Source organism: Tachypleus tridentatus, chromosome 5, assembly GCF_004210375.1.
Source record: "Tachypleus tridentatus isolate NWPU-2018 chromosome 5, ASM421037v1, whole genome shotgun sequence".
NCBI lineage: Eukaryota > Metazoa > Arthropoda > Merostomata > Xiphosura > Limulidae > Tachypleus > Tachypleus tridentatus.
This window is the reverse complement of record NC_134829.1, coordinates 11715577-11859755: the sequence shown is the minus strand read 5'-3', so window position 1 is coordinate 11859755 and position 144179 is coordinate 11715577. Positions and strand designations below refer to the sequence as shown.

The 144179-nt window shown below is 33.4% G+C and overlaps 3 protein-coding genes across 8 annotated transcripts in view; 2 read left to right on the top strand and 1 right to left on the bottom strand.

Moving 5' to 3' along the window:
• The first annotated feature begins 40788 nt into the window (after positions 1-40788).
• thoc7 (THO complex subunit 7) lies at positions 40789-61177 on the top strand. 3 transcript variants are annotated; one of them, XM_076501190.1, is made up of 6 exons: positions 40789-40871; positions 44393-44516; positions 57928-58055; positions 58523-58609; positions 59144-59344; positions 60961-61177. In XM_076501190.1, the coding sequence occupies exons 2-6, from the start codon at positions 44434-44436 to the stop codon at positions 61020-61022; spliced, it is 561 nt and encodes a 186-aa protein (XP_076357305.1). In that variant the 5' UTR covers positions 40789-40871; positions 44393-44433; the 3' UTR covers positions 61023-61177. The 3 variants fall into 3 exon arrangements, with proteins under 3 accessions (XP_076357305.1, XP_076357304.1, XP_076357303.1); XM_076501189.1 differs by having other exon boundaries at positions 40804-40994; positions 59144-59338; XM_076501188.1 differs by having other exon boundaries at positions 40804-40994.
• Positions 61178-68521: 7344 nt separating this feature from the next.
• On the top strand, positions 68522-105948 carry shop (sulfite oxidase). 4 transcript variants are annotated; one of them, XM_076501187.1, is made up of 11 exons: positions 68522-68674; positions 70438-70579; positions 72227-72330; positions 87450-87664; positions 88663-88967; positions 89308-89498; positions 98243-98435; positions 99214-99408; positions 99898-100087; positions 102385-102662; positions 103385-105948. In XM_076501187.1, the coding sequence occupies exons 3-11, from the start codon at positions 72227-72229 to the stop codon at positions 103550-103552; spliced, it is 1839 nt and encodes a 612-aa protein (XP_076357302.1). In that variant the 5' UTR covers positions 68522-68674; positions 70438-70579; the 3' UTR covers positions 103553-105948. The 4 variants fall into 4 exon arrangements, with proteins under 4 accessions (XP_076357302.1, XP_076357300.1, XP_076357301.1 ...); XM_076501185.1 differs by having other exon boundaries at positions 88660-88967; XM_076501186.1 differs by lacking the exon at positions 70438-70579 and having other exon boundaries at positions 68529-68674.
• Positions 105949-124425: 18477 nt separating this feature from the next.
• The window catches only part of LOC143251244 (synaptophysin-like), a 69349-nt gene continuing 49595 nt past the window's right edge, over positions 124426-144179 (bottom strand). Inside the window, exon 5 of the mRNA XM_076502691.1 lies at positions 124426-127013. Coding sequence (XP_076358806.1) covers positions 126846-127013 — 168 coding nt within the window. The 3' untranslated portion in view covers positions 124426-126845. The remainder of the gene's footprint in view (positions 127014-144179) is intronic.

Genomic DNA, 144179 nt, shown 5'->3' with positions numbered 1-144179 from the left:
AGTAGAAGCTTTATATTTCTTGGAAATCATAATTACTATATTGAAACAACGAGTAACACTTGAACTAATAGTATTGTAATGAAACTAATTTGAATGGACGACAACTGTCTATTGTAGAAACATAATTGTAGAGAATCACGTTTTGAAACTCTTCTGCTTTTCGTCTTCAAGTAGAAGACTGTCGAAATATCGTTCTCTAGATTTGTGTTTCTACAGCAGACAGTTGTCGTTAATTCAAATTACTTTCATCATGAATATTCTCCTTATCCAATTTACCAAATAGCATTGTGGTGGAGCATTTTAGGTCTGTCAAGATATTATCATTTCTGAGACATATCTTAAAGTAGTTTTAGTCTCTTCCGGAGCTTCATTTCACTTGGATGGGGTGACTACTTTAAAGAATTTTGAGATTATCCTGATACTTACATGTTGCATTATGAACTAATGATCCCTCAGTGAAGGAGTCTACAGAAAATAAGTGCATTATGTCAAAATTAATTTGGAGTATAACTCTCATTATCATACTCCATGTTACCACATCTGTTCATACTCTGTATGATGACTGTGCAACTTTACGATAGACCTGCAGCATTATTTCCATTCCAAAAGTTTTCTTCGTAAGAGTGTCGCGTTCAAAGCAAACCCTGCTTCTGACTCTACGTTTTGCTTACCAGAGCTGAGGAACGACTTATTGCTAGATTTCTTCTGGACGGTTTGGTTTGTTTTGAATTCCGCACAAAACTACACGAGGGTTATCTGCGCTAGCCGTCCTTAACTTAGCAGTGTAAGACTAGAGGGAAGGCAGCTAGTCATCATCACCCACCACCAACTCTTGCGCTACTCTTTTACCAATGAATAATGGGATTGACAGTCATATTATAACGCCCCCACGTCTGAAAGGGTGAGCATATTTGGTGTGGCAGGGATTCGAACCCGCGACCCTTGGATTATGAGTCGAGTGCCTTAACCACATGGCCATGCTAGGCCAGTATTCTGAACAGTACAAGTCTCCAAGCTAGCTCATATTCCTTTAATTTTCAATGATTTTAAGTGCAATGGAAATATCAATCCTGTAAAAAAATTTAACTATTCAATCTGAGCATATCTTTATAATCTGAGTGTATTACCATTATGGGTCAGAAAGGGCTCTCACATACTCTTTCCAAAAGCATTCATTTTTTGTTGATATCACGCCACTCACGTAATTTTAAACAATTTAATTCTAATACCTGTTATTAGAATCATAAGGTTATTATAAGGATGTTACGTGACTTGCTGACTTGCCAATTCAACGTTGTTCTAACACTGTAACACCCGTATGAGTGAATACCACTTTTACAAAAAATTGCATCATTGAATTAAAATTTTATAGGAAATATAGAGGTAGACGTTCTTGCATATACTAAAAAAAAAAAAACTCTCTGAAGAGTTCCAATTTATCTATGAAAATTATTCATTTAATTTTATAGATAGAAATAAAAACAAACTCGAAAATTTTTGTTTGATTTCAGCATGTTCCAAATGAAATCGTTACTGAGTGTGAATTTTTTTATTTTTTCTTAAATATGGGTGTAATACGATACTTGTAACCCATAGTCAGCAGATAGCCCAATGTGGATTTGCTATAAGAAAAATACAAAAAAATGTAACCCATATGAAGATATTCATAATAGTTTTGGACAACACAAAGCTTATTTGACCTTTTAACTTAAATGTAATGGTGTTTGACTTCTCATACTTGATTGCCACGGCATTATGTATTTTCATACATATCAGTTTTGGGAAATCATAATAAAGTTTTATCTTCTATATTTCATTTCAGTTATGATGTTGAAATATGATAAGCAAATATCTGCTCTGGTTACAGCAGGTGATCGAGCCTCAAAAAGCTCCACAGATATCCATATAGACAGGCGACAAACAGCGATACAGATATCCATATAAACAGGCGACAAACAGCCCCACACATATCCATATAAATAGGCGACAAACAGTGCTATATATATCTATATAAACAGGCGACAAACAGCGCCACAGATATCCATATAAACAAACGACAAACAGCGCCCCAGATATCCATTTTTGCTTTGTAAGTCCATAAATTTATCACTGTTCCACCGTGAATACGTAATAAAAAAGGATTTTTCTGGAAGAAATTTAATGTTGACTTAATTAACTTTACCACATAAAATTTCGTTTAGCAGACAAGGCTACTGTGTTACGCCTTAGGTCAAAATAATTGTTTGAAAGGGCAAAAAACTTACCGAAAAGAAATGTAAACAAATATATATAACCTGAATTTAAGACTTATTGCATATATCAAATGAAAGCTTCTGATAATAAACTTTTAAAAACATTAACTTACTTATGATTTTGGTATGGTAGAAAGTTATTTTTTTCGTAGATAAATAATTCTAAACATAGTACGAGGTCTGTTCAAAAAATACGCGGACTGTTTGAATTGCGCGGCTCAAGTTGGTTCCAGGGGAATCTGCTTGGTGTCGCTAGGTTTGCACAGATCAGCTGATTACGACGCCATTTCCCGATTGCAGATATCTTCATTTGTGTATTAGCTACGCGGTTTTAAGTGAAGTGCAATTTTTTCGTTTGGCGGATTTCAGAATGAATGACCTGAAGGAGCAACGACTTGCTGTGAAATTTTGTGTTAAACTTGGAAAATCTGCGACTGAAACTTTTGCTATGCTTAACACGGCTTACGGTGATGTTGCTATGAAACGTACGGCATGTTTCAAGTGGCATGAACATTTTAAGGATGGTCGACAGTCCATTGAAGATGATGAGCGTCCTGGACGTCCTTCCACGTCAACTGACGACCCACACGTCGACAAAATCAACAGCCTGGTGCGGGCAAATCGACGTCTGACTGTCAGGGAGCTTGCTGAAGAGTGTGGGATATCAGTTGGATCTTATTACGAGATTTTGACCGAAAAATTGAAGATGCACCGCGTTGCTGCGAAATTTGTGCCACGCCTGATGACGGACGAACAAAAAGCCCATCGCGTCCAGGTTTGTCAGGAACTGCTTGATCGTTCAGAAGAAGACGAAAACTTCTTGTCAAGGATCATAACAGGTGATGAATCATGGGTTTATGGTTATGACATTGAAACGAAGGTCCAATCGTCCCAGTGGATGGGTGAAACATCCCCCAGACCCAAAAAAGCTCGCCAAGTTCGATCCAAGGTCAAGGTGATGCTGACAGTTTTCTTCGATGCTAAAGGTGTTGTTCACCACGAGTACCTCCCCGAAGGCTCCACAGTGAACCAGACTTACTACATTGAAGTTCTGAAACGTCTGAGGGACGCCATCCGTCGCAAAAGTCCAGAAATGTGGAGGAGTGGCGAATTGTTTTTCCATCACGACAACGCTCCAGCCCATTCATCCCTCAGAACTCGTGAGTTTTTGGCCAAACAATCGATCACTGTTCTTCCCCACCCCCCTACTCACCTGACCTTGCTCCTTGCGATTTTTTCTTGTTCCCCAAACTCAAAAGACCCTTGAAAGGAAGAAGATTTGAGACGATTCCCGAGATTAAGACAAATGCGACGAAGGAGCTGGAGGACATTACAAAAGAAGTGTACCAGGACTGTTTCAACAAGTGGAAACACCGTTGGGATAAGTGTGTGCGTTGGGGAGGAGATTACTTTGAAGGGGTCCCAGACCTGTAACTTCTAAATAAAGTACATTTTGTTTTATGACGTCAGTCCGCGTATTTTTTGAACAGCCCTCGTATAATCATTTGTATTCTCATCCTAACTTACTTCAATGTGAATTAATGACCTTTGGCTTGAATTACCTGTCCTTCTGAATTTTATGAACCACATCATCGATTCTTTTTATTACAGTGTAAAGTCCTTTCTAATATATATATATATAATTCAGAATTCATCCTTTCTTATCACAGATATTATTAAGCCATATTTTGTTATTACGATGACCTCTAGTCTTATAAGCATTAACGGTATTTTTTGAACAGACCTCGTAGAACTGCGTGTAGTAATTTCGAATCAAAACAATAAAAAAATTACAGCTTTGTAAAATACAACTTTGTAAGGAAGACTTTTAAAAGAACCTTAAAAGGTATAAAATCAGTAATTAAAATCAACAATAGGTACGTGTTACAGTTTTCTAAATTTAAAACTTGGAAATTCATACAAATATCCATATAAAAATATTAATTATTTGCAGAAACTACGCGACTGTAGTTTGTAGATAGTGATGGAGTTTCAAACTATTTCATTTGGCACTTTGCTTTGGATTCGTAATTCGTTATTATTTTTATTCTACTACGTTTTAACAATATGAAATGCACATAAGTTAGCAAGCAAGTAATTTGATCACGTTGGTATTTTTTTTTAATATGTCAACGCTGGAAAAATTTTTAGTGAGGTCACGATGGTAGCATTAATCCATGAAGCTACCCTCCGGATGGGCGTATGTCGGTAAAACAAGTTAAGTTATGCGAGTGATGCATCTGGAGAATTGAACCATATATGATGGAATATTTGTAATTAGTTAAAGGCAGCTCGTCAGTTTGTACATTATTGGTTACCACTGATCTATACGCAGATCAGCGTTGGCTACGCAGTGCATATCACGCCATCATGCTAGCTTTATTACATTAGTTACAGAACTGCCCAAACAAAAATATTTATTTCACAACAAGTATTACAATAAAAATTTGGAACTCTGAGGAACTATATACGTATAGATAAATGTGTTCTTTTCTCGTACACTATGAAACCTACAAACCGTCATAGAATATATAGATATATATTAATTGCTAAGTATTATAATTTATATCGGATGAGCCCCAATTTCTTATGTTACGCATTATGATTTCAAGTGGTTAAATTTGAATTTAAAAGTTAATCAAATGTAGAGAAGGTGTCAAATATAAGATGTTTGCCAACAAGATTGATATACACAATTTTCTTTCATAATAGAAATATATTTTAATATAAAAGCAACAGTACAATTTATAATAACGGTTATTACAAATAATTATTTATATGCAAAAGTTTTACAAACTTAGAAACAATACTAAGTCTTTTATCTGGGCTGGAACTGAATATTTTATCGGTGATCCACGATGAGCAAATTAATTGCGAATTGACATCGGTACAATTCACTTAACGAGTGGCTAGCTAGCTTTTCACTAATCGCACGTGAGTTTTTCATCGCTAAAGTTGTATAATATCTTCCTAAAATTACTAACGTCCGATGGTAATCCGTTGAAATTAAATAGTTTGTAATATTTGAAATCATAAATGTTCTTGGTTAAATATTTGTAGTTTCTAGATTAATAAGTGTTAATCACAGTTATAGGTAGTGAAGTTTATTGTATACCATATTTAGCAAACCAACAAAACATACTGTCTCTTCACGTTGCTTTGGGTAAGTTTTCTAAGCTTGAGAGAAGAGTTTCTACAAATTTCAGCTGAGGCAACAATACTGATGATACGCTAGTTCTTTCGTAAAACATATATTGTTGATCTTTATACTCGTGAATCTTCTACAAATTTAGTGAATAGGTGAGAATTTTGCAATACACATTTAACAGTATAAGTTACACACATTTCTGAATATGTACTTAATTGAAAAAACATCAATATTTAAAAAAAATATATAATAGGAAATCCATTACAGAAATTAAAGATGATACATTTTTGTCAGTATCTACGTTTTAGTATCCGTCACCCAGAGCTGACTCGCTGTTTTAGTATTAGCATAATATTTTAGAATAGCAATTGGAAACTGTCCAACGATGTAAATGGACTATACTGTTTTAGGACTTTCTTTCAGAAGATAAGAATAAAAGAGATCTTAAAATAAGGTAAATCCTTACGTGCTTTTTGTTTGTTTCTTTGTTGTGTTTTTTGTAGAGTTATGGCTTTAATTTTCTATAGTTAGCTGACTCGATTACCGTTATTTTTTTGTGCCAACTGTATACTGTCTGTCGAAGCACACAAGTAACTTTGTTTAGGATTTCTGACCTAGAATGGTGACGAAAAAAGACAACCACACAAAAATACATCTTTCAGATAAGGTACAGTTTCTTGTTTGATAATTTTTGTGTTTCAATTTAAGGATACAAGCACTTAATCAGTTCAATGAGTCAATTATTACCTTCCACAAAGCAGGTAAGTAATTAACGTTAAATAAAGGATTAGCGATTTACTAAAGAAAAAAGAAAGATGGAAAAAAAATATTGTCGAACATTATCTTTTATTTAGCTTTTGCTTCCTTATTAATGGCTACCCTCAACTAGCACATACATAAGTGCGCGTTAGAAGAAAGAGTTATATCAGTCATCTAAAAACGTATTCTAAAGACGGCTGGTATAGGTATTAAAACTTTTATTAAAATAAAGTAGAGAGTGCATCGTAATGAGAGTTTGTAATTAACTGTTGCCAGACGCATGTCTTAGGGACAATAGTGTGAACGGGTACGGGATTGTAGGGGGCGTTGCTGTATATGTTACGTTATTAATTAGTACAGGTAGTTTGTTGTTTCTTGGGATTTATTGGTTGGTTTTTGACATGTTGTTGATCTAGATGTGTGCGTATAATTTTTTCAACGGTTTTTTGAGGAAATTTGTTGATGTTGACGAAGTGTTGTTTTATTTTGTTGATTTCATCGTTAATTTTATCGAGTGAGAAAATACCAAGAACAAACTGCGAAACCTTATACTTCTCCATACCATATATTCCCGATATCAGCGAAAAACTAACCAATATTTGGAAAGAAAACTTATAACAAAACACAACATTACAGTAAACATCAAATTTATTCGAAAACCAGATACAAAACTAAGGGCCCGACATGGCCAGGTGGGTTAAGGCGTTGGACTCGTAATCTGAGGGTCGCAGGTTTGAATCCCCGTCGCACCAAACATGCTCGCCCTTTCAGCCGTAAAGGCGTTACAGTGTGACGGTCACTCCCACTATTCGTTGGTAAAAGAGTATCCCGAGAGCTGGCAGTGGGTGGTAATGACTAGCTGCCTTCCCTCTTGTCTTGCACTGCTAAATTAGGGGACGGCAAACGCAGAGAGCCCTCGTGTAGGTTTGCCCGAAAATTAAAAAAAATACAAAACTAAAGTTCATACTATGTAAAAACTACACTGACAAACACAATACCAACATTATTTTTAATATACAATGTAACAACTACCACGACTTCTGTATTGGAGAAATATGCACACAAATGGAAACCAGATTCAAAGAGCGCAAACAAACACCTTCACACGTTTTTGAACACTGCAAATTAAATAGACACAACATAACCATAGAAAACATCCACATACTAAGTAAGGAAATAAATGTAAACAAAAGCAAAATCAAAGAAGTTCTACTCATGCAACGACTCAAACCAAAATTAAACCAATATAAAGAACACCTCTATACCTATACTAATTAATAACCTAACATATACTGCAACGCCTCCTACAATCCCGTACCCGTTCACCCTCTCATCTCTAAGACATGTGCCCGGCAACGGTCAGTTGCAAACTCTCTGTTTGTTAACCTGAAGCTGACCTAAGAAGGTCGAAACTTTGTTCTATACTTTATTTTAATAAAAGCTTTAATGCCTGTACCCGCCGTCTTTAGAATACATTTTTACTTCGAGTGAATTTCTTGTCATCACGAGTCATCTCAAAGTATGTTACATACTTAATGAAAAAAAGCATGGCAAGTTGCTGACTCAAACAAATGACGATCTCAGGCAATAAATACTGCACGAACACTAAACCATACACAAATGAACTGTTATTTAAATAAAGTTACAAAGAAATAGGTTTTTAAATCGTCATACAAGAATTATTTTCCAAAGAAGACTATTCAAGAAAGATGACTGTTAAAAGTGTTTTAGCCCTGTTTCTAGGAAAGGGCGATTTGGTTTAAGTGCCATTTTAAAAATATAAACCCAGTTTGGAGATGTTCAAGTTTCTATTTAGTTCTGTGCTAATATCTCGAGTAGTTTAATCCAGATAGCAAAATCACATATTTCCACTTCAATCTTGTGTGATTAGCTCAAGAAAGGTGGAAGTCAGAAACACTAAGTTTTACGTGGTATCACACGTGTATGTTGTGCCACCCACAAAATATACACATTCCCATACTTCCCAGATAGGTGTTATGGATTACTTAACAACTGTTTGATACAGGATCAGTTGTGTCTTGTAATTCCACTTCAGTCCGATCGTTCTGGTAACCTTTTTCACACACTTACTTCGTTTTCCAACATCCTAGGGTTGTTCAAAATTGACCTAGTCAAAGTAAAAGAAGCAAGAAAGAATCATTCTGTTGATAGTAGCAAAGTTACACAACGAGCTATTTCTGCTCTGCCCACTACAGCTATCGAAACCTGATTTTTAGAGTTGTAAGCCTTCAAGCTTACTGTTGAGCTCCCGGAGGACGTGGGAAAAGAAGACAATAATGAATTGTCAGCTAATCCGATTCAATCACTGGTGATCACATCTTTGAAAAACTCTACTACATGCTACCTCAGCTGTTCTGAAGTACTTATGTAAGAATAGTTGAAGAGATTCAGAAGAAAAATAAAATCAACATTGTACACGTGTTTATATATTAACCTGACACATTGACATTTCTCCACCTTGTGAGGCAAATTAGTCAACTAAAAATCACATTAGAAACCAATGTTCAGATGGTTTCAGAGCTGCTTCTAACATAATAATAATGCTACTTAACTCTTCAAACGATTTATTCAAATATTTCCTTTCACTTACGGAATAGCTATACCCAGGCTAGGTCAATAGGCTTAAGTTCAAACTATGCCTGTTAGGATTATCTTTTGTAAAACAATACTGTTGTTTTTATTTCGTTATTCCATTTTTTAATACTTATTTTATTGCATAGCATTATCTTAGTAAGTGCAATTACGTAGAAACTTTCAACATTTTAAATTAAAAATCGAAAGTATAACTTACTGTTTACTGGGTAAGCCGCAGTAATTGTTTAAAACTGTGCTTCTTTTCTGTGTAATCTGAGAGTCGCGGGTCCGCATCCCTGTCACGCCAAACATGCCCGCCCTTTCAGCAGTGGGAGCGTTATAATGTTACGGTCAATCCCACTATTCGTTGGTAAAAGAGTAGCTCAAGAGTTGGCGATGGGTGGTGATGACTAGCTGCCTTCCCTCTAGTCTTACACTGCTAAATTAGGGACAGCTAGCACAGATAGCCTTCGAGTAGCTTTGCGCGAAATTAAAAAACAAACAAACAAACAAACAATTTCTTCTTTTTTGCATTTTATTGAACATAACTTGAAATGCGATAGAGCTAATTTTCCAATCAAACAAGGCCCGGCATGACCAAGCGTGTTAAGGCGTGCGACTTTTACTCTGATGGTCGCGGGTTCGCATCCCCGTCGCGCTAAACATGCTCGCCCTTTCAGCCGTGGGGGCGTTATAATGTGACGATCAATCCCACTATTCGTTGGTAAAAGAGTAGCCCAAGTGTTGGCGGTGGGTGGTGATGACTAGCTGCTTTTCCTCTAGTCTTACACTGCTAAATTAGGGACGGCTAGCTCAGATAGCCCTCGTGTAGCTTTGCGCAAAATTCAAAACAAACAAACCAAAGTATTTGATGTTTTCTTAGAGTTAATATTGCCCTGGAGAAAGAATTGCCCGAGGGATCGAATGCTCGAAACAAATAAATTATAAGTTTTCTAATATCAGAAATATCCACATACATTTTACCTGTAAGCACATTATGCTCAACACTGTAGATTATCAAACATCAAAACCTACACTATTTTTTTTCTGGTTCAAAATAATTAGCAATAACTTGGCTTCAGTCTTTAAGCCCAGTCAGGATGTAAACAGTTGTACTTTGAGGTGTTCTGTGAAACACGTATCATAAATATGCAGCTGCCTGTAATAAATGTGATTAATAAAAAGTATTCTCTTTAGTCACAAATTAAATGTGTCACATCATGAGTTAAGTTATTTCACAAAAATAACAAGGAAGAGGAACATGTTTAAGTTAAATCAAATGTTTAAAACCCACAGTATCTTTTTTTTTGTTTTATTTAAAATTATTATTTATCACAAATTTGAAAACACCTTTCCTTTCACTTTGAAACCTTATTACACACCTTTTTATCTAATGTTGCCATTGAATGTTTCGATTAAGCTACTTTATTTAAATACATGTGTTAATAAGATAGGTGCGTGTGTATCACGCCTTCTGGCAACTATTACCTCGAAATACCTTAGGCTATTTGACGCGTGTCATGGCGCGGAAAGCACCCATACATTGATTTCATGTTCTATTAATCTTCCTGAAAAGGTCCTTCTAACTTTTATCGTAGTCACGCTGAGCAGTCAAGGTTTTTAAAAAAGAATGAAACCATATAATACAAACTCAACGCTGTTTTTCAATCGATTGGGATACAACATTTTCGTGTTTTTCAAATTTCAAACATTTGTGTGTGGAATACATTGTCAATTTATCAACATAGTAATTATTAATCGTGTATTTTGTTGTTGGATGAGTTCTTTATTATGTGATAAAAATAGTGCAAATTATACTCCACTTAATGAAAAAAAGAGTTTTATCCTTAATTAAAATGTTATAATCTAAACAGCTTCAACAACTAACAATAATCAAGCGTGCAAACCTAACGTGCAAACAACGTTAAACATTGACTTGTTACATTTCTCCTCACTTATGAAGCACCAAGTGAAAAATGTACAGCGCTGAATTCATTGACTAACTAACTCATTAACCAACTAATTAAGTGACTAGATGGCTAACTAACTCATTAACCAACTAATTAAGTGACTAGATGGCTAACTAACTCATTAACCAACTACTTAAGGGACTAGATGGCTAACTAACTCATTAACCAACTAATTAAGTGACTAGACGGCTAACTAACTCATTAACCAACTAATTAAGTGACTAGACGGCTAACTAACTCATTAACCAACAAATTAAGTGACTAGACGGCTAACTAACTCATTAACCAACTAATTAAGTGACTAGACGGCTAACTAACTCATTAACCAACTAATTAAGTGACTATACGGCTAACTAACTCATTAATCAACTAATTAAGCGACTAGACGGCTAACTAGCTCATTAACCAACTAATTAAGAGACTAGACGGCTAACTAACTCATTAACCAACTAATTAAGTGACTAGACGGCTAACTAACTCATTAACCAACTAATTAAGTGACTAGATGGCTAACTAACTCATTAACCAATTAATTAAGTGGCTAGATGGCTAACTAACTCATTAACCAACTAATTAAGTGACTAGATGGCTAACTAACTCATTAACCAATTAATTAAGTGGCTAGATGGCTAACTAACTCATTAACCAACTAATTAAGTGACTAGATGGCTAACTAACTCATTAACCAACTAATTAAGTGACTAGACAGCTAACTAATTTATCACAGTTTTTATTACAGTATTTTTCATATCTTTAGAAAGCTCAAACATCTCATTAAGCTCAAACACTCAGAAAATATCGTCATTCAATATCCTATCCCCCCTCCATAGCAAGAAAAATTGTCTCAAACAAACTATTAAAAATATAGTTTAAGTATAGTTTTCGAACTATCTCAGTAATTATTGATGATACGAGTTTAACTTTTGCATAGTCTTTAGACTTTCAGAAAAATAAAAGAACAACTGTTTCGAAAATATCGTAGAGAGGAGGCAAAAAATTTGAATAAAATATTTCTGAAAGGTTTCTAGGTTTGGCTGAACTGGCTTACCTTAAATTGTGTGTCAAGGTGTAGGATTGCATTCAAAATAAAACATTAATTAGTAAAAAAGTGTGTTTTTTCTGTTGTTTCTTCGTTTTTACTTATGTTTTCTGCATCTAATTTGAATCTTTTAATTCACTGGTAATTTTTAGGCTACAAAAACGTTGTGGCAGGCAGAAGGAAACAAAAATTAAAGTGAAACTGAAATCAGCGAATGAGGTTTAACTAGGAATGCTCCAACACAGAGCGAAAACCTTTCAACATAAACTCAAAGGACGATTATTGTTCTCAATCTGACCTCTACTTAAGAAGTTGAGTCATGCCTAGAGACTTCTAAGACAGTCATCAATGTTCCTCCTCTGATGTTACCTACAGCTTATGAAAGCAATTGGTCAATATACCTTTTGGGCATTCTGAGACCGACTAGATAAGTCTCTATAGGACTTCAAAAGTCAATAACCAATACTGTCGAACCACATTATCGTCTATAATCATCTGCTGGCAGAAGGTTTCCTTGCCATCAGATGAACTTGCAAATGTCTTACAGCTCAGAACATTCTAGATTGAGAAAGTAGGTTGCTGAAGCCACTGTAGGTCACCTGAAGTGATGTAGTTGAGCATACAGTTAATATGAATTAACTTCATTCTGCTGACATATCACTAACTATATCTTTTCTCTAGAGATGGGGCATCCAGGTATACCAAAAAATTATGGTGAGCTTATTCAACATCATTGTTGCCTGATATGCTGAACGTGAATGTTTATTTGCTATCACATCCCACAGGCAATGATGCAAGAAAAATTAATAAATTAGCTCACTAAGATTCAGAGGTACTACTAGAAGAGACATGGACTGTTAGGTGAAGCATTTTAAAACATTTCCTGTGTTGATTAGATTTAAGGATAACAATGAGTAATCCACAGAGCTAAGTTTAACGCCTCAAAGTGTGATATGTATGGCAAGTGTCTGCTCATGCAGATGATCGTTATATAGAAAGACATATCCTAATATAATGTTACTAAATTATAAAGGCATTCATATAAACAGATTCATCGAAGGACTCCTGATAAAATCCAGCAAAAAAATGTGAATTTAAAGAGCATCTTGTCCCTAGCAAATCTTTTCATAATTCATGATTAAAAGCTGCCAAAAAATAGGAAGTAAAACTCATACATGTAGAAGCTGAAACAATATTCTATACGTGTTTCAGAAACAACAACGTTTCATAAAAAACAAATACTCAACCTGGAATTCTACTGGTGAAAGTTCGTCTTAGTGTTGTATTACATCTACATCGGTTTCCACTGGAAGTTAAAAATACTTACGTCTTGTTATCATGAAAACCATGCAGAAGGCAGTCCTCACCAGACAGGACTTTGTACAGAAGAAACAACTTATGCTTTAATTGTGTGCTGTTAAGGTATTGCAAATATTGTATATATAAGTAATTTTGTTATGAAATAGATAAGACAACAAGTATTTTTCTCATTAAATGCGAGGTAACAGCAGGATTGTTAATATTAAACTAATTTAATCTTCTGATTAGATTTACAATTTCCAAAATCCATTAGTTATATTTTCATCAACTTGCAGGAGCAATTCGTAAGCTGTCCAGACTTTACTTGCATTAAGCGTTTGATTTGTAAACGCAAAATAAAAGCAGTAATTCAGAGAATCAACGGTAAATTTACGGACTTACTACGCTAAAATCCGTGGTTAAATTCCTTGGGATGCACAGAACGCAGAAATCTTATTGTTTAGTTATTTCGTAAAACGAACAAATAAAAGCGAAAATGTGTGCAATTATTTTTGATTCATCGAAAGGTGTTTGGAGATGACTGATGGACATATAGATTCTAGTTAAATTGTATGAAGTGAAAGTTTTTTGTCGTTGTTAAACACAGATATACGTAATGGGGTTTCTGTTATCTGTTCACTATGGGTATTGAAACCCGGTTTCCAGCGTTTTAAGTTTACAGACGTATAGAAACTCCATTTGTAGAGTCAGAAACCTTCAAGCGTACCGCTGAGTCTCTGCATGAAGTGAAGGCGAATGACGTCTGATAGCATGATAGAGTATTTAAGCAATCCATTATTTAACAAAATGTGTCTGTGGTAAACGGCAAACTGCTGGACTGACTGTCCCAAACCTGTCATGTGCCTTATGGTTTCTGAACAGTGACTCGTAACATCAGAATTCCCCTTTGTTTCTTCTTCCGATGTCACCCGTGAGAGCTCTTCATGTCTTTCTAGGTTTGTCAGCTACTTATTTTGTAAAAAAAAAACACACAAAAAACATTATAAATACACAATTTAACAAATAAAACAAGTGGATCTATCTCACAGAGGCACAGTGGAATATAACTCACATATATTTATACCTGAACTGAAACATATGACAAAAGATGAGAATTATTTGAATTGAACCCTCAAACTGTAATTTCCGTTTTTATAGTCATCGTCTCCTTCCGCTACTTCTTCAAAGGGATATTATTCAGTGGTTACAGTTAAGTTTTAAACGTTTTCATGTATTTCTTCTAATACAGATATACATGTTCATGGGTGTTCCGTGTAAGAGAAAAGGCGTTTGTTCTCGTTAGGACTAAAAGTTTCTAGAAGAGTGAGTCAACTGCGTCGTGATGTGATTATGATCCTAGTACTTAATTTCCTGGGCCTGTTCTTCATAAGGAATTGAAGCGTTGCATGTTTAGAATTAGATACATTTATCATATTATTCAAATTACGTTAATAAATAATATCAGTATGAATATGTTAAAGTGGTGCAATAATATAATTTATGTATTCAGATACTGAAGACAATTAAATGGTAAGTGTGTTCGCAGTTATACCAATTACTGAGGAATAAGTACGTTATATTGAAATTTTGTTGTTGTTTATTTGTTTGTAATTAGGCCCAAAGCCACACAATGAGCTATCTCTGATCTGGCTATCATGTATATCGAAACTGGGATTTTACTGTTGTAAGTCCGCAGACATAATTCTGTGCCACTGCGAGTAATATTCAAATGACTTTGCACATACCAACGAGTAGGTCACGCGACAAATAATAATAATTAAACAGTGTATTTGTCTGTCTGTGTATGAGAGCCATTACTCCAAGAGGAAAGAAGTACATACTAAATGTACCTGGTTATTATTACTTATCAACGTGCGTGCGCGAGCACATATTTTTTGTGAGGTGAACTAAGAATAAAACACATTGGAAAGAATATGCAACCACAATAGCACTAAAAGCAAAAATTCTAGAAATCTCGAATTTTGCAACCATACTAAGTGAACTCTAAGGATGATCACCTTGGTATTATTATTTATCTTATCTATATATGTGCGTGCATGTACGTGAGTACCTGCTTAATGAGAAATTCTAAAAAAATGATTCCTCATATTACAAATTATAATGTATAGAATAACCAGACTTTTGGGTAACAATGCATTCCAGCAACAGCTTTGATATCATGTTGCTTAGCGACAGGAGTATAACTGAGCCAGGCATGGCCAGGTGGCTAGAGCACTCGACTGGTACTCCAAGGGTTGCGAGTTCGACACCAAACATGCTCGCCCTTTCAGCCGTGGGGACGTTACAATGTTACGGTCAATCCCACTATTCGTTGGTAAAAGAGAAGCCCAAGAGTTGGCGGTGGGTGGTGATGAGTAGCTGACTTCCCTCTAGTTTTATACTGCTAAATTAGGGACGGCTAGCACAGATAGCTCTGGTGTAGCTTTGCGCGAAATTCAAAAAGTAAACAAACAAAAGTATAAAATAATATTGTTGTTAAGAGTTTATGTGCTGAAAGTATAACTTGAAATATACAGGGTGTTCGGAAAGTCACTGTGCAGTTTTGTAATCATATTTTATTCAGTCTATTTCAAGCCAGCAACTGAAAGCGGTTTTTAGAAACAAAATAAGAAGGATCCAGGCCTGTACTGATGCCAACGGGGATCACTTTCAACATTGTTTATAATTGTCATTTATATTTACCTCCTGTATTCTATATTGAAACATGTCTGTTAATAAATATATAAGTGCACAGTGACTTTCCGAACACCCTGTATAAGCTACAAAATTGGTAAGATATATTTAGAAACTCCTTTAATTAATGAGGTTTATTATTTGTTTATAATCCTTAAGTTTAAAATTGGATCGATATTCATACTTTCATGTTAAATTTTATACACCTGGTTTTAGGTTAGGTTATCTCACACTATGTCAAAAGGAAAATCAAGCTTTATGTTGTGTGCTCCAGAGTTGTTGACTATAAAAACCTTTTAATGTTGACAGCAGGTGGGGAAACAGCTGGTATTGTCTATCCTGAAGCACTGCAAGAGTAAAATATATATATATATAAACATATTGATACATTCTTATAAAATGGAAAAGAAATTTGTGATATCAAACATAAATGTGAAATATTTAACACAATGATAAAATATTTGATGATAAACAATTTTTAATTTATTGTACTTTCTTTACAGTGTTTTTATATTTCTGGAAATTTCGGAAATAAGGAATATTTATGTTCTGTCTGCCACTTATATTGAAACCGCTTGCTAGAGTTGTAAGTCCGCAGACATGTCGCTGTGTCACTGAAGGTATTTTCGGAAAATTAAAATGTTTAAAATATTTTTAATTGTTCTTAAATGGAACAACAGGTTCGGAATACACTCACTGACATAGTCATCCAGAATATTTTGTGACAATTCGCCACACCCTGTTCGTCGCATCCGTGTACGTCACACCCAATTCGTCTCACTCCATATTCGTCACATTTTACTGGAATCGAATTGTCACGTGTGTATTATTTAAGTAGCACAAAATAATTAATATTTGAAGAGATCTTCTGTGTTATTTAGATAACACAAAATACATAGTATTTGAAGAGGGCTTGTATTATTTAGCTAGCAAATACATAATGTTTACAGAGAACTTGTGCTATTTAGATAACACTAAATACATAATATTTCCAGATATATTGCGTTTTATTTAGTTAGTATCAAATACACGTTATTTGCACAGAATTTGTGTGTTAAGTATCACCCAAAAGATAATATTTGCAGAGAACTTACGTGTGATTTAGATAGTATCAAATGTATAGAATTTGTAGGGAACATGTGTGTAATTTAAGTAACACCAATACAAAACATTTACAGACAACTTGTTTTTTATTTAATAGCACCAATTACAGAGTATTTGCAGAAGACTTGTTGTTTTATTTAGGTAGCGTCCACTAAACGGTTCCTTTGTAACAGATGTAGGTTATTTATATAGTACCACTTAATCAAAGCTTGTACAAGATATGCGCTATTTGGCAGCATGAAATAATTTTTAATTCCACAGGAATTTTGTGATACTTCGATAATACCAATTAGTCAACTCTATCACGCGTGGTGTGTTACACTGGTAGCACATAAGTTGTGTGATACTAAGGTATAACAGTTTCTGGCTTAGTTCTAGGACAGAAACTTTAAGCAACTGTTTAATTTTATTTTTGTAATCTATAAGTTTAATTAAAATAAAGTTGTAAATTTGAATTTAAATTATGCCATTAAATTTTATGATGCAGAAAGCCAAAACTGTAAACCGCTATTTTTTTTAATAAAATTATATTTTTAAACACGTCATTTCATTGGTCAATATGGTTTTCTCAGCAAGAACACTATACAACAGCATTTCAACCACAAACATGCACATCATACATAAATATAAATATATAATGAAATTAATAGATTAAATACTATTAATTACATTAAATATTAGTAAGGAAATAAACGAAGTAATATAAAACAATAGTGAACTTAATATAAAATAATCATTAAAAACATTTTAGTAAAGATACCATTGTCAGTATTAGTTGTTACCTGAGAGTCATGGCAAATAACGTCTGTGGTAATAGCTCCCAGATGTGTTGGGAATATCCGATCTATTAGACAAGTCTAAGCACTGATGTTCAACAAGCCAGCGAGTATGGAAAAGTAATTAAGAGTATGTACACAGTTGAGTTCTTATACTCACAACATCAGAACTCCTACTGTCTTCCACTGTCTGCAACCTGTTGTGAGCAGGCAATTACCGTTAAGTGTTCTTATAGTTCATAAAGTAGAAATGAAACCACCCTCAAGTTTTTACTATATGAAACTCAGCTTCCCACTAGTACAGCGGTAAGTCTTCGGATTTACAACGCTAAAATGAGGGGTTTGATTCCCCTCGGTGAGCTCAGCAGATAGCCCGATGTGGCTTTGCTATAAAAAAACATACACACACACACACATATATGAAACTCACAACCTACTCCCTTATTATATTAAGTGTATTATAACGTGGGTGACAACCTCTCGTTGTATTATAACGTGGGTGACAACCTCTCGTGGATATCAAGTACATCAAGACACAAGTATATGTGTCTTGACACATATTTTGTTTTTCTCGTTTAGTGTTGGCAATTAAACTCGCACCAGTGAATGTTGAACCCGAATTTTAGAACTATGTAAGGATTGACATACTTTGAATTAATGTTTTACAAATATTTGAAATGTTTTGTTTGTTTGTTGTTAAGCGTAAAGCTACTGCATAATTGGCTATTTGTGCTGTACCTACCCCAATTATCAAAGCCCAGCTTTTAGCGTTATAAGCCCTCAAACTTTCCATTTAGCCACTGGCAGGCAATAGAAGCATAGTTTTTTATTTTGTTTTTCAATATCATAGTAGTTTTCAGTTTGTCAATAATTTTAAACGTCGTTAGTACTAAACAAACTCGATAATATCTACATACAAAAATATAAAAATCTGTGTGTCTGTCTGTTTGTTCGTTCTCTAGCTACTCTACGTAGTGACATCTATGAATATAGTTAGCGTTAACTTACGTCAAAGATAATCATAGCTCAGTAACAACAAAAGTGGGTCGCTGAGCCAATCTAACCAAATTTTCTGGGATGACAGTTTGCAATAAACACCACATTACTGAGGGTTCACAATACACTCCATCTCCCACTTTTGTTGTTACTGAGCTATGATTATCTTTGACGTAAGTTAACGCTAACTATATTCATAGATGTCACTACGTCCTTACATAAAAGACAAACACATTTTCTGGAACACATCATACACAGAGTATTGGGGAGAGCAGAAATATGTATTAGATATTTCAGAAATTGTACCAACACTCTCAACGGAAAAAATGCAATGAAGAAAATGGTCGCATTATTTCAATAATACATAAACTTTGATGAAATTTCTACTCCAACAGCCGCAATAAGGCTGATATGAAGAGTCATTTCTTGAGTTTTCTCTACTTCCTTCATTGACCTGTAAGACACCCCTGCGGCCAATGACCGCTAATGATTGTAATTCCGTATTTTGGTGTTATTTACCAAACGTTCCACCTTCACATTTCAAAGTTCATAATTCGGACAAAGTACGAGTATCTCAGTTGCCAATTGACAAATCTCCCACTTGCATGTGGACGAAAATCTGCCGTATCTTGTATTGAAGAAAGGTGTGCTTTGAATTAATAATCTGAACCTACTAACTTTGTCTCTTGGGGTGGGGTACTGATGTGCTATGCAACTAAGATAGTCGACCCGGGCAAACACTGGCTGGGGTTTTAGCTAGCATGTCTGTAATTTTTATCATGGAAGGAATAAGTGCAACATTACCTAAGAAATGAAACCTAACATCACGTGCACTTTTGTGTATGAATCAAACAACTAAGTCGCATTAAAGCTAGCGGGAGGCTATATAAAAGCTGTTACTCGTTAAAAGGCTGAGAACTTAGTCCTACCTACTACAATTATATTACGTTATCTGGTATCTTCCTTATCCAAATCGGTTGCATAATCCCCCAACTGGAAGACTATTGGATCAGATATGTTACCAGAAATACTGAGCATTTGAACTTAGGGTTGAACTAACATAAAGAACTTAAATTAAGAAAAAGTTTTAAAATAAAGCTACACAAACAGATACAGTTACGACAGAAAGTGTTCGTACTCTTGCGTCGTGAGTAGTTTTTCCTTATAACTTAAAAAGTATCGCGATTAGGATAATAAAAGTATGTTATATTATAGAAATTATACTAACACATATCTACATAAATTTTTATATAAATTAAACGACAAATAAACTGTTTATAAACAAATAACCAAACATAGGAGGGGCAGAAAGTGTTCGTGCGTCTACTTTAATGGTCAGTTATATGGCCTTTCAGGTGAATTACTTGGCGCAATCTCTCCTCATAGCCCTCCATGATCGTTTGACAGTACTTGACTGGTATTTTCTTCCATTTTTATTTACAAAAGGCCTTCAACTCTTGCAAGTTTTTCGGATGACGCTGATGAACCCTGGTCTTCAACTCATGCCAAACGATTTCAATTGGGTTGAGATCGGGTGACTGCGATGGCCACTCCAGAACACTTATATGGTTCCCCTGCAACCAGGATTGCACATATTTCGATGTGTGCTTAGGGGTCATTGTCGTGCTGGAAGATCCAACGACGCCCAAGAAGAGCTGAAGAAACCCCATAGAATGATCGATCCACCTCCATGTTTACTGTAGGGACAGTGTTCTTTGGAAGATTTCGTTCCCCCTTCTTAAAAGCTCGATTTTAGTCTTGTCTGACCAAAGAATACTCTTCCAATAGGTAAAGGGTTTATCTACATGCTTTCTTGCATACCTCAATCGTGCTTCTAAATGATCAGGCTTTAAATACGGAGCTCTAAGAGAACGGTATGCTTTGAACCCAGAAGAGCGTAACATGTTCGTAACTGTAGAGGTGCTTACTTCAACCCCAGTTTCCCTTACTACAGTGTAGTTTCTGTATATCATTACGTGTTAAACGAGGGTTCCTACTAACTTCCCTGAGAACCTTCCTCTTGGTTCTCTCTGGAATTTTGGTGGGGCGTCCGGAACAAAGGAGGTTAGCAGTTGATCCTGTAAGCTTAAACTTGGCAATTATGCTTTGAACATTAGATTTCGGCACATTAAGTTGTGTAGCAATACCGGAAAGAGACACACGAGACTTGTATTTTATAGTAATTCGGTTTTTTAAATCACTGAACAGTTGTTTCCTGTTCGCCATGATGACCAAGCAGATAATGACGGAGACGGCGCTAAATTGCCGAAAGTAAATTTTTTTGCTGGCTACATTCCAATAATTATGAACCCAGTGTCTATTTCTGGAATGGTATAATGTAGTTTATTCGCCAAACTAAACAAAATTTTTACGGGAATATCACACAATTATTTCACACGTTTTGAAATGTACGAACACTTTCTGCTCCTCCTATTTTTTGTTATTTGTTTATAACCATTTTATTTGTCGTTTAATTTACATAAAAATTTATGTAAATATGTGTTAGTATAATATTTATAATAAACCATACGTCTATTAGTCTAATCGTGATACTTTTTAAGTTACGAGCAAAAAACTACTCGGGACGCAGGGGTACGAACACTTTCTGTCGTAATTATGCAACTGTGAACTTTGTATTTCTTCAAGTTACGCAATTGCTTCAGACGCAATATATAAAGTCTCTTGATTATTTTGAAATCACAGAATATAATGTTTCAGGTTCTGATATAAAAAAAATCACTAAAAACATAAACTGTATTTAGGGACCAGAGTCCATGATCACGACATTGAAACTGTATTAAAAACAAACAAAACACGTAGACCAAACTTATTTTGGCTTGAGGAATGAGCGCTGTATTTTATATAGTGGTTTAGCCTGGCATGAAGCATCCAGTAAGCTTCTTTTAGAGACGTAATGTCAAAGTTACAATATGATAATTAAGCTTCTTTTAAATAGTTAGAGTTTCATTTACAAAATAGTAACTAAACTTGTTTTAGACAGTTAAAGTTGCACTTACAATATGATAATCATGTAAAAGAAAAGACGAATAATCATGAAATTGCAAAGTTTCTTCATATAAGAAACTGATAATTAGTTTCAAGTTGATTAAAGTTCATTATACCAAATGCTGGAAGTATTTAAATGTTACCAAAAACTTTCAATTGGAAAATTCTTTTAGTCACCTACTTAAGTATTTTTTTTTACTTTACTATTTCAGTTTTTCAGGTAGCATACTAACAAAATTTGTTTGTTTGTTTGTTTGTTATTAATCGCAAAGCTGCACAATGGACTATCTGTCTCTGTCTGCCGCGGGTATCGAAACATACGTTTTTGCTTTATAAGTCTTCATACTTGCTGTTCAAAGTGCCCTGCTGGTACAGCAGTAATTCTATGGATGTACAACGATAAAATCAGGAGTTCGATTACCTTCGGTGGACTCAGTAGATAGCTCGATGTAGCTTTTCTATAAAAAAAAAACACCTCCACCTTTCTGGGGGAGTGGGGACTTAAATAAGATATTTAAATTTTTGTGCAGTCATTTAATTTATTATTGCCCTTCAGTACAATTTAAATTAACTGAAATTTACTGATGTTGTTTTTCATACAGCTGTTCTGTTTATTAACAGTTAAGCACAAAGGGCTATCTATATTCTTCTCACCACGGTATAAAAACCCAGATTTTAGTGTTGTAAGTCCGTAGATATACCACTATTCCACTAAAGAGCCAGCTATTGTGTTACAAAAAAATAATATAAATATGAACTAAAAACTGCATGGCTTTATATGTATATATATAGCTTTTCTGTAATGTTGCATAATCAACATTATATAAATCTCAAAACCTATTAACGTTTTCTTTTAGACAGTGAAGTTATATGTATATATATTTACATATACGCATGTATATATAAATATATAGTTAGTTAATTATCTCTAACTTCATTAGTAGAGGAACATATTTTAATCATGAGAGGCGCCTTATTTGCGTCGTTAAATGTAACTATTGAATTCAAAACACAAACAGTTACTTTCAATGACAGTTATAAACAAATTTCCATTCCCTATTCAATAGAGCACTTCGCTACCTGGTTAAGCTGTTCTACTCTATTTTCCTCTGAGTTCCATTATTTTACTAGTGTAAGTTAAATAATATAATTGTGTTGTTTCCGGAAGACTTGAACTGAAAAGTTTCCACAAATTCAACAAAATGTGTTGCTTTAACATAAATCTTTGTTTTTGGACTAGGAGAAAATGATACACATTTTGGCATGGTAGAAGTCATTTTCAGCTAAGTCACTTTCATTTTTTTTAACAGGTGGTTGGCCTATGGAATAAGTTGCCTTCGGATGTTATAGAGCCAGTAAATTTAGGTGGGAAAGGAAAAAGTTTGATAAATATATGAATGATAAGGGCTTGCTTTCAGATTTTTATATGCTTATTTTTAATTATTTTAATTTAGTTTGGAGGATGGAACAAGCGAGATTGGTCAATAGATCCCATGTTGTTCCAAAGCATTATGTTATATCGCTCGTTATATAATCGTTATATAAACAAAGCGATTGAAAATAATTATTATAGCGTCATCTAGTAAGCCTGCAAAAATGTTCTAGAGATAATTATATCATGATATATAAAGAATTAAAGGACACTTTAATATTCGTAACTTAGTCCTGTTTCGGGTCAACAGAATAAATATTTGCCTTGCAATTTAAATATTCGAAATAAACAGTTTTAAATTGTTATAAAAATATAAAATGCGTTACTTTTTATACCTATAATTAAAAATGTGGGTTTGGCTAAAGTTTAATTAAATTCCACTCACGTGATCTAATGACATCAAAATTATCTAACATTACACACGGTATTATACAATAACAAAGGACAAAGTACATGTACTTTGAACTCTCTAGAAAACATTTAATTTTTTATTATTTTTGCGGCATCTTTGATATAAAATGATTATGAAATCCGGTCAAGATAACATCAAACCATATCAATTTCAATTAAAGGATCTACAGAAAACATTAACAGATGTTAATGCACTCACTTTGGTGTAGATAACAAATTAAAAGTATAAGGCCCAAGGTTTGTTTGACCGAAAGAAGTGGAAGAAATGTGCACTTGGTTCCAGGACTCGCCATAGAGGCCTGGAAGTCTTGAGTTGATGTATAAATTTTGTTTTCTTGAGTTTTGTGATAGTTTTTTCTCTAATTTCGAGAATCTTTGTGCTACAGATGGCAAAATGGGGAGGGAAGTCTGCTTCATACGCCATTGTAGCTCGAAATCAAAATAATTTGGTAGTACATTCTAAGAGATAACATGTTCTGTACATACGAATTCTGTAAATCTGTTGAACTCTTATACAAATAGTTGATAAATATTTCTAAATTTTCCACAAATAAACGAGTTAAAATTATTTTTCATCATTTATCATAAATCATAGATACGTGAAACGTCAAATGTGAGAAGTGATATGCTTGTTTGTTTGTTTTTGAATTTCGCACATAGCTACTCGAGGGCTATCTGTGCTAGCCGTCCTTAATTTAGCAGTGTAAGACTAGAGGGAAGGCAGCTAGTCATCACCACCCACCGCCAACTCTTGGGCTACTCTTTTACCAACGAATAGTGGGATTGACCGTAACATTATAACGTCCCCACGGCTGAAAGGGCGAGCATGTTTGGCGCGACGGGGATGCGAACCCGCGACCCTCAGATTACGAGTCGCACGCCTTAATACGCTTGACCATACCGGGCCAAGTGATATGCATAAAGAAACGCTTGGATGGATTCATCCCCTGGATTCCTATTCTTGTGTCCCAAAAGTGCCCTTTTTCTGTCATAAAAAATCAACAAATCCTAAAATCCTAAAACAAGACAAAATTTAATGGTCATGTTAGGTTTTTTCTTCAACCCCAAAAATGAAATTTCTAAATTCAGCAAACTTCACCAGTTAACAGACTTCCCCAGGAAGAGAGAAGAGACGTGTTGCACCAACTATGATAGATAATACATCACGTCATAAAGAAAATGCTCCAAAGTTATACAAGTAATTACCCTCAAGAGGAATAAGATTATTCCCTTCAGAATAGAAACAGAAACACAATCCGACAGGATCTACAAGACCCAGAGGTACCTGAGCAGCAACAATCAGACACGCCAACCAAATCACCTACAACACCAGCAGAGACAGCAGCATCTCATACAGCTGCAACCAACAAGATTCCACGCAGATTCTACGCCGATGTAGCCAGTATTCACCGACCTTCAACTCAGTTAACGACAATAGCCGTATACTAATCCAGAAGATCTTAGCCTGAAAACAATGTATGGAGAAATCAGCAGCAGCGAGTTCAAGACATCGTCCAGCCAGCACCGTATTACTATGGATTCCACAACACTGACTCATTCAGGGACTACGTCTTCGCAAGGATCAACAAAGAGAAAGATTACGTATGCTGTTAAACCTTTTATTAGTTAATATTCAGGATTACTTACAACATAAGAAATATGAATTGTATGATTTATGTAAAAAGGAAAATATTAATATACTGGCAATAAGTGGATGGTTTGGTGTGTTTTGAATTTTGCACAAAGCTACACGAGGACTAACTGCGCTAGCCGTCCCTCATTTAGCAGACTAGAGGAAAGATAGCTAGTCATCACCACTTACCGCCAACTCTTGGGCTACTCTTTTGCTAAGAAATAGCGGAATTGACCGTCACATTATAACGCCGACACGGCTGAAAGAAAAAGGGTGATCATGTTTGGTGTGATGGAAATTCGAACCCGTAACCCTCAGATACGAGTCGAATGCCTTAATCACCTGACCACGTCAGGCCAACAAGAAGTGAAACTATGCTTAATGATAATAGCACTTTTTTATATGCCTGGATAACATATAATATCTCAGAGTAAAGGACCTAGTAGTAGATATATTGTTATGCTACATATACGTAATGTAAATGTAATCTTTCCATTTGTAAATAAACTTTAACAATCAATATACATTATGTGAACTAAATGCTCCTAATAGTCAAAGATAACTATCTAAATGATAAATATATATATATAAATATACCTCCACCGATGACTTCTAACATTAATATATTACAAGCAGTTATCAGTCAAAACCCACGAACCATTGTGGTGAGGTATACTCGAAATATAAAAACTTTAACTGCAGAATAACCAACCGTAATGTTAATAAACGGATTTATAATTCAACACAACATGTAATGACAACACATCAATGCACACTCACCACAGTGGAAGCCAGGACATATTAGACTTAATAATAGTAACGACAGCTTTAACCCCATCTTTAACTTCTAAGTACACGAACACAAAAGCAAACAACACAGCCCAATAGCAATAGCTCTATAGAACAGCCACATGCCAAATAATTCTTCAGGACCAAATGCATTTAATTTCATCGCAACGAACTGAGAACCTTCAGAAACATTGTAGATTCTCAACTAGCACCAGAACTTATAACAATTAATAACAACAGTAAAAATCTTATTAATGGAAGTCGCAGACTAAGAGGAATGTTCACAAACATCAACCAAATCCCAAACTTAATGAAATAGCAAGGAAAATGTAACTGGACAAATTACTGTTCATCAATGGATAATTCTGAGCAAGACCCAGCCCTCGTCTGGAAAACATTTAAAGCAATATGCAATGTTTGTTTGTTTTTGAATTTCACGCAAAGCTACACGAGGGCTATCTATGCTAGCCGTCCCTAATTTAGCAGTGTAAAACTAGAGGGAAGGCAGCTAGTCATCACCACCCACCGCCAACTCTTGGGCTACTCTTTTACCAACGAATAGTGGGATTGACCGTCACATTATAACGCCCTCACGGCTGAAAGGGCGACCATGTTTGGTGCAACGGGAATTCGAACCTGCGACCCTCAAATTACGATTCGAACGCCTTAACCCACCTGGCTACTATATGCAATGAGAAATCCAATGCGAGCTTTCCTAACCCATAATATAACAAAAGTAAGTAATGTCCAACCAGGATAAGCCAAATTTCTTATCAGTGACTGTTACCAACAAGTATTTCAAACGCCAGGTTCCTCGCATTTTGACAATCAACGCTTTTACAAAGTCGAGAAATCCATTAATAATAATCCAGAACTATTTAATCCATATTTCCCTTGTACCACGGAAAATAACACCTCCAAATATTCATCCAACCTATAAAAAAAACAAAAAATAATGAAAAAAACTATAGCACGAACTGAAGTTAAAAGACTAATTAATATTTTAAAAAAATACCGAGCCCAGGAAGACGGAATCAGGAAAGTTATAGTGAAAAATACATCAGAAATATTAATTCTACACCTAAAAGCTATGTTCGATTTTCCATTAATTCTGGATAATATCATCATCCCTCTCAGTAGAAATCAGCCATTCTAAAAATTTTGCCGAAAATCAACCCAGTCACTAGAGATCCTATAAGTTATAAACCAATAAACTTACTCAGTAGTATTGGCAAACTTTTAGAGAAAATAATAACATCTCATCTATTACAGTATTTAGAGAAAAATAATCTTTTGCCAGAAATAGAGAATGCTTCACACAAACGGTAGACCATTTAGTTAGGTTAACAGAGACAATGATTCATGGAATCAGCATAAACCACCCAATTGTAGGATTATTTATAGATGTTAAACAGGCATTAGACTTAGTATGACACCAATTTCCCACATGACTGATGGCATTAAGAAATTAGGCCTTTCTCAATAATATAGCAAATTGATGTTACAGATGGCGAACTATGCATGCTTAATGTAACCAAATCTCAAGAAATACTATTCTACAAAAACAAATCTCTCGAGAAACAGTCAATCCCCAAACTGAAAATAAAAATGTGCAACACGTTAACAAAATTCTCCAGAACAGCTAAGTTTCTGACCATTATATATAATAGTAAACTAACATGGTCAAATTAGTTTAAAATTATATTAACTATAGTTCACAGAAAAATCCTTTACTTAAGGAAAATAGGTAGAATAATAAAAAAATGCCGAGCGAAAACAATAATAGTCATAAATGAAGCATTCGTATGTCCTATAATAGAATACTGTAACATGATTAAGATCAACATGTCACACATCCATTACAATCTTCCTCAAAGTGCACAAAACCAAGCATTTATACTAGGTTTCTGGTTCCTGCATTACACCTTACCGGAATATATTAATAAAATAAACAAAACAACGAATACTAGAGAACGCGAATAAATACCTCTAAACATCAATAAATTACACTAAATTAACAAAGAAATTTCCGTCATTAACATAGCAACGATAAGTCTGATCTTTATACACCATCCACACTCGGTATGATAATATTTAACCATATATGTCTTAATCTTTCTCACATCTTCGAACACTGGCAGAGTATAATATTTGGCACCCTGCCGTTGAAAGTGGGTTTTCCTTGGAGTACTCCCATATCTCCCTCACCCACATAAAAGTTCGTACAGGGCATCGGATCTAAAGAGCCCCACTGCACTGAAAGTAGCTGTTTACTTATTAAAGAATAGCTGTTTACTTTTTGAAGAATAGTTGTTTACTTATTGAAGAATAGTTGTTTACTTATTGAAGAATAGCTGTTTACTTATTGAAGAGTAGTTGTTTCCTTATTGAAGAACAGCTATTTACTTATTGATAAATAGCTGTTTACTTATTGAAGAATAGCTGTTTACTTATTGAAGAATAGCTGTTTACTTATTGAAATCCATCAGGTAATTTGTTTAAAGAATATGCATAAAATGAACTCGAGAAACATAAACTTTATATTTTATAAACATTACCTAAAGTGAGAAACAAGTGTGATTATGCTTAATCGGAATTTATGTGTTTGGTCTACATTCTCAATTGCAGAGCTACATCATTTCCACAGTCATCATATTATGCTACTTTCTCACATTTTCTTTTCTAGCGATGAAGATTGTTTGCAGCTTGTGACTAAAACATAATTACCTGCTCATTCTGACGTCTGGAGACAACAAGTCGCGTGAAAATTATTTAATATTCATCGAATTACCAATTTTAAGAACATCAGTACATTTCCTGTTAAAGTTCCTACTACTTGGTGGCAAAGTGGTGTGAATAGAAGCATGAGTTACTGACCGTCCCTGGTTATCTCTCACACTCATTCAGAGTCTAAGAGATACTTAACTGAAATATCCACCAGAGACGGCTTTACTTGTCCCTGCTACCAGTAGGGCTATACGGGTTCAATCAAAAGAAAATGACTAACAAGTGTGAAAGAACACGCTAACCTAAAGTTCCTAGTCAAATCTAATATACATGTGCTTGTACCTGTAGGTGAGTATTATGTTCCGGTTCTTTCTAATTTGTTTGAGATGATGGTCATGGCCAGTGATGAACAATGTCTCGGAATAAAAGAGTTTTCTTAAGCTGTACTTAGTTCTACAAGTACATTACATTTGAGAGAATTTTTGCTCATGTACTTGGTCTTCTACTGCGGAGTAATAGTAGAAATAAATATATTGTAATGGACTATTTCACCAAACTGGCAGAAGTGTAAGTTGTTTGTAACCAGTGAGCAGGAATTCTAACAAGGAAAGTTGACAATGAATTAATTTTAATGTTTGAAATGCCTATTAAGTTTCACTCAGGTGTGTATGAAACTTTGAAGTAGCCTGTGTCAAATACTTGGAATTAAACAAACCACAGTTCTTCATTCGTCCCTTGATGGAATGGAAAGATCAAAATCGCATTATTTAAGAAAGAAAAACGAGTCATTTATGTTGAAGAACATCAGACACCATATAACAAGATCTTTAACTCTTGATATTGAGCTACAGAACAGCGATACATGAAGCTTCAAGCAGTACATAAGCAATACTGATGTTTGGGAAAGAATAAATATCCCATTGGATCTTTTATACTCATATTCTGAGGATAATTATTGGGAAGAGTCTTGCAGAGAGTGTGAAAAGAGACCAAATAACATCACTAGTGCCAGATATAACCTTACATGAAGAATACGTCAATCGAATAGCAATAAAATGAAAAGTCGATATGCCGTTAATGCTTATAAGACTAGAGGTCATCGTAATAACAAAATATGGCTTAATAATATCTGTGATAAGAAAGGATGAATTCTGAATTATATATATATATATTAGAAAGGACTTTACACTGTAATAAAAAGAATCGATGATGTGGTTCATAAAATTCAGAAGGACAGGTAATTCAAGCCAAAGGTCATTAATTCACATTGAAGTAAGTTAGGATGAGAATACAAATGATTATACGAGGGCTGTTCAAAAAATACGCGGACTGACGTCATAAAACAAAATGTACTTTATTTAGAAGTTACAGGTCTGGGACCCCTTCAAAGTAATCTCCTCCCCAACGCACACACTTATCCCAACGGTGTTTCCACTTGTTGAAACAGTCCTGGTACACTTCTTTTGTAATGTCCTCCAGCTCCTTCGTCGCATTTGTCTTAATCTCGGGAATCGTCTCAAATCTTCTTCCTTTCAAGGGTCTTTTGAGTTTGGGGAACAAGAAAAAATCGCAAGGAGCAAGGTCAGGTGAGTAGAGGGGTGGGGAAGAACAGTGATCGAGTGTTTGGCCAAAAACGCACGAGTTCTGAGGCACAAATTTCGCAGCAACGCGGTGCATCTTCAATTTTTCGGTCAAAATCTCGTAACAAGATCCAACTGATATCCCAAACTCTTCAGCAAGCTCCCTAACAGTCAGACGTCGATTTGCCCGCACCAGGCTGTTGATTTTGTCGACGTGTGGGTCGTCAGTTGACGTGGAAGGACGTCCAGGACGCTCATCATCTTCAATGGACTGTCGACCATCCTTAAAACGTTCATGCCACTTGAAACATGCCGTACGATTCATAGCAACATCACCGTAAGCCGTGTTAAGCATAGCAAAAGTTTCAGTCGCAGATTTTCCAAGTTTAACACAAGATTTCACAGCAAGTCGTTGCTCCTTCAGGTCATTCATTCTGAAATCCGTCAAACGAAAAAAACGCACTTCACTTAAAACCGCGTAGCTAATACACAATTGAAGATATCTGCAATCGGGAAATGGCGTCGTAATCATCTGATCTGTGCAAACCTAGCGACACCAAGCGGATTCCCCTGGAACCAACTTGAGCCGCGCAATTCAAACAGTCCGCGTATTTTTTGAACAGACCTCGTATGGCCAAAGAAAACGTTTATAGTGGTACGTCAACCAACTGAAGAGTTCTGGGTTCCTATTGAAACTACTTCTAAAGTGTCACCAAGAATACAAATATCAGTGGATTCCTTCGACCGTTTAGTTGCTGGCAAAACAGCAAGTGATAGTAAAAGATAAGAGATCATGCCTTAAACTATAGAAAAGAATACCGAACAAAAAGACTGGGTGAATAAATAGTACGGTGGTACTAAATATGATAATGAATGAAGTTTTGAATCGTTAATCATAATTTTGTTTCTAATTTGTACAACAAATGTTACTACAGTGCTTTGCAAAAGTATTCACTTCCTTTGCAAAGTTTGAGGATTTTTTTGCATTCTGAGATTGCTATCATGAAACTTTAAAATGAGATGTTATATTTGTGACTTACTTATTTAACAGCAAACTTATAAAGTTGGAAGACGCTAATATAATGTACGCAAGTTAGATTTTCAATGAAAATTAGAATATTCTCAATTGCATACATATTCAACCCCTTTGTTATTGCAATCCTAAATCAGCTCAGGTGCAAAATATTAGTTTAAAAGCATACAAAATAAGTCTTGTGGTCGCTATCTGTGTGCCACCAAAGATATTTAACTTGGCGTCCTAAGTAAATGCATTTTTTCAAGCCACAACTCACAGAATGATGCGATAAACCAACCATAAAGACCGATGAGCTTTCATCACAAAATGATGCGATAAACCGACCATAAAGACCGATGAGCTTTCAAAACAAAATGGTGCGATAAACCAACCATAAAGACCGATGAGCTTTCATCACAAAATGATGCGATAAACCAACCATAAAGACCGATGAGCTTTCATCCCAAAATGATGCGATTAACCAACCATAAAGACCGATGAGCTTTCAAAACAAGTTAAGAATAAAGTAGTAGATAAGTAAAGATCTGAAGAAATCTACAAGTAAATTTCAAAATTGCTGATTATTAATTTCAGTACCGTAAAGTCAATCATTAAAAAGTGGAATGTGCCGAATTCGTACCATCTAGTCATTACTCATATCAAGCCATTATTCCAAACTAAGCAGGAAACTGATCAAGGATGTTACTGTGTAGCCAGGATTGACATATCTCCCATATCTGTGATGGGAGTCATTGTTCATGAATCGACAATATCGCCTATATGGGTTAGTGGCAAGAAAGAAGTCATTATTGAAAAATAATTATCTCAAATATTGTATGCAGTTTGCGACAAAACGTGTAAATGATACTGTACACAAACGATAGAAGGTTTTGTGGTGAGGCGAGACACAAATTGAGCTTTTTGATCTAAATTCTAAGTGTCATGTCTGAAGTAAGCCCGACACAGCATATCACTCACTTAACATCAATCCAACTATCAAGCATGGTGGTGACAGCATTATATTATGGGATGCTCCTCATCAACGGGAACCGAGAAACTTGTCAGGGTTGAGGGAAAGATGGGTGGTGCAAAGAACAGGCGAATCCTAGAGGAAAACCTGCTTGAGTTAACAAAGAATTTAAAACAGGGTCGAATATTTACATTTCAGCAGGACTTGAGGCTAGTGACCTTCAAGGTACTATTTACTTGACGTTTTGGTTAACGACTTTCAACTTTCTTTGAAGTTAGCTTTTGTGAACTTTAATATCTACCATGCTTCACCTTAGAGTTATTGACTCATATGGTCATCTTAACTTTGTCGCAGGTGACCCCTTAGTCTTATCATGTTCGAGCATTTATCATTAAAAGAGTATATTGAATATTTAAATCCTTTAAAGCGAATAAAATACAAATTTCTTCCTCAACACTATGTGTTGATTAATCGTAAACTCAGTAACTTGTGAAAACATTATGAGACTAATAGTTCATTAACAAAGAAGGGCACTTTTTGAGCATTATAACACAAGTTTTTATTTTTTATTTTTCTGTTAGAAGAAGATACATGGACTATGGGGTATTTCTTGCAGTTCTCCTTTGGTACAGTGGTAAGTCTACGGATTTCCAACGCTATAATCATAGGTTCGATTCCCCTCGGTGAACTCAGCAGATAGCCCAATGTGGCTGTTCTATAAGGAAAAAAAACACACATACGATTCTTGTAAAAATCTATAATAAGCAAACAAATAATCTTTCATTCCCATTCAACTTCTCTTATCAAATTAAACATTCATTTTTAAAACTGTTTTTTGCATATTAACACTTAATGGCTTATTACATATTTTTTTTTTCATCCCCCGCTAGTACAGCACTAAATATACGGATTTACAACGCCAAAATCAGGCGTCTGATTCCCCTCGGTGAGCTCAGCAGATAGCCTGATGTGGCTTGGCTGTCAGAAGAACACACACATAGAATTGTTTTCACTATAAGGTCCTAAAAGTCCCTGTGTTCCATCCATTTTAAAGATGATCTTTTTCGTTTAAACACTTTGCAGAAAACAAGGTGTGAAATTAGGCGAGCCCCCATTAAATTTTAAAACACACTTCATTTGTATCTAAGGATATACCGAATGAATGACATTTTTCAGCTGATTCTTAAAAATCGGAGGGCCCGGCATGGCCAAGCGTGTTAAGGCGATCGACTCGTAATCCGAAGGTTGCGAGTTCGAATTCCGTTCGCACCAAACATGCTCGTCCTCCCAGCCGTGGGGGCGTTATAATGTGACGGTCAATCCCACTATTCGTTGGTAAAAAGAGTAGTCCAAGAGTTGGCGGTGGGTGGTGATGACTAACTGCCTTCCCTCTAGGCTTACACTACTAAATTAGGGACGGCTAGCGCAGATAGCCCTTGAGTAACTTTGCGCGAAATTCAAAAACAAAACATCTTAATAATCGGAGAAAATTACTCATATCAGGTGAATTAATAACCAATTGACATTTAGGCATACCTATAATATAAGATAGATCAACACTTCGTTTATTTAAATAGCAAAGAAGTATTTAATCAATGAAATAATCTGGAAAATCATTTTTATACAATAACTTTTTGATATCATAAATTCTTTATAAAAACCCTAAGATATCTCGTAAGCACGATGAAAAAGTATTTCAACTATGTTTTCTGTCAAAACACACAGAACAAAGCTTCTATACTTAGAATATAAGTCTATGAAGTTTATGTTTTTTTTTACTTACACACTGTTATTATTTATTAAGAAATATCAACAAATGGAAGTTTGTATAATTCTCTTGATTTTCCATAATAAACAGCACCGCATAGCCAGATGGTTAGGGCGCTCGACTCGCAATCTGAGGGCCCTGGGTTCAAATTTCCATCACACGAAACATACCCGCCCTTTCAGCTGTAGAGATGTTATACCAAATTGTGATAATTATTAAATACTGTTTTTGTGTGGTCTGGTCTCTTTCCTTAATATCTGTTAGCTACCAAACAAAGATACGTGTAACCCAAAGCCAGAAATCCAAAAATCTTTAATTGCTAATCATCCTAATTTTCTACACTGTAATTAATCCATGATACATCACAATTTAAACAGTCTTGGAAGTACTTAATACTTTTCTAAAAGAGTTGATGGGTGACTCAGAAAATTCAGGGCTTCCAAGGGTATTTGAGTCTCATCAATATTTTTTATGTGTCATTGTTTTACCAGTTACATATATTTCATCGTTTCTAAATTGCAAAGTTTGCATTTTACTTTTAATCCTTGTTAACATATTAGCACAGTTGATAATTAGGTTGTAAGCTAACAATTTATATCATTTTTTTAAATTATGGTTTTGATTATTGTTTGTTTAATTGTCCTTCTATTATTTAGTCTAGCTGTTTTTAGTTGCTTTAAAAAACCAAAATAATGTAAATCCTAATGTAAATAAAATATTAAGTGAGTAATTTTCATATTTAGGAGTCTCTTGGGGTTTCCCTAGTAATAAGGCGTAAATACTAAATTCATGTACGACAGCGTAAAACAAATGGTAATTTGTTAGTCATTTTATGACAAGGATACAAAAGCAACTTCTCTTAAACCAAGCCGCCCTCCGCTAGTACAGCGGCAAGTCTATGGATTTACAACCATCAAATCAAGGGTTCGAGTCCCTTCGGTAAGCTCAGCAGGTAGTTTGATGTGGCTTTGCTATAAGAAAAAAACACTCTCTTCAAGCAAGATAAGTTTGTGAAAATACTAGACTGAGTAATAGGTAAAATATATTTGTTGATTGCTTAAAGAGAGAGGGTATTTGCATATACGTGCTTACTTATTATTACTTGTAATTTCACATTATTCTTGCAAACTGTTAATTATTGTTTCATGCAATTTGTAAATTATGTGTTTTTTTTCTGGATCTTTTTTTTTAATAATTTTTAAATTCACAACAGGGCTTGACATTGACAATTTTTCAGGTTTTTTCTTTGAGTATTTGTAGTGTTTAGATATTTAGTTACAAAAACTCACAACCAGGTACTAGTTTACCAATTTTCGAAATTTATATAAGGTTTGCTATGATTAACACTTTTGAGTTTTTATTTTATCCCTGGAAGTAGCATAATATTTTATAGTATTCAAGATTTCACATACTGTGGTATATTCAGATCAAAATAGACAAACATTCATAAGAATTACGACAAAGATTTTGCATATATTATAAAGAATCACCAGGGCAAAGGTTGTAAAGTTGAAGATAACTGTAGAAACAGGACACACATAGTAGTGGGAAGGCACTAGCTGCGAGTCGAAAGTTCTGTTCGCTGGTCTCACATGTTTAAGAAAGAGAAGTAAACATAAAGTAAGTAAGAAAAATATAACAAAGCTAGACGTGGGTATTGAACTCTAGTAAGAAAAAATATAACAAAGCTAGACGTGGGTGTTGAACTCTAGTAAAAAAAATATAACAAAGCTAGACATGGGTGTTGAACTCTAGTAAAAAAAATATAACAAACCTAGACGTGAGTGTTGAACTCTAGTAAGAAAAAATATAACAAAGCTAGACATGGGTGTTGAACTCTAGTAAGAAAAAATATAGACGTGGGTGTTGAACAGTAAGCTAGACGTGGGTGTTGAACTCTAGTAAGAAAAAAATATAACCAAGCTAGACGTGGGTGTTGAACTCTAGTAAGAAAAATATAACAAAGCTAGACGTGGGTGTTGAACTCTAGTAAGAAAAATATAACAAAGCTAGACGTGGGTGTTGAACTCTAGTAAGAAAAAATATAACAAAGCTAGACGTGGGTGTTGAACTCTAGTAAGAAAAAATATAACAAAGCTACACGTGGGTGTTGAACTCTAGTAAGAAAAAAATATAACAAAGCTAGACGTGGGTGTTGAACTCTAGTAAGAAAAAAATATAACAAAGCTAGACGTGGGTGTTGAACTCTAGTAAGAAAAAATATAACAAAGCTAGACGTGGTGTTGAACTCTAGTAAGAAAAACGTGGGTGTTGAACTCTAGTAAGAAAAAAAAATATAACAAAGCTAGACGTGGGTGTTGAACTCTAGTAAGAAAAAATATAACAAAGCTAGACGTGGGTGTTGAACTCTAGTAAGAAAAAATATAACAAAGCTAGACGTGGGTGTTGAACTCTAGTAAGAAAAATATAACAAAGCTAGACGTGGGTGTTGAACTCTAGTAAGAAAAAATATAACAAAGCTAGACGTGGGTGTTGAACTCTAGTAAGAAAAATATAACAAAGCTAGACGTGGGTGTTGAACTCTAGTAAGAAAAAATATAACAAAGCTAGACGTGGGTGTTGAACTCTAGTAAGAAAAATATAACAAAGCTAGACGTAATTCTAGTAAGAAAAATATAACAAAGCTAGACGTGGGTGTTTAACTCTAGTAAGAAAAATATAACAAAGCTACACGTGGGTGTTGAACTCTAGTAAGAAAAAATATAACAAAGCTAGACGTGGGTGTTGAACTCTAGTAAGAAAAAATATAACAAAGCTAGACGTGGGTGTTGAACTCTAGTAAGAAAAAATATAACAAAGCTAGACGTGGGTGTTGAACTCAAAAATGCCTCATATCTGTATCATATTTCACTGCCCAGCTTATTCTTATTTTGTTGCTTATTTTATATTCATGTTCAACATTTGTATTGTACTTGCCAAAGCTTGTTTAAATAAATAAACATTTTTATCACAAGTTGGTGTTGCTGTTTTTAATATAGTTCTTCGCTTTAATATTTATATTTATTTAACCATTGAAATACTGTTTCTACACGCACACATACATATGTATACATATAATATTATGAATTCATAATATGTATTATACTAGTTAATATTAAATTTAAATCCTGGCAACATATATTTTAAAGTAGCGGTTGGCTAGTCAATTGGTGTTGTATTGATAAAGATTAAATGTTTTATTAAGGTTTTCTAGTCTATGGTATTCTGTTCATAATTAGTAAACGTATTCTTCTAGTCAGTGTGTAAAATGTTCTTCCAAATCAGCTGGTCGTTCTCACAAAGGTATAGGGATCAGTGTTGTTGCATCATCAAGATCTGTTGTAAAGTAAGCTGTATAATGATGGTGGTATATAGTGGTGTTTGATAACTTGTTCCTTGGCTGTTGTAGGCTTATCTGTTCAAAACTTCTTGGTGGCAATGGTAATATTAGTCCCTATGCGGTAGTCATATCTAGCTTTTTGTAGCACTAACGATAGCTTCTGTCACAGGAGTTGGCGATCAAAATGAGCAAAATCTCAGTCAATGAAGCCTGGCTCTTGTCCAGTGACTCTAAAAGTCTTCCCTGAAGTACATCTGATGACAGTCGACTCTAGCTGCAGAAACATCTTTTTCAGCTTTAATACGTAATAGTCCTGCTTGAGGTGAGTGCTCATCTGGTAGCCCCTCCTTGAAGTAGTTTTTTACCTGCTAACTGAACTTTTGATAAATTGGTTCTGGTACTTCGATAACTACTAGGTCTCCTTCTTTACTAACACAGAAAAAGGTGTTAGGAACAGCCTTGGCTTATGAGCTGCCTCCAAGCAGTGTTGGAATCACAGGCTTTTCTGCTTCCGACATTAAAACATCCAACATGTCTTCATCTTACTTGACTGGTATTGTATCAACAAAGGCTACCCAGCCTTTTAGTTCTTGAATATAACTCAATAATCGATGCAACAAAGCATTGCATCTTTACATTAAATAGAAAGTCCGAGGCATATTGACGGATATCTTTATAGCTTCTTTCCATTGGAACTTCAGAAGTATTTAAGACTTCAATGCACACAAAAATCATCACTGGCTAATGAAAGAACAAGATAGTCAAAATGATCAAAACGCTGATCTTAAGCAGTAAAATTCTGAGTTGGAAATGCAATGTGTAATTAATTCCAATCGATCAGGAGATCAGCCAAATACGTAAGCGAGAAGAAAACGATAAATAACTGGTTACAACCATTACTCTCTTTTTAAAAACTACTTTTAGAGATGCAGTAATCAACAAATGGCACGTTGCGTCATAATGTCTCTATTGAATAGACAAGTCTATTTAGTGTAAGTCTTATTATTTAATTTATTTTTGTGATGTAATATTTAACTGTTCTTTAGTTTTCATGACATAATTGTTGAAAACTGGTTTATTTAAAAGTATCAATTGTGACAAACTTCATTATGTCATTCTGTATGATTTGTACGCTGTGTTTGCTATTACATTATGGTCCAGGCTTTACTGATATTGTTGACTTCACGTTACTCAATTCTTTTGTAATTTCCTCATTACCTTAAGTGAGTATTGATACCTTATAGCACTGTTCGCGAAGTATAGAAAAATATTGAGGCTTCAGTTGGACAACGTATAAATATAGCCGACCAAATGAGTACAAGTCAAATAAAGATAAAGTGAATGGAACGAAAAATTTATTCAGAAAAAAAAAAAGTGAAGTCAGCCAGTGAGTGAGTAATTGGCAGCAATGGCGGTATTTTAAAGTGTGTGTGTTTTCTTATAGCAAAGCCATGTGAGGCTATCTGCTGTGTCCACCGAGAGGAAAGCCCCTGAGTTTAGTGTTGTAAATCCGAAGACTTGCTACTGTTCCAGGGAGGGACGTTCAAAGTGAGTTCCACAGTTTAATAGAGATAACGAGAATAATTTGTCTTGTCAAAGCGTGTTCTAAAGTAACTGAACTATATGGACTTTGGTGTAAAAGAGACAATTATTTGAAGTTCAGGATATAACTGTGGTAATCAAATGGGTAACATAAATAAATTATTCACTGATATTATTGTGGTAAAAGCAAGGCCGAATTAAGGGTTTTATTGGCTCCAGGATTTTCAACACATAGAGGCCTCCTCGAGACAGAATTTCTACCTACAAGACATTTATTTATAGTCATAGCTTAAGGTACCCTAATTAGTGTGAGGCCCTGAGCTTCAGCCCGATTAGCCTACGTCTTAATCATAGTTTGGGTAAAAGAAGTTAAAAATAGTTCATCTTGCCAGTTAGATTCTAAAAAAAATTGAATGAGCCTAAGTGGACTTTTGACAAGAAATGGAAATTACTGTAATTTTCTGGGGTAAAAAGAATTTTTTTTAGATACATTTCACTTGTTTTGAATATATTATTTTAAAACAAGTGGATTATGTGCTGTCAGTTTATTGTTCGAATTTATCACCAACATGTGACAGACTTTTATTGTAAAGACTCCAAGCCAATATACAGAAAATCCTGACATTTGGCGAGTCAGCTAGAATTACACAATGGTAAACGGCAGAGAAAGAGGACGTGAACGACAAAGAGAATAAATAGGTGTATATACGCAAAACTGTAGTGATGGCAAAAATAGTGTAGATATTACAGTCATACCATATAACCATGTCATAAAATGTTGATAAATGAATAGAAAGAGGTGAGTTAGCAAACAACAAAAACTAAAGAGAGAGAAGAGCAACAAAATAGGAGAGAGAGGAGAAGAGACAGAGAAAAGGGAAAGAAAAAACCAAGAGAAGAACAGGAGAGAGCGGCAATAAGAGCCCATACTGAGAAAGAAGAAAAGAAGAGAGAAAAAAATTGAAAGTAGAGAGAATAAGAGAACAAACTGAGATTACCAAGCTCACCCAACAGAAAGAAGAAACCAAGAATAATAATTGGGTTAGGGCCAGCTAACCAAATCTGCCCAAATTTTATAAAATAAAAGTGATATAAATACTTTCCTGGAGAGAAACGAAAGACCCATCCAAAGTCAGAACTGGAACAAAGGCATCTAGCAATCTGTCTCAGCTCACTTCTTACAGAAAAAGGCCTACAGGTAAATGCAGGCATGACATCAGAAGATGCCATGGACTTAGACAAATTAAAAGTGGGATTACTGAAACACTATAATATTTTTGTCAGAAACTCATAGAAGTCAAACCTCACACTGGAGAAACTTTTTTCCGTTTGTGACACATCTACAGCGATACTTTACAAGATGGACTGGCATGGCCAAGTGTGATAAATAGTTTTGAGAAGCTGGGAGACCTAGTGATATACAAACAGTTCATTATCATGTGCTCAACTGACATATCACTGTTCTTATGTAAAACGCACTAAAAGACATGAACGAGATGATCAAGCTGAAAGAACAATAATGAAAGTCCATGAAGATACTATAACTGGCATGTTCAGAAATAACAAGTCAAATCTAATCTATGGGTGGATAACTTGAATCAGAATGCCACCAAAGGTTACAAGAAGTCAACAAATAAAAGAAAGAAGTGATGCTATGGTTGTTATAAAATTGCAGGGCTAGAATACACAAATATAAATTTTGCAGAGTGGGAGTCACCTTTAGCTAAGACAGTTTTATATTTTTCACGGGGTGGTTAGCCTTTGGAATATGATGAATGCAGTGCATTTAAGTTTAAAAGAAGCTTGATAAATATATGAATAAGAGCTTAGATGGTCCATATGGATCGGTTGGTTACTATAAGACAAAAACGCAACATATATTTATATAACACAATATATCTTTTCAAACACACAAGAAATAAGCAAATTATCCTAAAAATACAGTAAATTCAATTTAGAGAGGTCGCTTAGTTTCAGCGTATAGCTAGGATGTGGCAACGTTTTCTTCTATGCTATTACTTATGTTGTGGGTGATATCACTTTTATTAATTGTTTTTTAATATTATATTATTTTCTTTATTGGTCAAGGTATAACATAATTTTAAAATGAGTTTACAAGCTCAAAACAATCAACTACAAATCACAGATGGTGAGTTTTACCGAAGGTTTTTAATTATACTATTTTAGTACGCTACTACTGGATACTTTGCAAATACTATTGGAACTTAGAATACAACTATTAGAAATATTGATTAATTCAAACATTTGACATTAATAATAATTACACAATAAAGATAATTGCATGCGTTCCACTTTAAAATTGAGTTATGTATTTATTACAAGGTAGGAGCATTTTGTCCTTTTAGCTGTAAAAGTGTAATTTGTAAAGTGTAAGTTAAAACTTAACTGGCTACTGTATAAAACGTAACATTTTAATTTAATGAAGAGAATTAATTCATTGGTTTTCTAGGATGCCCCATTCACAAAAATTAAAAAACAAAAAACTCGAAGCCAGCATGTAGCATTCAAATATTTATCAAGCCCTCCTGAACTTAATTTACTATTTGCAGTTTCACCACAACCCATTTCAAAGACCACCTATCCAGTGTTAGAAAACTGAAAGTCATTTTACCTCAGGAACACTCCTGCTATGCCAAAATGTATATTTCTATTACTTGTGCCTTGTAGTTCTACCCTTTACACCATTAAGCAAGAAAAGAAAGGCAAAGCATTGAAATTACTACTATCAGTTCCCTTCATAACTTCAGATCACCCTAACTCTTCTTTTTAAAAGTATATATACAAGTACTGAAATATCAATTAAATAATTTCTTGTGTTAAAATCCTTGTTTCCAAAGGATATGAAGTGTATTGTTAAATAAAAGCATTGCAAGTTAAGAATCTTATAATGACTGCTTTAACATTAACAGAAGACGTGGAGGATTATAGAAGGTAAACAGAGTTAATCAAAAAAATACTAGACAATCAAAAAGATTTCATTATGTACATTAAGGGTAAGAAAATAATGCTAGAAGAAACATCAGCAAAAATAAATAATATCAATAAAAAATTAAGTAGGATCAACAATGACGAAATTAGTTTACTTTTATAACAACAGTAGAGTTAATTCTTGGTTTGATTTCATTAAAGAAAGGTAGCCAACAGATATGAAAGGGGAATCCACAATTTTGGTTTATGCCTGTAGGAGAACCACAGTCATGGACTGCTTTTTTTAATTTTTCTCTTTTTGGTATTGCAGTTTATGATAATTATTTTTATATTGTTGAGGTCAGTGTTGTTTTTTTTTCTTCTCTAATATCTAATTCAATAGCTGAAGTTTCTACAGAAGCACGTGTGTTGTCTCTTTGATGTTTTTACATCCTAAAGTTAACAGGGTGTTTAGTATCTCCTATGTATTCTTTTTTCTTTTTTTTTTTTATATTAACATGAATCTTTATAGAAAACTTTTTTGTTTGTTTTTGGGTGGAAATCAGGTGCTGCAACTTATCGTTAGTTAAGATATTCAATAAGCTAGTCAGGCTATGTTTGAATGTTAAAAGTATTCATTGTTCTGTTTTATGCCAACTCCTGGAAAATAGAGTATTACCATCCTATGTTTATTTTCCTGATTGAGTTTTCTTCATTAAAAGTTTTTTGATCTGTTTTTACCAATTGTATTAGGTAGTTATAAGTTATAGCAGCCTGTTGAAGTTGTAGATGCTCACTTTCCACGCATTTGTAGCTGCATCTCAATCAGAAAAATAAACATATAATGGTTGCCCTAGAAAGTATAGATTAGTTAGCCTTACATTTGTAATGATAAAAGTTCCAAAGAGTCTGATTAAAAAAGCATCACAGAATTTAGTGAAACTATCACAAAAGAAAGCCAACAGGGACTCGTATGTTTTTTGTTGGTTTTTTGGTATGTTGGTTTGTTATCTAGATGGTGGAAAGGGTGTGGATTTGGTATGCTAAGATCTTCAAAAAACTTTTTGATCAGTTGTTACATAAAAATATGAAAATGTTGACAAGAGACAAATTGGATTGCTATTAGAATATTAAACATTTCTTTAAATTCTAAAGATGACAATCATTTGCTGTTTAACATATATGTTGGGGAGTTACCACATGCTATTAAATAAGCATATTATATAAGAATTTGACCTCGATACTGAAGTTAAATTCGTTTCAAGACTTGGACAACTTGCCTTCTTTTATTTCTAAACAACACCCTAAGTCTGAAAATTGTCTACATATATATTTCAACTGCATGTAAAGATTGTGATGAATTTTACGCAGTAGAAATGAGAAAACAATTAATAATGAAAGGATACACATAAATCCTCCCTCTTGAATTTTAACATATCAAAAAAATTTCTGCTTCACGAGTAGAGACATAATTATTCTTCATAGAAAATTAGCTATAAATGAAAGGAAAATGAATCAATAGTTATTCAGAATTATATGTTGAATGAATATCCACGAATGCCTTCATATTCATTTGAAAATGTTGTGTATATTTAATAGTATCATTTAATTTTCTTTTGCTTAAGAAATATCTGTGTTAATGTAACTCTACCAAAATTTCATTTTCAAAATAATTTTTCTGTAATTTCAGTTTTTAGTGGAATAATTTTTTTTAATTGAAAGTCAGAAATCCTTCATTTGTATATTTTGTTATATACTTTGTTTTACTATAAAAAATAACACTATGTAACAAAATTTTGACTTTTTCTTGTTCCTGGGTAGAAAGTGTTATTTCCCAATTTCTTATGCCTAAAGTAAATGAAAAAGACCTATTTTTCTCTTCAAACTTTGCTTTTGTGATCTGGGAGGCTAATATGTGAAAGTGATTTACATTACAGTTGCCAATCTCAAAACTAATCACTTCTAAATATTTTGTTCATTTCTGTATAACTTTAGCATAAATACATGTAAATCTTGATTCATATGTTGTTTTATTCAGACCTTATGTAAATAAAAATGTACAAATTTGCCTGTTTTTACATAGAAAATAGGTTAATTTCTAAATTTTATTATCCAGGTCAGAAAAGCAAAGTTTGAAGGGAATAATGGCCATTTTCTGTACTTTTACAACATAAGCAATTGAGAAATAACACATACTATCCAGGAACAAAATTTATGTTACATAGTGTAATAATTGGTGGTTAGTTTTTTAAAAGGGCTGTACAAGCTGTGAATGTACATATGACTGAATTCTTGGATATCATCTAATTGGTATTTTCTGGAATTGACACAGCCTTACAGTTAATAATTGAATAAAAATATTTAAAAGGACTATACTGTCTTAAAGAAATTATTTTGTGTTTGTACTTTCAACTTTTCATTGTTAGGAATTTCTAAAGTTATGAATACTAAGACAAATTTTTAGTGTGTTTAAGTTTTACAGCTATTTTAGAAAGCATAAACCAAATTTGTAATTAGCAAAGGAAAATTGTTTTAAATTACTATTTTTTTTCAACATGTATATTTTTAAACTCACTTTATCTTATACTTTATATGAATTAACCTGATGCTACGTTGTAGAGGAGATTATTCGTCGAAAGCTCCTGGTTGATGGTGATGGGATGGGAGATGATTTGCGTATCAATCGAGCTTTGAAAACATTCCTGAAATGGTGCTTTTCCAAGGATGAATCTGAAGATCAGAGGTAATGCCCTTCTTATACAATTAATGCATGAACATGAAAAATTTGCACTACTTTCTCAATTTATTCTCCAGGAAGATGTCATGGTGGGTTGGCTTCTTAAGGTAAAGAAGTCTTTTACACCCATGAATCAGTTTGAGTTCACTTCAGGGTGTTTTTAAACTCCATGATCACTTGAATCTAACCTACTCTTATTTAGTTGTGTGTTATAGAACACCTTTTATGTAGCATATCCCTCCTTCTCTAACTGTTCAATATGTTCTTTCTCTTTTGGAGGTATTGATTTCTGTGGAAGCCCTCATTTCTCTTGGTTGTGCCCACACTCATCATTTTCAATAGGTTTTGTTATATTAATGGAGCTTTGTTGAGGATTTCTTAAATGCCCCTTTCATCTTTTCCCTTTCTTTCCAGACTAAATTTGCCTGTGGTTGAATAGGGAAAACACTGCTGTGGGTGTTCCTGTTATCCAAGAAGTTATATTTTTATGGATACTTCTTTTTCTGGTTGGAACTATATCTTGACATTTGGGAGATTTCAGGGAGATGGACTCTGAGTCCATAACGATGTTGGGTCTCCTTATGGTTCATCGTGATTTAATTTACTATAAACTTTTAAGGGTTGTTTACTCAGTGAGGTGTCATAGATTTGGATGTTTCTGCCACTCATTTAAATACATAGACTCCCCAGTATTGGTCTCTGGTTCTTCATTCATTGCATTGGGCAATAGGTGCCCTAAGTCTGAATTAGATGGGCCTGTATCTATATACATATCCCCCTATTTGTCTTCTCCTATGTGTCCTTGCCATAATTCAGACCACTGTTAAGAGGATAATTCTGCATTCATATCCTTACCATGTCCTTGGCTGTGCATTTCCATCTTTCCTTGTGAGACATTATCAGTCCTAGCATGTGAACCACTCCACATACTTTTACGCATTTGTTTCTTAGTGAGTGATAAGTACTTCATCTCATTTCTTTGCAGAGACATTACTCTCATATTTGAATCCCACTGTGTCAAGTGTTGCCTTACCAGATATATTTAGTGTTATATCCACATTGTGTGACATGTGCTGTTGTCATCTCTCAGGTGATCTATTGCATTGAGGTATTTTGTACCTCAGACTTCATGTACAATTGCAGGTACCATGAGGTGTTGGTTGATGAACTCCATCAGTGTGATGTCTCTGCTTTTCAAACACAACCAGGTCATATAACACCTGTCATTGAGTCCTGTAATTTATTAAGGATTGTGTACTCAGTGAGGTATCATAAATTTGGATGTCTTTACCACTCATTTCAATTAACTGCTTCCCCAATATTGGTCTCTGTTTTTTCTTCAGGTGCTTCCTAAAGGAAGATCATTTTTCACTGGTTCAGTGTGGGATTTTAGCATTTTATGAGAAGAGATAAAATATTGTATCAAAAGTTAACCTTTTCCTAAGCTTAAAATGTATTTCTGAAGGATACCTCTGCTTCCATTTCCTACATCTCCTTCCTACTTCTGGTGTAATTTGGTTTGATCTGACAAATTTCCAAGTAGTTAATGACCTCAATATTAGAGTGGGCACTCCTTATGATAGGGGTGGTGTTACACTCCTATTTTTGGAGAGAAACTAGATAATTATTTGTTAGTGTTAAGTTATCTGGTGTTACCATACATGAGGGTAAATTGGAGGTCAAGGCTAGTGGCAAGCAAAAATTTGTGCCAATAGACAACAGTGCAAGTCAAAAGTTTTGTAAGAAGGGGGGGGGGGCTAAGTATCTATTAGAAATACATTTTAAGTTGAGGAAAATGTTAACTTTTGTTATCTGATAAAAAAAAACAAGCTAGTATTTAAATAACTCAGAGAGAACTAGGGTAGAAACTTCAATAAAAGTTAATAATAAGTCATGCTTAATTAATGATTCTTGCCTCTTATATTAACATTGCAATATACTTGTTAAATGAACAGTTATTACCAGAGTCAAATCTAAAGCTATATATGAAATTTTCATGTACCTGAGTATGTTCTCTTGTAATGGAAACATAAATATAAATGAAGTTGCAGAGGGAATCTTTATTTCAGTTTACATTTTAGTTTGAAATAGTTCTATATTATAAGTTTATTTTTAAGTTACCAAAGTGTGAAACATTAAGAATTTTAACATTTCATTATTTTTTGCCTATATGAAATGATTCTGACCTTCATAGATATAAGCTTGGACTTTGAAGAGGTGTAAGACCTGGAAGTTAGATTTTTTTTTACACAGTTTATTTTGTATAGTACAAAATTTCATAACTATTTGTTTTTCGTCTGTACTGTATAGGCCTGTTATTATCACCACCAAGACATCAGGTTCCACTTCATGTGGCCAGGTGGTTAAAGCACTCAACTCATAACCCAAGAGTTGCGGGTTTGAATACCCATCACATCAAACGTACTTGTCCTTTTACCCACGGGGGCATTATAATGTGATGGATAATCCAACTATTTGTTGGTAAGATGGGTGGGGGTGACTAGCTACCTTTCTTATAGTCTTATGGTGCTAAATTAGGAATGGCTAGTGCAGTTAGCCCTTGTGTAGCTTTATACAAAATTCGAAACAAACCAAACAATCCATTTCATGCATATAGAACTGACCTTTACATGCTAAATTTAGGAGTGATTACTGCTTGTGAAAGCAAAATATTTGGTGCTAAAATTTTAAATATTCATGCCATGTAAAGGTTAGGCCAGAGACTTAAAAACAAAAGTAAAATAAAGCAATGATAATAAGAATAAGCTAAAACAAATTAATATTTTGCTTAGAATTTTTCTCTGTACCAAGTCTTTTCATATTTTGTCTTGCCCTCTGATCCATCTATGTTGGGGCCCATAAACATAACATGATACATAAAAGTATATGTTAGTTTGTTTTTTTCACTTTGAGTATTCCCTATAACCTCCAGCACACCTTCTTAACAAGTTTCCACCATATGGAAGCTTGCATTGTTTGAGCTTCATTCAGGGACTGGCCGTGGTCGATGCCACCCTACCTGCATGCCCCTGTGGAAGCTTGATCAGGCAGACTGGTCCACTTTCACTGCTCTCACAGAACTTGATCCTTCCATCATGTCAGCCATCAATAGACGAATGTGTGGCAGCAGTAACTGACGGTATTATACAAGCAGCTGCTCAAAGTATTCCTAAAACCTTGACACGTTTTCCACTATATCCTCATCCGTGGTGGAATCCTGCCTGCCACATGGCACGGAAGGCTCAAAAACAGGCCTGAGATACTTTCTGAAGATTTCCCACTGTCTCAAACTGCATTGCTCTCCAGCAGACCTGGGCACATGCTTGGTGGGTAAGACATCAAAGCCAGGAGGAATCTTGGATGAAGTTCACAACTGGCATATCTTCTACCACCATAGTCATATGGGACAAGATTCAAAAGGTCAGGTCAGTTGGCAATAAAATTCTGTCCCCCTCTCGAAATTACTCTCTGATGGCCAGGAAGTAGCTGTATCCAGAGCATTGCTGATACTCTAGGTGAAAGCTTTTTCTGGGTATCTAGCACTTCTGCTTCTTCCTCCAACTTCTTGGTCATCAAGACTTGGGCAGAGCGATCACTTTTATCCTTTTGAGCTGATTGTCTCTATGACTGTAATCGTCCCTTTACACTGGTGTAATTGAAACTGGGTCTTCATTAGTCTGGCAGTACATCGATTGGACCAGATGATGTACACTACAACATGATGCACCATCTATCTCTTGCTTCTCTTGATATTCTTCTAATTGTTTTTAACCGGATCTGGCTGGAGAATGTTTTACCTGATGCCTGGTGCCAGGTTATTGTCCTTCCTTCTCTAAGCCTGGGAAAGATCCCAAGATTCCTTCAAATTACCGTGCAATTGTTTTGACGAGCTATCTCTATAAGACCTTAGAAAGGATGGTTAATGCTCGTCTTGTTTGATTCCTCAAATCAATCAACCTCCTCTTGACCATTCAGTGTGGGTTCCGACGAGAGCACCTCACCTTGGACTACCTGATTTGACTTGAAACATCAATCAGAGAAGCCTTTCTCAAATGACAACATCTTGTATCAATATTCTTTGACATTGAGAAAGCTTATGATACAACAAGGAGGTATGGCATTTTGCAAGACCATATATGTGGTTACATGGCCATTTGCCCATTTTTATTAAAATTTTTTTAATAGACAGGAGATTCAGAGTTCACGTGGGTTCGACATTTTCCCATTCTTTTCTACAGGAACTTGTAGTCCCTCAGGGCTATGTTTTGAGTGTCACACTTTTCAGCATAAAGATTAATGCAATCACTGAAGAACTCCCTCTCACTGTTGCAAAAGGGCTTTATGTTGATGACTCTCACATTTCATGTCAGTTGTCAAACATGAGATATATTGAGTGGCAGCTACAAACTACCCTCAATCGTGTACTGAAGTGAACCACGACAAATAGCTTTAATTTTCTCTCTCTAAAACCATTTGTCTGCACTTTTGCCGCCAACGGGGTATTCACCCTGATCCTGAAGTTGTGCTGCCTGTGGTCCCTGAGACCAAGTTCTTGGGGTTTATCTTTGACCATAAACTGACCTTTAAACTACACATTAAGCAGCTACAAGTCAAATGTACAAGAGCACTGAACATCCTCCATTTCCTCTCTACCACCACTTAGGGAACTGATTGATGTTTTATGCTAAAGATATATCGTGCTCATATTTGATTGAAACTTGACTATGGATCACTTGTCTATGGCTTTGCCAGACCCTCAGCATTAAAGATGCTGGACCCCATTCATCATCAAGGACTTTGTCTCTGCACTGGGGCTTTCCACACCTCCCAGTTCAGAGCTTATACATAGAGTCTTGTGAACCTTCTTTGCACCTTCGCCATTTGCAACTGTCTTTACTATATGCTTCGAAACTTTGTTCCTTATTAAAGCATCTCACCTGGGGTTGTGTTTTCCTTCCTTAGTGGAAAGTCCTTTTTCAGAACAGACGATCTACCATTGCTCGTTTTGGCCTTCGCATCCAGGCACAATTGGATGGATTGGGTCTGTCCTTGGATAACATTGCAGAGAATCCACTGGTCAGCCAATTCCACCATGGCTTATTGCAGTTGCCAAATGTGACCTTTCTTTAAGTCGTCTGAGAAAAGTAGATACTGCCGATTAGAAGTACCGTCTTTTATTTACTGAATATCTTTTGAACAATCAGTCCATTCCTCTTTATACGGATGGTTCAAAATCAGGTGACTCTGTGGGCTCTGCTATGGTTTGTTGTGGTTTGGTGGTTGCATGCAGAATTTCCCCTACAGCTTCTGTGTTCACTGCTGAACTGTATGCCATTTTTCTTGCCCTGGATCACATAGAAGCTAAACAGTACTCAAATTGCACTATTTTTACTGACTCGCTTAGTTCTCTACTAGCCCTGGAATCACTTCATGTTGGTTCACACCCAGTTCTCATCGATATTCAAAACGGACTGGTCCATTTCTCTTTAACATCTACTTCTATCCACTTTTTCTGGATACTGGGCCACGTTGGTATTTGCAGGAACAAGCTTGCAGACACGGCAGCTAAATCTATCTGCTCTGGCACTATCAGTGCTTTGCCTATTCCATACATGGACTATGGTCCTGTATTGAAGGCGTGGTTCATGCCAGTTGGCAGTTGACTTGGAATGAGCAGTGTGAAAATAGGCTTTTCTAAATAAAACCTTTTGTGGACTTTGGCCGTCTTACTTCTGTAAGGATCGGAATGAGGAAGTTGTTCTAACTAGACTATGCATTGGTCACAGGTTTTTAACTTGTTTTATTTTATCTGGAACTGATGCACCAGTAACACTCAGATCACAATAAGCCACATTTTACTTTCTAGCTGTTATTATGACTCTCAACAACGGCACCTTTTTAAAAGTGTTCTGTCCCAAGGTTCGTCCATAACATTAGGCAGTGTTATTGGTGATGGTGACACTGTACACCTTGGTAAAGTTTTTAGTTTTTTAAAGGTAATTAATGTCTTTAATGTCATTTAAGTTTTTTAATTTATACATCACACCTTTTTTAATGTGGTTACCTTTTAAGAATCACAGTCTCTCTAGTTCAATTTGAAATTAGAAAATGGCCATAAGATTAAATAACTCGACACCAGGACTGGAAAGGCCAACTTCAGGTGACTAACGCTGCTCTTTCAACTACCCATTAGTCATTCTGGAGAGTTATTATTAAAATTTTGCTGCACGTCTTTTAAAACTTTAATTACTTTAGTTTTTGAAAATGGCCATAATGGCACATAACTCAAAACCAGGATTGGAAAGGCCAACTTCAGGTGACTGACAGTGGTTCTTGTACTTACCTGTTAGTCTTCCTGGTGGGTTATGATAATTACCATTATGCTACAGAAAGTCCTTTACGACTTATCTTATTGTAGTTTCTCTCTACACATTGTGGACTAGATGTCAACATTGGTTTTATGCTATTTATGTTTTTAAACTGATTTGTTTTACCTTCATTTCCTTTTATGAATTTTACTACATTTACTTTACTTTTACCTTTAAACCGGATGTTTGGCACAGATAGCCTAGCTGCTTTGTGTCATAAAACACTAAATCAACCAACCAAGGGTTGGGATAAAAAATTTTACCTTTGTGTAAGCGTTTCAGACCAAGATGAAACATTTGTTACTACTTCGAAATTGGTGCAACCAGCAGCTTAGAAGGAGTTACATAACAAACACACCTACAGACATTGATTCTTATTTAAATAAATACTTGTGTAGATCATGACTTTTAATCAACAAAAAGTCAAAGTTTGATAGTTTTTAGCAGTTTAAGGCTTATATAATATCAATTTTTTTTCTTTTGCAGATAGCACTTGTGTAGCTTTGCACAAAATTAAAATAAAACAAACTTTCTTTACATTTCTTTTGCTACAGGTAAACTACTATATTATAGTTTCTTCAGAATTTAACTGAACTAGGACAGTTTAGCATAAATGATTTAAGCTTTAAAATTTTTTGAGATAATAATTCCAATCACATATACTAAATGATAAACATGTTACTCTACTATCACACTCAGCATATTGATTTATTTGTGACTCCATGCAGTTAAAACCTTTCTCAAGTAAAGTATCACATGACTAATTCAAAAGTATGGTAACATTGGGTAAGTTCTGATTTTAATAATTACAATGTTTTAGCTCACATTGCTGACTCAACATCAGGTAAGAGTTACATTTAAAAGATTGCTGTAATTATAAGTATTCAGTTCAGTTGTTTTCTCACTAAACATTAATGTCTAACTCAACAGAATGGGCTTTTCTTTGTGAATGACAGTTATGACCTGTCTTGAACATGAGGGTACTTCTCCTGACTTTGTCATGCTCAAATACTTCTGGCATTCCAAGCATTCTGCTGTTGGATTATGTCACATTCGTAATACATTTTCTCATTCTACCTATTAATGTCTATGTTCTCAATATGCATTTTCTATTCCACTCCCAGTGAGGCAGAACTTTTGCATGTACTTTAGTATGGGTACTTAACTATCTTAATAAATTTAATTGGTATGTATCTGAAGCTGAACAAAGTGCTCACTGTAAACATTTAGGCATTAAAATTTGATGGTCATTCCATTTGTTGGCAAAAAATTCATTGAATATTCTTCTGGCAGGTTGCCTTCTGTTGGGTTGGCAGTTCAAAATTAGGAGTACTAGCAAATAGCTGTTGTAACTTTGCATTAGCCAATAGGAGATGGGATGGTATCCAGTGAGCACAGCTCATATGGAGAATGATACACAGTACAACAATAGTCATGATAACTCTGAAATTTCATATTGTATCTCCATAACAATTGGTAAGACCTTACTAAAGATTACAAGTATTTTCTACACAGCTTATTTTAATTACATATTTTAACTAAAGATTTGTTGGTTAGTTTTTTGTTTTGTTTTTCTATTGTAGTTATTTGCACTTTAAATATTTCAAGTATTATCATCAATGTATTGTGAAGTAAAATTTTGAAGTTAGATTTTAATTTTTCTTTGAATAATCTTCTTTTGGTTCTATTCTTAATTGTAAGTTTATACTTTTTCACATATAGTTTATTTTTAAAATTTAATTTAATTTTCCTATCCTTAAGCATTATTACTTATCATGACACAGGCTTTCTGTGGGTGTCCTCAAATGTGATGCTAAGCTTGATAACCCAGGGCAGTTTCGCTTATATTTGTTAAAAAATTATTAAACTATTCTAATATGCAATTTAAAGTATAATTAACGTAATTAACTAAAATATAAAACTAAATCCTGAAAGTAATTTAATTGTCTAATATTATTTATAGATGAGAAACAATGCTAAAGTGCGAGCAAGGATCAAAGCAAAAACAATGTTAAGAGTGTTTGACAAGTTCTGTATGGAATTCTTCAAGCAAATTTTAAATTAACTGTTGGGATATAGCATTTCAAAATTGGTCTCTCTATTGGTTGCAAATATTTAGCTGAACTAAGTATAATAAACTGAGAAATCACAATTATTTGTGTAGAAGTGGGTATAGCATCTGTCAAGAGTCCCAAGAAATTTCTCTTTCTTATTCCAGTGTGTCCAAAAGAGCTTGAAAGAAAAATGTAAACAGAGCAATTAACCTAGATTCTTATACCTGGAAGATTTAGTACAGTCAAGTTACAAAATCTTAAGAATTAGAAATTTGTGGAATTATGTATCAAACTAGAGCTTAAGATTTTTTCTTTAAGGTCTCTTTTGGAATAAAAGAAGTGAAACAGATAATTTAAAAGTGTAAACAGTAATTTAGATTTTAATATGAATTTCATTAATATATGTCGATAGACTGCTTAATTAAATTTTGAACATTCGATTTGGAATAATCATTTTTTGTTGAAGATGAATATACAAGCAAAATTTTTAATTTCTTGCTGGCTTTTGACTGCATAATGAAAGTATAAAGTAAGTTATAAAGCTCAACCACATAAGGTACAGCCAAACTTAGAGTGTCTGTATGTAAAACATTTAAATGATTATTTTCATCTCTTCATTATAAATATTTGGGAGTCATTAGAAATGGAATTAAAAATAAATGTAAGAAAATAGAAATTTGAAGATCATTCCTGTCATTTCTTGTGCTATCTGTGTTGTTTTTTTCAAGTAATGATACCATTCTTTATAACTGGTAGAGGATACAGACCAATAGCATTTTTCTGTGGTTTTGTATACACTGTAGAATAAGCATGTTGTTTTGAATTGTTATTGAAGTACTTGGAAAAAAGGTATTTTGTGAATATTGTCTGTGTGGGTGAATGTGAATTTAATATGATGATTTCTGTTAACTCATAATTGAAGTTCATGATTGCATACACCTAAAGCAGTGGTTCTTAACTTTTTTCAGTGTTTGCACCCCTTTCAAATCAGTAATCATTTCTCGCACCCCCTGGAAACTTAAATATAAAAAAAGCTAAAAATACAAAGTTGATGTAATCAAAAATTTTTTCTTAATCTTCATACATACAGCATACCTTTTTTCAAGACAAAAATTCAGGGTACATAATGAAAAATTAATTTCAATTTTGTTAATGATGTTTTTATTTAGCCTGTAATGCACAGTAAACTTAGTGACTTCGTTGCTGCTGTTTTTTCTCTATGATGGCATCAAATCTTGGTGTCTTTGTACTGAGTGCCACTCTCATGTCATGTTCAGAATTCAGCCGATTTCTGCATTTTGTTTGGATGTGAAATAGACAAGAAAATCCTTGTTCACACAAGTAAGTAGTTGCAAATGGTACCAGCACTTCAAGAGCTTTCTTAGCTAATGCAGGGTATGCTTCCAGCTGAGAAGCCCAGAAGTGTTCCAGTTGACTATTGGTGAACTCCATTTGGATTTCACGATTGTGTCTAAGGTCGATGAGATCTTCCTTGATGCCGCTGACATCTTCCAAATTCTGCATGAAAGGATTCAGGATCCAGTTGTCATAGGTTTGCAGCTCTCCACACCAGAAGTAACCCTCAAATGAAGTACGCAGCATCTGCATATGTTCAACAACTTTTGCAACAAAGTCTGGATGCAGGGTAGAATTTTCTGTGACTGTCTCTTCCAGGCAGGGGAAATTTGCCAAATTCCCCATCTTCACACGCTTTATCTACAAGACAAGTTTTTCTTTGAATGCAGCCAATTTGGCTTGCAGTCACAATGTTGAGTCCCCTTCCTTGCAGAGAGAGATTGAGTTCATTGAGAGCTAAAACACATCAGCCAAATAGGCAAGCATCTGAACAAAACTAGGTTCTTTGAAATATATAGCCAGTTCTTGTACCCTTTCACGGAGAAACTGATGAATTTCTCCTCTCAGTTCAAACACACAAACAGCACACAACCACGCGACAACCACCTCACTTCAGTGTGGTACAAAAGAACAGTGTGTTCCTGACCCATTTCCTCACAAAGTGACTGAAACAATCGATGATTCAAAGCTCGGCTGCAAATAAAGTTTACAACCTTGACACAAATATCTAGAGTTTTCTTGAGATCTGGGGCAATGTCTTTGCTGCAAGAGAGTGACGATGAAGAAAGCAGTGAGTGATTTTCAGATTAGGAACTTCTTTCCTCATTAATGCAGCAAACCCAGAATGATTGCCCAGCATTGCTGGTGCACCATCTGTACATATTGAACCAATTTTGTCAAGGTGAAGTTCGTTTCTTGATAAAATTCTTGTATTTTGTTAAGCACATCTATAGCTTGTGCAGTTGTCTTTAAGGACTGACAGAAAAGGAAACTTTCTTCCACTTTTTCTCCTTCACGTAACGAACTACTGCCAATAGCTGACAACAGTTGGATACATCTGTTGATTCATCCACTTGTAGGCTAATCTTAACTGGACTGGCCTTGATGTCAGCTACAACTTGTTCCAGGATGTCAACACTCATGTCGATGATTCGGTTATGGATTACATCATTTGACAAAGACACTTGTTGGAGTTTCTTCTCAGCTTCCTTGCCGAGAACAATCTTTGCCATTTCAAGGGCACATGGCTTGATCAGTTCCTCACCAATTGTATGGGGTTTCTTTGATTTAGCAATCTGGTATGCAACTTCATAAGAAGCACGCAGTAAAGGTTTCTCTGTTGGCGAAAATCCATAAGTCGGCAATGTGCCAACCTGATCAAACCTAGCTCTTTTGACCCTTAATGTCACAATGTCATTTCCTGCATCCCTGCCACCATGTTTGTTCTTGAAATGTTCATCAAGCTTTGATGGCTTCAAGTTCGATTGAGTTCGCATTCGTCATTCCACTTTCGCTTTCTTCACATACTGCAGACAAATCTGGAAAAGAAACACATTCATGTGTAGGTGTTTTGTTTTTTTATGAATTATCTCTAAAATATGTGATGGAGAGACTGAAATACCTGGTTTAATCAGTAGATTTGTAGGCATGACAATACATTCTATGAAAATATTGTAACGGCTACACTGCTACAGTGATGATGTATGTTATGTAAACAACCCATCGCTCATTTAAATAAATGTGTAGAAAGCAAAATCTGAAATAATACATAACCAATCTTCCACCCTACTGTTATGCATCAGAAAAAAAATAACATTGAAACAGGGAGACCATAACTCACGTGTTGATGGCACGGATGGGTGGTGTGGACTGAGACGTGATGATAACCTCCCTCTCTCTCCGTGTTATGACGCGTGTCCTGTAATGCGTGTCCCTTCCTCGTCTATCCAAATGACATACCCGTTTGTTTACCCTGTATTGGAATCTGATGCAACTTTACCACTTCATTAGGAAATCAGGTTTAGGTTTAACTTTATCTCGAACACTGCTGAAGCAAAATGTTTTTCTTAGGAGAAATATAAAGCATACCCTTATGTAAAAATATAGATTTGCTTTAATTATTCATGGGCATCCTCGCACCTTGGGAATCATCTTCAGACCCCTAGGGGTGCGGGCACCCCTGGTTAAGAACCCCTGACCTAAAGTGTCATCAGTAAAGCTGAACTAATTTGAAATAACTGCACAACAGAGTGTATTAAGGAGCATTCTTGTTCAGTTCTATAGGGATTTAGTTTATGTCAAAAAAACAAAAGTTGCATCTTAGAAGATTCATAACAGCATTTATGTCTTCTTGCACAGTAGTGACATTAAAGGTAAAGAAATTTGTAGTAACACTATCATGAGACTTATCTCCATTTAAATTAAGACTTAAGTGACTTACCACTCTTTAGTAATAAGGCTATAGTGTAACTTGCCATTCAATATCATGACTGTTAAGTGACTTATTACTCAGTATTAATACTGTTGAGTTACTTGTCATTCATTTGAGTGACTTATCATTATTTAATATTAAGATCACCAAGGGACTTACCATCTGTCATATTGTCATTTAGTATTAAGACTATTGAGTGACTTATCATTATTTAATATTAAGATCACCAAGGGACTTACCATCTGTCATATTGTCATTTAGTATTAAGACTATTGAGTGAGTTATTATTTAATATTAAGATCACCAAGGGACTTACCATCTGTCATATTGTCATTTAGTATTAAGACTATTGAGTGACTTATTATTTAATATTAAGATCACCAAGGGACTTACCATCTGTCATATTGTCATTTAGTATTAAGACTATTGAGTGACTTATTATTATTTAATATTAAGATCACCAAGGGACTTACCATCTGTCATATTGTCATTTAGTATTAAGACTATTGAGTGACTTATTATTATTTAATATTAAGATCACCAAGGGACTTACCATCTGTCATATTGTCATTTAGTATTAAGACTATTGAGTGACTTATTATTATTTAATATTAAGATCACCAAGGGACTTACCATCTGTCATATTGTCATTTAGTATTAAGACTGTTGAGTGACTTATCATTATTTAATATTAAGATCACCAAGGGACTTGTTACAATCTAATATTAAGATTATTGAGTAATGTGTAACCTTTGAATGAAGTCATCAGTTCCTCTCCAGTGTACAGTAAAAGGATGTGAAGTAATCAGATTTGTGTTATTTTGGTAGTCCTCATATTTCAGAGTCTTTATGATGAAAAAGCTAAATTTATATAACAAGTGAAGAGTGGTATCAGTTTTTCCTTCTATATTTCAAAGTAAATAATTAATATTAAGTAATAAGTAATACTGGTTTCATTAGGGCAGAAACTACTGTAAACATTCTAGTGATTAAGTTGTATTTTTTCATGGGAGATCTGTAAAATCATCTCAACTGTTCAGAAGGTTTGGTAACATTACACACACGTTTCTTTTTTTTATTCATTAAATTATATTTAAAAGTGTTCAGTACCTGTACTTGTTGAACTGTTAGATTTGTTGGTTGGATTAATTTATCCATTAACTGTAAAGAAAGATTATAATCTCATTATGTTTTTTATATTTCTCTAGCACTTTGACATATGAAAGAATTTTGATGTTATTAATACAGTGTGAATTTGCCATGGTGAAATCACATCAAGTTTTGGCAATGAATCAGTCTGAGATGGAAAACTATGAACATTTATACCAGCAAATAGGTGAGGATTTTTGTGACAGGATTGATCTGGCTCAACTGCTATTTGTTTCATGTATGATAGTTACTGTTGTAAATTTTTTATCAAACAATATTAGAGTAATTATTTTTGAAGAAGTACAGGCTCTGTGAATGGTATATTGCCAGAACTAATTCCAAACCAATAATAAAGGAATTGTGTACATATTTGTCACAGATTTGTAATATGTGATGAGTGTTTTAATGCAGAGCTTCCATCTATTAATAGTTATAATATTTTTTTTAATATAATTGTCCTAAATGAAGATTTGTATTTAAACTGAGTTTGACATAATTGTTGTATCACAAAAAACTTTTTTTTATATCATGGATAGTTTTAAAATATTTTAATGTTTCAAAAGTACTAACTTGTATAATTTTGATTACTAGAAAAATTAGAACAGGAATCATTCTAACCTCAGTTAGTCATTACTGATCTAAATTTCTTTACAGAGAATCGAATTACAGAAGCTCAAAAGAAAATACAAGATTGTAAAGCAGAATTGATGGAAGCTAAACAACTCAGAAAAAACAAGCAAGGTTAGCTGTTTTTGAATATGAAAGTAATTAATATAATTTATAGTTGTTTTTAAATATTCTTTTTATTATATTATTAAAAACAGTTTGGGATATCTTGAAGTTTAAAGAAAAAACAGAAGACAGTGAAATTATTTCGTTATATTTTATCCTGTTAACAAGACATTATTAAACATATATATCTATTGTAGCTCAGAAAGTAAAAAGTTGTAAAGATAGCTTCATTCAAATACAGCCAAAACAATGAACTATTGAAAAATATGTTTTTGAAAGAATGTTTGTGATTCTATAAAAAATATAAGCATTATGAGCATAGAAATTAATTATACAGGAATTTAATTCACTGCATCTCAAAAGTAAAAATATCGATGTTCAACTGCTGTGCAAAATTTGTAAGTTACGTAACTCTGTTGAACTTAGTTGAACTTGCAAATTAATAAATATTATTTGAAAACAAATTTGAGAATTAGAAAGTTTTAAAAATGAAATACAATACAGCATTAGTTATTTTATATACATTTCTTTGTATTTTTTTAGAGTATGATTCTTTAGCAAAAGTTATAGAGAAACAGCCTGACAGAAAAGAGACTCTTGCTAAGTTACAACAAGTTCAGACTGAAATTGAAAAACTTATAAAAGCACGAGAAGATCTTGACCGAAAATTAGAGAAGAGAAGAAAACAGTTCCAAGTTTTACTAAGTGCAGTTTTTGAGTTGGAGCATTTTGCATTAGGTAGAGGTATAAGCCTAGTAGTTTCAGATTTCTCAAAATTAAAAGTAATGACCTTCATTTGTAATGGTAGAAGGTAGTAAAGGAATTTATTCTGTCATCTCACTTCAAGAGTTTTAAAAATGAACTGATAATTTGTGGTTTCTGTTCAAATGTAAACATGTAACTATTCAAGTGTTAAAATTATACTCAGAGTTTAATGGAATGTAAATGGTTCATTTATCATGTATAGGCAAGTTCTTACTGATGTAGTCATCATAATTAAGTTAAAATGTAGACTTGGCTTAATGTTTGTGATTAACCAGCAAATTAGTTTCGATGCTATGGCATTATATCACTGTTACAATTACCAGTATACAGAGTGGCAACACAACACTTAACTGTATTTATGGCAATACTGTATTTAAAAGTTAGTTGATAAAATCTAATTATTGTTGAATCTTTTCTTAAAAGAAATGTACACCATTCAAACATGCACAGTTAATCTTATTATGTTTGATCTTGGTATACAGTACATGTATTTAAGTCAGACTTAGCTGGAATAGAATTTCTGAGCAATTTTCCACTAAATACAAAAGCAAGGTATTCTGTGATATCAGGTGTATGTTAACACCCAGTGTCATAGTCCTAAAATGTGTAACAAGTTTCTGGAACTCATCCAAGCAGAGGAATGTATTGCTTTTTGACCACAATATGTGTTATCTAATGAAAACTTTCCAATATAACACTTAACCTTCATACAGTGAGAAAACACTGAATGTACAAACTAAAATAACATTTCACCTATAAAGCATAGCACTCAATTTACGCACTAAAGAAACTTACATACAGGTCTGTAGACTGCAAGGTAATACTGTATCTATGGTCTCCAAGATAGCACTTAATTTATACACTAAAGAAACTTTCATACAAATCTATAGACTGCGAGGTAATGTTACATCTATGGTCTTCAAGAGAGTGCTAATTTTACAGTCTTCAAAATAATGAGTAATCTGCAAACTGGAAAACAATGCAACATCCACAATCTGTGACATACAGATTTAATGCACTGAATCTAACTCCAACGCAGAATCAAATCTATAGGCTCTAAAATAGTATTAAACTTAGACTTTGGGGTAATTCTAAATCCATGGACTACAAGATAACTTACAGTATACAAACTAAAACAATGCATTTTAATAATATTTCAAGATAACTCTACATCTAGAAACTAAGATAGTTCCAAATCTGGAAACCAAAACTAAAGATACACAATTTATAAAACTTTCTTAATAGAATCCACAGCCTCATTTTATTTACCAGTTTCAAAATCCCTATAAATTTATAACTGTATCATTCATTACAGACATGCAGTTTTGCCCTTATTTTCTTTGTTTCATAGATGCATTTGTTTTATACTATCATTGTGGAATACAGTGTCCTTTCCCCACGACTAATACATTTCAAATGAAATAATAATAAAATACTGATCTTGGGTAATCTTCAGGATATAGCCTAAACCTTGTTATTGTTCCTTTCATTAATATGGGTTTTACCTTACTTTGGTACCTGATTTTGTTGTTATCAGATTTTTTTATACATTTAAACTAGATTTTGTATATGGTAAAATATTTTAATACTTAAAGGTGGAGAGGATAAAGAAGAGGAAGAATGGGAAATGACCAAGGAAGACATGGAAACTTCTTAGTGAATGTTGTTTCATTTGCAACTGGTGTATATAGCAGAGTATTAAAAACATGGTGGATGGCTCACCTCAAAACATGTTTTATTTCATACAGCATTTCTTTCCAGATTGTTATAGCCATAATAGAAAATAAAATTTGTCATTTTAGAAACTTCAAACTTTGTACTGATGTGTTGAGTTTTAGTATATGACTAATTAACTTTTTTATTTGTTAATTATTTAAAGTGTTTATAGATTAATGGTTACCTTAAAAATCAGACAGTCACAGTGCTGGTAAGCACATTTTACAACAGTTAGACACTTTTTGTCAGATAAAAGGGCACTAAAATTGAATGTCAGAATTGTTTGCCATAACATTTACAATAGTTTTAAGTTCAAGAACAGTACAAAACGTTAGCATTAATATAGATAATTCATTCTTTTGCCTCTACATATTGCTAATGTTTTGTCAAAAAATATTTACTGTAAACCTATAATATAATCTTAAAAAGTCAACTAAATACTAGTGATAAATTATAAGGCTCCTTCTTGGAAAATAAGTAAACTTGGAATTAGAATTGACAAAATTGCAAAACTCCTGTATGACATAATTGAAATTCTTAAAAATGTGTGAGAAATGGTGTTGAAAAATGCAAGACATAAAGTAGTTTTTACATAGCATAAAATATTAACAATAAGGTACTGTTTGGTTTTTCAAGGTTCTCTTTGTGTATACACAGAATTTTTCAGGAAATCCTTGATTCCATTTTAAATTCCTGTAGAGTCAATCCCCTTGTTCTTAAAATAAAACACTTAACACCTCTCTTTGTTAGATTTTGAATTTTATCCTTTTGTCTTATTATGTTTAGAATATATCACAGAAATCAAAGGTCTTTATTATATTGATTGATCCCTTGGATATTCTTGTGAACTTTAGTATCACCTCTTACCTTTCCTTCTTCCAAATGAATAACATATTTTAAGCTGTCTCTGTAAGATAACATAGAATCATTCTGTTAACTTTTGTCTGAATCCTTTATAATAAATATTTTTTCTTAGATAAGATCACAAGTGTACATATTTTTTTTCAAATTGTCATGAACATCTATAAACACAGTATAGAAGTTTCACTGCTAAGAACTGCCTGTGACTTATCTTCCATTCATCAAGATATGTTTTTCTTCACTCTCATTGATAAGTGGAGTCTTGTCTATATCAAACATGTACTCAAAATCCGTGATGACGAGAAAAACCACTTGTAGAGAAAATTATATATTTAAAAATGGCTGGTATGGGTAGAGAAAGCACTAGTAGAGGAGCAAACAATGTTTCGACCTTCTTTGGTCATCGTCAGGTTCACAAACAAAGAAAGAGTTACTAACCGGTAGCTGACCATATGTTTGAAGGCAGTTGTGTAATTGAGTGTAGGAATGTAAAGGGCGTACTTAGATGTTGGATATATTTATTAATATAGGTATAAAGGTGTTCCTTTGTGTTGCTTTTTTTTGGGCTTGAACTGTTGTATAAGTAAGGCTTCTTTAATTTTGCGTTTGTGTATTTAGTATTTGGGTGTTTTCTATGGTTATGTTGTGTTTATTTGATTTGCAATGTTCGAAAACGTATAAAGGTGACTTCGTGTTTGAATCTGGTTTCCATTTTTCTACTTGTTTCTTCAATATAGAAGTCGTGGCAGTTATCACATTGTATTCTATAAATAATGTTGGTGTTGTGTTTGATTTCAGACTTCCAATGCTAAAATTCATTGTTTAATTCCCCATGGTGGATGCACTTGATAGCTCAATATTATTTAGATCTTAAACGAACTAATTTTTGTCTAATTAAACAATTCATCCCAGTAATTCTGTAATGCTCAATAGAGCTAAAACAACCAGTAATGAAGTTTATTTACACAGTTGAATCTAGGTTAACACGTAAGTTGGATACATTATGCTAAAATGATTGTAGATCCTCGTCACATCATTAGAGTATGTGTCACTAAGTCTGGTCATAATCCTTCTGGCAACTGTGCAGTTTCCATCAAAAAAGTCCTGTGTTGTAAAGTTTTAATGTCGAAAACACATTTCTCCTCCTGGAATGCTTTCCACAATCTGTCTAATATATGATGACAATGGTTTTTCAGTACCATTTTCAGAGGTGATGTGTCTGGCAACTTGACTAGTATGTCTTGTGGAATAACATGAAGAACCATTTATATCTTCAGCTACTTTAGACACTTGTTGATAGTTAAAAGGGAAGGTATTATTGGAAGCCTTATCTTGTTGAACCCATAAACTACTGATCTCATTTCCAGACGAAGATCCTACTCGATCATGTTGCATATTCTTTTACCTGAAAGTGAACAACTTTAACCTGAGTTTGGGTATTCTCACCTGTTACAAAAGCTGCACTTTTCTTACACAACTGGAATAGGATGTGACAGGTTTCTTTCAGGATGGCCCTCGTGTTGCAAATGTATCCACATTCTTTTGTTTGCCAATGCTATTTAAATACAAATGAAATTCCCACCATAGAAACTTCAAATGGTCAATCAAAACATATGTTTATGATCTGAGTTTTTGAATATATTGTGTTGAAAAGGGTTGTTACATACCCTTTCCAATAGTGATCAGTTGTTAGTATCATACAAAACACCAAAGTCAAAATGCAATTCGAGATGCATCCATTTTCATTGTGACTTTATATCATTTGTCGTTGAGATATGACTGGCTTATTTGCTTACTCAAAGTTATGTTAATGCAACATTCTCAACTCTATTTTTAAGGTTTCGCATATAAAGTTCCTTTATTAACATAACGATTTGGAACAGTATGAAACTTATTGGTCTATCTCTACACTAAATTAAAATAATTTAAAAACTCTTAAAGTCAGCTTTTATCATTCACATACTTATCTTTCTCGGTGTTTGGGTATATATATTTTGTATACCCAGGAGGGTCAGGTTCACTAGACCTCTTTCTCCTTCCATTACTTTGTTTGAATGGCCTCATTAATACATTTTGAGTAAATACAAAGGGCTGGAGCAATAGCTAACTTTAAATCTGGTCCTAACGCAAGCGCAAACTAACGTGGCAGGGGCTTAGTTTAGAGAGAGAAATCAGAAGAGTTCTCTCTCCAACTGGGGTGTTCAAGAACGTTGTGGTTCCTCTTCGTCCCCTTACGTGAGAAATTGTTAAAATGTCCATGGGTTTTTTTTCTTTTACTTCTTTTTAAAGTTTTAATGGTGGAGTGGGGTATTTATGAGTGAGAGGAAAGACGGGAGAACTGGACGAGAGCAGCATAAGTGAAGTGAGCCAGACCGTGGCCCGAGAATGGAGTACACTGTCGGCTGGCGAATTCCTTTAACATTTACTGTTAACTATGGCTGGATGACTTATGACTGGGTAAACGGCCCTTTTCAGAAAGTGGCTGGGACCTACAAAACCGATGCCAGAGAGTTTGCTGTGGGGGGAAACAGGAGTACCCCGAGAAAACCCACTTTCACGGCCTGGGCGCCGAAAAATCTACCCAGACCGTGCCTTGAAGTAGCTGGGAAGAAAAAAAAATAATCATAAAAAAATGAACTGTGACGGTGGTATACTTGGAAACTGTTAGCTGCGGTCTTGTTGTAGATCGGGTGGTATCTTCGTCATGAACTTGTTTTCACACTTGAAGCCCATTGATGCAAGTGAAAAACGTGGTCTCGGTGGTGGAACTACTGGCTGTTCTTCGCTGGCCTGTGATGCTTTGTTTCTTCTTGTGATTTTAGTTTGAGTTTTCTGCGTGGAGGTAGTTTGTTTTTCAGTTTGAACTGTCGCGTCGATGGATATCTTTGTAGTGGTTTGAGTCTGGCTGGTTGTTAAATTCTGTGGAACTTGGATTGAAGTCTGGCATGATCTGTCCTCTTTCTTTCTCAGGTTGCTGACACTTGGCGTGTTGGTGGCAGAGGGAATTGACGTCTTCTGGGTCGAGTTATCTGTATCTGTCTTCGTGTTAGTTCTGGACTCGACGGTATTTTTGTAGTTTCTTGTTGGTAGTTGTCCGTTGGTTGTTTCTGATGTCTGGATGCTCTGTTTGACCAAGTGTTGAAAGGTCGTCGATGTGGGCGTTCGGCTCTAAAGTGGAATATGTGATGATAACAGCCGTCACGTAAAATACAGTCAGCACTGTAACTCGACGTTGTTACTATCTTCATAAAGTACGTAGGCAGGTTAGTCTTTTTAGAGAAAATTCGGTGAACAGCATACACATTGGCTTGGATTTGAGGTTCTATGGCTCGTTTGATTTCTTCTGGTTCTATTGATGGGTCGACGCCCCTGAGGAATATTGAGTAAAAACTGACTGGACTTTTAGTAGGGGAACAACTTACATTAAATTCGGTGTTCCATGGTTGGCAAAGATAAATTTGGTCTGCAGTAGTGGCTGGCTGGATGAGGATTCCACCCCGGCGTAAAATTCGGGTCCTGGACGGTTCAATGGTTGCCCCTGGCTTGGCTCGGGCGATCAACGTGGCGACTTGAAACGGCGTGAGGTTCGACGGTAGGCTGTTGACGATTACCGGCGGTACTAACGGCCTGACTGGCGAGGATGAACGTTTCGTTCTAAATAGCATGTTTGGCAGAGATATTAGCACGTCTGACTTGCTCGGTGACTGGCTGTGGACTCTCCGACCTTCAATCTAGTCCTTTTCAGGGCAAAGTCCATTTATATTGTTCTTTCACCTAGAACGTAGGTGGCCTGTTTTATTTTAGCACTATTTTTATTATTATTATTTTAAATTTGATTTTATCTTAAAGATCTGATGTACAAGTTTAACGGTGAGAGGTGTTTAGGTCTCTCTTCATCATATATGCAATATCTGTCTAGTTCGCATAACAACTCATTTTTCCGCCAATTTTTATCAAAATATTTTATTGTACTATGTTGAAGTCTATCTGGTATTGTTTGTGTATTTAAGTATTTGTGCATGAACTTTGAGGAAGTGGTTTTAGGTACTCTATATACTGATGTAATTAATGTATTTTGTAATGTTTGGAACTTATCAAGCTTTTTTTGTTAAACTCATTTAAATTTACCACCTACACAACATTTGAAGGCAATCCATTCCAAAGACTGTTAAAAAAATAAAACTTAGCTGCAGATGACTCCTACGGTGCCAAAATTTATACTTGTGTTCTTGGTCTTACTATTCTCATTGTCAAATGTAAAAAAAAAAAAAAAAAGATGATTCATCAACACCCTTGATGACGAGAAACCCACTTGAAATAAGAATATATCTCAGAACGGCTTGTATGGGTATTAACATTTTTATTGATAAGGAGAGAACCTAAGAAGATCGAAACGTTGTTCTCTTCTTATCAATAAAAGTGATTCATCAACACTATTAATTCCCTCTAAAATCTTAAATGGCTCTGCATGGCCAGGTGATTAAGATGCTCGACTCATGATCTGAGGGTCGCGGGTTTGAATCTCGCATCAAACATGCTCGCCCTTTCAACCGTGGAGGCGTTATAATGTGACGGTCAATCCCACTATTCGTTGGCAAAAGAGAAGCCCAAGAGTTGGTGGTGGGTGGTGATGACTAGCTGACTTCCCTCTAGTCTTACACTGCTAAATTAGGGACGGCTAGCACAGATAACCATTGAGTAGCTTTGCGCGAAATTCGAAACAAACAAAATCTTAAAAGCCTCAAACAGATTCCCCCCAACTCTTTATTTTCTTTCTAAGAGAGAACAATTTGAGAGATTTCAGCCTGATAAAATAGCTAGCTTATAGGGAGTTATGTATAAACATTAACATCAAGGATTTTTTACGCACAATTAAGTTTGTTCTATGATCATTGGCAGATATTAAATCTGTGTTGAATTAAACTCTAGTTATTAGTTTACTATGTGTGATGAAATATTTTTTAGTTCTTTATAATCAACTGAAATAGGTTAGCCGAAGGATATTACCCATACATACAATTAGGGTGTACGTTTAAACTTAACTATCTCCTACTTTCTCTCTTTAAGGATCATATTCCAGTTTTACAGTCGTCTTTAGTAATTGTTCTTGCTCTCACTAAGGCTGTATTGGTTGTACAAAAAGGAAACTATTAACACAAGTCAAAGAATACGCCAACTTCATATCGTCCACAACGTTTGTTTGTTTCTTTTGAATTTCGCGCAAAGCTACTCGAGGGTTATCTGTGCTAGCCGTCCCTAATTTAGTAGTGTAAGACTAGAGGGAAGGCAGCTACTCATCACCACCCACCGCTGAAAGGGCGAGCATATATGGTGCGACGGGGATTCGAACCCGCGACCCTTAGAATACGAGTCGAACGCCTTAACCCACCTGGTCATGCCAGGTCCACCCACAAAGTATGTTAAAACAAGTCTTAAGGAAATATGATGATGTCTTTCATTCTTTAGGATTCTCATAAGTTCAATGGAGGTTCGGCATGGCCAGTTGTAGTTCTGCGCAAAATTCAAAAACAGGGTCAATGGTGAGCGAATCCTCCCTATAAGAGCTTTTGGTTTCACAATCTGAGGCCTGAAACCAATCTAGTTAGTTATGCTGAAAAGTTAACACAAAAGCTTTAAAATGTAACATTTAACTGAACCTATATTAAAATCCAATTAAACAGGAATAAAAGATCTGCGATATTTATTTATTTTTACTCTATATGTACCAGAGACAACAACGGTCTCCTCTAACACGCCACACGATCGACAAAACAAGCAAGCTCTGACAATACTTGAAAAGCACCCTTTTTGTTTTAATATTCTCCGCACATTAGTACTTAAATGAATATTAGTAGAGATAAAAATAACGAACACTGTCTTATCCAACTTCCGCTGAATGATTGTTGCGCAAACTGAAACTAACATGTATTGGTTATAATAATGTACGGTATTTTAACTTCGAAAATTTTATATGACAACCTTAAACACGCCGAACTTTTATTAGATAGTCTTTTGTTCAGTGTTTTTACTTTTTGTTCTCTATATTATGTTAAAATTATACTTTGTAAAGAGCATAAAATAAGCTGGTTGCATTTTTGGCATTAACTGGTGTCAGTCTAATTTCAAAAAAAGAAAGCTATTAATTGAAACTTATTGGCAACATTTTATAACGATTTTTATTGAATGACTAAACAATTTAAAAAGGTTATTATTTGTAAATTGTGTTTTAAACAATACAAGTTAACATTGTCTATTAAAATTGTACACAATATTCCCAAGTTCCAACATTTGTCATTAGAAAAAAATACTTTGAATTATTGTAGCATTCGAATAAAAGTTATAGCTATGACTATCTTCTATTTCAATCATACGTGATAATCTGAGGTGTTGATAGAATATTTACCTTATGTTTGTTTCATTCACGAGAACTTTTATTAGTAAACTATACAATTATTCTGCTTGTTCTGCCCTCTAGTAAGTAACATTTTATTAATTAATAAAAATACGTAGGAGCTACTTTTGCTTGTGGCGCCCTCTATTTTCTCTTCAATTAGATATGTCTATATATAGAAGCGACATCCTTAGCTTTGCTGTTTCTATTTGACGGTAAGATAGGTTGGTAAGTATGTATGGTTTGTCACATAGTGTGGCTTAAGTACACAACTCCACAGTAATTATTGATTTGAGACGAAACTAGTCGCTATTGAAATTGGATTTAATTGATATTTACAGGTAAGCAAACTTGTCTGTCTCACAAACTATCAAATTAAAATGCAAACTGTTTAATATATATTATTATAGCATAGTGTATTATTGTATAGTAATTAGTAGATCAGAATATTTTGAAAGCGCTTATAACATGACTGTTTCACTGTGTTTTAATATTGTTATTGCTATTAGATATGTTTTAAGTATTGTTCCTTTTTCCTATGATTCTTTTTTTTTCTCTGGTAAGTTAATTTAGTGTAAACACAATTACATAAAGGTACCATGTGATACTTTTTACAAAGCAGAATATTCACAGTGAAAATATTTTTAATGTTTTCATATAACTTATCTTGAAGTTATTTCCTGAGTATTTTGGAAAAGTTGGTCATATTTAGAAAGTCTATATGGATAACAATGTAAAAGTGCTTCAATAAATGTTATTTTTCATGCTCAGCAGACAATATTTCAAGTAATTCAGATATACAAGCTGAGGAATAACTTTATCAGTAGTAATGCTTTTGTATAATAAAGTATGTTTTGTTTTCACAAAGTGCTTTTTTGAAAAATGTTAAATACATTCATGACTTTTGAAGTTTCGAAAAACAAACCAGCATCAGTTGTAAACATTTTTTTCTCTTAACTCCAGTGCACAGAACAAACTCTAAAGCTGTAAAATAACTATTTCTTTCCATGAAACATTTTTGTCATGCTTAAAATTATTTAAATATCACTTACATAATGTTCTTATTATTAAATTTCTTGCTTAGTTTTAAATTACCAGACACCTCAGTTTTGTTTTATAATTTCAAAATTAAAAAAAATAATTCACTTTAATCCAACTGTAGAACATTTTTTATTGTTTTTTTATATCATTAAATGTCTACCAGATTTTTTCAACCAGTTTAATGGTGTCAATCACAATCTAAGACTACAGACATATATCCATGTTCATTTTTGCTAACTCACTGAAAATGTAGTTCTTAATAATATGCAAGTATTGTATACTGAGGTATTTGTATCCTACTTAAATCAGTCACTATTTTAATGGTCTTAATACTTGTGTGGTATTCTTAGAGCCACTTATTTTTGTACAAGTAATTAGGTAGAAGCCAAAGAATAACTATAGGCTCACCAAAAAATGTTTTGCAGAGAAAACTGTATCTTTACCTTGACTGAGTTTGAAGCAAGGAGACTGTACAATATGGAGGAATAATATTTACTTTTAATACACAAACACAATCATATCTTAAAAACAAGTGGTATTTTGGCACATTTACAATTTTTTAAAATCAAATCGGTATTTCTATAAATCATCTTCCAGACTGATAAAACATTACAGGAAAAACAACAGTAGCAGATGGCAGATACCACCCACATCAAGGTTAGGCATGCTCATTATAAAAAAAGTGATATTTCTATGAGACATCACTTGATTTGCCAATCAACAAATATTGGGTAGAAAGGGAAAGGAACATGCATGTTTCATACATGAAAGCTCAGTAGCTACCTGAAAAATTGTTTGGTATCCTAAATTCCAGTGTAGGTGTATCAAAATGCTTTTAATGTATAACAAGTGGGTGTGTGTCTATTGAATATGGTTCTGCTCATTTAAGGGTTTCTTTAGAGAAAATGCTACAAGAAATAATTTTAGTGGAATCTTAGGTAACACTTCTTGTTAGTGGTAATTAACTGTTTATTGCAGTAGGAATGACTGATTAAAACTGAGTATGATCAATTGTTCTTTTTCTGATAGTTCTATATGTAGTCATGACATTTTTTCCATGCAGGTCTCAATGTTGTAAACATGTACTGCTACTTTTATCTAAGTAGCGGTTACCTCTAGTAGTGTGTACCAGTTTGGCCTCGTCTTTGTCCACTACCTGGGGTGGAACAAACCCATCTCAAGGGGTGACTCTGGTTGTGTGATATGTAAGGAAAATAGATAGCACCAACAAACTAATGGTTGAACGATTCTTCAACTGAATGGGCTAGAATTGAACAATGAATATCACTGATATATGTATTTCATCTATTACTTACTTGAAATAAGTTATTCTTGCAATCGTTTCATTATGGTTGCTTCCAGAATGTGTCAGCGTGGTTTGGTTTGCGTTCTAATATATTTCTACTAATTGACACGTTACATTTTCTAAAATAAATATGCTTAATTTCCCAGCTCTATCTTGCTGCACAGAGTTTCTAGTGAAGACAGATGTACAAAGCAAACGCAGTGCTGCCTATACATACGTACCCTATATTATGTTTTTACGTGTGTGGCAGAATAATATATCAGAGCGTTTGTTTCCAATCCTAAAACAGATACCTCATGTACACTATCCTGTGTAAGTTTGATCTCCAAGTTTCTGAAATTAATGGTGAATTATAGATTGAAGTATGGTGTAGAAAATTCATTTTCTAAAATAAATCTTCAGAAGCTTCTTAGGACAACTGTTTTGCCCTCAAACTATCCAATCCAAAGTCCAACTTTTTATTCCGCATGATGTCAGTAGCTTCTTTTTTCCCACAGTTTGTAGACTAAAAGTCGTTTTAACTAAAGCAGTATCATGAAGTGTTGCCATAATATATTAGAAGTTAAGGCACATTGGTTAGTTAGCACGGGTGAAATTCTGCAGGTACTTACCGATATTGGTGTTCTCTTTTAATCGCATGAAAAAGTCTTTAAAAAATGAAACAGCTGAAACTGGACGCTTTCTTCAAATAAATTAGATTAAGATTTTGTGTACTTGTGTATATTTTGAATGTCTATTTTTGTTCTTATCCTAATAAATATAACATAAACAGTAATAACTTTATTCACAAACGTCTTCTCTTGAGTCAAGCAAATATAACGTTTCGCTCAAAAATTATATATGTATGTTCACTGTCTAAACCGGAAAACCTGCTTTGGCCGGAAATTTTACTTGGTCCCGTGCGATTCCGCCTTAGACAGGTTTTACTGTATGTTTGTATTGGTCATATAATCAAATGAAAAGGTGTTTAAAAGAGTTGTGTGAGGATTGAGTATTGGATATTCTACCATTTTTTTCTCACCTTTCTCCTTAAGTGACCCTGTAAAATTTTTGTCCATCGCAGATATAATTCATACGTTTCATTTACTGAATTTGTGACCTCTGTAGCGTGATGAAAACATTTACCGTGAAGTTCCAAATGGACTTAAATTTTAGCGATGAAAATTACACACGTCTACCTAAAAAGGTTAAACCTTTGTTTTTTATCTTCTACTTAAATTGTACGGTCGTCGTAAGTGAAAACTCGAAGCTCTGTATTATTATTATTATTATTCGTGGATAATGTCATCACAGAAGTAATTATGTAAATTGACATTTTGCTCTTTCATTCAATTGTTTTGTCATTATTGAGAAATAAACATATTCCCAACTACTATCTAATCAACGTCAGAATTTACCGAAAATCTCAGAGTGGGTTTGTTTTGTTTACCAGCCGATTATTTATTTATGATTCACTCAACTTGATTAGTGGTATGTGTTAAAATGTTTAGATTTATTTTTCTTATTTATTTTTCCGAGTTATCAGTTATAATATTTTCATACATAGATGGCAACGTTAGCGGAAATAACAGCTTGGAGGTGTGTTGAACGAATGAACAAACTTGCAGGTGTTTTTTCAAGGACTAAGCACAGTTGTACAAGTTTCCCCAGGTAATGTCCTGACACACATCGCTACTGGTACTGTAGCTTCTTTTTTTTACTAAAACATTTTAATTTCTAAATATAGAACACCGAGGAAAACTTTTGTAACTTTTTAACAGGTAGCATTGACCTGGTGTAGTTGGGATCTGAATGTTGTCATAAATTGGTTTTGTCATTAATAAATATTAGGTATAAACAACTCAGGATTTAGAATTGTTTTATAGGAATATGAGAGTTAATAACTATATTTATCAATATTAAAATGTATAATACTTCAATTGCCTGAACATGACAATATAAACATGTTTAATGATATTAAAGTATATAGTCCATATAGTTGTTGGAAGATGACAGTTAGTTTAATGTGTAACAATAAAAGCCCGTTAGGATTTTTAAAGATAGTTATATTATTCATTATTAAGATATATATTCTTGATTCTAAAAAGCAATTATTAAAGCATTTTGTTGTTGAAAACATCCGTGAAAAGTGGGCATGGGTAAGTGTGTTAAGGCGTTCGACACGTAATCCGAGGGTCTCTGGTTCGAATCCCGGTCGCACAAAACATGCTCGCCCTTTCAACCATGGGGGCGTTATAATGTTACGGTCAATCCCACTATTCGTTGGTAAAAGAATAGTCCAAGAGTTGGCGGTGGGTGGTGATGACTAGCTGCCTTCCCTCTATTTTTGCACTGCTAAATTAGGGACGGCTAGCACAGATAGCCCTCGAGTAGCTTTGTGCGAAATTCAAAACAAACTGAAAAGTACCGAGAATTGGAGTTTAACTGAGTGGTAATATTACGAACAAAAGCATGAGATGAAGGTTCAGCATGTATCATAAGTTACTGTGATAGTTGTGTGTTAGTTCTGCTGCTGTTGTCAATTCTGGAAACTTTAAAGTCGTGACATGTCTAAAACAAGAATATGTTTGAGGAATCTTCGGAATTTGTCATGTAAACGTTTTGTGTTTTATGGAACTTTTTGTGGTCTTATCAATACAAAAGGATTTTGATACTACTGATTTCCAACTGTAGTTTCTCTGTTCTGTAAAGCGTATTACTTATTGCTAGAACAGACTGATGGGAGATAACCAGTAAGCATTATCCAGTATAAATAATTAGGCTGTTCTGATTAAAATAAACAGTGTTTGGCGCAAGTCGAGTCGTCTTTCCGAGATAACAACATTTACCCTAAAAGATTGTCTCAACCGATGTTTCCTTGAAAATTTAAATTAAACATCAATTTAGTTGCTAATATCAATTACTTTAACCATTTTAATATAAAAAATGCAGTTTTTATTTGGTACGTGAATATTTGACGTATTTTACTTTAAAACAAGCGTTTTTCCATTTGGATACTACTTCCGGTTGTCATAATCTTATAAACACGAGTTGATTATAAAATAATAAACTTCGTGGTGCGGTGCTTGGTATAGTAATTAAATTTTGTCTTTCAAAACAATTATTCTCTGACGGTGAGGTCAATAAATTTCTTTCGGAAATGGTAATAACTAATATTAATTGATAAAGCCATGACGTATTTAGAGAACTATGATATTTTGGGTTACCTTGGAAAAGCGACTGTTCCACGTACTGACGATGACAAGAAACTTAATGTGTTTATTTTTATGTAATTGAGTTCTGAGTGGTTTTGATAACATGTTTAGTTGTATCTTTAAAAAAAAAAAAAAAAAAAAAAAAAAAAACATGCTGACTTTTTTTTTTTTTACTCTATAACCGTTAGAGATAATCGTTATCTGGCATATACACACGTAAAGATGAATTATGTTTTGTGTGTATGTTCGTAACATTGTTCAAACATGGTCGATATTTGTTGTATTAAATAAACAGGATAATTTGTGTGCGCGTGATTACAAGCAGAACTGTATTTATTTTTGCGTCGTTTATATGCCATAAGGATATTAGTTTGGTACAACTATGTTAATTCTAAATGGGGATTATTGATTAATTAGCAAAGCAACTTGCTAATAAGCCATTATTAATAACGTGGTTCCAGGGAACATATTCTTTTAACAAGGGCTGTTAAGGAAGTTGGACGTTTGCCAATATTTTCCATTACGATTTAAAGTGGCATTTGTTTGGTCTTTAAACTACTAAGTGGAGATAATTTCAAGTGCGAAATGGATGAAGAACTGGTCATTCTAAATGTCTGTAAAAAACACTTGTATTTCATATTTCACAAGTAACTGAGGAACATGCCAAATATCCCCATGCCTGCCAGTAGCTCCATATTTCCATGGATTAAAAAAAATGTAGCAGAAAATATTAAATTGCCAGATATCGTCAAAATACTGCACTTTGTAACATTTTATATATAAACGCTGAAGATTACAAGTTATCTGTTCCTTAGAGTCTGTTAGAGAGATTAATTATTGGTTGTATTACGCCAGAAAACACCGACTTATTCTTGTTGTATTTCATGAAACATTAATGAAACTAAGTTTACAATATAGTCGCTTTTGTCGAAATGAATATCACAACAAACACAATCATAATTAATGTATAAACGCCGAAACTTAGCAAAGCATTTCAAACCAATATGTGATTTGTAAAAAGAAGTACTTGAATTAAATATTTTTCTTTATCGCATTGCTCTTAATTTGTATATTTCCTATTCAGAAACATGCGCGCGTAAAATTTATTCAGAGTTGAAACTAGATGTAAATTATAGTTACGCATGGAGGAGGGGGTTTCCTCTAGCTAGTAGGGTATTCCCCCTCCAAAATGAAGTTTTAAAAATTTAAACCCGAAATGGCGTATTCTTTTATTATTATTCTTAAGTGTACAATTATACAAGATTGACCATACAAGCAACATGAAGTAAAAATAATAAGTTTTGATCACTGGTACTTTTGAGAGAAAACGGTCAGATTATGGTTTTATAAAAAGAAAATTCGCATCTGGCATTTTCCATGTCATGCAAGGGCGTACGTGACTATGCCTATCTATGACCCTGGTGCCTAACGTTTGTCTTTCAATAGACACTCTCTGAACAGCTTGTCGGAGACAAAAGATGCTATTTTTACACACAACTAATAGTGAATGCGAAATCAACAAATAGAGGAATATGGGGTTTTAAAAACTACAGTTTAAATGTTGTGAATCATTATTATTCTATCTTCCTTATTTCCGTGAATTTCCAAAACCTCCCCTCCACATCTTTATTTGATCGTTTTATGGAAGTATTGACAATACGAAGGATGTGTAATGTGAGAACATGAAACATTTTTCGATAAGATAACTGTATGTAGAATTAGTATATTTTAGATTGGTAAACTTAAATTGTATTTGTAATTAATTAAAGACGTAACTAAAGCTATATTGCTTTAATCCCAACATTTTTTAGATGTGCTTGTAAATTAGTGTAATAAAAATATGAATATTTTCGCATATTGATTTCATTTAAAAAACAAATATTGAAGTAATGTATTCAAGTATGTCAACTTTAACCTTAGGTCAGAAGTTCTCAATAGTTTTGAGTATCAAGCCTTAACTTACTTGAGATGCACAGTTTACATCTACCCTCCCGACCCCTGTATAAAGCTTGACGCACACAGCAATTTATTCGAGTATTTTAAGTCGAAAAAAAAGGGGCAAGTATTGTTTTCGGTAGTCTTTTACTTCGTTCTGCCTAGTCACTGAGCAGGACTTGTATCCTTGTTAAAAAGTGCCCTCTCTACTTTTAAGTAGAAAGATGGTATATTGGTATATTTATTTGAAAAGTAATGTTTGTTTAGATTTCGGAGTCGAGATTAATGTTTATTGGTTTAGCATTGTATGATAGATAACTGGTTACTGCTATCAGTATGTAGGGAATGACGAATAGGTAAAATAGTATACTAACAATTTTTGAATAAGTATGTGCATGAAATGTAAGTTCAATACAACATATATTAATAACAAAACATTTCTTAATACAGTAGAATCATCATTTAACAGTGAATAAATTATACAGACAAAACATTGATTATTTAAATATAACTGAAGGTTGTATTTCAAGCAATAAGTGACAAATTTATTAGGTAATTACTGTCTAAAACTTTGTTTATATAAACAGAATCAAATGTCTGCTTATAAACTCTGCGCCTGACAACTCTTCACATCTCATGATTGATTTACGCATTCCATCTCATCTCCGTGTCACCCACACATTTTGATATTTCTTCCGTAAAAGTTAGTAAGGCTGTAATCTCTGGCCAACATGGCCGGCTAGTAAAATTACATGCAACTCTTTCCTGTTGAGAAAGCATAATACGAATTATAAGAAACAGCAGTCAGATTCAAGTATGTGTACTTGCACGCGAGCCTGCCAGTTAAGCAAGCTGACTTGTTACTCTTCGCTTATCGTCAGGTCAAGGACAACTGTGGCAGCGTTGTTAATGCGTGATTTTGTATTGGCGATTCCATATTGTTATGTATAACGTAGCAAGAAACATTAACTTTTTGAATTGATATAACGTTGACCTTGTAATCTAATATTTGGTCAGCTGCTCTAAAAGAACATTGGACTAGCTTTATTCCCCAATTCTTTTATAATTTTGGAATTATTCCCTATTTTGAACGTAAACAATTGAGAAGCTTGGAAACCAGTTTTAAAATTTAACCTGACACTAATAATGCATATATGCATTAGCAGTGAAAGTAGGTTTCCCCCACACAAAATTCTTGGTAGAGGATTTTTAGATCCCCGCTGCCCTAAATAAACTTAAGTCCGAAGTCAGCTGTTTATTTCATTGATCAGGGACTTTGTTTCACAATCAAATACATTATTATCATTCACATAATCACATAAGCCTTTTCTACTTCCTCATACCAAGTTTATATAACTTCCTAATTCTCGAGCGGGGCGAAAAATAATTGATTAATCTTCGAATTCTTCCCCCTCCCTCTAATGGTTAATCATTTATTTTAACAATTAATGCCTACCAGTTAGTCTTCATAGTTGCTCAATTCCCGTGTATTCTCTCGCGTTGTGCGAGTACTCATTGTAAACAGTATGTTTAGCGCAAAGTATCGTTGCAACCTTTAATAATGAGTAGTAAATACAGTGCTACTGTCAGTGCAGGTGATAAGTTGAAGAAAAAGCGCAAAAATGTCGGGTCATCCCATAAATAATGACCGAAAATTTAATACAAAAAGTGCACCATCATTTCTGTCTTTGTAGAAGGCTTTAATAACTAAAATATGTTGTAGGGCGTGTATAAAAATGTTCAGACAAATAAATGAAACTAACCCGACTCCACTTTTTCAGACCATTAATCAAATAAACCCTTATAAATATGGATGTGTCTGAGGAACACATTAGACATATAATGCTTTACGAGTTTAAAAAAGGCAATAGTTCAGCATGAACTACATGAAACATTCAAGGTGTTTATGGTGCAGAGTCTTTCAATGGAAGAAAATGTTGAAAGTGGTTTCAGAAGTTCAATGACTACAGCTTAAGTGATGCAGCACGTTCAGGTCGTCCTGTTGAGTTTAATGATTTGCTGCTGGCTGCAGTTGATGAAGATTGTTGTAACAATTGAAGAACGAGCACAGAAGCTTAATACAACAGTTCACCATCATCTGCAACAGCTTGCAAAGGTGTCAAAACTTGGAAAATGGGTCCCTCATGATTTGACAGAAGCCAACCTTAGAGCAAGAAGGGGCATTTGCACTTCACTGCACTCTCATGAATGTAACTCACTTTTTTGGACAGGTTAGTGACTGGAGATGAAAAATAGATGTATTATAAAAATGTTCATAGCTGCATATAATGGCTCAGTGCAGGTAAACTGACTAAAGTACAGCCCAAAATGGACCCACACCCTAGGAAAGTTTTAAGTGTTTGGTGTGATCCAATTTGAGTTGCTGCCGCTCAATGTAACGATTACATCAGGCTTCTATTGTCAACAGTTAGAAGTGCTTGAATGTTGCACTGAAAGAAGAGGCCTGCTTTGATCAGTCATAAAGGATTGTAGGAGGCAGGATAATGCATGGCCTCATACAGCAAAGATCACATCTGCAAAGATTGAAGAGCTAGACTGGGAACACTTCCACATCCTCCTTATACTCTAGATCTTGTCCCATCTGATTATCTATTCCAGAGTTTGCAGAACTGTTTTGATGGAAAATAGTTTGGAACACATGAAGATGTCAAAACTATCCTCTACATTCTTTTCCTCCAAACTTCAAGAAGTTTATAGAAATGGTATTCAGAAGCTTGTAAATCATTTACAGGAAGTAATTAATAATAATGGAACATACATTATTGATCAAATAACATTAAAAACGTTTGAAATTCTTTCTCTCTTTCTGACCATACAATCGGACATTACTTAAGGGATGACCTGATATCACACTCGATGTTAAAATGGAAGAAATAAAGTGCAATAGAAGTGGTGAAAGTGCAGATGATATTGGGCACCATTTGAAACTTCCTTCAACAAGTGTACGTACGATAGCGAAGAATGCTTATGAAAAAGAAAGTAAAGTTATGCACTCTTTAAAGCATTCAGAGGTTTCAATTGCATGAGAAAGAAGAGTTATCATAGAAAAAATGGAACAATTGCTGTCGATATAGATTGAAGATCTTCACAACAAGAACATGCCAATCAACTTAGCCCTCATTCAAGAGAAGATGCTAAGCTTGTATGATGGGTTGAAAATGAAGTTGGGAGAAGCAGCAGTTAGAGAAAAACTATTCAAGACTACTCGTGGATGATTTTACAGATTCCATATAGTTTCAAGAACATAAGTTCAGGGAGAGTCAGCTAGTGCTGGCACAGATGCTGCAAAAACGTTTCTGTAGAAACTCTTGAGAAAAATTATTAACAAAGATTGATATGATTCTAGACAGGTGTTTAATGTTGACGAAACCGGACTGTATTGGCAACGCACACCTTCCAGAACATACATTACTGTCAACGAGAATACTGCACCCAGCTTGAAGTTCTCAAAGGATTGGCTAACTCTCCTTGTAGGAGGCAGTGCTAATGGCGACAAGAAACTAAAGTCGTTGCTCGTGTACAAAAGTGAAAATCCACGAGCACTGAAAAATGTTCTGAAATCCCAGCTTCGTGTAATATAAAAATTCTCATTGAAAAGTCTGGATAACGAGGCAGATTTTCCTTGTGTGGTTGGTGAAGAAAACAATATTACTTTCAAGTTTCTTTCAAGATAATGATGATGCAAATGACCTAGATTTTGAACAGTTGTGTTCAGATATAAAAGTTGTATTTATGCCACCGAGGACAACATTACTTATGCAGCCAATAGATTAGGGTGTTACTGCATGCTTCAAGACATATTATCTTAAAAAGGCATTCCAGAAACTTGTCAGTGAAACCACTGAAAAAGACAAACCAACTGCCCAATAATTTAATAAGAAGTTTAAGATTTTTAATTGTTGATTTTTCTTCCCGAGATGAAGTTTCAAACAACCTAATGAACACTGCGTGAAAGAAAGCATATCCTGATACAGTGTAATTTTTTGAAGAATTCGATGGCATATTACATATACGTTATGAAACAGTATACCTAGCAAAAGAAGTTAGGATGAATGATATCGAAGAGCTGTTGGAATCGCATATTACGCCTTTATGCAATGAAGATTGTGTTAAATTCGATGAACATAATTTTGAAGAAGAAACTATGAATAATAATGATGAGGTTTCTCCTGAACAGAGAGGCTTCATAATCCAGGTGCTAAAAGATATGTCTGAGCATGTCGAAGCTGCAATCGATATTATTCAATAACACTACACACTTTTGGATCGATCTCCAAAGGTGACATGGATTGCTGGATTCTTTAGCATGCTATTGCAAAAATTTAAACACAAACTTTCAAGTAGGATAACAGACAACTCTGTGCTCTATCTTAAAAAAACAAAATACCTCAAAAGTTGGACCCTCTGGCACCCAGATAAATAAAAAATACTGAGCCAACGTTTTCTACAGAGATAAAGATGGTGGATGTTAGTGATGTTGATGACCTTTCAGATTATCTCTTCTCATCCTCTTCCAACATCTTGAATCATGGTCAAACACACAGCATACACTAAGATGAGAACATAAAAATGAAAGGTTATGCTAAAATATTTTTAAAATACTGCTTAATATTCTATGGTTATTTTATACTAAAAATGATTTTGTGTTTGAGTCATTGTTTAGAAATGTCAAATATATTTGCTATTAAAAAGAGATGTTTTAAAATGTACAAGGCTGCTTCAAAATGTTCATAAAAATGTTTATCAATGAAGTGTTCAAGGACCTTAAAACAGCATCATTTATAAATACGTGAACAGTGTGTGTATAGTATGGTATAGTAAAGCTATTATACATTTACAGTAGGTATCTCGGATGTTAGATATATAACACTATTTTCCTCAGTTATGGTCCCAGTCCAATACCATGTTTTGTTATCCCTTATAGGATAAATTGCTCTGCTTTGGGTCGCATGGGCAATATTTACCCTCTTACAGTCTTTTCCCCTAGTTTCCCATTATTTTTTAGGGGGAACTCCCCCTTATACATTGTTATGAGTTATAACTTTCAGGTCTATAACTCCCACATATAAGGAGGATTCCCTTATTTTATAAAGGTTTTGTACAAGGTAAATTGTAAAAGATCAGTCTGATAAAGTAATAAAAAAAAGATTGTGAAATTATTATTTGCAGAACAAAACAGTTTTTTTGATTTTATCTTACTGATCATAATTACAGAAAAATAAAATATAATGGTATCTAATCTACAAGCTATATATGTAAGAAACATGCAATTCCAGTTTACATGGAAATAATGATAAAAGATGAAACTAAAGGTGATATACACACGTTAAAGACAACAGTCTATAAGACTACGATAAAGTAATTAATCATTTTAAAAACTAGATTAAGTCTTCTTAAGCATGTGTATTGGAAATATTTTATTTACTATAGAACAACGTAGTACATAACATTCAGAGATATTGGTCAACAGCTATACAATTAATAACAAAATAAAATAAAATGTATAAACTTATTTTTATACTTTACATCAAAGATGAACTAAAGTAACTGTTATTTACTGCACTTTTTCAAGCATTTTTGTCCACCATCATTTGGAACGTGTATTGCTTGAACAAACAATTTCTATTTTTACCAAATGGTCTTGGTACAAAGAACTCTAAGGTTATGAAATTATATTTCATCATTACTAAAAGAATGAATTACTACTTTTCATAAACAGGATTGGTAGTTGATGAAGTAGTACTTGTGTAAGAAGTAACATGTGAAATAGTTTTTGAGTACCTCAGCTTATAAAATCAAAGTTATTTAGAAAACTTGTTCTTAATGTCAGATATGTTTTTGTTTGAGAGTTTGACTTTACAAATTTTGTGCTGAAAAAACTTAATGTCTAGCAATATTATTATAGACAATGTTTTGCTTGGATAAACACTACACCAGTAGGATCAGATGTTTTGCTCTGATTAAAAAAAGTTAATATGAATACAAGTGTAAAAAGTATAAATAAAAGAAAATTAGGAAATGGGAATGGGTAGAATAACATTACAACATGTTATGGTTTTTGGCACAGTGCAACTTCAAAATGGGTGTGGCCATCATTCCACCCATTCATACTTCATGTACAGTTTGTAAGCTGGTAATTGTTCAAATTCAATGAAAGATGTAGCTAAATTTCTGATTTTTGAAATTTTTAATGTGTTGAGAATCTGTAATTGGATTAAAGCAAAAAGTAAAACGCAAAGTAGGAATGGACCTACTTTTAGGCTGCACTGTTAAAAATGAAGTGATATAACACTGTCCTGCTCATTCTTTGCATGTTTCCTAACATTTTAGTGTTCTCATTTTTACTTAATTTTTTTTATATAAAATTCTTTACACTTGTTCAGTTTTGTTTAGGTAATAAGTCTCAAGAGTGACTGGGCTCTAGGCTTATCATTTTTGTAGTTTTTTTTTCTTGGTGCTATATTTACTAATCAATTTATTTTTCATCTAGCCAGAGTTGCAACTTTTTTTTTGACTAGGTTAATGGCTAAGGTTTGTTTCACATATTAGATTTCTAACCTTATCACTCTTCTTGCAGTAATACTTTCTTTGGTGGTATAAAGACTGTTCAAGGTTATCACCATAAGATTTTTTCCTTTTCTCTCATTTTGTTTTCTCAAAAAGCATGTTTTAAAATTTTCTGTTTCAAGTATAATCTTAGATGTTAATAGATTACAGTTAGTTAAAAAACAATGGAAAAGTAAGTTATACAACTTATTTTTCTTGTTTCAAGTCCAGAGTGCTTAAGCAAATCTGTCAGATTTTGACAATTTTAGCATTTTTCCTCACAGCAGCAAGATGTATCTTAGACATCTATTGCTCTGATAGAATTGCTTTGTCCAACACAAATACTTTGAGTCAGAAATATAGAACTGAAACCTCATCTTGGATGTATTCTGCTGCACTTCATTCCACAGTTACTGTGGGAGTGCAGACACATCTCTCTGTGCCTCCTAAAGAATCGTTCTCCAAACAAATGAAGTCTTTTGACCTCCATGGTTAAAAAAGTTGATGAATCAACTTCGACACCTATCTCTGTCCCTTTATACATTCCACCAAATGCCAAGATTTATCTTCCTCTCTCACCCCAAGATGCAAAACAATCATTTGTTCACATCCTCAGTCTCTGGAATCCTCTTCCAACAGTAGCAAATACCTGCCCAGTCGACACAGGGCAGGATCCATGAAGGTCGATAGACATCCCTCAAATAAGGAAAGTAAGGAAAAAAGACGTGGTCGTAAACAGAAGGGTTTTCCGCCCAATTTGCCTACATGTAAATAAAAATGGCCACCCTGATACAATGGAACTGTCAAGGTTTACGTTCTAATCTCGATGACATCAAAACACTGTTTCCTACCGTCCTGTTTGTCTCTCCTCACAGGAAGCATTTATGATACAGTCACCTTTTGGTAGTTTTCTTTATACAGAAATTACAGGCTGTGTTATGGACGTGTTCATGGAGGGGTGGCACTGTTGGTTGATCAGCATGTGCCCACCCTGTCTTTGCCACTCGACACACTCTTGGAGGCCATAGCCATCTGTGTTTCTTTGGGTCATACCATCACTGTTTGTTCTCTCTATTTGTTGCCTGGAGAGACATGATCCATCAGACCTTAATGCTCTCATTGAACAGTTACCATCTCCCTTTTTCATTGTGGAGGATTTTATTGGACATCATCCCCTCTAGGGAAGTGCTGATATTGATAGGAGGGGTTGCTCTGTAAAGCGTATACTCTCTGATCACAACCTTTCTCTTTTCAACACTGGTTCTTTTTATTTTCATGCACCAAGTCAGTCCTTTACTGTTATTGATCTCTCAATTTTCTCCCCTTCATTATTTTCCCATTTTTCATGGAGGGTTGACAATAATCTACAAGGCAGTGATCGTTTTCCTTTAATCTTGAGAGAGACTGGCCATGGTCGATGCCACTCGACATGTGTGCCCTGGTGGAAGCTGGATCAGGCAAACTGGTCCACTTTCACTGCTCTTGCAGAACTTGATCCTGCCATTGTCTGTAAGCCATCAGTTGATGACTGTGTGGCAGCAGTAACTGACTATTATTGAGATAGCTGCTCAATGTATTCCTGAAACATTGACATGTTTTCCACTTTTTCCTCGTCCATGGTGGAATCCTGCCTGCCACATGGCATGAAGTTTCAAATACGAGCCTGGGATACATTCTGTAGATATCCTACACTCTTGAACTGCATCGCTTTCCAGCAGGCCCATGCATTTGCTTGCTGGGTAAGACATCAAAGCCAGAAGGAATCTTGGATTAAGTTCACAACCAGCATATCCTCTACCACCAGTTCCAAAGTCATTTGGGACAAGATTCAAAAGGTCAGTGGGCAATATCACTCTGTCCCCCTCGATCTTGCTCTCTGATGGCCAGGAAGTAACTGATACCCAGATCATCGCTGATATTCTAGGTGAAAGCTTTTGCTGTGTATCTAGCACTTCTGCCTTTTCTTCCACCTTCTTAGCCATCAAGACTTGGGCAGAGCAATCACCTCTTTCCTTTTGAGCTGATTGTCTCTATGACTATAATCATCCCTTTACACTGGTGGAACTCAAACTGGCCCTTCATCAGTCTGACAGTACATTGGTTGGACCTAATGATATACACTATGAAATGCTGCACCATCTATTTCCTGCTTCTTTTGCTATCCTTCTGGTTGTTTTTAACTGGATCTGGCAAGAGAACGTTCTTCCCAATGCCTGGTGCCAGGCTATTGTCCTGCCTTTCTCCAAGCCTGGTAAGGGATCTAAGATTCCCTCAAACTACTGTCCAATTGCTTTGATGAGTTGTCTCTGTAAGACCTTAGACTGGAGGCTTAATGCTCGTCTTGTTTGGTTCCTCGAATCAAACGATCTCCTCTTGCCCACCCAGTGTGGGTTCCGATGACAGTACTCTACCATGGACCACCTGATTCGACTTGAAACATCAATCAGAGAAGCCTTTCTCAAACGACATCTTGTGTCAATATTCTTTACCATTGAGAAGGCTTATGATACAACAAGGAGGTATGGCATTTTGCGAGACCTCCATATATATGGGTTACATGACCATTTGCCCATATTTATTAATTTTTTATTGGACAAGAGATTCAAAGTTCGTGTGGGTTTGACACTTTCCCGTTCTTTTCTACAGGATTTTGGAGTCCCTCAGGGCCATGTTTTGAGTGTCACACTTTTCAGTATAAAAATTAATACCATCACTGAACAACTCCCTCTCACTGTTGCAAATGGGCTCTATGACGATGACTTTCACATCTCATATCAGTTGTTGAACGTGAGGTTTATTCAGCAGCAACTAAAGAATGCCCTCAGTTGTTTACTGAAGTGGACCACAGCAAACGGCTTTACCTTCTCTCTCTCTCTAAATCCGTTTGCATGCACTTTTGCCACCAACAGGGTATTCACTTTGATCCTGAACTCCATATTGGTAACGTTGTGCTGTTTGTGGTCTCTGAGACTAAGTTCTTGGGGCTTATCTTTGACCGTAAGCTAATCTTTATACCATCAAGCAGCTACTGGTCAATTGTACAAGAGCACTGAACATCCTCCGTGTCCTCTCTACTGCCAGTTGGGGAGTGGATCGATGTTCTATGTTAGATATATTGTGCTCTTATTCGATCAAAACTCGACTATGGATCAATGGTCTATGGCTCTGCCAGTCCCTCGGCCTTAAAGATGCTGGATCCTATTCATCATCAAGGACTTCGACTCTGCACTGGGGCTTTCCACACCTCCCCAGTTCAAAGCTTATAGGTAGAACCTTCTTTGCACGTCTGCCATTTGCAACCGCTTTTACTATATGCTTTAAAACTTTGTTCCTTACCAAAGCATCGTACCTGGGATTATGTTTTCTTTCCTCGATGGGCCATTCTTTTTCAGAAGAGACTGTCTTCCATTGCTCCTTTTGGCCTTCATATCCAGGCGCAGTTATCCAGTCCTTGGATTACATTGCTGTATTCACTGGCCAGCTCATCTCACCATGGCTTCTTACAGTTCCCAATTGCGACCTATCTCTAAGTCATTTGAGAAAAGTAGACACTCCTGATTGGAAATACTGTCTGCTATTTGCTGAACATCTTTCGAACCAACCTTCCATTCCTATTTATACAGATGGTTCAAAATCAGGTGACTGTGGGCTCTGCCATGGTTTGTTGTGGTTTGGTGGTTGCATGCAGAATTCCCCCTACAGCTTCTGTGTTCACTGCTGAACTGTATGCCATTTCCTTTGCCCTGGATCATGTAGAAGCTAAGCAATACTCCATTTGCACTATTTATACTGACTTGCTTAGTTCTCTACTGGTCCTGGAATCACTTCACATTGGTTCACACCCTGTTCTTGCTGATATTCAAACTGACTGGCCCCTTTCTCTTTAACATCTAATTCTATCCAGTGTTTCTGGATACCTGGCCACGTTGGTATTCGTGGGAGCGAGCTTGCAGACATGGCACCTAAATCTATCTGCTCTGGTACTATTACTGCTGTGCCTATTCCAAACATGGACTATGGTCCTGTATTCAAGGCTTGGCTCCGTGCCAGCTGGCAGTCGACTTGAAGTGAGCAATGCGAAAACAAGCTTTTCCAAATAAAACCCTATATTGGACTTTGGCTGTATTGTTCACATAAGGATCAGAAAGAGGAAGGTGTTCTAACTAGACTATGCATTTTTAACTCATCATTTTCTTTTATCTGGAACTGATGCACCAGTGTGTAGTTTGTGTAACACTCAAATCACAATAAGCCACATTTTACTTTCTTGTCAACGTTACAATTCACAAAGACAGCACCATTTTAAGCATGTTCTGTCCCTAGGATTATCCATAACGTTAGACAGTGTTATTGGTGATGGTGACACTGTCCACCTTGGTAATGTTTTTAGTTTTTTAAAGGCCATTAATCTTTTTAATGCCATTTGAGTTTTTTAATATATACTTTACACCTTTATAATGTGGCTCCCTTTTAAGAATCACACTTCATCTAGTTCAATTTGAAATTAGAAACTGACTGTAACATTAAGTAACTCAAAACCATGACTGGAGAGGCCAACTTCAGGTGACTAGTGGTGGTTTTTGCACTTTTACCTGTTAGTCTTCCTCGCAAGTTATGATTATTACAGTCATGCTACAGAAAGTCGTTTACACCTTGAATCACTGTAGTTTTTCTCTTGATGTTGTAGACTAGATGTAATCATTGGTTTTATACTATTTATTTATTTTTAACTTTATTTTGTTTTACCTTAATTTCCTTTTATGAATTTTACTGAATTTTCTTTTACCTTTTTACTGGACGTTTGGCACAGATAGCCTAGCTGCTTTGTGGCATAAAACATTAGATCAACCAACCAACCAACCAACAAATTATAGCAAAAATAATTTTTTGATGTTTTAGGAGCTTTAAATGCCTGGCACAAGTGTAAGGTACTAATATCAATAGATTAATTTGTTTTTTATCCACCTCAGAAATAGAAATTTTATAATGGAAAATTCTCATGCTTGTTTAGGTCAGTTTTGAAGACTTTCATAGACTCCATTCAAAATTTAATGTAATCTATTAAATTTGTAGTGTAATATGGGGTCATCCAAAATGGCTTGGACAGGAATCTGTAGAAGGATGTTCCAGTTGGTTAGATAAAAGAAACTTTCATGATTTTAACACAAATGCTCATAGAAGAAAAAAAGAAAGCATTCTAGCCTGTGTCGGTGTTGTAGGTGTTGGAGTGGCTACAGCTCTTGCATTTTATTATAAGTCGTATGTTGCTGAAGCAAAGAAAGATGCAGGTGAGTATTTCTTTCCAAATACTGTTTTAAATAGATTCTAGGAGTGTTATGATGAACTCAAAGTGGGTTGAATAGAGAATTCTGTGTTATTACAAATTTAAATATTTTATTCTGATTGAAGATTTCTGTGCCTAGAGTAATTAAAATATTTGTATATAGTTGCTTTATAATTGAACCTTTAAAACTGGATATTTGTTTTAGATTTTGTACTGTTAACTTCAGTATTTTACACATTTGTATGTACAATCCATTAAATAACAAGAACTTCAGTACTCAAGAAATAATTTTTTAACCAGTATGATAAGTTATATTAAACATTTAGTTCATATTGTAAACTATCTTAATTAGCTACTCTGTATGAACCTGCTTGTTGAACCCATAATTGTGAAATATCAGTTTGATTAAAGAAATTGCTTTTAATGTTCTGGTACTGTTTTTCTTAATAGTATAGTTATCTTGTTCATGTGTTTACAAACTAAGATGCCTATAAATGAATTATTATGCACTCTTCAGATTTCGTTCATATCTTCTCATACACCAAAATTTGGCATAACTCTGTTGTTAAGGAAGAATTTTAACTAGGTGATAAAATATTTGGTATTTAATGCAAGTATATCATTAAGATGGTTACTAAAATAGCTTTTTATTTAAAGTTTATTGAATAAAATTCTTAAATCTAGCATTTGTTGCAGTTTTTTATGTAAGTATCCAAAATTCCAGTTTTCCTCTACATCAATTTTTTTAGCCAAATAAAGTGTTTAAATATAAAAATTAATAGACTCCACTTAACCTTTTTCTGAACTATTTATTTGTATTGTATTTTATGAGACACTGATAAGAAATAGACAGCACAACTGACTTAAGATTAATTGATGGTACGAAACAAGAGAATAATGGAAATTGAGTTAGGTTTATTTTGACAAAAACTAAGTATAACATACTTAGGTTTGTGAGAATGTGATATCAAATAATTTATTAACAGCCTCTGTCTTTAGTAGATGTTCCCGCCATCCAAGGACATACTAGAATTGTCTCATTCTCTAGCTCATTGTCTGAGCTAAGTGAGTCTAAAACTGGAGCTGTGACTGCTGGAGAAGAAATTGTAGGGTTGCCTGAATACACCATGGAAGAAGTAACAAAGCACGATTGTCTTCAGAACAGGATCTGGGTGTCCTACCACAGTGGAGTGTATGACATTACAGACTTTATCCCCAAACATCCAGGTGGAACTAAGATACTGATGGCAGCAGGTGGTTCTTTGGAACCATTTTGGGAAATGTATGCTGTCCACAAGAAAGATGAGGTTTGATTCTGATTGCTTTACCTCAGAAGCTTAATTATTAAACATATACTACCTGAGTACATAAAAATTTGATATGTAGATTCAGGATATTTATGAAAAACAGCAGAAGTGGTACAAGTGTAGATCCTACCACCCTTAGTTTTAACAAAATAGTCTGTAATTTATCTTGTCTTGAATCTGCAGTTCAAGCCAAATGTAAAAATTCCCAAATAGCAGGGCACAAATTTAAGAGGTATGTAGATGTTTATGTACTTTTTGAACAGAATATTTTATACTTTAGTTTCAATCTAATGAAAAGAAGAAAAAAGATAATATAGTTATTAAACATTTTGTTCAACAGATTCTTGCCATGATGGAAGAGTACAGAATTGGAAATCTTCGGGTTGAAGATCGAGGTTACACTACTGCTAATATGGCTGACCCTTATGCTGCAGAACCAAAACGACATCATATTCTTCAGCCAAGATCTGTGAAACCTTTCAATGCTGAACCTCCATTAAGCTTACTTGTGGACAGTTTCATTACTCCAAAGTACACTTAGTGTATTTTTATTGTAGATGTTATATAATACAATGGTATTTAATATTAGATTTAAACAGGGAAACACTACCTGGAAATTAGTTTGCCTATAGAGTCAAATACACACACACACACAATATATTACAGCTGCTCTGAATCAAATTAAATAAAGTTTGAGAACCTTATCAGACAACTGGAACTTTAAGTAAAAATTGTAAAGATTTTATAAAAATAGGAAATTTGTTACTATAAGTATATGTATTATGTATAAGTATATGTTTGAGATGTGATTTTAATTATTAAGTTGTATTTTGTAAGAACATAAACAACTTCTTTGTACAGTTAAGCTCATTTTATAATTCATTGATGTCACACTTGGTGGTGATGTGGTGAAATTGAGTTAACCTTTGAGCAGTGGTGTTAGGTCCACTTAATAACGGATTGGGTAAAGATATCAGTTAAGAAATAATCATAAATCTTCAAGTAACAGTCATGGTATTGAATGTAATAATGAGATTGAACACAATTTAAAATATGAAATGAACTATTGCGTGTACAGGTGTCACTGGGTCTCTACTTGTAAATACCCTTTTAGCTGTACTTCTCTCTATTGCTTACTCTCAAACCTAGATTTATTTCTTCCATTGTCATTTCTTTGCTGTAAGAAGTAATTTTGAATTCCATTGCCACATCTAAGCATTGTGACTCATGATGTGTGCAAAGCATGCCATTTCTAGAGTGGACTGAGGGTATTTCCCTCAGAAAACTTTTGATGGCCTTACTTCTTACAGCCCTGCATTTGTTATATAAACAACACCTTGTTTTGTTAGAGAAAGAATGTGGTCAGAACTGTAAAAGTGGATCATACATACATGAGCTGATTTTGGTTAGGTGATGCCAACATTTAGTTTTTACAGTGAGAATCAAATAATGTTTTCATTTTATTTACATAAGGATTTTCTTCAAGTTACAATTTTACTATTATCTTTGATGTAATTTTCAAGATTCACTACACAGGTATTGTTTTGTGCTTCCATCTTGTACACTTACAGCCAACATTTTTGTACATCTTGTATTGCACTCTGTACTGAAAAAATGTTAAGTAAGTGTTCAGAAAATTGTATAGTTGTCTAAATATCTCAATCTGCATGATCAAAAAAATTGTAGCACAACCAAGGAAAATACTTGGTACACAAGTTTATTGTTATGGTATCTAAGTTCTTGTCTGGGTTTTTCACATTCTACAGATAACTTACTCAAAATGTTTGATTTCATCTTGCATTATTTTTATTGAAAAAATTATAAAACTGTTTTCTCAGATGTAGTGCAAGTCCCTTCTTTACCCTTTCAAGAAAAGACTCTTATACCATACACTGGAGTATTAGTTTTTCATCCATTTTATTATTGTATTTTTGATAACCAATAATTTTCTCCTGAGTGCTCTGGATTTAGCAATTGCTATTTGAGTGGCTTGGCCTGGAACCCTGTAAAATCATGACATTTACGTGGATGTATCATATTTGAATTTAGGGGATATCACAGAGCATTGCCCAATAGAACAGTCTAATACCTACCACATATTTAAGTGTTAAAATTTAGACATTCACAATTATTAATGAAATTACCTTGTGCACATTATAGCCCAATAACCATAATTAACTTGTATCACATACTGTAGTTTCATTCATATGTGGATCAGTAGTGATATTCTTAGTGCAATTGGTCCATTTGTTTTATACAATACTTGTAATTTCCAAATCGTACTTAACCATCTGCTGACACTATAGCTTTTTCTCTATCTTTAGGGTCTCTGATCTTTACCTATCTAAGCATTAACAACATTTGCTCCAGTTTTTTATACTCTACTAAAATGCCTTTGGTAAATTCTAAATTGCAAATCTCTCCACCAACTTCAGTGCACCCTCTATCTAGATACTGTATAAAAGCATCTCATCCCAATAATGTAAGCACTCTTTTTTGAAAGCAAACTGCATGTGTTTATCAACAGGATTGTTGAGATTATTTATTATTTACTTTGTAACTTTTAATGAAGTTGATGTTTTTAGTTGTTTTTCTGTTTATAGTTAAACATTATTTGACACACACAAAAAATACAAAACTACAAACTTACAAATGGATATGAATTCTCACACAGACAGACAGACACAGACATACAGACGGAGAGAAAGTCTCTCTAGTGTGTTCTGATGCGGCTTTTGCCAATGACCTAGGAATGGCTGGCAAGAACTTAGACTTCTCCTTTCCAGCTCTTCCTTTTTCTAGGTCAGCCTCTACAGAGGATTATTTTGAGCATCCACTTCTAGACCCCTTTCTTCAGTTGGTTACTCAGGTTTGTGAGACTTTGGAGGCCTCTCCTATTGCATTTAACTCTACACCTTCCTTGTCAGCCAAAAGGACAGCAAGTGACTACTTGGTTTTCCCTCCTCCTGATATTATTGCTCTTCATGCTGGGAAATTGTTCCACTGAGTTAAAGCAATGGAATAGTTTTACCTTGTCCCCTATTTTTATCAGATCAGCGTATTTTGGCTTATTACTGGCAGGAGAAGGCACATGTAGATGTTCAGTTGATGATCTCCTATTGACCTTGTGGGGAACCTGTGATCACTTTAACCAGATGTCAGCTTTTTCAGGTTGATCTCACTGTCACAACTGTCATGAGGTATTTATCTTCAATCCAGCTTTTGTCTGAAGCTCATCAGTGTTCCTCTCAGCAGGATAAGTTGGGGTTTTTGCTGACATCTACCACAATCAGATTGTCTTCTTTCATTCATTCTTTGTTTTTTTGGTTAGTTTGTTGTTGGGGTTTATAGGGTAGAAATGCTGTGTTAGAAAGGATTCTTTTACTGTCTTTTGCCCTCAGGAAGTTATGGGAAGTTCCTTTCCTTCATCTCATGTTATTTGCTGGAATTAGATGTTAGAACCCAGAATTGATACTACCCATTTGTATTCTTTATTGTCATTGGCTTCTTGTCTTTCTGGCTATAATTTGGGAGTATTAGCTTGTAGTGTTTCCTAACCTCCTTCCCTTCAAGGGTCTATGGGTTTCCATAATAGGGTCTGTTCATAGTCTCTAAGATCTTTAGCCAGGGAAGACCAATGACAATGTCAACTATCCTAGGGGCAGAGGGGAGCAGTGAGAGCATGATTACAACACTTCCTGAACATCTGAAGTTTTTTCACCAGGGATCCATGAGTACTACATGTTCTAGCTTTGGGGTTGTTTGTTCACTTAAAATCACTTCCACCATTATCTATTCAACCTGTTGCCTTTTCACCTCTAATAGATCCAAAGCAGTAGAGAGAGTCGTTCTCATTCTTCCAAGATGTTATTTCCATTTATTTTTGGTACCCAAGAAGACAGAAGATTGGTGGCAACTCATCAATTTGTCTCAACTCAACCAATTTTAGATCCTCTTTGCTTCACAATAAAATATTTTCTTATCCTTTTATGGCACTTTGTACCAGGGTTTTGGATGACTATGTTTGATATTACCAATGCTTATCTTCATATTCTCGTAATAGAAACTTCCTGGATGTTTCTCAGATTTGTGCACAAAGGTTTTGTGCTACATTTCTGGACTCTTTCTTTTGGTCTTGCATCAGCGTGTTGTCTTCTACAGAATTGTTTGAGAATTTTTCTCATCAGCTACATTCCTTGGACATGTTTATGCAACATTGTATGGACAACTGGATCCATCCCATCAGTTAAAAAAATAACACTTGGAAATTCTCCTTTCAGAAGCCATAAAAAGCAAGTCATTGGAATTCTTAACTGCAGTTTGTTTGATCTTGAGCACCTCATCCTCAAGTGTTGGCAGTAGATTCATTAAGTCTGAGCTGGACAGGTTTATATTTGTATGCCTTTCCCCCAATTCAGCTTAATGCCCTGAGTTCTAACTATGGTTTATTCTACTCCCTGCCACGTTCTCGCAGTTGCATCTTATTGGTCAGCTCAAGCATATCTTCCACTTCAATATTTGCGGGAATGCCCACCTCTTCTATATTGGAAGTTTCTGGTGAAATGCCATCAATCAAACATTTTCCACTCAGATGTTTGGAAACTCAATCTTCATGCTTGAAAGTTATGTAGTCCTTTGCTGGACATCAGCGTTTAACTAAAGTTTCTCTGTACTTGACTAAATCTCTGTAGGTCAACCATGATTGTTTAGCAACAGAAATGAAATACTTATCATCAGTGGTGCATTGAAAGGAATTTAAACCCACTTCATCCAAAACTGTCATATCCTATTTTCTAACTTTGATTTTTGAGAAAGGTCTTATTTCATCTATAAGGGCTTTATGTAAAGCATCCATGTCCAATATTTTTAGGTTTTCTAAATTCCTGAAGATTTTGAATCCCTACTTCTATTATGTGTACTAAAATCCTTTCATATTCTTCAGCCCAAATGACCTTTTCAATTACTGAATTGGAATTTTACAGTTATCTTACATGCATTGTTTCATCCTCCTTTGAGCCCTTAGCTTCATGTTTTTTGTTCCACCTTTCTATCAAATTGTATTTGTTGCTGGTGTTGGCCTGTGAACTTTATCAGTCAGAGTTGTTTGCAGTCCACGTGCATAGAGCTCTTTATCATTCCACATTTGTCCTGCTTTATCCTGATGGATCCTTTCTTCCCAGGACTCTAGCAGCCAGGGAAGAGGAAAGATCCTTCTCACCAATCCATTTGCCAGCCATATCTCTCCTTTATGACCACTCCAATCCTGTTCATTTGAAATGTTCTGTCAGGGCCTTCAAGTGTTAAGTGGATCATACTAACTCATTTCAAGGTACCAGAAAACAATTTCATTCATTGGAGTCCTATTTCTGTGACTTGTGTACCATTACCCTCACAAAATGGCTTCACAAATTGATTCACATGGCCTATAAAGGATTATCATTACAGGAGAGGAATATTTTGTGGGTTGTTGAATAGCCCTCTGGAAGACATTGTGCAGGTTGGTATTTGGACTAGTACTAATACTTTCCTATCTCATTACTTAGATGATCTGGCAGTTTCCTCTTCTGAGGGTTTTTGACTACCCCCTGTAGCTATTTTGAACACATTTATTAAACTTTAACTAGAGGTAAGTATTTTCCTCAATCATATATATATTATTTTATTTCCAAGGTCCCTTTATACTTTACTGTATCCAACAATGTGGTGAGTGTTGCCCTATTCACAATTCTCCACTAGCAGTCACTTTCACTCTAATTACTACAGGTTGCAACAGGCTTTGTCAAAATGGAATGTTCCAAAAGACCATCTAGGCATGTACTGGGTGGTATTACCTTATTATGGACTGCCACTCATGTAGAGTCATGAGTGAATTTAAAGGAGATCCTTCCAAACCCTACTGATCTTCGGGTTGAATAAATTATTAACAGTTTGCTTACAAAAATATAGGGAACTTGATTCACCTATTATACAGTTTCCAGAGCACTGTTGCATGAAACTCCCCAGTGCCTTTTACCCTACTAATGGAGCTTGGGAATATTTTTTTTCAGTCAGTAAGGCTTTTCATCCAGAGTGTTCAAGTGTGTTCCTCCACTCTTGAAAAACTAGTAGTTTGGAGCTCTTGTACTTGGGTCCTTGGATGTTTCTGCTGGATTTCTGGAGGAGTGGCATCAGTCTTCACAGGAGCCTACTTATAATTCTAGTTCAGATTTTATGTGAAGCTGTGTGGTTGGGAAGTGCATGAGCCTTCATTTTGTTCAACGTCAATTTAGTATGTTGTTCATGGATGGAAGTCCACTATCTCCTCATAATTCTAAACATGAGGTTTCATCCTAGGTCCTTGATTGAACACAGATTCCACACCATATCCATAATTTCAGGGACAGGCATAATACTCTTTGTCTACTTGGTTGGAGAGCAAGGATGAATGTTCATAATTCCAGAACAGATGAGCTCTGTTCATTTGGTTGAGTACAGCATACACAATCCCATCATTTCTGTGGTGATGGTTTTTGAACTTCTTCAGATGGTGGAGAAAGTTTGTCCACTTAGATGGTGCTTCACTCTATGGCTACAGGTTGGGATCCAATCAGTGCATGTGTGTAAATAAATAAAAACATGGTAGCCCTAGCCACGTATGTGGGATAGTGGTATCCTAACCCCCAAAGGCCAAGCTGTTTAACCTTGACTGTCTGACTGGACAATATGCTGTTAATAATTCATGTTCTACCACACCTGTGATATAGGAACTAACTTCCAGGTTAAGAGCATACTTGTTATGGATGTAGTTCAGTTTCCACACTCTTCTATCATTCGTTTATTGTCATGGAACATTCTTGTTCTGTATGGATCATGCCTGGACCCCACCCCCTCCAAATCCTCAGTGTGGGATTCTACAGGGTGTTTGGAAAGTCACTGTGCAGTTTTGTAATCATATTTTATTCAATCTATTTCAAGCCAGCAACTGATAGCAGTGTTTAGAAACAAAATAAAAAGGGTTCAGGCCTGTATTGATGCCAACAGGGGTCACTTTTAACATTGTTTATAATTGTCATTCATATTTGCCTCCTGTATTCTCTGTTGAAACATGTCTGTTAATAAATATATAAGTGCACAGTGACTTTCCGAACACCCTGTAGTTGTAGTATCAATGGATGGTAAATATATTTTGGAAGTTAACATTTCTCTTAACTGAAGGTATATTTCCAATAATACTTACCTTCACTGAAATTTTTCTACCCTACTTCCCCACTAAAAGCCAGTTTGTTTCTAAAAGTGATTACATTATTGGAGAGAGGTGCTTAAAAACAGAACCTAGATAGAGGGTGCACTGAAGTTTGTGGAGAAATTTGTAAATTAGGGTTTTGCCTAAGGCATTCAAGTAGGATATAAAAGACTAGATCAAGCATTCCAATTACGTTGATGGGCAAAGAGTAGAAACACTGGAGATTGAGAAATAGTTAGTGTCAGCAGAAATAAATATTATTGGAAATACATTTTTAGTTTAGGAAAATGTTAATGTTCCTTCATGCATGTGGTACCATTCACATCTGTTTATTTAGACATGTATATTGCTATATAAATTTATCTCCCATACACATTATCAGATTCACTAATAGTTTCAAACAGATTTCCTTCAGCTATTGCTTGGATCATTTTATAACTCTTTATATTACTTTTATAAACTATTGTTTGGTAGTTAGTCTACTAAGGTGCTACCATCTATTTTAAGACATCAAGTGAATAATCGCTATCAGAATTCAGTTAAAACTAAGACTTTCAACTAACAATCTGCAAGTCTTTTTGTCTAGATCTGACAGTTCTTCATTTTTACTTGTCCTGAACATCCATATAAGTATTATCTCTTTCCTTCCTATATTTGGTATCAGAGAAGAATGTGATACATTATGGTCACAGTACCAAAATATGTTTTGTTTTTTTGTTAATCTCCATTTTAAGTTAGACTGAACAATTAGAAGAGACAGCTTTAATAAGTGATCCATTAAAGATATCAATTATTAACTCTTAGTGTGTCTCTTAATAATTGAATCATAATGTTGAATAGAATAACAAAACTAAACACTCAGTGAAGTGTGAAACAAATTATGGCTGTATCTGCCACATTTACTGGACTCTCTACTCCTTGCAGGGTAGAATTAAGGGGAAGGTTGAAGGAGCCCCCTCTAACTACGAGAAAAAAAAACCTTGTTTAAAAGATATTTGTAAATGTATGAATATGAAAATAACATTTCTAATTGTGTCATAAACCTATTATTTTGTAACTTTTTATTAACATGTCCTTAATGTGTTTTTTCATAAATATTTGCTTAGCCATTTAACAAAACACTTTCTTGTCATTACTTTATATTTACTATAAGTATCAATGGTAGTACTTTGTATACATTATTATTTGTATACATCACTTGTTTGTCTTGTTGAAACTGTAGCTAAAAGACAATACTGAATTTTATTTGACTTGTTTATAAAAAATTAAGTTCTGGGGACTTCTAATTCCTACACCTGGTGCTTTACCAGGTTGTTCAGACTGAATAAATCAGTATTTTGTAAGGTTTCAAAAAATGTCACATTTACCTGCAGCAACTAATGCTAGTCACATGACTGGTCATTTGCATTCTAGTAAAAGTCAACATTCTTGCACAATATGCAGTTTAACAGCAATATCCACCCTAGGGTGAGCAAGCTGGTATTATATCCTAGAGAACAACAGAGACAACTGATATTTTCTTAATGGATTTCTTATTTGTATATTATGTAAAACCTGCACATATACAGAATAAGTACTATAACATTACAAGAAGATAGAAATGATATATTTATACACTTATACTGGAAAGAAAAAAATATTTTGCATTCTACTCCTACCATGGATAAAATTGTTTAGCAATAACTAATTCATACTTTTGAACACTTGTTATCATAATAAGCTAGATTTAAAATTTTCCAGTCTTTTTGTTATCTTATCTAGGTTTCCTCTCTTTGAACCAATAAAATCGTATGATAAGGTTTAACTGTTTCCAAGAATTTTGATGGACTATCCAGTAAGACATTATTGGCTGATGAATTATATTGAAAAAACAATGAATTAAGTTCTAACTTGATTTATGACCTGATGGAATCTAACTTTGTGAATAACTAACTACTCAGTTGGTTATTTACTGATATATTTAGCCAAAATATATATATATAGAACTGTTTGACTTGTATTTTGAAGAATTTGTTGAAAAAGTGCAATATTTTGATTTACCTGCTTCTTTCAGTGAACTTTTTTTCATAAGAAACCATCTTCCTGTACCAGAAATCATTCCTGAGGAATACGAATTAGAGATTTCAGGGATTGGCATCAAAAAGGAAGTAGTACTTACCTTGGAGGAATTGAAAACTAAATTTCTTAAACATACCATCACAACTACCATTCAGTGTGCTGGTAATAGACGTTCTGAAATTAACAAGGTGAGTAGCAAACTTAACACATGCCAGTAGAATCCCCACATGATTGAAATTTGACAGTCACCAATTTTTTTCTTAGAATACAGAAACTGTTATCCAGCTGAGTAGCAGAAGTTGTAAGTTTGCCTGTACAAAACTTATTTCATAGCAAGATTTTGTATCATCAGTATATCATTTAATGTGTTTTCAAGAAACACAATGATCAGTGCATGATTCCTTAATCATATAAAATGTTGAATGTGTCTTCAAGCTGGTTGCTGTTTTCCATGATCTTTTTGGCAATTTTGCTTAAAGGTTTTTTTGAAACTAAGAATGCTTGTTTAGACCCAGGTTACCCTGTATGAGATATAAAATATGTGCCCCTCTTTAGAAAAACCTAATGTTCTTGCCTTCAGATATGCAAACTTACACTTCCTACTGGTCTGTGTTCTCTGCTTGCACTATTATCATAGTGTGGTTCTGTTTAGACTCAGTTGAGAACATTTACTAAAACATTGTTTACTGGTGTCTACAAATTATTTCCTTGTTACTAGAAGTATTAGTGTACACGAAACCTACAAACAACTAGGTAAAAGTACTAGTGCACAGCACATTGTTCCATAAATTCCTGTATGCTGTGTAAAGTTTTTATATATTTCTTTGTACACAGAGAAATTAGTATGATAATACTTCAAGATCACGAGATATAAATGTAATGCCTAGTTTATGTATGCATGTCGTAATATTGCAAACATTTTTTGTTCATCTTGTTCTTGATGCCTCTCTATCTCTGTGATTGTAGATTAAAAAAGTGAAGGGACTGGATTGGGGCTCAGCTGCCATCAGCACTGCAGAGTGGAGTGGAGCACGCTTGTTAGATGTTTTGAAGTATGCTGGTGCTGATCTTAATCATAAAGACATCAAACATGTAGAGTTTGAAGGTTTAGACACTGATCCAGCCCACCAGTCATATGGAGCATCTGTTCCTGCTGAAAAAGTATTTCGCTTTATTCATGTTTCAATGTCTTTCAAACACCAAGCTGAGACTCAATGTTGAATGTTACTGCTAATGAAAACTGTCTTGAACCACTAGCAATAGTTTACAAATAACATGTATGATTTTTTTTGCTGATACTCGCATTCTTTGTTGCATACATTTATTTGTTTTGGAGTTTCTCTATTCAATCAACAGCTTGCACCTATTCTTAACAGTGTTGGATCAATAAAAATGCAATCTTTGTTTTCCACATATTCCATTCTATTTCTGTAGTTTCTTCCCACCTGTACTGCACCATGCATATATATAACCTTGTGATGAAATAGTCAATGGATGTAAATATTAATCTGTTATAAGGACTTTAAAAGATTTTAATAAAAATTAGTATACTTCTTAATTAAAACAAAGTTGAGTTGATATTAAAAAAAAGACATTCTGTGGATATGAGTATATGGGAAAAGAATATGAAAATATTTTTATTCACTTTAGGCACTTAATCCAAATGCTGACATATTGTTGGCATATGAAATGAATGGAAACGAAATACCCAGAGATCATGGATATCCTGTGCGAGCAATTGTGCCTGGAGTAGTTGGTGCAAGAAATGTTAAATGGGTTGGAAGAGTGGTGTTGGCTGATGACGAAAGTCACAGCCATTGGCAAAGGAGAGATTACAAAGGTAAGTTGTAGAATTCAACATTTAGTGAGATTTTGCTTTCTTCACCAATTTCTCTTGAAATGAAAAACAACTTTATCTCTCACTTTCACAATTCACAGTAACTTTCTGGAAACAATATTGTTAGCATTAACCCTAAACTAAATACATTAAAGTAAATTACATTATTTTGACCATTGATGAGTATTAGTCTCAGTTGTTTTTAATTTCTGGGTTTCCCTTTTGTGCTGTTTACTGCATTGTACAATATAGAAAAACTGAAGTATTGTTCTTTGACCATTGAAGCTTTTTCTAACTTTTAATTTATAAATAAGGGAAGGCTGCTAGTCACCACCAACTCTGTGGAATATTTTCTCTGAATAGAATGGTTTGATTATCATGCTTATTATGAACCCACAGTTCAGTTTTTTGAGATTGGGTCTTAAGCCATGATCTTATTCACAATTAGGTGCACTCATCACTAGGGTATACCAAACTTTAAATTCCTGTAGTCTGTAATTTGCAGTAAGAGAGAATGTGTTCATCAGCACAGTATGCTTTGGGATTTCTTTCTATGTTATAAGACATGTTTGGAGCCAAAATATTTTCAGTTTCATGCAATGTTATGTGCACATGATCATGACAGTTCAGAAATGACTTAGCAATCTTTTAAATGTTTATGGCTTAAATGCCAAAAGCTAGCAAAATATTAGATCAATCATTAGGCTTAAGTATTGTTAAAAATCAGATAAACTGCAATTACCTTGTTTTTATTTAAAAAATTTAGCAATATTTTAATCTGAGTAACTAAAATATTTACTTAGAAGAGGATTTAATTAAACAGAATATTTAATTTATAGTTATTGTTGTAAATACATTATGGGAATCTTCATGCAGATTTTTTTTAATCTTGAATTTAATTGCACTGCTTTCAGTATGTTGTAGTCGTTTCTTGAACTAGGGGTGTTTTCTTTCCCTGTAATGTTCTCAAAAGGTTTTAGTGCATAATTTCAGTTGAAGATTTATTTTAACAAAATTTAATATAATTACCTAGAAATGCTTCTGATTAATATTTTCAACAAGACAGATCTATATTTTCAACTTGAAAATATGTTTTTTAGAGATGTTTCCCTTTGTGTGATCTTAGTTTAATTGAATCATATACATTACATAAATCATTTGTGAAAATTAAAGAGCAATAGCACAGTAATTAGAGACCTTTTTAACACTGAGCTGAGATCAGGTTGTGCGGTGTAGTTAAATGTAGAATGTGAGGCAAGTAGTAAGCTTATGGTGTGTGTAATGAAAATACACGTGAAACATAAAATGTTAGACCCTTTCACATTGTAAATATTGATTTTTCATGGAAGTTATTGTAACAGATCTAATTATTTATAGATGATGGAAAATTTAAACTTTCTTTGTGGAGCATCTGATATTCTGAAAGTTGTATTATTTCTAGCCTGTTTTCTATGTATTATAGTAATACTAGTAAGATGTGCTTCTCCTAATATTGTATTTCATCTACTGAAAACTTGTGAATTTATGTGATTACGATGATACTTAAATTACTAAATGGACTTGTTGTCTGTCAACAGAATATATAACTAAAATTTTAAAGGTAATAATATTGTATTTGTGTTTATATAATAATATTTTAGACAATAGCTAATACTGATATCAGCAGTTTCATTTATGCTTTTATGAAGTTCATTTCAGTAGTAATTGTTGAATCGAAGATCAATTCTGTTGAGCTAAATATCAGTCAGTTATTGATTTATTCTTGTGAATTATAGTTGCAATTTTCTGATATTTTAGTGACATGCTGCATTAATTATTTAAATTTATTTGGGTATTTATTGTGAGAATGAAGTTCATGTTGAAAATGTTTAATATAGAATGTTAAAACAATAATTATTTTGCTTATGTTGATGTTAAATGTGGTCATGATAAAGAAAGTTTTGAAACACAATAAAATGTTAAATAAACGTTTGCACTTTCATTTATTCCAAAAATGCAATTTTCATATTGCTTGAGGTAATGTTCTAATTAAGTTGTATTTCTTCAGTTTTGGTATTTGATTTTGTCATTCTCTTTTGGGAAGTTTTAATTGTTATTTTATTTTTGGATTGACAAACTCGGAGGTTAATGTTCCGGTTAACTGTGTTGCTTGTAAGATCACAAGAGAGCAAATCACATTTATATATATATATATATATATAAAAAAAGAATAACAATAAAACTTATCACTTTTCATAGGTCTGTTATCGGGCATAGTTGTTTAGATCCAAATTTTAATATAACAAATTTATTGTTATTAGGTTTCTCATCAAGTTGTGACTGGGATACAGCTGATTTTGATAAAGCTTACTCCATTCAAGAGCTGCCTGTTCAGTCAGCTATCTGTATTCCATTAGATGGTGCTACTGTTTCAACTGTTAATGGGGCTATTAAGACTAAAGGGTATGCTTGGAGTGGAGGAGGTAGGAAGATCATCCGTGTTGATGTATCTGTTGATCAAGGTGAAACATGGATCAGTGCTAACCTGAATCAAGATGACTCTTCTATTTACCAATCATGGGCCTGGACCTTGTGGGAGGTACACACTAGTGTAAAACAAAGTATCTCATTATTTTAGTAATATGTATATAAAAATTCTATTGTTACTTTTTTAGGTCTCTCAATTTCAGCTTAAGTTAGATATGTGAAATTTATTGAAAAAATGTTCAGTTTTATATGTATACTGTTATTAACATAATTTTAATATCTAAGCACAATTTTATGTTAGATGAATTTTTATATCATTCAAAATTTTTACCATTAACTTTTCAGTTATTATATTTTAGACTTTGAATTAGCTGCCAGTACTTATTACAATGTTCACACCTGTTGTCTATACTTTGTGTGTATGCAGAATGTTTAATCTCACATTTTTGTTGTTGGTCACAAGTAAACTTCAGTAAGGTTGTATTTTATTTTGCATATGTGTTTGTGTGTGTATCTAGAAAAATTTATAAAATAGCTATGCATGATGAAAACTTAAATTGATATATATTTTTATTCTGTATTTAAAACGTGCTATTGCAGCATGCTGTGACTTCTGTTCAGTTTTAGCAGAATGTGTTTATTAACCAAGATAACATTTTGATGAAGGTCCAACTTCATCAGGGTGATCCTCCTTGTGCCAGTCCTGATTTTTTTATTTACAGTTGGGTCTGTTTTACATTATATCTATGAGGGTCAAATTCCTTTTTTTTTTTAATGTATGTATGTATGTATGCGTGTGTGTTTGTTTTTCAAGTATTTGTTCCAATTTTATAGGCTGATATTCCACTTCCTGAGAATGCCAGACCTGGGACACAAGTTGAGCTTATTTGCAAGGCTGTTGATTCATCTTACAATGTTCAACCAGAAACATTCGAACCACTCTGGAACATACGAGGAGTTTTAGCAACAGCGTGGCACAGAGTCACTGTTACAATAGAGTGAAAAGTGTAAGCTACAAGTGAAATTTTGTCTGTTTAGCTATAACATCAAAATCCAGTTTTAATTCTAACATACTTGTAATAAAGATTTTCTTCAAGAGGGTACAATATTTTATCAAAGTGCAATGTATGCAAAAATTACCCTTACCTCAAGCTGTGGTATAGGTATTTGAACTCCTCATATAATGTCAAGAAAAATGTGCTGCCTTGACTTTAAGAAGGTAGTTATAACCCTACACCCTCTTTTAAATTAGTTAAAGCTTATATATAATTGTAACATGAGGTAATTCAAAAGCAGTAACCACATTCAAGTTGTTCTTGAAGTTGTCTACCATTTTCAGAGTCAAAAGAATGATTTGTAAGACTAAAAGGTAATATATTCATTTGCTATTAATTCATATCTTATTAACACATCTTTAAAGCTCTGAAACGTATGATTTTTACTTTTGTATAGACACGAGTTTCTGCCTGAAGCATCTGTCCCAAAACAAAGACTGTAAATGACAGTTTAATACAAAGTACTGTATACCACAGCACTTGAAAATTAACATTTCTAAAGTACAAATTGATTTGTTTTTATATTTCTGCACCAATGTTAAAAGTGATTATTTGAAAGTTTGTTTACAAAGGTACAAATGCAGTTTTTTACTACTACGTAGGTAGGGTACTTGAGTTTTATACATTGCTACATGCATTTCAAATGTATTTGAGATTAAAACTAGCAATATTAAAATAAAAAGTACAAAAGAGAGAAAGTGATTATTTTGATTGGTTTAGTACCTGCATTGATACAAAATGAATAGTCGGAGCAAAATACAGGAAATGGTGTTTCTTGTGGAGATAGATCTGTGGGGAAATCCACATAACAAAAATTATCTGTATGGTTATTTTATTTGTCATTCCACAGCTGTGTATTTAGCCACCATTTAATGTAACTAGAATTGTCAAAAGAATTTATTCTGATAAGGGATATCAATAAAAAATACTGTCAATTATTATCTCTTACTATATTTTTATATATTTAATATTGTGATGTGTTATCAGTAATAAAAACGTTTTTTGCTCTTGTTAGATAAATTGTCACAGTTAGAAAATCAAGTATCTCATATCAGATCAGAGATTAACTAACATTACTAGTCAATGTTCAACCTTTTTACCAAGCCTAGATTGCTTCCTTTTTAAGGTGAAATACCATAACATGAATATATTATTTTTAATTTCTTAGCCATTCTTATTTGTTAGTGTAAAGCAATATTTTCAGCAGGCTATACACAATGTGGTGTTCATTTTTGTGTGCTTAAGAATATTATTATTATAATAATTAATTTTGAAAAATAGCCTCTTATGTCATTAAATACTATATGGTGCAATAATGTTTTTCAGGTACTAATTGATAGATGACAGGATATATGATAAAGTTGCTTCTACTGAAGTGATTATGTACAGAGTATAAAATATAGTTTTGAAAATTAATATCTGTTTTGCATTGTTTAAATCGTATTTGGTGTGTAAAATGAGATTATGAAATTTTTTTTTAATGTGAATGGTAAAAATTCATATTTCTTCTCACAATTTCAATGAAAATTTTGTATTTATATTGAAAGTTTGCACATACTCATTTTGTTAAAAGTTTATAAAACTTACTCATTTTAGATCAAAAATATTCTTATAAAGGAGTTTTCTAGATTACTCAAAGATTACTTTAAGTCATGGTTCCAGTAATTTTGTTTAAAATAATTTATATAGTACCACCATGTGGAATAATGAAGACTTAACCAATAAACGTATATTAACTTAAACTTTAAAGTGTATAGATTAAAAGAAAGAAAGTATTTGGTTGTGAAAGATGCGTGGATGAGATTAATATTTATAATGTTTGAGCTACTGGTGCTGTAAAAGGTATTTTATTACATAAAATTGTATTTTCCTTGAATATTTAATAGGAAAGAAGGGTTGTGATTTCATTTCATAAAGGAATCATTGCTAAACTCGTCTTTCTTATGAACTTGTTTACTAGTGGTTCAAACTGTTCAGAGGTTTTGCATTGTTCTTTTTTACTGTTGTTAATATGCTTGAAGTGAAATTAGGAATACCTTAGAAGTCAGCATAGAAATTTTTAATTGTATTTTCAAGTGTTATCAAAAAGTTAACTTTCTAAACTAGGCATATCAATCACTCTTTTTATCTTATTAGTTACTGCAAAATTTTGGTGCCTTTACTAAACATTGCTGCACAGCACAATTCAAATTAAAATACATGTGAAATATAAGTGTTTAAATGTGTATTTTATTTCTTTGTGTAAGTTAACAAGATAGTTTTACTAATGTTCTTGTTTATTTTTGTTTGTTTTATTTTATAAAAAATTCAGATCATTCAACCAAAAATAAAAATTATGAAAAAGACAGACAAATAAGATCTATTAACTTAGAAGCTAGAAAATATGGCTAGAAAGTAAATTTCATTTGAACCATTGAGACAGTACAAGTTTTTTGAAGGGTTTTGTGTATTCAGTAATGTTTGAGCATTGTCAAAAGCCGAACATGAAATTCATCAGACCAAGTATATGTGGAAAGGTGAAAAAGTACCCTTTTGATGTTTCTTGTGTTTTAGTCTACACAAACTAAAAAAAAAGTTTCATTGTCAGAATTAAAATTTATGAAGTAATCAACATTTCTGCTGATTATGAATATTTTCAAGAGAGTAAACCCACTGTTTTAATTTGTAACATTGCCAAAAACTTTGTTCTTTGCTATAATTTAGATTGACTTTCATAACTGAACTATTATTGAAGGTGTTTGGTCAAAAACTGATATTCAAAAATATCATGGACTGAATTTGAAATCTGTTAAGTTTCTCCAGACTGAAAAGGGTGCCACTGCAAAATTCTCAGTAATTAGTCAGGACAAATACTAATTTTCTGGAATGGCATCTTGGTTGGATCCAGCAATTTAATGTGCCTATATACACTTCTGGCCAAAATCATAAGGCCAATGAACATAAAGGAAAAATATGTAACTTGTGTTGTTAGACTCAATCACTTATTTGAGTAGAGCTTCGAAAGATGAAAATCAGAAAAGGGAAAATAAAAATAAAAAACATTTTTAGCATTTAATAGGGAAAATGTGAACACTGTGAAATTAGCCTAAATACTAACTGGTTCAAAAGTTTAAGACCATACCAAAAAGAAGTCCTAAACAGGGTAGGAAATGCCCAACAATAGGTCTCAGTAGTGAGTTGCACAGTTGTCATGGTGAATAATTTCAAACATTTGCTTTGGCATGGTTGATATAAGCGTTTGCAGAAGGCTGGCTGGAATGTTATTCCAAGTGGTGAAGATGGCTTCAAGAAAAATCATGCCATCCACACCCAAACATTTTTAATGGGGGTTCAGTTCAGGTAAACATGCTGGATGGTCAAAAAGAATCAAGTTATTTGCCATGAAACAGTCCTTTGTCCTGCAGACATTGTGGATTGCAGTTTTGCCATGCTGAATGATCCAGTCATTTCCACACAAGCAAGGGCCTTCAGTTAATAAAGATGCTCTCTCGTACATGCCAATGTAGCCAGCTGCTGTTTGATGCCCCTGTATAACCTGAAGCTCCATTGTTTCATGGAAGGAGAAAGCACCCCAGACCATGATGAAACCTCCTCCACTGTGTCATGTAGAAAATGTCTCTGGTGGGATATCCTTATTGTGCCAGTAACGTTGGAAGCCATCTGGACCATCCAGGTTAAATTTTTTCTCATCAGACAACAAAACCTTCCTCTTTTCTACGTTTCATGTTTGGTGCTTCTCACCAAAGTTTAACTGAGCTGTTTCGTGGTGGGGAAGGAGATGTGGCCTTTGAAGACGTTTACGGTTTTTAAAGCCTTTCTCTCGTAGGTGCCATCTTATTTTTCTTGAGCTACATTCTGCATCCGTAAGGGCCTTAATCTGGTTCGATGGTCGGCCGGTGTCTTGCTGGACAGCCCGTCGAATCCTCCTGTTCAATGCTGGCGAAATTTTCTTGAGTCGAACACTTGAAATTCTCATTCCATATCCCTCATGGTCTTTTGAAAAATTTGCAACAGCAGTTTTACTACGCCCAATCTCACCAGCAATGGCACGTTGAGAGAGATCTTGCTTTTGCAGCCCAACAATTCTGCCACGTTCAAACTCTCAACTTTTTAGCCTTTGCCATGTTTTTACCTAATGTAACACAGGTGTTGACAATGCTAATGCTTGAACACAAATGACTAAATTTTCATTTTCCCTTTTCTTATTTTCATCTTTCAAAGCTCTACTCCAATAAATGGTTGAGTCTAACTATGCAAAATGCATATTCTTTTTTTATGTTCATTGGCCTTAAGATTTTGGCCAGGAGTGTATAAGTGTGTGAGTAGATAGTATGCATCAATGAAATAACCGAAATGTAGTGGTATGAGAAGTAATGGTTATCGATGTCCAGAAAACTTGTGCTAATGCTCAAAAATAGTGTTTTCTGTAAATTAGCAAAATGCAGAAAACAGACAGGCCTGCTGGCCTTTAAAAAGCATAACAAAATGTATATTTTTATTAAACCAGGAATAAAATTATAAGCTATTGTCAGGCTCATCATTGAACCTAAATTCATTTACTTAAAGAGAACTTGGAGCTAGTATCAGTGGTGTTCATACAGCTTTGATGTTTACACATCTGTAGGAGATAAACCACAAGAGCAACACAAACACTTTCCTGTTTCAGATTTCAAATGTCTATATGCTCAAGTGATATGTACACCACTCTATGAAGCCAAGTTCATTGTCATCCAAACTACCAACAGTTCATTCCTATCCACTTTCCAACCATAGTCAACAGGTGATGCAAGTTTTGGATGCATATTTCACCAACAGGTTTCTCCATCAAAAGTAAAGCATTTGGTGAGCTGCAGTAGTGCAAATCTTACAAGAGGCAAAGTTTGCCCAGACAGTGATGATGCAAGGCTGGGCATCATGTAATGAGTATCATTAACATCTGATGATGTCTGACTGTAAAGACGACATAAATTTGTCAAGAATATTAACAACAGATGCTGTTTGTAAAAATTTTTGTGCAGCTGTATAAATGTTTTGGTAAATTTAGTTTTTGTTAGCCACAGTGAAGGCCTTTCTGCCTTTTACTGAAAGTACTTGTGGAATCACAGTAAGTGAAGACATAATATATAATTAATTGCTGGAAGCTAGTGCTGATCCAATTTATGGAATGTTAATGATAATGTACATAGTGATGTGATATCCTCAGGTATGATAAATATATACAAGACACCACTGGTTTCAAAATATTGTATCTTTTATTTACATTTCTTGATACTGGTATTTTGGAGGTAATTGAGAACAATACATAAAAAAATACATCACTTGTAAGCATATAAAAATGTACTCATCATTCAAAATATTCTAACAATTGATAGAGATAAGTTAAATATTGTATAAAAACTTTTAAATTAAAGCATAAGAAATTTGCAAATTATGTAAATAAGGTTCAAAGCAATTCCAAATTTATTTTACTAAGTAACTTTCATAAAATAAACTTTTTTGTTGGTTATCATAAAACCAAACTGGAAAAAAGTAGAATCTTGTAATATGTCATGGCCTCCTAGTGGACTTACAATGCTAGAAACCTGATTTCATACCCATGTAGAGCAGAGCACAGATTGTGTAGCTTTGTGCTGAATTACAAAACTAACAAGTCATGGATATTTAAGATACAACTGTGATAATGTTCAGAGCATCATAAGTGAACCCTGAATCGGATTTCTAACACGTAGCGTGGGTTGATTCGATCTAAATTTTAAATTTTCATCACACATTGTACATTTTGACATATCAATTTCAGTTTTTAGAACTGCAAGAGAAAGATCTTACGACTGAACATCAGTCCCAACTCTGTTTCTAATGGTATTAATATTGGTTATATAACATACAGAATTGACATCTTACACTAACTAATACCTACTTGTCTATTTTTACTATTATATTTATAACAGAGGAAACTGTTCAAGTATTTTGTTTGTCTGCAAACCACACCAACAATATTTATATTCCGTTTTTCTTAGTGTTAAATGTAAAGGACAATATTTAAATACCTACTAAATCAGCGCAGATAGCCTTCATGTAGCTTTATGCGAAATTCAAAACAAACCTTATTAAGTCAGGGTTTTTTTTTTTATTGTTCCATCAGTGAGCCTACTAGTCACTCATAAATGGAACTAGAGGTAAATAATTGTATTTGACAAATACAATTCGAGGAATTTTATAACTAAATCAAACTATTGACCAATACGAATCATTTTGACAGGTAAATCACATTCTGCACAAAAAAACCGATATATGTATTGAACTGAATGTGTTGGGAAACCAAATAAAAATAAAAACTACCTTTAATTTCAACACAATATAAACATTGTAATAATAACGATAATAATACTTTACGTAATCTGTGTCAAAATATTTTTAAAGCTAACAAAATTTTAATGTCAAATTAGTTTTATGATACAATGATTACGATACATAAGTAGTAACACAACCTACACGAAACTTGAAAAGGATTATGGGTGAGACCTATTACAAAATATTAAATATTTTAGTTTAAAATACAAGGGTTAAGTTAATACATGGGAAATAATTACTAAGTTACTTTTACTCCATTTACAAGTATATGTTACGTTTTACGTAAATATATAAATGTTTACTTAAATTTAAATAAAGGTCACGTACAATTTGTTGAATCTTGTTGCTCTCTTAGACCTGTTATTGTAATATAAGGTATCCAATATTATAGCTCCTATATATGCGTGTATACTCAAGCATTTACGTCATTTTCACAATATTTTTTAACACGTATATCTTTAATGTATAAACATAAAATATTAAGAAATGTAAAAGTAAAGTCTTTCCATTCGTTCATTCAAATTTCATTTCAATATATCGCTGATTATAACGACGATGTTGTATACAGCTAAAATAAAGTACTGGGAATATCGCATTTCATCAGTATTTACCATGAGGTATATCTCTAAGGGTAGGCAATGAACTAATAGCTAGGCGACTAAGTTAACCTGGTATCCCTATCATAAGAGCATTGGTCAGGATTATTGATCCACGGTTTCTCGTGCGTGATAAACTCACAACGTTGTTCTCTGCGACTTTATATGCATGTTCATCAGATTAAGGTAAAGCAACATCAACCCGTCCGTGAAATATTCTCGTTTTTTTTTCCGAAGAAATGTATTATTTTTGAGAAATAAGGAGATAGATGGGACTGAAAGGTATAGTATATCAGGATTACATTTTTAGAATTTCATGATGAACATGTTAAGTAATTATGGCCTTCAATTACAGCTTAATAACCCCGTTACCTTGATACAAACCCAGATTTAATCCCACTCTTCTAGCAGAAAGCGTTTCTTGATCATAACGTTATCATATTTATTACAAAGTCTGCATTCATGTTGTCAGCTGGTCCCATATCTTCCGATGAAGTTTTATTTGGTCTCTCTACTCGTAGGAAGCCCTGTTTGATTCCACTATTATCATGTATTGTAAAATGTAGTTTCTTCCATCATGACTTTATATACCAGTGTTATATTCGTAAAAATAATTTTATCCTACTACCCTCGCACACAGCTTTAACGTATTTTATCATCCATTTAAAAATACAGTCAGTTACCGGGCTCAGGTAGTAATATGATGAAGTTGGTTTTACGCAGGTCTAATCCGATTAAAACGATCTCTGTATAATCATATACATTATCAAAGCTTAGTATAACAATACTAAAAAAAAATACGAACTTACAACACAAAAAATTTTCTTGGTGAACACAGCAGGTAGTCTCAGTGTAGGTTTTCGCTGAAACAAATTACTGTATTAACTTAAATTTCTTGTGCACGTAACTACAATCACAAAGATTTTAAAACTATAAGCTGTTTGGTCCTGCTTAAACGGGGCTGTGCTAACCTGTTGTTAAATCTAAATAAAGTGTATTACCATTTTATCCTGCGTGATGTGATTTGAAGTGCTACACTATCATGTTAGGTTTGTCTGGTCTTTTTTGAGCCACCATTTAGATCGGTACGTTGGGCGATCAGAAAAGCGAACACCTTTTCTTCCTTCCATATCATAGGATGAGTGATCGGGCTTACTGTAGATTTTCATTACAGCTGGTGGATTGTATTAACTGTGCTACTATCTTTTGTACAGAAATCGATTTAAATTATTTAGGTATAGTGAAACCATTTCCATTAACAAAACCCCCACAGTGAAGCTTATTGGATTAAAATAATCGTCCCTGTTTGACATGTAATATTGCTTGTATAAAAAAAAAACGGTATGAAATTTACGTTGATTTAACTTAACAATGCACTTTGTTACTGTTTAAGCAAACGTGATTAAAGAAATATATTTAACATTATTTTTAACTTTTCAATAAAAGTTTCTGAGCTTACACGTGAAATGATCTTCATTTATACTTGAAATAAGGAGTTAGACAGCGGTGAAGTGTGTTTGATAAGATACGTTTTACACTTAGAGTTAGTTTGGCCTAGGTTTTACCTCCTCCCCTCAGTAATATCCTCAAGGTTATACTTAGAAGAAGTATAAATGTTGAAATATGTTCACAATAAACAATGTTTTAAAAGCAAGGCCTAGCCCTAAATAAGACTAAATATTTTAGTGTCTTATGCCAACTTCTTGAGGAGTTAAAGTTCGATTATTAATTATACAACTACATCAATAATTTGCATACCTTCAGCGTCATCTGTGATTAAACACGAGGGTAAAATTCTGCCCGTACTGAGTATCAAAATGGGACTTATTCAAGCTACTTCTTTAAACGCTCGTGCGTACCATATTACGTCAGAAAACATTTACTTATTGATATTCAAGTTGTTTTATGTTTACACGTATATATATATTTCTTTTTTCAAAAACAGGTCCACTTCTCCCAGCTGTGTACCTATATATCTTTTAGGATTTCACCTCTGCTTAAACACGCCAAAAAGTTTATAGTTGTTTCTTCCAAATCTAAACCAACCTCTTTGTTCAACACAATACTATTTTTCAATTTCTATTGTTTATTATGTATTTAATTCACATCACAATTCCACGTGATTTATCACTTTGAGATCATTCCAGATATTGTGCTAAAACCAACTCATTCATTTTATTTTTTCTACCGCATTTTTTTATGTTCCTTAAACCTAAATTTCGTTCTACTAGTTTAAACTCTACCAGACACAATAAAACACATTAACCCAGTTTTCTTTATTTAACGTTAATAACTTTTAACTTGATCGCATGTGTTTTTCTACATAAAAATGATAATTTAAATTTAACATGAATTGGATGATATTGGCTTGGGTTTGAAAGTCGTTGAAAACCTTCCTCTGCCTTAACAATGCAGAGGAGATCGATATTTTGCCTGTAGAATTGTACCAGGTGTAACTTATAGGCTTCTTTTTGGAGATTATCAGATTCCTCGATAAGCTTTACCTGTACAAGGCCTGGCACATATATACCAATAATGGTCTCATCATGCAACTGTTTTTTTTTTTTTTGTCTGCCATCCACCTGGGAACCAACCGCTTTGAATCTTAGGTATCTTATGTAATTCCAAATATTATATTGGTGGCACTGCCTATTTGTGGTCCATTGTTTTCAGCAATCCACAGGAAAGTTTGTTTTATGGTCTCGAGATCCATTATTGTGCTACTCGTGGAAAGACTGAATACTCCACCAGCCTCACCAAGAACGTTGTTTTACGATATACGAAAAATAAATGTCCAGCAGTCTTTCTCTCGCTAGCTGTACTGTAACTATAGCGAAAAGTAATTGTCAACTGTGGTTTTCAGTTAAATGCTGGCAGACTTAACCTGCTACACCCTCAATCCAATCTCTAAATTTTCTGTTTAAGCTGATTTCTAGACATTCCAGTGATGTCAGATGTTTTTGTTTTTCTAAAATAAGGGCGTCTGAAATCTGATGGTGAAACTAGTGCCATGAAAGATCAAATCGTATCATCATGAGGTAAATAATTTTAAATTAATCAATTCCTGTTTAGAGGGAAGTAACATTTCCTTTAATAATAATCATAGTTAGGTTATTCAATATGAATGAAACTAGAGAAGTATTCAGAGTATAGGAATCGAGTAGTTATTGATTATTAAGGGTTAGTGTTTGTGTAAGATAGCCAGTAAAGTTAGCCAGCATTTCTTATATTTCAATAAAATGTCTGTTAAACGTTATTTGTGTAATTGGCTAACAATTTCCGTCAACGTGAATGTAATCCGTAGCTACAATTATTGAAGAACTTGGACTTGGCATTATTTTTACCAAATAATTCGAAATAACTGGTCCAAAGATAGAACACGTAACGAATGTTTGGTAAGAAGAGTAATAAGGTAGTGTAGTGTACACCAGTCTAAGTGTAATTAATAAACTTAACTTAGTGTTTTTCTATTTATATATATAACGTACACTAGCGTGAACGTAATTAGTAGAGTTCTTTGTATTCGGTTAATGTTTGTTTGTTTTGGAATTTCGCACAAAGCTACTCGAGGGCTATCAGTGCTAGACGTCCCTAATTTAGCAGTATAAGACTAGAGGGAAGGCAGCTAGTCATCACCACCCACCGCCAACTCTTGGGCTACTCTTTTACCAACGAATAGTGGGATTGACCGTCACATTATAACGCCACCACGGCTGGGAGGGCGAGCATGTTTGGCGCGACGCGGATCCGAACCCGCGACCCTCAGATTACGATTCGCATGCCTTAACGCGCTTGGCCATGCCGGGCCGTATTCAGTTAGTGAACTTGTTGGATACCATTAGCTCCTTACGACACTGAAATAGTGAAATATTAAGCTAATAAAGATACATTCTGGAGATATAGGTCATTATTTTATTTTCAATAGAAATGCTTCATAATAAACTACAGTTCGTGCTAAACAAAATTAAGATAAGGTATTTTTTTCTATTCTCGTCACGTTTGACCTTATCGGACATGAGCAGATTCTTAGCAAAACTAACCGCTGATGCTAATTCAAAGTAAAGCTAACAATGTTTTTTAAGTGTTTACGTATTTATGTTACTAACAGCATGTTTCATTAGTTTTACTAAACAGGATTTTATAAAATGATGAAAATAATACACAGAAAAACATTGTACTATAGGCAGTTGCCAAACCAAACAAAATATACAGCTTAGCACGTGTTAAAAATATACGCATATAGTAAGTGTCACTAACTTTCAAATACTTCTTTTCTTTGATGAAGTAGAACGGACTCAAATCTCCATAGATGATATTACGCCCATATACTGTTGCTTGTAGTTCCGCCTCAATTACTAACGATTTTCAATAAGGCAGAGAAACTGTTAATTTTGTAAAGGATTCGTAGACTTGGAAACCGTTCATGGTTTTTTAAAAGTATTTATAAAAGGTTCTTAACTTACTAGTAACACCTTGTGTTTATTTTAATGGCAACTGTTGTTATTGTTGGTTAACACCATACTGGATTGTTAAAAAATAAATATTTGTTTCCTATTTTTATAGAGTAAGCTTTGTACGTTGTTATTTAAATAAGTGACGATTAACACAAACAAATTCACGTACAAAAGACTTTTAATAGCTACAATACGCATTACTGCATAGATTTAGTATAACAATATTATTACTGGAAGAACTTGGATTGCTCAACTAGTTAACAATAATAACACAGGTGACATAGTCTGTCACTACTCAACACGTTATCTACCTTTACTCAACTTAGTATGCTACGTATAATGAGAACGTTCCTAATACAATTGTAGTTATAATATTTGTAATCCAAAAAACAGAAAACCTTCATCATTAAAATAGTTGTACTAACGACAAAATAATGTTAGTTCTATTGTTGCATTAAGAATAAAACAACACAGGAAGGTGAATTGCTTTACGGAATGGTAATAAATCATAACAAGAAAAAGTTTTACTGGAAACAGAAGTTGGTCAACAGGAACGTAACACTATTGCTATAACTGAATCAACAAAGTAACAACAGTTATATTTAAATATTCTTAACAACGGGGAATTGTATGCGACAAAAAAGGGATAACTTCAACAATGAGAGTGGGATTATTAAAGATAAATAGCTTTAATATTAAGAAGGGGCGTAAAGAAATGATAATAATATTAAAAACATGAATAAACAGAAGACATAATATTTTTCACGTCAAGATAGTAGGTGTCGTGGGGAATAGGTATACTATATTTTCTTGCCAAAATATATATGACAATGACGTCATCAGTGTAAATTATTTAAAACAATCAAAACGTCTACGTCTGTCTCTAATCCAGACTACATTAACGTAGTGAAAGTTTTTTCTTAAAGTTTTATATTGTTCACTACATTGCGATTGTTTTGAACTATGTCAGAAATCAGTACGAATCTGTAAAGTGAAAAGCACCGCAACTAAATAAATAGTTAGCAAAGCATTATTTTTAAACATTATTTCAGATTCCCAGGTAATTTATATAAAGAAATCTATAAATGTATAATACCTTTAATATTGTGGTTTTATTATGTGACCAAACTTGTCTAATGGTAAAATATTGTTAATAATAAAAATTAAATCAAAATCAAAGTGATTATTAACATTAGGTAGATTTTTGAAATATAAGTAAAGTGTTTATTTTAAAGTAATTTCTATCATTCACGACCTATTCTTTATTTCCACCCCCACCCAAATAGTGCAGAGGTATTTCTGAAGACTTGTATTGAAAATTAGAAAACGAGTTCCGATACAACTATGAGCATAGCACATATAACCCATCGTGCAGCTTTGCACTTAACATCAAACACACAAAAGATTATAATTTTCCTACACTAAAAATGCATTTTTGATAGGTATTTCTCTCTACCTACAAGATTAGGTATTTTTGTTCATCACTGCTTCCAATACGTTGGGATCTTTTTCTTTAAGCATGCCACAAGTCTTCTAAACCCCTTATTGGAATCAAGTGGTTCCAACATGTCTCTCATGTAAATCATCATGTATCACCTCTCCACCAATAGAAGTATAGTTCACTCACGTAAAGCACGCGACTCCCTCTTTGCACCTCTTTGGAAACGGAAGTACTAGAAGTGTGAGAAGAGGGATGTACCTATCGAAAATACATTTTCAATATAGGAAAATTATGACTTTTGATGAGGTGCTTCCCTCTTCTCACAAGATTGGCTAGAATCCTACAATTATTACGAGAAGGAACAATGCAAAGGAAGAATAGACATACTTCCCGAAATCATTCAAAGGATACCTCTACAGATGATAGTCAGATTGGAAGATCTGAAGAGAGGAACAACACAACATTTGTGTAAAATGTGCAAGATATCAGGGCAGAAAATAGAAGGAGTACATCTGAATGGGAGAGAATGTGGTAGAAAAGTGACCCTAACCAGAGAAATATATTGTAACTCAATCCCAATGTGAGAACAATGAGTAAACAAGGATGGCTTGTGGGTGTAGAATGGCTAAGGCACAATCGACCGTATTTGATAAGTCTATTATATTCCAAATGTTCTCAACATCCACACAATGGTAAGATTAGAATCATAATGCCTTCAAACTCAAGAACAATGAATTGAGAACCAATCTAATAATCGGATATGACACAAAGATTAGCTCTGAAATATCGATACGTAAACTTGACATCTAGTATCAAATGGATGTCTATCAACTTCAGTCAACTCTCTCAACTAGAAACAATCCATAACCTGAAATTGAGGAGACCAAAGACTCCCAGTCGTAAAGCCACGTGAGAAACTTTGAGACACTACCCACAGTACGTTGAGCAGCTGGAAATCTCAGAGCATGGGACCGTGTGTGAAAGAAGGGTGCATGGATTAAGCCAAACGGAAAGCTTAACACTGAGCATTGTAAGGATATTTAAGAGAAACCAGATCTCCATGCCACAGATTGAAAACATGCCAGGCGTGAATATGGAGGGCATGAACGGAGGGGCATAAGACCAGTGAGAAGGGTTGATGAAGAAGGTTGGAGAACAAGGGAGGAGGTACAGGAGGAAATAATTGGGGTTAGTGAAAAAAAAAACATGGTTGAGCTGGCCAATAAGAGAGCTATCAGAAGGGCCCAGCATAGAGTGACATGGATTAGAAAAACCACCAAATAAAGGAGGATAAAGTGGAAATTTTTGTGACTAATCTTGAATGATGGTATCAATAGCCAAAGCCTGAGGATGAAATACTGGGAACTAAAAGAGGATAACTTGTAATCCAGGGCAGTGGAAAATACATTGATGTGAGGAAACTTCCACCAATTGCATAGTCACCAGAAAACGAGGGGATAGAAGAGCCTTGTTGGAGTGAGAAAGACAATCCACTACTAGATTGAAAGCACCCAGGGCGTGACACTCAAACAAATATGGTATGTATGGGCTTAACAGAGGAGATGCAGTGTACAAAAATAGAGACGCCGATCAGATACCATGTCGGTGACTGATATATATATATCACCACAGTCGAACTGTCGGAATACATCATCACTAAATAATGTCTGGTTAAAGTGAAGAAATGATCCCAATCTGAACAGATGGTTAGACCTATAGATGTAATGAATGCTCGTCTACAGACCAACAACCCAAAACATCCTGACGGCCAACCCGTGCATTCCAGCTCTGAAGGGATGCATCTGTAAACAGAGGTAAACCTGGATAAGGAGGAAATAGGGCTCCTGCCAATTTGTGAGTCTTGTCCAACCATCAAATTGGATTATACCCTAGGGAAGGAGAAAGTTTAACCAGAGCATCCAAGGGATCCCAAGCAAGGTTCTATTGAATGTACAGAGTCCACTCTAGGGAATGCATGGGTGCACAACCTAGAGGGACCGATAATGTCATAGAATACCATGTCCTCTAAGTCAATATAATCTCCTATGCAAAAACGTGGAGACACTACCTACAGTACGTTGAGCAGCTGGAAATCTTCGAGCATGGTGAATAATTGGGAACAGGTTTGATAGCCTGTTGAGGAAGAAAGCCTTGAACTGTCTCTGATAGATGCTGAGAGACAATGGGATCCCGAGGTGAAGGAAAGGATATAGGTACAGGGGAGATGTGACAATAAACAGGATCTTGAATCCTACCAACAAAACTTGAAGAACCCAAACATCAACGGGTGCCATTGATGAAGAAAGGTTACGTATTGTGCATCATCAAGAAATACAATGAGTTTTGGCTCCTCGAGAAGAAGGTATGATAAGGATTGGGAAGGAGAAGTATAGGAAATTGGAATTGGTGTCACATTTGATTGTAACCGAGATAAACAGACTACCAGATTGATAGTGTGCAGTGTTGTTGGAGTGATGCCACTCGATATTCCAAAGACTGTGGAACCTAATCAATGACGAAAAGGGATAAAAATGGAGCCATATGAAAATCCTAGAGAGTTTATGTGAAAGAAAGGAAGAAGAAGATGTCCCAAAAAAACTCCTCAGTATTTCTGTGAATAGCCTTAGATAGGAGATAAATTGTGGACAGTTACTACAAAATAATCGTGAGCACAAAACGTAAGCAGGAAAATTTGGTATAAGTTAAAACAACAGGGAATTTCGGGCCCGTCCCTCAAACGGGTGAAACAGAACTCAACAGTTGCTTGTCGAAATAAAGGCAGTTTGCATGATGATAAGCGAAGGCAGACGATTTAAGGCCTAGAGTGGACGAGACATGCTAATGCCATCATGTATCTGAAAGGCAAAATGTTCAGCATAAACCAGAATGTCAGGGAATGGGGAAAACCAAATAGAGTTTTGAAGAATGTTCATACAGTAGGGAACAGCATAGGTCATAAGAAACAGGAATGAGGGATAAAATATCACGTAGGTGAGAAATAAAGCCCATAAAACCGTGGAAAGAAAAACGGAATCCTCAGGAAAGATATAGGAAGGTAATTTAGACGAGGTGGAAACAGGCGATCACTTTTCACATGTTCAGGAGGAAGTAGAGCAATGTCTGGATATAAAGGTTGACCCATGTAATATTCAAATTCGCTGCAAACAAATATAAACAAATCTCCTGTCAAATTGTACATACCTGAAGCGCGTGGCATTGACTTCGGAATTCATACTTCTATAGTCGACAAAAAACGAATATATTAAATAAATGCGACTAAAATCAGACAAAAGTAATGTAACGTTAAAGAAAATTGGACATATTAAAAAAATTATAACCACTTCGAGAAATATCTATAGCTCAAACCGGAAGATAAAAAAGAAAGACGGTAGAGTAAAACACTATCAAACGAGAAGAAATAGTTTAGTAGTGGCGCGAAGAAAGTCACATATGTCACGTGAGTGTTTATGCTCCTATTGATGGAGAGTGAGTTTTTTGTATAGCAAAGCCACAAAGGGCTATCTGCTCAGCCCACCGAGGGGAATCGAACCCCTGATTTTAGCGTTGTAAATCCGGAGACATACCGCTGTACCAGCGGCGGGCACTTATTGATGGAGAAAAGATGCATGATGATTTATATGAGAGACACGCTAAGCTCGCTTGATTTCAATAGGGGGAGCAGAAGGCTTGTGACATACGTAAGGAAAAAAAATCATTCATAAAAAGTAACAATGAATGAGAATAGTTTATATTGTGAGAGGGAAGAATTCCCGCATTGAAAACTTATTTCTAACCATAACATTTTGTTCAAAAATTTGGAAAAGTAATTTATAAGTGGCTTGCGTTTTCTTCGACAAATGCCTTGTAATTTTGCTTCAAGACATGATTTCCTAAACATTTATAAAAAATGCATTGCTTTATTGAAAAATAATAATATAAAATAACTCCTAAGATTAGTTCGAGTGGTAATTGTGTGACGACGCTATTGACTGTTTCTTTGTCAGAATCCATGAAAGACTCGTGAGATTATAATCGATAGTGTAAGCCAGATTTTCAAAACTTTATTTAGGGGCACCTCACCTAACTCAAAGTTTCCGTTGCGATGACCTACATAGTTTTAATAACATTTTGCAAGTGGTAAGAGCAAAATCAACATTTTTTTACATGTTTCAAATAATTTTATTTTAAATGAAGAAAATGCTTCTAAGGAATGAATAAGTGAGAAGGTGAAAAAAAAAAAAAACACTGAGAGGAAATTGACAGTTTTGTTAGTCTACTGTTTTCTCAAACTCTTCTCTTTTTGTTTTGTTTTTCCCAGGGATGCGCGCCCTACAGTTTGGAAAACACTGATGTAAACTGGCAGTCATTCTTGAGCTCTCACTTTAAGAAATGGTAAACAAAATATTTTTAGAATGAAAGTGCAATATTAGGGAAGATATGCACAATATGCATATTTGTGTCTGTTGAATGACAGAGAAAACATACTGCTGTATACTGGTGCAAGTGGTTAAAACAGGCAACATCATCAGTCTACAGTCTCTTTTCATGGAAATTGGCATACATAATCTACTCATGGTGTAGCTACAGTGTTGAAATAAAAGCTAAAGAAAAGTAAAACAAAAACAAAATTTATAAAATAGAGGGAAAGATATGTGAAAACAAACTGTGTTGACATTATATTATACTGTTTGTATTTTACTGTGTTGACATTATATTATACTGTTTGTATTTTACTGTGTTGACATTATATTATGCTCTGAGTATTTTACTGTGTTGACATTATATTATGCGCTGAGTATTTTACTGTGTTGACATTATATTATGCTCTGAGTATTTTACTGTGTTGACATTATATTATGCGCTGAGTATTTTACTGTGTTGACATTATATTATACTGTTTGTATTTTACTGTGTTGACATTATATTATACTGTTTGTATTTTACTGTGTTGACATTATATCATACTGTTTGTATTTTACTGTGTTGACATTATATTATACTGCTTGTATTTGTTATCCATCAAAACAATATATGTCTTAGGAAAAAGCTGGTGTTTATTTGAAAACCTTTTTAAAGCTAATTAATGATAAAAATTGTCTAAAAGGAGGTAACCCCCATTAGAAGTTATCAGTTGATGCGACAGTTGTAAATACCTATTTGGCTAATTAACACACTAAAATAACAAAACTAATGCAGTTAAAGCTATATTAAGGTAAAACAACTAGATAATTTCTCAAATTAACGTAAAAACATTTGTTAATATTTCTTCATATTATATACGAATTTTTTTATGTTCTTATATTATCTCTTTTTTTATGCACAGTAGTTAATGTTTTAAAAAGAGAACATTTTAAATTTTATAAACACAGAGTCAAGACACAAACAAGCAATCGCCACGCTAAAATAAAATATACTCAAGTCTTAACTTAAAAACTTTAGTAAACACCATCAGGTTGTATTAAAAATTATGGTTTAAACATTGAACTAATGTTTTTAAAGACCTATAATTTCGAGCTGCAATGAACAAATTATGAGGAATGCGGTGAAAAACAGCATCTACATTTAACGTATTTGTATAAGAATCATCAAGTTACATCGTTTTTTCTGTCTGATTTCTCACTGTCGACCTATTTCGGTTTATAATATCAATATCACTAGAGAAGGTTTATACAGTTTTGAATAACATTTTAAGCACTGAAAGCAATTATTCTACAAATGTTTCTTAACAATAAAAGTATTTTAACACCTATAATTTATTCAATAATAATTCATTGGTGCTATTTTAACAGATAGTTTTGTAAATAAAACACACACACACAAAAATCAGGCACTATAGTTTTGAAAGTGAGATTATTTGTACTTTACATATTTTTCCCATTCAAGAATAGACATATTATATACTTCGTAAGTGTAAAGCGTGTTTAAAAAGCAGATTAAATACCACAAAGTATTATGGGATAAAATTTTTACTGTATTTCTTTTCTTCGTGCATGCAAGAAAGTAGGCAACTACTAGTGTTGCTTGTTACCTGCTAACTATTAATTATTTAAAAAGCAAGAGACCAGCATAACTCATGCGAATGAATTAAAATATTTATTGTAACAGTACCTATTTAAATATAAGATTCTTAGAATAATGCAGAAAAATTGTAATCACAGACACCTGTAATCTATAAATACACTTGTCTTAGGCCTTATTAGTTACGCCAGTACTAAGTGCGTTTGTTTGTTTGGAAATATGCACAAAGCTATCTGTGCTCTGCGCATCATGGGTATCAAAACCCGGTTTCTAGCGTTAAGTCCGCAGACGTACTGTTTGCTATTAGGAAACCAGTAGTAAATACAACTTGTTTGCTTGTAATTAAGAACAAAACTGCACAATATGCTATTTGTGTCTGTCCACTACTGCTATTCACACCCGGTTTCTAGTGTTATAAGTCTGCAGACATACTGCTGAGTCACTGGGGAGCACTAATTACGGTCTATCTATATGGATAATGCACCTGTGTTCTTTTGTTCGGAATTTTACTTGTAAATTTCTTGATCATATGCTTCAAATCTTATATCGTTAGAAAGGCTTTATCCGAGAGTTCGGATTGCATCTTGGCTTTTAAATTCAGAATCTCTTTACCTGTTTTTTGCTCAGTTAAATTTTAATATAACGACCATTGTACACAATGGTGCAATGGCACTGTCATCACGTGACAACCGGTTTCTACTTTATTTGCAAAGTATTTCACACAAACAATACTTAACCCACGCGTAATTTCATAAAAAAAAATAATAGTACAATAAATATGTTTCTATGGGCTTTCTGGACTTATGTAGTGCAAAATACACATCGCAAGCTTCCCCCGCTAGTACAGCGGTATGTCTCCAGATTTACAACGCAAAAGGCAGCGGTTCCATTCCCCTCGGTGGGCTCAGCAGACAGCTTGATGTGGCTTTGCTCTAAGAAAACACGCGCAGCACAGTTCGTTCATACCTGTATGCTTATCTTCATGAACACGCTTTAAAATGTTTTTTCGTTATTTAACTAAGTCTGCCTCATTACAACTTGAGATTTACTTTATTTTGCGATACGTTAGCTTTGATTCATTTTATAAATTGCTATCAACACTTTTTAGTATTTTTTTTACTTTACTGAGAGTTTTATTTTTCGTTTTTGTGTCCTTGTTGAAAAACTATGTTATACACTGAACGTTCTTAACTGTTTCATGCTCTGTACACTATTATAGATGCCGTTGATGTTATTCATTTTACACGTAGGTTTATTAAATAATGTATTGTAGTTTTTAAAATAAAGTTACGTCTACTTGAGCTTGTTTTTCTGATCGCGTAAAGTGTTTTCAAACAGACCAGGATTTATCGATCTAACACTCAACACATGCAAGAAAGTATAGCTTAAACAACATGGGTAGAAATGATAAGGAAATTTCAAGCGAAAGGCAAAAAAACTGCCACATATACTTTTTCGGTCGTGGCTGGTATTCAACAAAGAGATAAATTGCTACTGTAACTGGTGTACATTTTTTGCTTGAGTTCAGTTAGAGCTATACTTTACCGTATCTAATTATCAATAAATAAACTTATAATGTTATTCTAATGCGAGATCTTTTTTAAAGTTTTGATAAGCGTTCAATAAGTTGTTTTACAAAATGTCTACTGAAGTATATTTACACCAGTCTTTTGTTTAGCTTCGTTAAAATGAAATGCACGCGCATTTTCAGGACATACAGGAACTGAATATTATTATAATAGATTATTTGTCTGCTTATACATTATGCACTTTATGTATTGATAATCGTGATTATGGCTTCAATCTAAAATTGCATACACATTTATGCATAGAACAGAATTAGAAACATTAACGACAACATAATTAAATAGTTAATAATTTCCGAAATAAAATAACCATACTTAACTATAACTATACTGAACTTTCATAAAAATGATATAATTCACTTTGTTTCGTGTTACTATATAAGAGAAATGTATGAAGAAAAACAAATGTATGGACTCAGTGAGGATTAAAATTATGATATTATCTTTTATCCAGCTTTGTTGCTGTACTACGCCTAACCATATCGCTTACAAGTTGCTTTTTTTTTCGAGAGCTGCGGACCTTTTGGGAGAAACGAAGTCCTCGCTTCCTGCAACGTAGTTACCTCCTGACCCAAAGTCCTCCACTAATGCTTTTTTAAGTATTTTAGTAATTTCTTGATTATAATTTTTAATTATAAAAAACATCCATACCGAATGGCTCAATATATATTTCAAATTATATATAAAAATTAAAACTCTAAAATTACTTTAACACCTCTTTTAAGAATCCTATTTCATAAAGATGTTTCTTAGTGAACTAAGAGTAAACATTTAATACAAACTTGCATTGGTTCGTCATCTAAGTATCTTTTTTCTCGTGTATTTAACACGTATTCTCATGTATTGATTGAGAATGAAATGAAAATAAAAGTTATACTTAATTTCGACAAATATACATGTCCGTAAAGCGCTATAACAGGTTCACAAAGCCAAGTAAACATTTGCACCAAGAAATGTATTGCAAAGTTGACGGTTTTTTAAAAGAGACACTTTAGGTCCCCAGTAATTGTCAATACTTCTTAATTTAGCTGTGTATCCTTGTATCTTTTATCAATTATCAAGTAAAACACGAAACAGGCCTACTGACCCTTTACGATAGCACTTGCTCACTCGTTTACTAAGCAAAGAAATATATTTGTTGTTGAGCTATGTGCAAAGCTACTCGAGGACTACTGCATTAGCCGTACATAATTTTCGAGTGATCGACTGTAGGGAAATAGTAGTGAGTCAACACCGTTTTCCGTCGCCAACACGTGAGATACTGTACTCGATTTACAGGATTTGACCGTCACTCTTATAACGGTTCCATGGTGCAGAATATAAATTTTGTTATCGGTGCCAGGTACCAGCCACATAATCAACAGTCTGGCACACTAGTATCAGAAATAGATATAAATTACTGTTTTCTTATGATACCCTAGTTATTACATCGACCATGAAATGATTGATGACTTAGAAAGCTGGTTAGTAATAAAGATAAATCTACTTCCGTCGAAAAACAAGACTGTTTTTTTGTAAAAATAATTTCGTTGATGGGCGAATAGCACGTTGAAAAACAAAGATAACTAAAATACGTTGACGTTTTCTCTCGCGTTGCGCATGAATACTCGGCCCAAAATAATCTATAAATGAACATGTAGCAATATATGAGCCAAGATTTTCTTAATCTAATAAGTTATAATATTTATATGGGTTACATTTACTGGTAATGTGCAACTACAGATTATGTTCATTCAAACAGATGAATGTGGCCATAGATGAAGAAAAATAAGAAAATTGTTGAATGTTATTTTATTCTTTATATTGTTTAATAAGATTTTCATACGTTATGAAGATAAGTTATGCTGTAGCTTAAAACTTCTGAAGAATTATAACTTCAAACTAAAATTACACGAATGTACAGTTCTCTTACATTCTATCAACTGTCCTAAAGCAGCACATATATGTCGGAGGTCAATGGCTATTACAACATACTGAGTCTTAGGTTTCTAAGTAGAATTGATTACAGCTTCACTTACTGAGCTTAAGATATCAGAAAACAACGTTTATTTTGTTGTATAATTTTGAAAGATTTTTGTACAATTATATCTTTACAACTGATCTTGCACAGTTCTAGAAATGTGACTTTTTCAGCTATAACTACGTCACTGCACGATTGCAGCAATGCAACTACTCCTGCAACAACGACATCACTTAACAGAAATGTTGAAATATTTTACCGAAACTATGATGAACGTACAGAAATGGTTTGAATATGCTAGTGGGCTTCATTAACTATCGAACATTACACATATTAATGTAAACAACGTTTGCTGCATTCATAAAATTTGTGAATACGAGTCGATAAGAAAAGAAAAGCAAAAACATATTCGTCATTAAGTGTGTAAAGTATGGATAGTTCAGTCTCTGTCTATTCACCTGGGATTACTGGATATATTAACTCTTGACTGAATGGAACCTTAATAAGGTAAGTCAAATTGTGTTCTCGTTCTCAAATAGAAAGAATAAAATGTATAACAACATTCTAAACATCATGGAAGAACATGTATTGTTTAAGTACTCGAGTACACTTTCTATAAGATACAGATGACCACATCTACGTTTTTATACAACAACAAACACTATTCACTAGTTTTATACGCTACATCTTTTATCTTTCTATACTTGAACCTCTGGGGATTGAAAGGAGGAAAGGTATTTGATAACGTATGCTCCAGTGGTTGTTACTTTATTATCTTGACGACACCTTAACCTTAGCCGCGAAAATGCGAAGTTGACTGGGGTAATATATTTATTATTGGAATTGCATGTCCATCCCTGGAAACTGGGTTTGAGGATAGATTTGGGGGTACTGTGGTGGAAGCTGCTTCACCAATTCCTGTCGCTGATAATGAAAAACCGTCTCCTTGTAGACAAACCACAAACTAGCAGCCCATAACAGGCAGTTTGCAAAACCGAAGATCTGAAAGGTAGTAAAAATACAAATCTAGAACGGAAGATTGTCACAGATTAACTCCTTCACAACCAGAAAATACATGGCGAGTAAAATTTTCTAGATTACTTAATTAGTCATGTGGAACGTGAATCTTTAAATTACAAGTTAGTGGATAAAATCTTCTAGAATACAAACCTAAATATGAAGACTTAAAGTAGTGCATATAACGCTTTCATTACCTGAAAATATAGTTAATGAACAAAATGTTCTAGAGTACTTATCTAGTCCTATAGAACTAAATATAACACCTATATTATCTATCAACACAATCAATGAACAAAATGTTCTAGAGTACTTATCTAGTCCTATAGAACTAAATATAACACCTGTATTATCTATCAACACAATCAATGAACAAAATGTTCTAGAGTACTTATCTAGTCCTATAGAACTAAATATAACACCTGTATTATCTATCAACACAATCAATGAACAAAATATTCTAAAGTACTTATCTAGTCCTATAGAACTAAATATAACACCTGTATTATCTATCAACACAATCAATGAACAAAATATTCTAAAGTACTTATCTAGTCCTATAGAACTAAATATAACACCTGTATTATCTATCAACACAATCAATGAACAAAATGTTCTAGAGTACTTATCTAGTCCTATAGAACTAAATATAACACCTGTATTATCTATCAACACAATCAATGAACAAAATGTTCTAAAGTACTTATCTAGTCCTATAGAACTAAATATAACACCTGTATTATCTATCAACACAATCAATGAACAAAATGTTCTAGAGTACTTATCTAGTCCTATAGAACTAAATATAACACCTGTATTATCTATCAACACAATCAATGAACAAAATGTTCTAGAGTACTTATCTAGTCCTATAGAACTAAATATAACACCTGTATTATCTATCAACACAATCAATGAACAAAATGTTCTAGAGTACTTATCTAGTCCTATAGAACTAAATATAACACCTGTATTATCTATCAACACAATCAATGAACAAAATGTTCTAGAGTACTTATCTAGTCCTATAGAACTAAATATAACACCTGTATTATCTATCAACACAATCAATGAACAAAATGTTCTAGAGTACTTATCTAGTCCTATAGAACTAAATATAACACCTGTATTATCTATCAACACAATCAATGAACAAAATGTTCTAGAGTACTTATCTATCTAGTCCAACACAATATGAGAACTTAAATATAACACCTGTATTATCTATCAACACAATCAATGAACAAAATGTTCTAGAGTACTTATCTAGTCCTATAGAACTAAATATAACACCTGTATTATCTATCAACACAATCAATGAACAAAATGTTCTAGAGTACTTATCTAGTCCTATAGAACTAAATATAACACCTGTATTATCTATCAACACAATCAATGAACAAAATGTTCTAGAGTACTTATCTAGTCCTATAGAACTAAATATAACACCTGTATTATCTATCAACACAATCAATGAACAAAATGTTCTAGAGTACTTATCTAGTCCTATAGAACTAAATATAACACCTGTATTATCTATCAACACAATCAATGAACAAAATGTTCTAGAGTACTTATCTAGTCCTATAGAACTAAATATAACACCTGTATTATCTATCAACACAATCAATGAACAAAATGTTCTAGAGTACTTATCTAGTCCTATAGAACTAAATATAACACCTGTATTATCTATCAACACAATCAATGAACAAAATGTTCTAGAGTACTTATCTAGTCCTATAGAACTAAATATAACACCTGTATTATCTATCAACACAATCAATGAACAAAATGTTCTAGAGTACTTATCTAGTCCTATAGAACTAAATATAACACCTGTATTATCTATCAACACAATCAATGAACAAAATGTTCTAGAGTACTTATCTAGTCCTATAGAACTAAATATAACACCTGTATTATCTATCAACACAATCAATGAACAAAATGTTCTAGAGTACTTATCTAGTCCTATAGAACTAAATATAACACCTGTATTATCTATCAACACAATCAATGAACAAAATGTTCTAGAGTACTTATCTAGTCCTATAGAACTAAATATAACACCTGTATTATCTATCAACACAATCAATGAACAAAATGTTCTAGAGTACTTATCTAGTCCTATAGAACTAAATATAACACCTGTATTATCTATCAACACAATCAATGAACAAAATGTTCTAGAGTACTTATCTAGTCCTATAGAACTAAATATAACACCTGTATTATCTATCAACACAATCAATGAACAAAATGTTCTAGAGTACTTATCTAGTCCTATAGAACTAAATATAACACCTGTATTATCTATCAACACAATCAATGAACAAAATGTTCTAGAGTACTTATCTAGTCCTATAGAACTAAATATAACACCTGTATTATCTATCAACACAATCAATGAACAAAATGTTCTAGAGTACTTATCTAGTCCTATAGAACTAAATATAACACCTGTATTATCTATCAACACAATCAATGAACAAAATGTTCTAGAGTACTTATCTAGTCCTATAGAACTAAATATAACACCTGTATTATCTATCAACACAATCAATGAACAAAATGTTCTAGAGTACTTATCTAGTCCTATAGAACTAAATATAACACCTGTATTATCTATCAACACAATCAATGAACAAAATGTTCTAGAGTACTTATCTAGTCCTATAGAACTAAATATAACACCTGTATTATCTATCAACACAATCAATGAACAAAATGTTCTAGAGTACTTATCTAGTCCTATAGAACTAAATATAACACCTGTATTATCTATCAACACAATCAATGAACAAAATGTTCTAGAGTACTTATCTAGTCCTATAGAACTAAATATAACACCTGTATTATCTATCAACACAATCAATGAACAAAATGTTCTAGAGTACTTATCTAGTCCTATAGAACTAAATATAACACCTGTATTATCTATCAACACAATCAATGAACAAAATGTTCTAGAGTACTTATCTAGTCCTATAGAACTAAATATAACACCTGTATTATCTATCAACACAATCAATGAACAAAATGTTCTAGAGTACTTATCTAGTCCTATAGAACTAAATATAACACCTGTATTATCTATCAACACAATCAATGAACAAAATGTTCTAGAGTACTTATCTAGTCCTATAGAACTAAATATAACACCTGTATTATCTATCAACACAATCAATGAACAAAATGTTCTAGAGTACTTATCTAGTCCTATAGAACTAAATATAACACCTGTATTATCTATCAACACAATCAATGAACAAAATGTTCTAGAGTACTTATCTAGTCCTATAGAACTAAATATAACACCTGTATTATCTATCAACACAATCAATGAACAAAATGTTCTAGAGTACTTATCTAGTCCTATAGAACTAAATATAACACCTGTATTATCTATCAACACAATCAATGAACAAAATGTTCTAGAGTACTTATCTAGTCCTATAGAACTAAATATAACACCTGTATTATCTATCAACACAATCAATGAACAAAATGTTCTAGAGTACTTATCTAGTCCTATAGAACTAAATATAACACCTGTATTATCTATCAACACAATCAATGAACAAAATGTTCTAGAGTACTTATCTAGTCCTATAGAACTAAATATAACACCTGTATTATCTATCAACACAATCAATGAACAAAATGTTCTAGAGTACTTATCTAGTCCTATAGAACTAAATATAACACCTGTATTATCTATCAACACAATCAATGAACAAAATGTTCTAGAGTACTTATCTAGTCCTATAGAACTAAATATAACACCTGTATTATCTATCAACACAATCAATGAACAAAATGTTCTAGAGTACTTATCTAGTCCTATAGAACTAAATATAACACCTGTATTATCTATCAACACAATCAATGAACAAAATGTTCTAGAGTACTTATCTAGTCCTATAGAACTAAATATAACACCTGTATTATCTATCAACACAATCAATGAACAAAATGTTCTAGAGTACTTATCTAGTCCTATAGAACTAAATATAACACCTGTATTATCTATCAACACAATCAATGAACAAAATGTTCTAGAGTACTTATCTAGTCCTATAGAACTAAATATAACACCTGTATTATCTATCAACACAATCAATGAACAAAATGTTCTAGAGTACTTATCTAGTCCTATAGAACTAAATATAACACCTGTATTATCTATCAACACAATCAATGAACAAAATGTTCTAGAGTACTTATCTAGTCCTATAGAACTAAATATAACACCTGTATTATCTATCAACACAATCAATGAACAAAATGTTCTAGAGTACTTATCTAGTCCTATAGAACTAAATATAACACCTGTATTATCTATCAACACAATCAATGAACAAAATGTTCTAGAGTACTTATCTAGTCCTATAGAACTAAATATAACACCTGTATTATCTATCAACACAATCAATGAACAAAATGTTCTAGAGTACTTATCTAGTCCTATAGAACTAAATATAACACCTGTATTATCTATCAACACAATCAATGAACAAAATGTTCTAGAGTACTTATCTAGTCCTATAGAACTAAATATAACACCTGTATTATCTATCAACACAATCAATGAACAAAATGTTCTAGAGTACTTATCTAGTCCTATAGAACTAAATATAACACCTGTATTATCTATCAACACAATCAATGAACAAAATGTTCTAGAGTACTTATCTAGTCCTATAGAACTAAATATAACACCTGTATTATCTATCAACACAATCAATGAACAAAATGTTCTAGAGTACTTATCTAGTCCTATAGAACTAAATATAACACCTGTATTATCTATCAACACAATCAATGAACAAAATGTTCTAGAGTACTTATCTAGTCCTATAGAACTAAATATAACACCTGTATTATCTATCAACACAATCAATGAACAAAATGTTCTAGAGTACTTATCTAGTCCTATAGAACTAAATATAACACCTGTATTATCTATCAACACAATCAATGAACAAAATGTTCTAGAGTACTTATCTAGTCCTATAGAACTAAATATAACACCTGTATTATCTATCAACACAATCAATGAACAAAATGTTCTAGAGTACTTATCTAGTCCTATAGAACTAAATATAACACCTGTATTATCTATCAACACAATCAATGAACAAAATGTTCTAGAGTACTTATCTAGTCCTATAGAACTAAATATAACACCTGTATTATCTATCAACACAATCAATGAACAAAATGTTCTAGAGTACTTATCTAGTCCTATAGAACTAAATATAACACCTGTATTATCTATCAACACAATCAATGAACAAAATGTTCTAGAGTACTTATCTAGTCCTATAGAACTAAATATAACACCTGTATTATCTATCAACACAATCAATGAACAAAATGTTCTAGAGTACTTATCTAGTCCTATAGAACTAAATATAACACCTGTATTATCTATCAACACAATCAATGAACAAAATGTTCTAGAGTACTTATCTAGTCCTATAGAACTAAATATAACACCTGTATTATCTATCAACACAATCAATGAACAAAATGTTCTAGAGTACTTATCTAGTCCTATAGAACTAAATATAACACCTGTATTATCTATCAACACAATCAATGAACAAAATGTTCTAGAGTACTTATCTAGTCCTATAGAACTAAATATAACACCTGTATTATCTATCAACACAATCAATGAACAAAATGTTCTAGAGTACTTATCTAGTCCTATAGAACTAAATATAACACCTGTATTATCTATCAACACAATCAATGAACAAAATGTTCTAGAGTACTTATCTAGTCCTATAGAACTAAATATAACACCTGTATTATCTATCAACACAATCAATGAACAAAATGTTCTAGAGTACTTATCTAGTCCTATAGAACTAAATATAACACCTGTATTATCTATCAACACAATCAATGAACAAAATGTTCTAGAGTACTTATCTAGTCCTATAGAACTAAATATAACACCTGTATTATCTATCAACACAATCAATGAACAAAATGTTCTAGAGTACTTATCTAGTCCTATAGAACTAAATATAACACCTGTATTATCTATCAACACAATCAATGAACAAAATGTTCTAGAGTACTTATCTAGTCCTATAGAACTAAATATAACACCTGTATTATCTATCAACACAATCAATGAACAAAATGTTCTAGAGTACTTATCTAGTCCTATAGAACTAAATATAACACCTGTATTATCTATCAACACAATCAATGAACAAAATGTTCTAGAGTACTTATCTAGTCCTATAGAACTAAATATAACACCTGTATTATCTATCAACACAATCAATGAACAAAATGTTCTAGAGTACTTATCTAGTCCTATAGAACTAAATATAACACCTGTATTATCTATCAACACAATCAATGAACAAAATGTTCTAGAGTACTTATCTAGTCCTATAGAACTAAATATAACACCTGTATTATCTATCAACACAATCAATGAACAAAATGTTCTAGAGTACTTATCTAGTCCTATAGAACTAAATATAACACCTGTATTATCTATCAACACAATCAATGAACAAAATGTTCTAGAGTACTTATCTAGTCCTATAGAACTAAATATAACACCTGTATTATCTATCAACACAATCAATGAACAAAATGTTCTAGAGTACTTATCTAGTCCTATAGAACTAAATATAACACCTGTATTATCTATCAACACAATCAATGAACAAAATGTTCTAGAGTACTTATCTAGTCCTATAGAACTAAATATAACACCTGTATTATCTATCAACACAATCAATGAACAAAATGTTCTAGAGTACTTATCTAGTCCTATAGAACTAAATATAACACCTGTATTATCTATCAACACAATCAATGAACAAAATGTTCTAGAGTACTTATCTAGTCCTATAGAACTAAATATAACACCTGTATTATCTATCAACACAATCAATGAACAAAATGTTCTAGAGTACTTATCTAGTCCTATAGAACTAAATATAACACCTGTATTATCTATCAACACAATCAATGAACAAAATGTTCTAGAGTACTTATCTAGTCCTATAGAACTAAATATAACACCTGTATTATCTATCAACACAATCAATGAACAAAATGTTCTAGAGTACTTATCTAGTCCTATAGAACTAAATATAACACCTGTATTATCTATCAACACAATCAATGAACAAAATGTTCTAGAGTACTTATCTAGTCCTATAGAACTAAATATAACACCTGTATTATCTATCAACACAATCAATGAACAAAATGTTCTAGAGTACTTATCTAGTCCTATAGAACTAAATATAACACCTGTATTATCTATCAACACAATCAATGAACAAAATGTTCTAGAGTACTTATCTAGTCCTATAGAACTAAATATAACACCTGTATTATCTATCAACACAATCAATGAACAAAATGTTCTAGAGTACTTATCTAGTCCTATAGAACTAAATATAACACCTGTATTATCTATCAACACAATCAATGAACAAAATGTTCTAGAGTACTTATCTAGTCCTATAGAACTAAATATAACACCTGTATTATCTATCAACACAATCAATGAACAAAATGTTCTAGAGTACTTATCTAGTCCTATAGAACTAAATATAACACCTGTATTATCTATCAACACAATCAATGAACAAAATGTTCTAGAGTACTTATCTAGTCCTATAGAACTAAATATAACACCTGTATTATCTATCAACACAATCAATGAACAAAATGTTCTAGAGTACTTATCTAGTCCTATAGAACTAAATATAACACCTGTATTATCTATCAACACAATCAATGAACAAAATGTTCTAGAGTACTTATCTAGTCCTATAGAACTAAATATAACACCTGTATTATCTATCAACACAATCAATGAACAAAATGTTCTAGAGTACTTATCTAGTCCTATAGAACTAAATATAACACCTGTATTATCTATCAACACAATCAATGAACAAAATGTTCTAGAGTACTTATCTAGTCCTATAGAACTAAATATAACACCTGTATTATCTATCAACACAATCAATGAACAAAATGTTCTAGAGTACTTATCTAGTCCTATAGAACTAAATATAACACCTGTATTATCTATCAACACAATCAATGAACAAAATGTTCTAGAGTACTTATCTAGTCCTATAGAACTAAATATAACACCTGTATTATCTATCAACACAATCAATGAACAAAATGTTCTAGAGTACTTATCTAGTCCTATAGAACTAAATATAACACCTGTATTATCTATCAACACAATCAATGAACAAAATGTTCTAGAGTACTTATCTAGTCCTATAGAACTAAATATAACACCTGTATTATCTATCAACACAATCAATGAACAAAATGTTCTAGAGTACTTATCTAGTCCTATAGAACTAAATATAACACCTGTATTATCTATCAACACAATCAATGAACAAAATGTTCTAGAGTACTTATCTAGTCCTATAGAACTAAATATAACACCTGTATTATCTATCAACACAATCAATGAACAAAATGTTCTAGAGTACTTATCTAGTCCTATAGAACTAAATATAACACCTGTATTATCTATCAACACAATCAATGAACAAAATGTTCTAGAGTACTTATCTAGTCCTATAGAACTAAATATAACACCTGTATTATCTATCAACACAATCAATGAACAAAATGTTCTAGAGTACTTATCTAGTCCTATAGAACTAAATATAACACCTGTATTATCTATCAACACAATCAATGAACAAAATGTTCTAGAGTACTTATCTAGTCCTATAGAACTAAATATAACACCTGTATTATCTATCAACACAATCAATGAACAAAATGTTCTAGAGTACTTATCTAGTCCTATAGAACTAAATATAACACCTGTATTATCTATCAACACAATCAATGAACAAAATGTTCTAGAGTACTTATCTAGTCCTATAGAACTAAATATAACACCTGTATTATCTATCAACACAATCAATGAACAAAATGTTCTAGAGTACTTATCTAGTCCTATAGAACTAAATATAACACCTGTATTATCTATCAACACAATCAATGAACAAAATGTTCTAGAGTACTTATCTAGTCCTATAGAACTAAATATAACACCTGTATTATCTATCAACACAATCAATGAACAAAATGTTCTAGAGTACTTATCTAGTCCTATAGAACTAAATATAACACCTGTATTATCTATCAACACAATCAATGAACAAAATGTTCTAGAGTACTTATCTAGTCCTATAGAACTAAATATAACACCTGTATTATCTATCAACACAATCAATGAACAAAATGTTCTAGAGTACTTATCTAGTCCTATAGAACTAAATATAACACCTGTATTATCTATCAACACAATCAATGAACAAAATGTTCTAGAGTACTTATCTAGTCCTATAGAACTAAATATAACACCTGTATTATCTATCAACACAATCAATGAACAAAATGTTCTAGAGTACTTATCTAGTCCTATAGAACTAAATATAACACCTGTATTATCTATCAACACAATCAATGAACAAAATGTTCTAGAGTACTTATCTAGTCCTATAGAACTAAATATAACACCTGTATTATCTATCAACACAATCAATGAACAAAATGTTCTAGAGTACTTATCTAGTCCTATAGAACTAAATATAACACCTGTATTATCTATCAACACAATCAATGAACAAAATGTTCTAGAGTACTTATCTAGTCCTATAGAACTAAATATAACACCTGTATTATCTATCAACACAATCAATGAACAAAATGTTCTAGAGTACTTATCTAGTCCTATAGAACTAAATATAACACCTGTATTATCTATCAACACAATCAATGAACAAAATGTTCTAGAGTACTTATCTAGTCCTATAGAACTAAATATAACACCTGTATTATCTATCAACACAATCAATGAACAAAATGTTCTAGAGTACTTATCTAGTCCTATAGAACTAAATATAACACCTGTATTATCTATCAACACAATCAATGAACAAAATGTTCTAGAGTACTTATCTAGTCCTATAGAACTAAATATAACACCTGTATTATCTATCAACACAATCAATGAACAAAATGTTCTAGAGTACTTATCTAGTCCTATAGAACTAAATATAACACCTGTATTATCTATCAACACAATCAATGAACAAAATGTTCTAGAGTACTTATCTAGTCCTATAGAACTAAATATAACACCTGTATTATCTATCAACACAATCAATGAACAAAATGTTCTAGAGTACTTATCTAGTCCTATAGAACTAAATATAACACCTGTATTATCTATCAACACAATCAATGAACAAAATGTTCTAGAGTACTTATCTAGTCCTATAGAACTAAATATAACACCTGTATTATCTATCAACACAATCAATGAACAAAATGTTCTAGAGTACTTATCTAGTCCTATAGAACTAAATATAACACCTGTATTATCTATCAACACAATCAATGAACAAAATGTTCTAGAGTACTTATCTAGTCCTATAGAACTAAATATAACACCTGTATTATCTATCAACACAATCAATGAACAAAATGTTCTAGAGTACTTATCTAGTCCTATAGAACTAAATATAACACCTGTATTATCTATCAACACAATCAATGAACAAAATGTTCTAGAGTACTTATCTAGTCCTATAGAACTAAATATAACACCTGTATTATCTATCAACACAATCAATGAACAAAATGTTCTAGAGTACTTATCTAGTCCTATAGAACTAAATATAACACCTGTATTATCTATCAACACAATCAATGAACAAAATGTTCTAGAGTACTTATCTAGTCCTATAGAACTAAATATAACACCTGTATTATCTATCAACACAATCAATGAACAAAATGTTCTAGAGTACTTATCTAGTCCTATAGAACTAAATATAACACCTGTATTATCTATCAACACAATCAATGAACAAAATGTTCTAGAGTACTTATCTAGTCCTATAGAACTAAATATAACACCTGTATTATCTATCAACACAATCAATGAACAAAATGTTCTAGAGTACTTATCTAGTCCTATAGAACTAAATATAACACCTGTATTATCTATCAACACAATCAATGAACAAAATGTTCTAGAGTACTTATCTAGTCCTATAGAACTAAATATAACACCTGTATTATCTATCAACACAATCAATGAACAAAATGTTCTAGAGTACTTATCTAGTCCTATAGAACTAAATATAACACCTGTATTATCTATCAACACAATCAATGAACAAAATGTTCTAGAGTACTTATCTAGTCCTATAGAACTAAATATAACACCTGTATTATCTATCAACACAATCAATGAACAAAATGTTCTAGAGTACTTATCTAGTCCTATAGAACTAAATATAACACCTGTATTATCTATCAACACAATCAATGAACAAAATGTTCTAGAGTACTTATCTAGTCCTATAGAACTAAATATAACACCTGTATTATCTATCAACACAATCAATGAACAAAATGTTCTAGAGTACTTATCTAGTCCTATAGAACTAAATATAACACCTGTATTATCTATCAACACAATCAATGAACAAAATGTTCTAGAGTACTTATCTAGTCCTATAGAACTAAATATAACACCTGTATTATCTATCAACACAATCAATGAACAAAATGTTCTAGAGTACTTATCTAGTCCTATAGAACTAAATATAACACCTGTATTATCTATCAACACAATCAATGAACAAAATGTTCTAGAGTACTTATCTAGTCCTATAGAACTAAATATAACACCTGTATTATCTATCAACACAATCAATGAACAAAATGTTCTAGAGTACTTATCTAGTCCTATAGAACTAAATATAACACCTGTATTATCTATCAACACAATCAATGAACAAAATGTTCTAGAGTACTTATCTAGTCCTATAGAACTAAATATAACACCTGTATTATCTATCAACACAATCAATGAACAAAATGTTCTAGAGTACTTATCTAGTCCTATAGAACTAAATATAACACCTGTATTATCTATCAACACAATCAATGAACAAAATGTTCTAGAGTACTTATCTAGTCCTATAGAACTAAATATAACACCTGTATTATCTATCAACACAATCAATGAACAAAATGTTCTAGAGTACTTATCTAGTCCTATAGAACTAAATATAACACCTGTATTATCTATCAACACAATCAATGAACAAAATGTTCTAGAGTACTTATCTAGTCCTATAGAACTAAATATAACACCTGTATTATCTATCAACACAATCAATGAACAAAATGTTCTAGAGTACTTATCTAGTCCTATAGAACTAAATATAACACCTGTATTATCTATCAACACAATCAATGAACAAAATGTTCTAGAGTACTTATCTAGTCCTATAGAACTAAATATAACACCTGTATTATCTATCAACACAATCAATGAACAAAATGTTCTAGAGTACTTATCTAGTCCTATAGAACTAAATATAACACCTGTATTATCTATCAACACAATCAATGAACAAAATGTTCTAGAGTACTTATCTAGTCCTATAGAACTAAATATAACACCTGTATTATCTATCAACACAATCAATGAACAAAATGTTCTAGAGTACTTATCTAGTCCTATAGAACTAAATATAACACCTGTATTATCTATCAACACAATCAATGAACAAAATGTTCTAGAGTACTTATCTAGTCCTATAGAACTAAATATAACACCTGTATTATCTATCAACACAATCAATGAACAAAATGTTCTAGAGTACTTATCTAGTCCTATAGAACTAAATATAACACCTGTATTATCTATCAACACAATCAATGAACAAAATGTTCTAGAGTACTTATCTAGTCCTATAGAACTAAATATAACACCTGTATTATCTATCAACACAATCAATGAACAAAATGTTCTAGAGTACTTATCTAGTCCTATAGAACTAAATATAACACCTGTATTATCTATCAACACAATCAATGAACAAAATGTTCTAGAGTACTTATCTAGTCCTATAGAACTAAATATAACACCTGTATTATCTATCAACACAATCAATGAACAAAATGTTCTAGAGTACTTATCTAGTCCTATAGAACTAAATATAACACCTGTATTATCTATCAACACAATCAATGAACAAAATGTTCTAGAGTACTTATCTAGTCCTATAGAACTAAATATAACACCTGTATTATCTATCAACACAATCAATGAACAAAATGTTCTAGAGTACTTATCTAGTCCTATAGAACTAAATATAACACCTGTATTATCTATCAACACAATCAATGAACAAAATGTTCTAGAGTACTTATCTAGTCCTATAGAACTAAATATAACACCTGTATTATCTATCAACACAATCAATGAACAAAATGTTCTAGAGTACTTATCTAGTCCTATAGAACTAAATATAACACCTGTATTATCTATCAACACAATCAATGAACAAAATGTTCTAGAGTACTTATCTAGTCCTATAGAACTAAATATAACACCTGTATTATCTATCAACACAATCAATGAACAAAATGTTCTAGAGTACTTATCTAGTCCTATAGAACTAAATATAACACCTGTATTATCTATCAACACAATCAATGAACAAAATGTTCTAGAGTACTTATCTAGTCCTATAGAACTAAATATAACACCTGTATTATCTATCAACACAATCAATGAACAAAATGTTCTAGAGTACTTATCTAGTCCTATAGAACTAAATATAACACCTGTATTATCTATCAACACAATCAATGAACAAAATGTTCTAGAGTACTTATCTAGTCCTATAGAACTAAATATAACACCTGTATTATCTATCAACACAATCAATGAACAAAATGTTCTAGAGTACTTATCTAGTCCTATAGAACTAAATATAACACCTGTATTATCTATCAACACAATCAATGAACAAAATGTTCTAGAGTACTTATCTAGTCCTATAGAACTAAATATAACACCTGTATTATCTATCAACACAATCAATGAACAAAATGTTCTAGAGTACTTATCTAGTCCTATAGAACTAAATATAACACCTGTATTATCTATCAACACAATCAATGAACAAAATGTTCTAGAGTACTTATCTAGTCCTATAGAACTAAATATAACACCTGTATTATCTATCAACACAATCAATGAACAAAATGTTCTAGAGTACTTATCTAGTCCTATAGAACTAAATATAACACCTGTATTATCTATCAACACAATCAATGAACAAAATGTTCTAGAGTACTTATCTAGTCCTATAGAACTAAATATAACACCTGTATTATCTATCAACACAATCAATGAACAAAATGTTCTAGAGTACTTATCTAGTCCTATAGAACTAAATATAACACCTGTATTATCTATCAACACAATCAATGAACAAAATGTTCTAGAGTACTTATCTAGTCCTATAGAACTAAATATAACACCTGTATTATCTATCAACACAATCAATGAACAAAATGTTCTAGAGTACTTATCTAGTCCTATAGAACTAAATATAACACCTGTATTATCTATCAACACAATCAATGAACAAAATGTTCTAGAGTACTTATCTAGTCCTATAGAACTAAATATAACACCTGTATTATCTATCAACACAATCAATGAACAAAATGTTCTAGAGTACTTATCTAGTCCTATAGAACTAAATATAACACCTGTATTATCTATCAACACAATCAATGAACAAAATGTTCTAGAGTACTTATCTAGTCCTATAGAACTAAATATAACACCTGTATTATCTATCAACACAATCAATGAACAAAATGTTCTAGAGTACTTATCTAGTCCTATAGAACTAAATATAACACCTGTATTATCTATCAACACAATCAATGAACAAAATGTTCTAGAGTACTTATCTAGTCCTATAGAACTAAATATAACACCTGTATTATCTATCAACACAATCAATGAACAAAATGTTCTAGAGTACTTATCTAGTCCTATAGAACTAAATATAACACCTGTATTATCTATCAACACAATCAATGAACAAAATGTTCTAGAGTACTTATCTAGTCCTATAGAACTAAATATAACACCTGTATTATCTATCAACACAATCAATGAACAAAATGTTCTAGAGTACTTATCTAGTCCTATAGAACTAAATATAACACCTGTATTATCTATCAACACAATCAATGAACAAAATGTTCTAGAGTACTTATCTAGTCCTATAGAACTAAATATAACACCTGTATTATCTATCAACACAATCAATGAACAAAATGTTCTAGAGTACTTATCTAGTCCTATAGAACTAAATATAACACCTGTATTATCTATCAACACAATCAATGAACAAAATGTTCTAGAGTACTTATCTAGTCCTATAGAACTAAATATAACACCTGTATTATCTATCAACACAATCAATGAACAAAATGTTCTAGAGTACTTATCTAGTCCTATAGAACTAAATATAACACCTGTATTATCTATCAACACAATCAATGAACAAAATGTTCTAGAGTACTTATCTAGTCCTATAGAACTAAATATAACACCTGTATTATCTATCAACACAATCAATGAACAAAATGTTCTAGAGTACTTATCTAGTCCTATAGAACTAAATATAACACCTGTATTATCTATCAACACAATCAATGAACAAAATGTTCTAGAGTACTTATCTAGTCCTATAGAACTAAATATAACACCTGTATTATCTATCAACACAATCAATGAACAAAATGTTCTAGAGTACTTATCTAGTCCTATAGAACTAAATATAACACCTGTATTATCTATCAACACAATCAATGAACAAAATGTTCTAGAGTACTTATCTAGTCCTATAGAACTAAATATAACACCTGTATTATCTATCAACACAATCAATGAACAAAATGTTCTAGAGTACTTATCTAGTCCTATAGAACTAAATATAACACCTGTATTATCTATCAACACAATCAATGAACAAAATGTTCTAGAGTACTTATCTAGTCCTATAGAACTAAATATAACACCTGTATTATCTATCAACACAATCAATGAACAAAATGTTCTAGAGTACTTATCTAGTCCTATAGAACTAAATATAACACCTGTATTATCTATCAACACAATCAATGAACAAAATGTTCTAGAGTACTTATCTAGTCCTATAGAACTAAATATAACACCTGTATTATCTATCAACACAATCAATGAACAAAATGTTCTAGAGTACTTATCTAGTCCTATAGAACTAAATATAACACCTGTATTATCTATCAACACAATCAATGAACAAAATGTTCTAGAGTACTTATCTAGTCCTATAGAACTAAATATAACACCTGTATTATCTATCAACACAATCAATGAACAAAATGTTCTAGAGTACTTATCTAGTCCTATAGAACTAAATATAACACCTGTATTATCTATCAACACAATCAATGAACAAAATGTTCTAGAGTACTTATCTAGTCCTATAGAACTAAATATAACACCTGTATTATCTATCAACACAATCAATGAACAAAATGTTCTAGAGTACTTATCTAGTCCTATAGAACTAAATATAACACCTGTATTATCTATCAACACAATCAATGAACAAAATGTTCTAGAGTACTTATCTAGTCCTATAGAACTAAATATAACACCTGTATTATCTATCAACACAATCAATGAACAAAATGTTCTAGAGTACTTATCTAGTCCTATAGAACTAAATATAACACCTGTATTATCTATCAACACAATCAATGAACAAAATGTTCTAGAGTACTTATCTAGTCCTATAGAACTAAATATAACACCTGTATTATCTATCAACACAATCAATGAACAAAATGTTCTAGAGTACTTATCTAGTCCTATAGAACTAAATATAACACCTGTATTATCTATCAACACAATCAATGAACAAAATGTTCTAGAGTACTTATCTAGTCCTATAGAACTAAATATAACACCTGTATTATCTATCAACACAATCAATGAACAAAATGTTCTAGAGTACTTATCTAGTCCTATAGAACTAAATATAACACCTGTATTATCTATCAACACAATCAATGAACAAAATGTTCTAGAGTACTTATCTAGTCCTATAGAACTAAATATAACACCTGTATTATCTATCAACACAATCAATGAACAAAATGTTCTAGAGTACTTATCTAGTCCTATAGAACTAAATATAACACCTGTATTATCTATCAACACAATCA

Bases quoted from the DNA above. Each gene is read 5' to 3' on its own strand.
- thoc7 (XM_076501188.1), top strand. From the start codon at position 40,952: ATGAGTTTACAAGCTCAAAACAATCAACTACAAATCACAGATG. The intron at 44,517-57,927 runs GTAATGCCCTTC...ATATTTCTCTAG, and splicing joins GATGAATCTGAAGATCAGAG to CACTTTGACATATGAAAGAA. The intron at 58,610-59,143 runs GTTAGCTGTTTT...GTATTTTTTTAG, and splicing joins ACTCAGAAAAAACAAGCAAG to AGTATGATTCTTTAGCAAAA.
- shop (XM_076501185.1), top strand. From the start codon at position 72,227: ATGGCAACGTTAGCGGAAATAACAGCTTGGAGGTGTGTTGAACGAATG. The intron at 72,331-87,449 runs GTAATGTCCTGA...TTAAATTTGTAG, and splicing joins AGTTGTACAAGTTTCCCCAG to TGTAATATGGGGTCATCCAA. The intron at 98,436-99,213 runs GTGAGTAGCAAA...CTGTGATTGTAG, and splicing joins GACGTTCTGAAATTAACAAG to ATTAAAAAAGTGAAGGGACT.